The 144,179-nt window shown below is 42.6% G+C and overlaps 2 protein-coding genes across 9 annotated transcripts; one reads left to right on the forward strand and one right to left on the reverse strand.

Annotated features, from left to right (window-relative positions):
* Positions 1-12,238: 12,238 nt before the first annotated feature.
* FERRY3 (FERRY endosomal RAB5 effector complex subunit 3) lies at positions 12,239-71,288 on the reverse strand. 4 transcript variants are annotated; one of them, XM_070409551.1, is made up of 14 exons: positions 71,208-71,288; positions 69,298-69,500; positions 67,476-67,621; positions 58,396-58,577; positions 49,576-49,675; positions 49,354-49,475; positions 36,127-36,233; positions 35,575-35,772; positions 34,418-34,546; positions 30,274-30,348; positions 26,148-26,350; positions 14,088-14,145; positions 13,448-13,515; positions 12,239-12,850 (listed from the first exon to the last, which is right to left on the reverse strand). In XM_070409551.1, the coding sequence occupies exons 2-14, from the start codon at positions 69,473-69,475 to the stop codon at positions 12,758-12,760; spliced, it is 1,659 nt and encodes a 552-aa protein (XP_070265652.1). In that variant the 5' UTR covers positions 69,476-69,500; positions 71,208-71,288; the 3' UTR covers positions 12,239-12,757. The 4 variants fall into 4 exon arrangements, with proteins under 4 accessions (XP_070265652.1, XP_070265653.1, XP_070265651.1 ...); XM_070409552.1 differs by lacking the exon at positions 71,208-71,288 and adding an exon at positions 71,112-71,191; XM_070409550.1 differs by lacking the exon at positions 71,208-71,288 and adding an exon at positions 70,960-71,085.
* A 133-nt stretch (positions 71,289-71,421) lies between these two features.
* Positions 71,422-102,491, forward strand: RAD51AP1 (RAD51 associated protein 1). 5 transcript variants are annotated; one of them, XM_070407577.1, is made up of 9 exons: positions 71,422-71,509; positions 76,735-76,784; positions 78,891-79,038; positions 83,062-83,165; positions 85,039-85,125; positions 85,635-85,784; positions 94,950-95,108; positions 96,776-96,913; positions 101,800-102,491. In XM_070407577.1, exons 1-9 carry the CDS (start codon positions 71,493-71,495, stop codon positions 101,934-101,936), a joined length of 990 nt encoding a protein of 329 aa, XP_070263678.1. In that variant the 5' UTR covers positions 71,422-71,492; the 3' UTR covers positions 101,937-102,491. The 5 variants fall into 5 exon arrangements, with proteins under 5 accessions (XP_070263678.1, XP_070263681.1, XP_070263680.1 ...); XM_070407580.1 differs by having other exon boundaries at positions 96,842-96,913; XM_070407579.1 differs by having other exon boundaries at positions 78,894-79,038.
* The last annotated feature ends 41,688 nt before the right edge of the window (positions 102,492-144,179 follow it).

Below are 144,179 nucleotides of genomic sequence, written 5' to 3' on the forward strand. Positions count from 1 at the left end.
TCTTCTTCTTCCTTCCATTCTTTCTAAGAATCAATGAAAAAAATATCCTCAGATGAGGATTAAAACAGAAAAAAAAGGAAAAGAAAGCTCCTCCCTTAACTTAAGTATGGATGACTTGAATGATATTTTAGTTGGGTATAAATTTAAGTTGGCAGTTATTTTCTCTTAGCACTTTGATAATTTTTTGGCATATGTTGTTTCTGTTGATAATTCTGCTGCCTTTGAAACTGTCATTCAAATCTCTTTTCTGGACTAAAAACTTTTTAAAGACTTATGATTTTTATTTTGTTTGGGGTGTCCTGCAGTTTTACCATAAAGGGTCTTAATGCAGATTTATTTTTGCTTTTCTTCTCAGATATCAGTGTATTAAAATTCAACACCTCTTTGAGAAAAACAAAACACTAAAAAGTGAAAAAAATAAATTTGGAAAAGAGATGTGCAAGAATAACTTATAAAGGTCTAATGTTCAGATTATATAAAGGATGTCTACAAATCGATATAAAAAGACAAATGACCCAACCATAAACATGGACAAAGGATTCAGACAATTCATGAAAAGGGCAATCAAAATGGCCAACAAACATATTCTGTGCTTCTCAACATCTTCAGCAACAACAGAAATGCAAAACAAAACAGCAGTGAGATACTATTTCATACTTATCAGAATGGCAACAATTAAAATTTCTGAAAGTTCTTGCCTAGTTTATATGAGGTTATAGAGAAAAAGCTCTTCACATGCTGCCAATAGAAGGGGAATTTGATACAACTACTTTGCAGTTAAGTTTGGAATTGTCAAATTCCACTCATAGGTATATACCCTAGAGAAACTCTAACACATATACATAGTATATTGTTGCAGCACAGCATAAAATGGCACAAAAAGAAAGTAACTTCATTGTTTATTAGAATAAATAAAGTGGGATATAAGCATATAATTCAGCGTATCCAAAAATAATATACAAAAGTTAAAATTATTAAACTAGTTCTATCTATATCAATATGGTTAAATCTTAAAAAGCATGATATGGAATTTTTAAAGAACAAGTTGTTGAATGACATGCAGAAAATAATGCTTTCAATATGACACTTTTGGCATATTTCAGTATAACACATTTTATGGTTATACTATATAGATATGGATATCTTACCTAATAATAGACAAACATGTAAATTGACCATACCTTCACTATGTTAACCAGCCAATCAGGAGAGTATGCAAATTAACCCAACAAAGATGGCAGTTAATTTGCATATGTAGGCTCCAAGCTGCGGAGTGAAGCCTGATGGCTCCCGGGCAGGAACAGTGAAGCCTAATGGCTCCGGGGCCAGAGCAGTGAAGCCTGACGGCTCTGGGGCCAGAGCAGCAAAGCCTGACGGAAGCCCTGTGTGTTTATGTCTCCCGTCAGGCCCCAGCAGCCCCAAGCCCCACCACCTTGGTGCTAGGGCTGCTGGGGGGATCAGAGACACAAACCCGCAGGCCTGGCACCCAGCAGCCCCGGCACTCAGCAGACCCAAACCCCGCCATCACGGAGCTGGGGATGCTGGGGGCAGAATCAGAGACACAAACATGCAGGGAGGCCCTGTGTCCAATAGCCCCAAGGCCCACTACCTTGGTGCTGGGGCTGCTGGGGGCCTGATTGAAGACAGATCTGCAGCCCCAGCACCCAGCAACCCCAAGCCCCACCATCATGGTGCTGGGGCTGCTGGGGGTATCAGAGACACAAACCCGAAGGCCCGGCACCCAGCAGACCCAAGGCCAGCCACCACAGGGTTGGGGCTGCTGGAGGCCAGATGAGAGACACAAACATACAGGAGGGCACTGCACCCAGCAGAACCAAGCCCCGCCATCATGGTGCTGGGGTTGCTGGGGGGGTCAGAGACACAAACCCGCAGGGGGGCCCTGAACCCAGGAGCACCAAGCCACGCCACCACAGTGCTGGGGCTGCTGAGGACAGGATTGGAGACACAAACCCTGCGAGCCCTGCACAGGACGGATGCTCCGCTCCAGGCAAAGTGCTTTCCCTCCGACCCCGTTCTCACTGGGAGTCCAGCACGGAGGGCGCTCTCCCTGAGAACCCAGAAATCTGCCTCTGGGGTGACTGCGCAGCCGCCACACCTGGCGAGCCACTGAGAGGGTGACCTACCCATGCGGATGTGTACACTGGCGGAGGCCACGCAGCTGCCATAGTTGAAATCGTCCTTGATGTAGGAGCGGGGGGATCAGAGTCGGCCAGGTTGGCAATGGAACCCCAGCTCCCCACCGAATGACTAGAGCACACAGTCCTCAGTCACTTCCTGAGCAGCAGTCAGCCCCGACAGGGGATCAAACCCGAAACCTAAGTAGGTGCTCTGGCAGAATGGAACTCAAACCTTTGCTGTGGCAGAGGAGCTCCGACTCACAGCAGGGGCCAGGGCAGCCAGAGGGGTTTTGTTGAGGGGCCCTGACAGGCAGCACGCAGCGCAGTGGGTTAGAACCTCCTCCTGATACAGCAAGGTTGCGGGTTGGATCCTGGTCAGGGCACAGACAAGAAGCAACCAAAGAGGGCATAATAAGTGGAACAACACACTGGTGTTTCTCTCACTCCCTTCCTCTCTCTAAAATAATCAATCAATAAAAATTAAAATAAAAAATAAACCCTCTGGCTTGCAGAGTTGCTAAAAAAGTTAGAAAGTGAAGTCCCATCCCTTCCCGCTCATTCAACAAATACTTCATATGCTCCTTCAATAATCACACTGGGGATGGGTGTTTGTTGGTTTGTTTTGGTTAATCCTCACCTGAGGACATTTTTGCATTGATTTTTTTTTTTTTTTTTTTTGAGAGTGGAAGGGAGGGAGAAAGAAGGAAACTAATGTGAGAGACATCAATTGGTTGCTTCTTGCTGAATCCTCGACCAGGGCCTGGATTGAGCCTGCAACCCAGGTACGCGCCCTTGATTGGAATCCAACCCGGTACCCTTCAGTCTGCCTGCAGAAGCACTATCCACTCAACCAAATCAGCATTTTTTTTTTTAAGCCCTCCCCTAAGGATATGTTTTTTTCATTGGTTCTAGAGAGAGAGAAAGTTCCCCAAGCTTTCTGACAGGGATGGAACCCACAACCTGTGTATGTGCCCTCACCTGGATTTGAACCCATTACCCGTTGGTGCATGGGAGGACACTCTAACTACTGATCCACACCTACCAGGACCTGGAGGTACACTTAAAAAAATTTTTTCAGATCTGCCCTGGCCAGGTGGTTCAATTGGTCAGAGTCTCAACCTGTACACCAAAGGATTTCCTAGGTTAGGGCACATACTTAGGTTTAGGTTAGATCCAGGTGGGTCAGCAGGTGCAGAGGCAGCCTACTGGTATTTCTCTGTCACATGGATGTTTCTCTCTCTAAAATCAATTTTAAAAACATCCTCAGGTGAGAATTAAATATATATATATATAAAAAATTTCAGGTCTAAAATTTTATTTGGTTCTTTTTTAAATTTTATTTTTCATTTACAGTTCACATTCACTATCCTATCCTATATAATAAAACCCTCATATGCAAATTGACCGAATGGTGGAATGACTGGTGGCTATGAACTGGCCACCAAGGGGTAGACGCTCAATGCAGGAGCTGCCCCCTGGTGGTCAGTGTGTTTCCACAGGGGGAGTGCCACTCAGCTAGAAGCGGGGCTCACAGCTGGCGAGTGCAGTGGCGGTGGCGGGAGCCTTCGCGGCAGCACTAAGGAGCAGCAAGCCAAGCAGTAGGAAGCAGCAAGCAGGTGGGCAGTAAGGAGGGAGGGGTCCCGGACTGTGAGAGGGCACAGGCTGGGCTATGGGACCCCCCACCCATCCCCAGTGCACAAATTTTGTGCACCGGGCCTCTAGTATACTATATAGATATGCATTGAAACTATAAATAAATCCATGAGAATGATGAACAACAAAATTAAGGTAGTGGTTACTGCTGAGGGGATAGATTATGATACAATGATCACAAAAATATTCCCAATATTTTTCCTTATGCTGTGTCCATTTTTTTTGCATTGTAACTTTTGTAGTACTTCTGGGATGGCTTTGTGACTTGCTTTAACCAGTAGAATGTGGTGGAACTGATAAGAGTGTTAGATCAAGAGTTATTGCATGATTCCACTATCTTTACAGCTCTGCTGCTGCCATATGAACAAGTCCTGGCTAGCTTCCTGGAGGATGAGACCCACTGAAGGAAAGTCCAGGTGTTCCAGCTGAGGTCATCCTATTCCAGGCTATAGCCAGCTAACCTCCAACCACGTGAGAAAGACTAACCAAGATTATCAGAGCTGCCTACTTGACCTACCGAAGTCGTTCTGAAGACTCACAAATGAGTCCAGGTATGACTAGAAGCACTGCTGAGGTGACCCATAGAGTCACTGAAGAAAGATAAATTCTTACTCTTTCAGCCACTGTTTTAGAATAGTTTGTTACTCAGAAATAGCTGATATAAGAACAGAATAGAATTGGCAGGGGCAAAAGAGAAAAGGGTTCAACTGTACCTTCCACGTTTTATGTCTTAAAAAAGGAGACCTGAAGCAAATGTAGCAAAATGTTAAAATTTAACAAATATAGGTAGTTGTAGGTAGATGAGTATTTGTTATATAAGCCTGTTTGAAGTATCCTATCTAATAAAAGAGAAACATGGTAATTAGCCATACGGCTGCTACCCTTCCCATTGGCTAATCAGTGATATATGCAAATTAACTGACAGCCAAGATGGCGGCCGGCAGCCAGGCAGCTGACGTGAATAGGGAGGCTTGCTTGCTTCAGTGACGGAGGAAGCCAAGCTTCCCCACCTGCCTTGCCGGCCTCTCAGCTGCACTCTAAGCAACATTGTAACAAATATAGAAGCTAAACAAAACCCCGGGCAGGACCGCAACATTGTTTCAAATACAGAAGGAAACAAAGGCCAGAAACCTGCTTTCAGCAGCGGAGGTCTCATAGCTGGAGGCGAGCCTCAGAGCTAAAGCTGGCCCAGAATAAAAAAAAAGGAAAAAAGGACAGGTTGGGAGCTTCAGTCACCCGCCAGCCTGAAAACGGCCCTCAGCCCCTCACCCAGGCTGGCCAGGCACCCCAGTGGGGACCCCCACCCTGAAGGGGGTGTGACCAGATGCAAACAGCCATCATTCCCTCACCCAGGCTGGCCAGGCACCCAAGCGGGACCCCCACCCTGATCCAGGACACCCTTCAGGGCAAACCAGCCGGCCCCCACCCATGCACCAGGCTTCTATCCTATATAGTAAAAGGGTAATATGCCTCCCAGCATCGGGATCAGCGGAGCAGCGAGGCCTCCCAGCACTGGGATCAGCGTGACAGGGGGCAGCGACCAAACCCCCTGATCGCCCTGTGGCTCTGTGTGTGACAGGGGGCGGGGCCACAACCTCCCTATCCACCCTGCTCTGTTCGTGACAGGGGGGAGCTCCTCAAGCCCCTGATTGGCCCTGCTCTGTGCGTGACAGCGGGGAGCTCCCCAACCCCCTGATCGCCCTGCGGCTCTGTGTGTGACAGGGTGCGGCACCCCAATCCCCCCGCCCCATTGGCCCTGCCCTGAGTGTGACAGTGGCAGCACCCCAAGCCCCTGATCCGCCCTGCTCTGTGTGTGACAGGGGGCGGTGCCCCAACTCCCCTATCAGCCCTGCTCTGTGAGTGACGGGGGGAGTTCCTCAACCCCCTGATCGGCCCTGCTTGTGCGTGACAGGGGGGAGCTCCCCAACCCCCTGATCAGCCCTGCTCTGTGCGTGACAGGGGCTGGCGCCGCAACCTCCTTATCGACCCTGCCTTGAGTGTGACAGGGGGCGGTGCCCCAACCCCCCAATCGGCCCTACCCTGAGCGTGAGTAGGGGTGGCATCACAACCTCCCGATCCACCCTGCTCTGTGCATGACAGGGGGTGGCGCCCCAACTCCCCAATCAGCCCTGCTCTGAGCCTGACCAGGAGCTGCACCTAGGGATTGGGCCTGCCCTGTGCCACCCGGGAGCAGGCCTAAGCCAGCAGGTCATTATCTCCTGAGCAGTCCCAGATGCAAGAGGGCACAGGCCAGGCTGAGAGACCGCCTCTCCCCCCCGAGTGCACAAATTTTTGTGCACCAGGCCTCTAGTTTCACAATAAAAGAAAATTTAGAAGAGTAAATACATCAGTGCAACATACTACACAAGATAGCCAAGATGATGATAAAAAAAAAAGATGTACTTTTCCTGTTGCCTTCTCCGCCCTCACACACACACACACACATACACACACACACACACACACACAAAGTACACAAATTAGAACCCAGTGATTTCTGGGTTCTAATCCTCTTCTCTCATCCTCAGGACATCTTCTCTGTACCTTCCTAGCATTTAATTCTTTTTGCCAACATTTCATTTTCTGGCCTCAGTATGTCATTTGTAATACAGCGAACACCTGATCAGTTCACTGACAAGATAGTTACAAGACATGAGGCATTATAGGGCAAGTTCTACATAGCTGCCACGTGGGGTAGGAGACTGTAAATTTCGTAACTACTTCATACTACTGTTATATCTAAAACCTAGATTCACCTATAAAAATGTGATCGTTATTCCTGTCTCACTCAAATACAGGTTTACTCACCTACCTTGTGACTGACTTCCTCTTGCCATTCTAACCTGACCTGTCCTTTGTATCTGAAGTTGTTGCTGCCACTGGCACAGGTGACACTCTGTCTGTCTGCCAGGAGGATTTGTGCCTGACCTATTGAGAGTGACAAGGGCTCCCAGAGGGTACCCACTCAATGCCAGAGAAAGGCAGGGCTAGGCAGTCTGCTCTCAAGGGGCTCACATCCCTCTGGCCCACTGCCTGCTCATGCTTCCACTTTGACTTCCGCCACACTCCATGTACACCTTATTATGCACTGACTGTACACCTTTACCATATACACTGGCTGGTACTGTGAGTTATACAATGTGTTCTTTTCCCAGCTCAGGCAGGCTGTAAACTCCTTGAGGACATGGTGTTTTAAGCAACGTAGTGTCCTTACTATCCAGTGAAAGGAAGGAAGGAAAGAAAGAGAAAGGTCAGACAGGAAGGAAGAAAGGAAGGGGAGACAGGAAGCAATGAGGGAAAGGAAGGAGAATGGATAGTGGCAAATATTTATAGAATGACTATATGCCAGGTAGTGTGCACTTCCCTATTTAATCCTTCCAACTACTCAGTGAGGTAGATACTATTACTGGTTTTCCTAGCTTACAGATGAGGAAACATGCTTATGAGGGTTAGATAATACGCCCAATGTGACAGGCCACAGTGAGTAAAGCAGAGTGTCCACACTGGAACCAGGTTTGTTTAACTTCAGGGACCGTGCTCCCCTCTGATGCTATACTGTTGCTCCGAGTGGAGTTTTGCGAACAGATTTGCTGATAACAAGAAACCAGAATTCATTATAAAGAAAAAGGAGAGAAGGATAGAAAGTAAGAGAATAAAAGAGGGAGGGAGAGACCCACCAATACATTCTCCCCCTGCAGAAGTCAGACCTAACCTGTGTCAGCATGGTTTCTGCTTAATTCTTAAACATCTCCAGGAAGGACCTGTTTGCTCCTCTGGTCATGTGTTCCAGGTTTCATTCTCCATGTGCCAAATGTGTCCAGATAGCTATGTATGCACTCTCACCTGCGAGAGAAAACACACACACACAGTTGATTCTTGTGCTGTGAACACTGAATTAGCAAATCCTGAACCATTACTCCCAGGAGAAATATAGGGCTAGGTTCCTGCAAGCCTCTCATCACAGTTCACCAGCCAATCTATCTAGAACCTTTTTTATGCGTTGTTTCTGTTTAAAGAAACCTTATTTAACAGATTGTTGAGTAGCACCACAACTCATGCCCGGACAAAGCTGAACTAACACATGTCTTCGCCGTGAGGCCCTCACAGCCTTCTTGCACTTAGGGCACTGGACAGCACTTCAGCACTATGCTTGGGGGCCATTTAAAATAACAAAATCACCAAAAAGCACAAAAATGTGAAATATGTGGCAGTAAATGGACTGTGAGAAGGACATCTACTTATGTTCGGAGAGTTGAAGAAGGTCACCTTGCTTCTCTCAGCTGGGAATGTGTGTGTTGAGCGACTCAGTTTTTTCACTGCTCTGCGCATGTCCTCAGATGATGCCAAAGTGCTGTCAAAGGTCTTCCAATTCATTCTGTGGACCAGTTACAATATCCACACAACTAGGATCTGATGAAACTATTGCTTCTGTAGATGACTATGTGCTTTTATAAATGACTTGAGTAATTTTGTAGTTGCAAATAAATTTTAGCAAGGAGGGGAATTTGCATGTACAGAGTCCATGATTCATGAGGATTGACTATACAGAGAATAAAGTTTGGCAAGCCTTAGATATGGATCTATCAGAAAACCTGATATATCTTGAATTTTAACATATCAGAAACCCTGTTTTCCCACAGAGGGGAAAACCAGCAAGAGAGATGTGGAGTGTATTACAATAATTTTAATTTTTTAATATATATTCTATTGATTTTTTACAGAGAGGAAGGGAGAGGGTTAGTTAGAAACATCGATGAGAGAGAAACATCGATCAGCTGCCTCCTGCACACCCCCTGCTGGACATGTGCCCGCAACCAAGGTACATGCCCTTGACTGGAATCGAACCTGGGACCCTTCAGTCTGCAGGCCAACGCTCTATCCACTGAGCCAAACTGGTTAGGGCAATAATTTTAATATTGTATATCGAACAGGACATCACAAGTACCTCTTAGTCCTATAGGGCACCTTAGAAGGCTATTCATCCATTCCCCTGCTTTTGTTGAGATTTTGTCCTGGCCATTAGAGATCGACAGCATCACAGATCATGGAGAAGCTTGCCAAGTATTCTTTCTTTAATCCAATAGTTCCTAAAGTAGCATTACCTTTGCATAGGTTTCCAGAGGCCGAATCTTGGAAGACACTTGGCAAACGCTGCTGTTTATTGAATGGGATCCCTCAGGTTCAACCTGCTACTTATGTTGTCCTTATCTTGGCCCTTCCTTTGTAACGTACTCTCACATAAATATTTCTAAAGTTGTGGTCCCCAGCTTGGGGTTCCTAATGGTCCTTAAAGGTGTCTGAAGGATGTCATTGAGCTGTTTTAAAAGTCTTTCCAGCCGAAACCGGTTTGGCTCAGTGGATAGAGCGTCGGCCTGCGGACTGAAAGGTCCCAGGTTCGATTCCGGTCAAGGGCATGTACCTTGGTTGCGGGCACATCCCCAGTAGGAGATGTGCAGGAGGCGGCTGATCGATGTTTCTCTCTCATCGATGTTTCTAACTCTCTATCCCTCTCCCTTCCTCTCTGTAAAAAATCAATAAAATATATTAAAAAAAAAAAAAAGTCTTTCCAGAAAGACTTTTCATTTCATTAGGATGAGACCTCGCAGGTTAAATAAAATGGCAAGGTTTTCTTTTTATAAATTTGCCCAGAACCCTACAATGATAATTCAATATGATACTATGTACTGCTGTTAATACCATCGATCACTCAGCTTCATTGACATGTCTTTCACAAAAAACAGACCATTGCTCAAATGATTGTTCAATTGTTTGAGTTCTTTACTAACTTTTCAAACTATTTCAGGAAAATATGAGGAAGATAATGGAAATGTTCTTTGATGGGTAAAGGATAGAAAAGCATCGATCTAAGTGACTCTAAATACATGGTATTTCATTTAAATAGTTGTATTTTTTTTTATTATAATGATTTTTACAGTGCCACAATTTCTTTTGAGCAAAGCAGTCCAATTTCATTTAAATGGGAAAACTAAATAAGAGAAAAGCAATTGTTTTCATCTAGAAACTAAAAATTGCCCTGAGGTTCACTCTTTATCTTTGTCCATTCTTCCAGCACAGCTCTGCTGATTCTCAGAGGGCCTCTAGCACAGGCATATTTCTGTAAATTCATCTTTCCTTTGTGGAACATTTTTTTCTTCCTCTGAGAATTAGCCAGGACCCAACTGAAGTGACACAAAAGATAGCTGAGATCTGCCAATTCCCTGGCAAGTTGTTTCTGCTGAAATTCTTTTTCATGCATTTCTTCCATTCTAATCATAGTGCCATGCTGAGCACACCTGGTACCACACTTCTTGATCAATGGCAAGGTTACAGCTTTGCTTGGTTTTGTGCTTTGAGAACAGAAATGGGGGGAGGGGGAAAGCGCAGCAGAATGAGACCTCAGGCTCAATGCTCCTGCTCGATTCCCCAAACATATTTTGAAGGCCTTGAGGACCAGATTGTCATTGTTTTGGGAATATTTAATTGTTTACACAAATAGAAAAATTCATGCTTGCTGAGAGACTTCGCCATTATTTGTGCTAAGGCCCAGGCCCTCTAATCCCATCCCCATCCCCAAAAGGCTCCTGTGGTCAGTTTCTCTCAACATCTAACCATTTATCACTGCCTCCCTTCATTCTATGTCTGCTCCTCATACCTAGAATGGCCTAGTCTCAGCCTACTAAAGTTCCTTCTTCACATCATTCATGAAGTTCCTGAACCACTCTCTTCTAAGCAGCCCTCTAAAACACTCAGAAGGCCATAATCTCATCCTTCCCAGTCCAAATACAGAACTCCAGACTTCATCTACTGCTTCACTAAAACCCCCACTATTTAAATGTGCACAGTTAGAAACTTACATTATATAATGTTGCTAACTTAGTGTTTGGTGTGTCTTCATATCAGTGATGTAACATAAATATTATTCTAATCTTGCCATGTGAATAATGAGTACTTAAATTCATCTTCATTCATAGGCCAAATAGAAACTTCAAGTTGCCCTGGAGTGAAAGCTACCACTTTATAATTTAATAAAACAGCCCTGATGAGACAAAGAAAGGGTTGGGCAGCTGCATTCACCAAGTTTCTGCGAATGAACCCTCACTCCCACACCCTGACCCTGGATGCACCCTTTAAGATGTTGGCTATACACTTATAGAAATTCTGTGCAGTCTGAATGCCTTTTTGAATGCCTTTTATTGAATGACCCTCCTATACCCGCCTCCAACCTGACCTGTCACATTATGAACTCAGTCTCTGACACTGCTAGAGCACACCCTTAATTTCTACTTCTGTCTACTTTGCTTTGCATTAGAATCTGTCTTAATGGTAACAGTAGTGTCTGGAAGACAGTTTCTTGCTCTAAGGGTAGAATACCTACCTACCCTTTTCTTGGTGGGATCACCAGGTTCCTTGAAAAAGGATTTGGAAAGTGTTAGTTTGTAATGGACACAGTCTGGAGTGGATAAACTCCTTAGTGTGGTTACTTCGACAGTCATTTCCTTGAGTAGAAAATCAAGACACATTCCATGGTGTGGGGAAGCATTTTGTTTGCCAAGAGTTTCTCCAAGTTATTATATGTAGGCATACTAATCGAGTGCTTTTTGTCTCTTGGAATCAAAATATACCATTTTATCATGTAAAAGGTCCTCCATATCATTCCATTGGCCATTTACAACATCCATACAATTTGAATTTGACAGAACGATTGCTTTTGTAAATGCCTTTGGTCAGTGTAGTGAGTGCTCATTGCAAATGTTACAGGTGGGATACATAAGCGATATGCAGCACCTGAAAAAGTATTTCTACAAAGAAAAACAATGGAGAAGGAGAGGAAACACAGCAGAGACAGAAATGGGGACATCATATCAGTAAAAAACTTTCCACTAGAAAAATGGTTAAAGCTGAGACCGGTTTGGCTCAGTGGATAGAGCGTCGGCCTGCGGACTGAGGGGTCCCGGGTTCGATTCCGGTCAAGGGCGTGTGCCTGGGTTGCGGGCACATCCTCAGTGGGAGATGTGCGGGAGGCGGCTGATCGATGTTTCTCTCTCATCGATGTTTCTGACTCTCTATCTCTCTCCCTTCCTCTCTGTAAAAAATCAATAAAATATATTTAAAAAAAAAAAAGAAAAAAAAAAGAAAAATGGTTAAAGACGCTGAGAATGCAGACAACAGGATGGAGAAATAAAAATGATCCTCATTGTCTGTCAGTATTGATGGGCACTACAATACTACCAGGTGCTGGTTTAGAATAGCTTTCCACTCGGCTTGCAAATAAGCACACTATTTTCCCAGCTCACGAAATGTTACTAACAGACAAGGGCAAGTCACATAAGGAAGATGAGATAGAGGAAAAGAATCCAGTATCTTTTTCTGACTCTGAACTTATAAAACCTTAGTAAGAGTACATTAAAAACAAGTTTTTGAAATATAAGAATTTTAAAAAGTGTATGTCTCATATATTTGTGTTTCGACAAAAAAAGGTTTTCACAAGACGTCCAAACGTGTAATGTATATTTCAGTGCTTTTTAATTTTCACTTGGCAAATAAGATAGAGGAAAGATTTTTATTTGTATGCTTAATTAAGTCTTGTACCTGATAAGATTCATACCTTTGGGAAAAGACAAATGTCTTTATGAAAATGCAGTGAACACTCTCCTACATCAAGTGTCCTTGCACGAGATATAGGAAGTTTAAACCTACTAATATTCACAGATAGGATATGACAATAGGAAAAGACATTTTTTTTTTCATAGAGATTTTAACAATAAATGTATACATCAGGGGCTGATCATCAGCCTGTACGGTAGATGAGTCTTTGGAATGTTTAACAGACATCTATCATGATTTGATTTGTGGCTTGGGTCGCCAGTTCTCTTTCTGGGCATCTTTGCTTGACAGAATCCCAGCAGAGCTCAAGTTCCTGGAGAGGTTAACAATCCTCTTCTGCCAGCATGGTGATATATAAGGGTTTAGTGCTTGGATGTCAGAGTAAGTGTTGATGATACTCGGAAGATCTGGGGAAGCATGTTACTAAGTTGGTAAAACATTTCTTCAGAAATACTCTGTAGGAGGTTAAAAAAAAGTTTGTATTTGTTAAGTCATAACTGATTTTTTAAACATTTAAAATATTTTAAATTATGGAACTAGTTCTAGACATAGAGTGCAATATGTAAAAATTATCTTTCATGACTGATTTAACTGCGCAGCTAAGGACTGGAGTGTTTTCCTTGCTCCATCCTCTGAGAACATATATTGTTCCTATCAAATAAGGTCTGATTACCAGAAAGACCCTAGATAACACTAGTATAATCAATTTTAAAAGTGCCACTGATTCGCTAAAGGCCACACAGAATACAGAGCCACTCTCTGCTGATGCCCTTATCTATGAGCTCTTCAAAATCTGTATCACACATATGTGGGGAAAAAGGGCAAATAAGTCAAGTTTGGTTTTGGGGTTAAATAAAAAGATCCCCGGAATGGTAGATGCTAACATCATTGACAATAACCTAAGTGCCTTTTTGGCATCCAAACACTTAAAAAAGAGGAAGCTGTTAGCATTTTGTTGTGTTATATTGAGTTTAGGGCAGTGTGCTCACTATATCTGTCAAAAATACTGTAAAAGAGATTAAATTGGGGTGAGATATATTAAGATAACACACCTGTGGTACCAGAAATTGCACTGTCCTAGAAATTCCTCCATCCCATGAAGCCATTTCCATCATGAAACCTAAAACAGAACAATAGACTTTGCTGAATTATGCGTTCTGCTTCAAGCCTACCTAGCCCTTCATCGAAATAAATGGAATTTTCATTGTGGGGCTTCATGTCTTGACTTTTTATGTAGTCATTTACTGCAAGAGAGGTTCAGCCTACGGGGCAGATAAACATCTGCACCCTGAATTCGCCATGCCAGACATGTTTAACGTCGCTTTGTCAACATACTTACTTATGATTTCTCAAGTCCTTTTCAGTCTCCATACAATAAAAGCAAAATAAGTTATCGAAGGCTAAACATATGGCTCTATTTTTTTTTAAAGAATAAAAGACAATAAAGAACAAGCTATAATCAGAGCAAAATATAAATAATATCAAAATATCTTGTATTTGAAGAGGGCTGAATATTTGTGTCTAGGAAAGGATAAGAAAAAAAACGTCTGCTATGAAATATTTGCTTAATAAACCATTTAATTGAGGCACCCGACGATGAGTAACGTTCACAATCGTTCTCCTGGGTTGCTCTATTTTGAGTATTTGGGAGGAAGATATATAGGTCGTTGTTAAATATAAGGTTATGCTCACCTTTGACACACTTAAACACAAGTTCTGCTCTCTTTAAGCACCATGGTATAGTCATTTCCTAGAAACAGAAACAAAACAAATCTTGTTTCTAAAGAACTCTAAAAAATACATACTCAGATCTTAATTTATCTATAATGTTGATTATCCAGTTTGTGAACAAATTCAGGTAACTATTAGTCAATTTTAGCTGGATTTCTCTGTGTGTGTTTTTTAAGGCACATGACTTCTTCCATTTGCTGTACTATACATAGATACTATACGTACTATACGTATTTATTGCATTAGGAACTAAAACTAATAAAAATCTTGCTGACCGCCCCCCCCCCCCCGCCCCCCACAGAAAGGGCTAGGATTCTGGGGGGAATCTTCAGAACACAATTTAAAAACTGTTGTTTTATTGAACTAATATATCATAATTTATTTAAACAGCCCCTTATAGCTAGATTTCTATTTTTAAATAACATTGCAGTGAATATATTTATGTATATGTGTGAGTATACATATCTATCTGTATTTTTTTATTTACTGATTGATTTGAGAGAGAAAGGGAGAGACAGAGAGACTTGTTGTTCCACTTTTTCATATACTAGAGGCCCAGTGCACGAATTTGTGCATTAGTGGGGTCCCTTGGCCTGGCCTGCGGGATAGGGCTGAAACCGGCTCTCTGACATCCCCTAAGGCAGTGGTTCTCAACCTTCCTAATGCTGCGACCCTTTAATACAGTTCCTCATGTTGTGGTGACCCCCAATTTCATTGTTACAAATTGAACATAATTAAAGCATAGTGATTAATCACAAAAACAATATGTAATTATATATGTGTTTTCCAATGGTCTTAGGCGACCCCTGTGAAAGGGTTGTTCGACCCCCAAAGGGGTCGCGACCCACAGGTTGAGAACTGTTGCCCTAAGGGGTCCTGGACTGCGAGAGGTTGCAGGCCAGGCTGAGGGACCCCACTGGTGCACAATTGGGGCAGGGGAGGGATGCAGGAGGTTGGCCAGCCGGGGAGGGACCATGGGAGGCCTCCAGGACGTGTCTGGCCCATCTCGCTCAATCCCAATAGGCCCAACCCTAGCAGCAAACTAACCTGCTGGTTGGAGAGTCTGCCCCCTGGTGGTCAGTGCACATCATAGCGAGCGGTTGAGTGGCCTTAGCATATCATTAGCATATTATGCTTTGATTGGTTGAATGGCCAACCAGACGATTGGACACTTAGCATATTGGTTGATTCTTGTATGTGCCCTGACCAGGGATCAAACCCAAAACCTTTGTGTATTGGGACTATGTTCTAATCAACTGAGCTGCCTGGCCAGGGCTCTATATCTTGTTTTTGAATAAGTTCTTGGTATACTTATAAAATTTAGGTCCTTCCCCTAAAAGTTTTATCAATTTACATTAGCCATTAGCAATGTATGCACCATCCAATTTCATCATATGTTCACTAGCATCTGGACATTTAAATATTACTTAAAATATTATTCGACATTACTAATTTAATAGATCCAAAATGGCATTACCCTGATAGTTTTTTAAAAAGAGACTTTATTTTTTGAAAGTTTTAGGTTTACAAAAAAATTATGAAAATGATAGAGAATTTCCCTATAGTCTCACACCCAGTTTCCCCTACTATTAACTCCCACACTCATTACTATTAACTAATATATTAATATATTACTAAGAGTGAGGCCGTTTAGCCAACTATCAAGAATAAAGAGAACAGATTACAGCAAACAATAGCAGGGAAAAGTCTTTAGCAATTCTAATTCACTTTGGGTTTTTGGGACAGAATGTCCCAAAAAATGTATACACACTTTAACAGCTGATAGCTCAATTTTGAAAATGAAATGTATTTTAATAAACACTGCCTTTATTCATTTTTGGGACACTATAAATACATATATATGAGTTACTACAACTGAATTCTTTTCTACACTGTGAAATAATAGTTTATGAAATTACGGAAATTCTGGTCATGATATTTAAGTGAAATAATCAACATATATACACACACAAATAGAAGACCTCATTTTAACAACTGACATGAAAAAAATTAAGAACCTATAACTTCATTTAGGAAATGTTTTCCAACAAATAAAGGCTGTCTTCCTATCATTTCAGGAGCCAGATGAATTGGAAGCCATAGAAAGAAGCAGCTGTAGAATTTGATCTTGCAATTACCCATGTATCTTTACTGAATATAGCCATAATATTGTCATATTGTCATGATCTCACTAAAGGGTTTCTAGTCGCTGCCAATAAAAATAAAACCCCAAATACATTTTTATTCTTTGTACTGAGTGCATTGTCTGTTTTCTTTGTAAATGCAGTAGTACAATAAAAAAACCATCCTATAACACTCCCCCTCACAAAAAAACCACACTATCGCTACATTACTATTATACATTACTATTAACTAAAATCCAGTTTATGCAGATTTCCTTCGTTTTTACCTAATGACTTTTTCTGTTCCAGGATCACATCCAGGAAAGCATATTGGGTCATTATGTCACCTTAGGCTTCCCTGCCTGTGAGTCTCTCACTTTCCTTGTTTTTGATGAGCTTTGAGGAAAACTGGTCAGATTTTGTAGGATGCCTTATCTTGGAATTTATCTGGGGGTTTTGTGATTATTAGACTTGCGCTATGGATTTTGGGAGGAAGTCTACAGTGCTTAAGTGTCATTTTCATGGCATCAAACCAAGGGTACATACTGTCAACATGATTTATGACTGTTGCTATTGACCTGGATCACCTGGTACAAGTAAGTACTGGTAGTGTTTTTTATGTTTCTCCATTGTAAATTTATCCCTTCCCCCGAGCTTTCCACACTGGACTCTTTGGAAAGAAGTCATCCACTGTGTGCAGCACACACTTAAAAGGTGAAGGTATTTTTGTGCCCCTCCTTAAGGATGGAGTATGTACATAAATTATTTGGGCTTCTGCATGGGAGATTTATTTACTCTCCTCCCCTCCTCTCCCTTCCCCTCTCCTCCCCTCCCTCCCTTCTTTTTTTTTTTTATCCAATCATGTTTAATCAGTAGGGACTCATGGGTCTTTACTTTAGATGTTGAGTTGTAATTCGATGATTATTACCAAAACTTTTCTCAATCTTATTCTGATTGACCTTTCTGGCATAATTCCCATTAATGACCACTCCCTTTTTTCATGAAACTTGCCAACCCCTCTTGGGGGCTGATGTGTCACTCAATTATCCTAGTTCTTGACCAAACTCTCAAGGTCTTTGGACCTCATGCCTACTTACTGCAATGACTCCCCACCTGGTTTCCTGGACTCCAGCCCCCCTCCAAAACACTGATTTGGCTAATTTAAGTACATTTGTGATCATATTATATTCCTGTTTAATAACTTATAATTGCCTCCTATTGTCTCATGAATAATATCTAAGACTTTATTTTAGTACTCAAGGCTATTTACATTAGGACCAAAACCACCGCAGCTTCTAGACTTTTAAATTTAAAAACGGTTTCACTCATGCACATCTGCCCACCTTTGCCTGAATATGATCTGTAATGCTGTCGCCCACCTCCTCACACTCTGCCGCAAGCCACTTCTTCCACCTAGAATGCCCTTCCTGTTATTTCCATCTGTTGAAATCTGACCTTCATTCTCCAATGTCCAACTTAACTTCCTTTGCCTTCATAAAGTACTTCCCCAGCTATGAATGGTGTCGTTTTTTTCTTTTATCTCAACAATCACATTTTACTCTGTCTTTTTGGGAGGGGTGTGTGTGGAGGAGAAACAGGTAGGGAGATGGGATTTATGTTTTCTTTACTTAAGTTGTGTGAACTATTTTTTAGTCACCTTTATTACCTTTACGATATTTCTATAATACTGAGCATATAGATGCTCAGAAACTTAGGTTGAGTGAGTCATTATTTATGGAAATCTAAAAAGAAAGTGACTTTCTTTACAGAAAGACTTTGATAGGAAACTACTTTTTGTGTCCAAAATACTTTAAAATTGATAAGTAAAAGGGGTCTAGTTACTGAGAGGACTAAAATGTCCAGAATCCTCTTTTCCAAAGTTCTGGAAGCTTATGAAAATGACTAGTGAAATTTTCTGATGTTTACATTATATTTACAATACTTCTCTGCTTCAACGTTCACAAAGAGGAACAGTGCGTATGGGAGTATACACATGCACAATGACGAATTTTTGTATTTTGACTTGTTCCTCCCTAGTTTAAAAAAATAATCTACAGAGAGAGCAAGGTGACTAAGAAATATCTACCTACAGCTAAGAGGAAATACTGATAGTTCTTAAAACTACAATAATAATGTCTTATGTTTTCATGGAATTTTACAATGTATATAATTTATACTTCATAAGAAACCTTTATTAAAAAAAAAAAAAAGACATCAAGAAAGGTACAGTGAATCATCCAAGGCCATGGTACAGTCTGAAATGTGCATTTTCATTTTCTTACCAGTATCTTCTGATAAAAAAGGTTTTATATTTTAATTAAGTATGATTTATTAAGTTTTTCTTTTATGGCTTTTGTGTGTGTGTGTGTGTGTGTGTGTGTGTGTGTTCTAACACATCTTTGCTTAACCTGATGTCATCAAGGTTTCCTTTTATGTTTTCCTCTAGAAGTTTTATAGTATTAGCTTTTTTGGTTTAGGTCTATGATCCATTTGAAGTTAATTTGTATGAATGATGTGAGGTAAAATTCAAGCTTATCTTTTCTATATGAATATCCAATTCTTCCAACACTGGTGGTTGAAAACACTACCCCTGCCCTGCTGGTGTTGCTCAGTGGTTGAGTACCTATTAATGAGGAGGTCACAGTTCAATTCCCAGTTGGGGCACATGCCGGGTTGCAGGCTCAATCCTCAGTAGGGGGTGTGCAGTAGGCAGCAGATCAATGACTCTCTCTCATCATTGATGCTTCTCTCTCTCTCCTTATCCCTTCCTCTCTGAAATCAATAAAAATATAATTTAAAAAAAGAGAGAGAGAAAACACTAGCCTTTCTCCCATTGAACTGCTTTGGCAACCTTGCTGGAAATCAAATGATCATATATGCTTGGATTTATTTCTGGATTCTCTATTCTATTCCTTTGATCCATAGTCTATTCTTCTGCCAATGTAACACTGTATTGGTTACTATACATTTATAGTAAGTTTTGAAATCAATTAGTGTAAGATCCCCAACTTTGTTCTTTTTCAAAATTTTAGGTTCCATGCATTCATGTAAATTTTAGAATTACCTCGTTAATATCTTCCAAATTGCCTTATATGAATTTTTGTCATGATATTAAATATTTTATTTAAAATTAAAAAAATTCCTGATGCTAGACTCTAGAAGAATTACAACAAGATGTATTTGTAATATCAAATCTCAGTTGCAAAGACCAACACTAATGGCACCAACATATAAATATTATTGAGTTTACACATTGTCAAAAATAGTTTACTGGTAGGCTGCTAGATAAAACAGTTGGAAGCTTATTGACTCAAGCAAGCTAACGGTTCTCCATCTGTTGAAAAAAAAAAAGCTATAGTAGTTTTGGGGAGATATTTTTTCAAATTGACAAATATAATCTTGGATCCTATTAATATCATGTATAAGGTGAAATAGGATTCAAAAGCTTAAGTTTCTCATTCAGGGATCTTTAATTTTTAATTGTTTTGGGTTTTTTTTTTTTGTTTTAAAATTCTTTATTGTTGAAAGTACTTACATGGACTTTGATTAACATTTAAGTCTATATAGATCACTTTAAGGAGAAATGATAAAAGTATTGAGCCTTCCAACCCATGAACACAGACTATCTCTCCATTTATTTCGATCTTTTAAAAATTTCTTTAGGCAACTAAAAGCTCAATTCTGTAGTTGCTAGGTCATTTTTCATAGCATCTTTTTACCTGAAGGCATTTTAAGCTTGTTTAAAAATTTTAAAGACAGTTATCAACCATTTTATGGTTTGTGTCCATTCTGGTGCCTCAAATCTTTGTATATCTGTTTCTATGTTTGGTTGTTTCTGCTGGTTTTCAATTAATCATGATGTTTTATTCCTTAAGGGCCTACTTATCTTTCACTTATGTCAAACATTTTATTGAAGGATCATATATAGGAATAAATACGTATTTGCATCACCTTAAAATGTTACTCTAAAATACAGCACTTTTTAAAATACCATGAAAATAACCAGAATCAAGGAATTATTACTATTTATACTATTATAAGTAACTAGAGGCCCGGTGCATGAAATTCGTGCGCGAGTTGGGGGTGGGGTCCCTCAGCCCGGCCTGCACCCTCTCCAATCCGGGACCCCTCAGGGGATGTCCGACTGCTGGACATCCCTCTAGCAATCCGGGACTGCTGGCTCCTAACCACTCGCCTGCCTGCCTGATTGTCCCTAACTGCCTCTGCCTGCCAGCCTGAACTCCCCTAACTGCCTCTGCCTGCTGGCCTGATCGTCCCTAATTGCTCCCCTGCCGGCCTGATTGCTCCCTAACTGCTCCCCTTGCTGGTCTGATTGCCTCCTAACTGCTCCCCCCTGCTGGCCTGATCGCCCCCTAACTGCTCCCCCCTGCTGGCCTGATTGTCCCCAAACTGCTACCCCTGCCGACCTGATTGCCCCTAACTGCTCCCCTGCCAGCCTGATCGCTCCCTAACTGCTCCCCCCTGCCGGCCTGATCGCCCCTAACCGCCTCTGCCTCGGCCCCTGCCACTGTGGCTTTGTCTGGAAGGATGTCTGGAAGACATCCGGTCTAATTAGCATATTACTCTTTTATTAGTATAGATCCGTGGTCGGCAAACCGCAGCTCTTGAGCCACATGTGGCTCTTTGGCCCCTTGAGTGTGGCTCTTCCACAAAATACCACGTGCGGGTGCGCAAGTACAGTGCGATTGAAACTTCATGGCCCATGTGCAGAAGTCGGTATTTTGTGGAAGAGCTGGTATTTTGTGGAAGAGCCACACTCAAGGGGCCAAAGAGCTGCATGTGGCTCGCGAGCCGCGGTTAGCTGAGCCGCAGTTTGCCAACCACTGGTATAGATGTACTCGTTTTTATATATACCAAAGCATTATCTGACAGTTGTCTTATAATCTACTAGAGGCCCGATGCATGAAATTCGTGCAAGGGCCTTGGCCCCGACCCCTGCCCGCCGCTGCAGCAGCCAGGGGGCCTCTGTCACGTCTGCCTCAGCCCCCGCCTGCCATGGCTTTGTCTGGAAGGAAGGACGTCCAGAAGGACATCTGGTCTAATTAGCATATTATGCTTTTATTATTATAAATAACATACTGATACTTATGATTAGCCTCTGAATTATTTCAGGCCCAGGTTAAGACTAACCATCACTCTCACACGAGTATAACTAATGTGAATTGTAAGCACAGAGTTTCAGAGCTACTGTTTGCAAATATCATCGCCCCTTTGGTTGACTGCCTCTTTGTTTTGTTGTCAGTTTCTTTTGCTGTGCAGAAGCTTTTGAGTTTGATATAGTCCCATTCATTTATTTTTGCCATTACTTCCCTATCTTTGGGGTCAAGTTCATAAAATGTTCTCTAAGACCAAAGTCCATAAGTTTGGTTCCTATGTTTTCTTCTATGTAACTTATTGTTTTGGGTCTTATAATTTAGGTCTTTGATCCAGTCTCATATTCCATTTACTTTAACTTAATTCTGCTTAGCAGCATATGAATTGGAAAGGAAATGCTAGACAGTATGCATCTACACATATACAATCCTAGTTGCTTTTAAATCTCCTGTTTGTTTACCCAGAGACTCCATCCCAGACATGTTTGTCATTTTTTCTCTGATTAAAACCAGCACCTAAAAAGTATGGCTTTTTATACTTGAAAAAGGTAAACCGTAGGCTTTAGAAGTTATTAAGGTCATGAAAAAACGTGACTAATTGGATATCCTCATGGGATGTGGCCTTCCAACCCATGAACACAGTTACATAAGGAGCTTTCTTCTGGAAACAAATCTTAGTATACGTATATTATATAGTAGTGGGATATACAACATAGTGGGCTAGTAAGAGTATAGAAAGTTTTTTATCATGAGCTCTAAATAATGGCAAAGTGACAACCTTACTGTCACACCCGTGAGAACGCACTATGAAAGAAATACATTGATGCCCTAGCCCAGTGGTCGGCAAACTGCGGCTCGCGAGCCACATGTGGCTCTTTGGCCCCTAGAGTGTGGCTCTTCCACAAAATACCGACTCTGCGCATGGGCCACGAAGTTTCAATCGCACTGTATGCGCACACATGGTATTTTGTAGAAAAGCCACACTCAAGGGGCCAAAGAGCCGCATGTGGCTTGCGAGCCACAGTTTGCTGACAACTGCAGCCGGTTTGTCTCAGTGGAGAGAGCATTGGCCTGCGGACTGAAGGGTTCCAGGTTCGATTCCAGTCAAGGGCACATGCTCGGGTTGTGGGCTCGATTCCCAGTAGGGAGTGTGCAGGAGGCAGCTGATCAATGATTCTCTCTCATCATTGATGTTTCTCTCTCTCTCCCTCTCCCTTCCTCTCTAAAATAAAAGAAAGAAAGAAAGAAAGAAAGAAAGAAAGAAAGAAAGAAAGAAAGAAAGAAAGAAAGAAAGAAAGAAAGAAAGAAAGTCATTGAAAAAGCTGAATGGATCATGTGAAACACTTCAGACTTCGGAACTGAGGCAGAAAATTGGGTCCTACGGCTATCTATGGCTATACTTTAGATGATAAGTGGGCACTGAACACCCAGAATAAATCCTAAACTTGTGAAATTAAAATGTCAATTCTGATTAAACTGCAGACAGTACTGTCTAAAGTTAATGGCCATACCTTGATGACTCAACTTGAATCTTCTAATTAGGGTAAGGCTAACTGTAGAGGTGACTACGATTTAGATGGTATACAGGTCTTCACTGTAGGTCTTGGAAGTTAGATATCAGAATTATTTTGTTTTTGAACAGGAAGGAAATTGCAAAATTATTCTTTACTCCCAAGTATGTGCCACTGAGGCACCTAAAATACTTGTATTAATCTGTTTCACAGTCATTATCAGAAGGTGAGAACTACTCTGGCTTTCTCATTTTTCATATTCAAAAGCCATGGTGGGTCACAACCACTCTGAGGGTGTATTTGACTGTTTCTGCCAAAGTGGAACATATGCACACCCTGAAACCTAACAATTCCATCCCTAAGTATATGCCCAACAGAAATGCCAACATGTATGTATAGAATGTTCACAGAAACATTTGTCATAATAATCAAAACCTGGAAACTACCCAATGTCCCCAAATAGTAAAACAGTAATAGTAAAATTGTAAGCTCTGTGCTTACAATTCACACAATGGAATGACATATAACAATGAGAATGAAGTCCACAACCACAAGCGGTAACATAAATAAATTTCATGAACATAAGATTGGGTGAAAGAAAGAAGCCAAATACAGGAGTATGTAACTATATGATTCTTTGCTTATATGAACTACAAAAACACACCTAACTAATTTCTGCTTTTCAAACTGAAAATTGTGGTTACCCTTTTGGGGGGGATTGTGGTTTACATGATTGGAAGAGAGCATGAGGGTGGCTTCTGGGTGCTGGTAATGTTCTGTTCAATGATCTGGGTATTTGTTACATTGCTGTTCAGTTTGTGAAAATTTGAGCTATGTACTTATGATATATGTATTTTCTATATGTGCATTATACTGTAACAAAAAGTTAAAAACAACCTCTTCACCAACCACAATAATTACAACTAAAATCCCTAAGTCCCAGATTATTCAACAAATTAATAGTAAACATAAAAGAAAGTCAGGGCCCTAGCCTGTTTGATCAGTGGATAGAGCATCGGCCTGGGGACTGAAGGGTCCCAGGTTTGATTCTGGTCAAGGGCATATGCCCAGGTTGTGGGCTCAATCCCCAGTAGGGGGAGTGCAGGAGGCGGCTGATAATTGATTTTCTCTCATCATTGATGTTTCTACTTGTCCCTTCTGAAATCAATTAAAAAAAAAAGAAAAAAAGAAAGTCAGGAATATAGGATTCTTGACTTGCAGGTTCATAACACATGTATCAGGTTAGACTAACTCCAGTAAGAGAGTATCTTCAGATCACAAAGACCTACATAGATAAAATTAGTAATATCAGTATATTTTTCTTCTTACTGACAGACTATTGTTTCCTTTGTTAAAAAAAAAACAAGCTACAATTAATTTCTACAGCACTTTTTATTTACCGTAGTCTATAGTCTGTTCTAGACAGTATCATCATGCACACACTAAAATGTGGTAACTGAGTGTCTAGCAAATTCTGTTAGAGGAAGAAAACAACACCTGAAAATGCAGGAAACCTAAGACAAATATTACCGCTATATCCTGTGTAGTGTTGTCTGAATTTATAGAATAAACTTCTTGACCTGAATGGATGTTTAAATGCAACAAATGGTAAGATCATGGCCCAATATACTTTTGTGAATTAAAATGGACACTTTGGAAACAAACTTAATGTTCTGCAGCTGGCTGTCCCGATTTAAAACATGTAACTTTTGTAACTTTGTGGGAGAGGGAATGCTGGTAGTATCCGATGTCTGAAGTAAATCCGAACTTAGTGACTTTTGGAAACACTGCTTTGAGGTTATTTCCCACCTACATATGACCATTTTTATAAACTGGTTAACCAGGAGCGCAGCTGCAGGAATGTCTGAATGTTTTCTTGTGGCTGGAATTCATTACGAACTTTCTTTGTTATTCCCCAAAAGCTCTTTTATATATGGACTAATTAGTGATGATAACCTAACAATGGCTAAAAATTCCTGATGGAACTGAGACTTTATAAAGCTACAGTGGGGGAAAAACATGTTGATGTCAATCTCCCCTGATACCATATTAGGTATGACAGGCTACAGAAGTGAATGGAATGAGAGGTTAGGAAATATGAGGCAACTTTCAGGATGGAACCAGAATTCTCTTAATCAAAATAATAACTGTGTCTGGTGAAAATACAAATGGACTATAAGTGGAAAAGCATTGAACTCATATTGCCTTATATGGCAATGATTTGTGTGTGTGTTTACATAGGGTATTGCATTTAAAAATGAGGCCTCTTATAATCAGTCTAAGTGGAGGCTCAGCCACTCTAAAAAGCAAAACATAAAACCTTTTACACACTTTACCATATAACATTAACACACATCTTTTATTTTGATAAATAACTTCTAATAATCAATGATCAAACTTCCTTCCTGACATTCACAATCTGCACTTACCAATCAGCCATTTTACTTTTTTTTTAAAAAAATGCCACCTCAAGACAGGCAGCAGCAAGTTGCTGACATGGGCCCTTTATCACCAAGTTGACCCCTGGCTCTCCCAGAAAGACGTGCCTGCATCCGTTTCTTTTGAGGCTGCTTTGTTCCTCCAGACTATTTGAAATTTAATTTTTAGTCCTGGTATTATTTCCACAACTTAGCCCCTCTAGCCAGTTTTTATGTAGGTGAGGGAAGAGAGCAGGAGAGAAAGTAAACAGTCATGGAAAGAGATTTTTTAAAAATGTAAAATATAAAGTACAGTATTTAATAAAATAAGTGCATGATTATACCATGTTTTAGTTATAAAAGTCAATACTTGTATTATCTAAAGATCATCCTTGACAAAATATTAAAATGAAGCTGGCTTCTTCCTGTCATCTAGGATCTCTGTCCCTTGCCTATTAGTGCAGACTCAGAGAATGCAAACTAAGTTTAATGTTAGCCTAAGCCAAATATAAATGTGGAGGCAAATCTAATGCTAAATAATTTAAGACAAAAATGGAGGAGAAAAAGGAGGAGGATGGAGAAAAGAGGAGGAGTAGGATCATATGCCTTATCCAAAGCTAAAGATAATTTTGATTTTCTAGTTTACCTTCTATAGACTAATGCTATAATTCTCTGAACATAAATGGTTAAGAATTATTCACTATTTTGTATTTTATGCTACTCAATTCTATTAACCAGATAGGAGATAAAAATGTCCATTAGTAAAAAAAAAAAAGAAGTGCTTTTAAAATGTAAAGTGATTATTATATGGAAGGTTATATATTCATACAATTACAGCATTTTCCTATATGCTCACCTCTGACATATCATGCACGAGCAAGAGAGGAATACTTATTGTTGTGATGTCGTGGGTGCAGCAAACCTTGAGGATGTTTCGGAGTCCCATAATGGCAGGATCGCGAGCAGTGATGTTTCCAGATTTCACATTGTCATCCACACAAAGATGAAAAGCAACATGAATTTCTGAGAGATTAGAATGCCGTGTAATGTAAAATTCTCCTGTGAACAACAAATGCAATCATGATTTTCAAATGGCTAAATTACCGCCATCAGTGGAGTGCATAAAGAGCTGGAATGGGCAATCAATGTATCAAACTAGTAGAGGTGAATCAGGAACCTATTTTGGATTCAGGAAGCAATTATGATTACCACTTCTAAATTCTTAGAAAGAAAGTGACGAAAAAAGAAGCAATAGCCAATTTTGCATTAGGTTCATAAATTGGTATGAAGTCACCACCAAGAAGTAAATCAAATGAGTATTCATCATCTCTATGTTGATATCAATGCTCAAAGTGTCCCACTTAACTCAAACTTAACATGTGAAAACAGGTTACTTGCCTACCTGTCATCCCCACAACCTAAACCTGCTCTTTTCCATCTCAATTTATAGCTCTAATTTCTATCCAGTTATTTGCTCAGGACAGAAACACAGAAGTTGCCTTTCATTACTTTTTTTCTCTCAGTGTGTCTGCCCAAACCCCAATCCAATTCACCACGAACTATTTTCAGTAACATCTCCAAAAAAATATCTCAAATATGAGCACTCCATTTTTACTGCTATCACCCTAGTTCATGCTACCATCACCTCTCACCTAGGTTTTTATAATAGCCTCTTAATGAATCTCTCTGTTTCCATTGTTGCCCATAGTGCAGGCAAATGATTTATATGTAAATCATATTATATCAACCCCCCTATGTAAAATCACCCAACAGGCTCACACCACATTCAAAAAAGAGTCCAAATGCTTTACTGTGATCTGCAAGGCCTATATGATTTGGACACTGCCTATTTGTCTGACATCCTCTTGTCTCAACCTCACTCTTCCAGCCCAGCCACACTGGCTTTTGTTCAGCTCTGCAAGCATGCATAGCTTGTTCCCAATTCAGGCTGCTTTGTGAAAGGTGTCCCCAAGGTTTTTGTACAGCTGACTTTTCATTAATCATGTCTCATATCAAAGGCCACCTCCTTGGAGAGGCCTTCCTTGACTGTTCCAGGGGCTGGAGGACTTCCTCACCCCTCACTTCTCTTTCAGGTTGTTATGTTTTATTCTATTCCTGGCAGTGAAAGTCTTCATTGTTTATGAGAGTATTTTAAAGAGACCATTTGTTTACACTCCATAACTAGGAATTTTGTCTACCTTGTTTAATGTTCTATCTCTAGCACACAGAAGAGTACCTGGTACATAGAAGGTAGTTAATAAATATTTGTTGAGTGAATGGATGAACAAATGTTTTAGATTGAATTTTAGAGCAGTACCTATATGGAAACTTAAAATCCATGCTTCCTACAATCATTCCATTTTCTATGTAGCCACATTAATTACAGAATATAAAATCTCATCAGCCTTTGTATTCTGCAGTTTCTGTCATATAAAGAAATAAAATATAAAACATAAAGAATATGTTTTTAAAAAAAACACATTGTTGCCTGGAAATTCTGTTATGTCCTTCTAGGAAAGCTGTGCTCTTCTAAGAAGTATTCTTGTATCACCAACCCCTCCCCCCACACATTCTTCTCACCTTGGCTTCAAAGTCATTATCTCAGGATTTTACTTATACATACTTATAAACAAATAGTATAGTTAAAGGTACTTAATATACTTTAGCACAATGTTTAACCATTTCTAGTTACCAGTGTACACGAATTATACCCATGAACGCCACTGACAGGCCCCAGGCGGTGTTTTTCTTTTTAACTTAAGATAAACGAATTAGATAAGCAGAAAAAGGAATTAAAGAAAAAACAGAGATATAAACATGAAAATAAACTAGTCAAATAAAAAGTTAAAAAAAATTATCTGATGAAAAATAGTTTTGTTACAATTTCCTGGAAGGCAATAAAAGGCACAGGTAGCTTATCAGAAACCTGGAGACAATATCCTTGTGGGTCCAATGAAATGCACTGCCTCCTATTAGGTGATGGAGGTTGTAGCAGGAAATATGGCCATGGTCCAGCAGTGAGGCAGATGACTCAGTGAGCAGTCGCTCCTAACCCCCACATCGCTTTGGGTGACTTTAGAAGACCTGTCACTGGGCCTCATTTTACCCATTAGTAAAATGGGGGCTGTGGAGTTGGCAGCAGTAATCACAGCAAAATAATATTGTAGAAAAAGGACTAGATTGGGCATTAAAAGAAGATCTGCCTCTGGCACTTATTGGCTGAGTGATCTTGGGTAAAGCAATTCAACTTATAGATCCATCGTACTTCATGTATAAAATGGAAAAAATAATGCCGAATGGCTTTTCTTGCAAAGTATTTGTGAGAATTAGATGATATAGACTGTAAATACTTAGATAATGACGAAGCAAAACTACTAGTTAAAAATTATATGAATAAAATTGTTTTTCTTTGCAACTTAAAAAATTTAAAGCTTTTGTGATTTGGATCTTTTTTCACTCCTGTTTACTTCCTAGCTGTGTAGGCATCCTTTAACTAAATGGAAATTCAGATGCTACCTGTATATCTAGTTGAAGAACTTAATACTCCTTTTTTAACGCAGACTTAATGGCATAGTTTCCTGATTTGGTGGTGATAACGAGATACTAACCTATAGGCTTTTTCCAAAAAGGAACAAGGAAGGAAATAAATATAGCAATGAAGAGGTAAGTTTTGCCCTGGCTGGTTTTTTGGAGAGGCCTGGCTCACAGACAGAAGAATTGCAGGTTAGAGCACTGGCTCACAGACAGAAGGGTTGCAGGTTTGATTCCCAGTCAAGGGCACATACTTCAGTTGCGGGTTTCATCCCCAGCTCCGGTTGGGGCGTGTGCAGGAGGCAGCCAATCGGTGTGTCTCACTCACATTGATGTTTTTCTCTCTCTCTCTGTCTCTTTCCCTCCCTCTCTCCCTCTTCCCTCCAACTTTCTCTAAAAATCAATGGAAAAAATATCCTCGGGTGAGGATTAACAAAAAGAAAAAAAAAAGTTAAGTTAAAACAAAAAACAGACAATGTTACTTCTGGAGATATTAAGATTGGTACATTTTAAGAAAACCACAAAACATAGATAATTTAAATTATGGATCTATGAAGAGAAATATAATGATTCCTGTCTCAATGAAGGTATTTTTAGATAGAGAGGAGGACAGTTTCCTGTTCCACAAAGTGGTGATGCAATCCGGCCTCTAACATTATCCACTAAGGTAGGATATCTGAAGGTGGAAGGAAATTCAGAAGCTGATGACCACAAGTTAACTGACTGGGACTGACAAGGTAATACCAGAAATGGTCATGCTATTTTCCTAGATTAAATGGAATGTAGAAAATCTGGGAAGGAAATGTGAAGAAATAACCTTGGTTATTTATGAAACTGCAAAATATACCACTTAGTTTAAAAGACTTTACACTTATAAAGTAAACAGATAGGCCTTCCTTGTTATGCCCTGTCATACAAACACTATTAAGGATCATCAGAGTGAATTCAATCTGGGATAGAACCAAGAGACTGAATTTCCAGTTTATATACTATATACTCAAGAATAATAAGGAAATTAAAGAAATGGAAAGTAAGAAAGTTGATGGAAAAATAGAAAGATTCTAAATTAGATGACCCATGTTCTCTCTACAAGTTCAACTGTTTATATTTCTATGTACCATTGTTTAGGTTTCAGAGTAAAATTATTTCTTGGTTCATTAAAGAAACTAAGAAACCAATGTATGAAAGAAGAAATCTAAAATAGCAAATAACAATAAGGCTTATGCAACTGCTTGAGCAAGTTTTCTTATACGGATCTAGAAAACTCAGTACTAGTATAAGATTTAAATTGTAGAACATCTGTGACAGTACAGTATACTATATAGATACGATGATGTTTTAAAGTGATACACTGACAAACTTTTTATGACGTATGCCATAAGAACTAATGTTTCAAATCTGATTTCAATGTATATGATTATAAGAAAATTGCAATTTGAAATAATACTTACCAGGTAAAATATTTAAATAGTTTCTATCAGCATTTTTAGACTTATCTTCACTTCCTCCGTTTCGGTTTTCAGAATCTATTAATAAGATAATGGACCATGTAAGAATATCACAACATATGAAAACACATTACTACTACTATTCCTCAAGCAATCATGACAGCAAACATTTATTAGGCATCTCTAGGTGCCTGGCATTCTGAAGCATGCTTTACATCAGGAGTGGGGAACGTCCAGCCCACAGGCCGCATAAGCCCACAAAATCATTTGGTCTGGCCCTGCCAAGGCATTAGGGGCGAGTTAATTAAATGTTTAACCAAATATAGCAGGCTAATTTTTAAGTTGACAATTTTGTATGGTCTGTGAATGATGTTATAAATATCCAAATGGCCCTTGGCAGAAAGAAGGTTCCCCACCCCTGCTTTACATGGATGGTCTCATTTAATTCTTATAAAATGCCTATAACCACAACCTTATGACTTAAGTACTTTTAGTACTTTATTTATATATGAGGAAACAGAGGCTTCATAGGTTGATTAACTTAACCAAGAATTCGTGGGTAAGTGGTGGAACCAGGTATTGAACCTACATATACAGATTCCAAATCCTCTGATCTTAACCACATTAGATTTGCCAATACCCTATTTTTCACCTGAGAGGTTCAAGGTACTAAGTTAACAACACATAAAAAAACTTCATTAGATAGTTGTCATGTGACTGTCTTTATTTTTAGAATCTGAGTCACTTTTTTTATATAACTTGTTCAGAATTATAAACAAATGGTTATTAGCACCAGGAATCACTTTGTTACTTATAATTTGACATTATATGTAATTTATTTCAAACAGATATGTAAGATCCTTTTTCAAATGGAGCATTTTTTTCAGGTAGTCAATAGCTATTCTTTGTAGAAGGCATGATATTACTTAGAAGGATACATGTTAGTGAAATGAGATACATCACAATTGAACACACATTATTATGAATTATTTTACATATACACATACTTTTAATAGAAGATACATATGAATTTTATAAGAACTCTATCAGAAGTCAAGAAAATGCAGAACAAATATTAGCATTCAAAGTAGCTCTTTTTAAGAAGCTGTATATTTTTTTTAAAAAGCTGTATATTGATTCCAATTAAATACAAAACTATTTGGAATGGCCTTTGGCATCAGAAAATCACTTGAAAAGAGTCAGAACTTTAAATGAGTAAACTGCAAATACCAAGGGAATATCATGGTTTCAAGAAAGTTCTGAATAAAAATAACTGAATATTTTTACCTAGGGACTACTTTGATGAATTGATTTATAACATCATACCTTGTAAATACATATATTTTATGAATGGACAGAGGGAGAGAGTGGCACAAAGAGAAGGCTCTGTATTGCCAGAATCCATATTTAATGTAATAGTCAGTTTCTCATACAGAGCCATGTAATTGATAGGCTCTTAATACATATCTGATTATAGCACATAAAACAAAAAAACAATAAGGACTCTAACTTTGTTCACGTAAGGTATGAACAAACAGAATTTCTATTCAGTAAACAAGAGAGAACAGTCCATAGTCCATTTTCCTTTCCATGCTTATTTGTTTTTTAAAAGAAGGAGAGAGAGAGCAAGAGAGAGAGAGAGAGAGAGAGAGAGAGAGAGAGAGAGAGATATGATGTGAGAAACATTCACTGGTTGCCTCTCGTACATGCCTCCATCGGGACTGAACTTGCAACCTAGGTATGTGCCCTGACCGGGAATTGGAGCCATGACCTTTTGGTATATAGGTAAATGCTCCAACCAACTAAGCCACACCGGCCAGGGCTCCCTTTCCATGTTTACTAAGAAAATGACTATTTTTTATTTTTTAAAAATGTATATAAAATATATTAAAAAAACCATTGTTTTTGTAGGAATATAAAGATGATAATATAATAAACACAGTAAACAATGAAATGTCTTAGATAAAAAGATACTTGTGTATCAGGATATAAATGTGTAGAACAAATATGTGGGCATGCACAGAAAAGGAAAAGAGAAAGTATTTTTAAAAAACTCTTCTGTAACAACATGCTAGTCCCTTTAAGAAGGTTGTCTTTTACAAACCTACTTGTTTCACTGACTCACTTAAACCACAAAATAGTTGCTTGAACAAAAACAAAATAGTACCATGATGTACACACATTGCCTTAAGCGTATGTGGTTTAAAAACTTCCTGTCATTTACTGCACACTTGCTATCTCTCACAAATATACTTAGAATCCTCCTTCTCCCACACCTGTCATGATCTCAATCTTCATGTTTTAGTCACTACTAAGAATAATATTAAAATGTTAGTGATCACATCATTGCTAGTTTCGAAAGAGATGGAGGAAGATGGTAGATGAGTAAGAGGGCACACTGAAATTTTCCGAATGGTCTCGGTTAGGATATGCTTCCATACCAATTTCCTAGTACTCAGCCTGACTCTGTCACACACATACTGCCATAGCAAAGCCACAGTTACCTATAGTGAGAATAGAAACTGGTAGAACTTCAATGGACAGTGGATTAAAGGACACTTACATTGATTACAAATATAAGTGTCCTTTAATCCAGGAATTTCTCCGTAGGAATCTATTCTATAGATATTGTCATACACACACAATGATGTATGTGCAAGGTTATTTATACATTATTACTTACTAGAGGCCCGATGCACAAAATTCATGCAAGAGTAGGCCTTCCTTCCCCTGGCTGCTGGCACCAGCTTAGCTCCAGCACCGGGGACCCAGGCTTCCCTCTGGCTGCTGGCAGGCACCCAGGACCTGGGCTTCCTTCCGGCTGCCAGCAGGCACCTGGGACCTGGGCTTCCTTCGCAGCCCCAGATTTGTCCGGAAGGTCGTCCGGTCTAATTAGCATATTATGCTTTTATTATTATAGAAGAAGATAATAGCAAAAACTTTGTAACAGATTAAATGTTTATCAATGTGGAAATGATTAATAATGGCACATCCTGCAATAGACTGTGCTAGTAAAAGGTATGAGAATGCTCTTTATGTATTGATATGAAATATTGTCCAAGATAAATTACTCAGTGAAAAAGGCAGGATTACTCTATAATTTGAGTCAGAGTTTTTTCTTTTATCTATGTCTTCCCTTAAGTCTCTCTATCCTATATAATAAAGAGGTAATATGCAAATTAACCCTCACGCCCTCACAAGATGGCTGCCTATGACCAGGCTGACAGGGGGGTTAGTGAGGGACTAAACAACTAAACAAGCAGGCTGTGTGGGGTGACCAGGCCAGCGGGGGGGCCGTGACAGGCGACCAAGCCAGCAGGGGGTGGGGTAGTTAGGGCGACCAGGCAGGCAGGCAGGTGAGTGATTAGGAGCCAGCAGTCCAGGATTGTGAGGGGGATGTCTGACTGCTGGTATAGGCCTGATCCCCGGGATTGGGCCTAAACCAGCAGTCGGACATCCCCCAACGGGTCCCGGATTGGAGAGGGTGCAGGCTGGGCTGAGGGGATTCCCCCCCTCCCCCCAGCCACCGGTTCACAAATTTCGTGCACCAGGCCTCTAGTATATATACAGAAATCTTCTGAAGAAAGATGCCATGAACTTTTTCCATAGCCTTTAAAATATTTCCCAGTAAATTTCCTCGTTAGAAAAGATGTTCATATTGTGGATAGATATAGAAAAAGCAGGACATGGTTCTGGACATTGTAATATTTTAAAAGAACAACCAAAAACAATTCTTATAATTGACTTTATGCTATCTAAGTGGATGAAAGATATAAAAAGTGTATATTTTGTGCTACTATTTATTCTGTGACTCCAATGCCATCTGCAGTAATAATCATATCCATTTTAGATACAGAACTTGGTTGAAAGGTCAGCAACTTTCCACTCTGAGTGCCTATTTCAAATATAATTACAGAAGTGAAATTCATAAAGTTTTTGCTAAGGATCTTGTACAAAATCATGCAAAAAAGGGAATTAAGAACAGAATCTAAGCTCCTAAAGATAATGAATTTTATTCTTAATTTCTTTCTTCCACCTCTCCACCAATGTAATTTTCTGTATTTCAATGATGGCCCATATGCTATTAGAGTGTGTAGGGACAGAACATAATGAGAGTGAAATTTTTAAAAATTTGAGTTTCACTGACCATGTGGTTCTTTCAACTTACTCCTGCGTTGGGTTCTAGCATAAAGTACCACCTGCTGGACAACTTCCAGTTGCTCTTCAATTCGGGGAAAATGAAAATCAGTGCACTCTTGGCAAACTGTGGCAAAATCTAAGGAACCCAAAACATGTACAAACTTTAAAGGTGAACTATCAAATATTTAGTATTTACTTACAGACAAGGAGACCTGGTGAAATAGAACATAAAATTCACAAGTGTGATTTCTTATACTTGTCCTTTCAACAATTATGTCTTATGAAGTTAAGGTACAGCAATTTTGTTTTTATCAGAAACAATCTCTCCATCACTCAAAAGAGTAAACAATAGACAAGGAAATTTTAAGGTAATTCCAAGTCTTCTTTAAATAATAGATAGTTTGGTCATAATCCAGTCACAAATAGACTTTCTTCAAGCTTCTTTTAAAAAGTTATATATTTTAAAACAGTTTATATATTGAAATTTTTTAAATAATCATAAAAAATGAGTTGTATTCTGAGGGAAAGTATACATTTTACCTAGCACATTTAAGAAATAGGTTATTTAAAAAACAAAAAGGTACAAATGGATAAATTAAAATTCACTAAGCCAGGATCTGTTTCTAAATTGAAACTACATTTATCTTTTTTTTTAAGCTATTGCTATTCTTTTCTTAAAAAAAATATTTTTTTATTGATTTCAGAGAGGAAGGGAGGGGAGAGATAGAAACATCAATAATGAGAGAAAATCACTGTTTGGCTGCCTCCTGCACACCCCCCCGCTGGGGATCAAGTTTGCAACCAGGGCATGTACCCTTGACCAGAATTGAACCTGGGACGCTCTAGCCACTGAGCCAAACCAGCTAGGGCAACATTTATATCTTGATTATTCTTTTTGTTGTACCTTGAAACAAGGAACATGTAAGAGCATTGTTTATAATATAATACAATTTTAAGAAAAATTAAATATTCCAAAGCACCATGCCCAAGTTAAAGCATGAAACAAATCTAAAATAGCTGTGGCTGGATAAGTTATTTGGTCTACTTGAACACTGGGATGACTACAAATTTTTTTCAACTTTTCCATAATTTAATTACTTTCTTTGTAAGAATAGTATTTTAAAAAGAAATTTAATGAAATAAATATGTATAATGGTAACTTACCTCTTTTAATACCACTATATGAATTAATTCTATTATCTACTAGTAAAACCAGGCCACAGAGAGATGTGGAATAAAGTGACAGCGCTGTCTGGAGTCGATGGAGTTTCACACCACTTCGATGATTTCTTTTGTGCTTACAGAAATCCAGCATGTCTGCTCTCAGCAATCTCAAATTATGCATGGTCTTCAACTGAGCTCCTAGGGGATATAGGCAACAACCCCAGAAAGATACTTAGCTGCAAAATCTAGTACAACAGGATGCAAATTTCTATGACAAGCATCCCAATAAATCTGTGCTACAAATTACTGAAAATAGGCCTTGCATTTTCCCATTTTAATAACTAGTAATATTGAATCTTTCTATTTGCAAAAAGTAATATATAAGCTAAAACTTATAGCCAAAAATCTGTAGGTTTTTTTGGAGCAGGATATACTTTGTAATTAAAACTAACACAGGTATGTTTTACTCATATGCTAGGAATTTTTCTTATAGCATACAAAAAGCTTCACAACTTACAATAAATTATGACTGTAAAAAATTAATATACTTACCTAAGTGAATGGTAAAACTTTCTTCTAACTTTCTCTGTTCCTCATAAATCCTTCCATTTGGTTCTACTGATTCTCTGAACTGACTTGGTTGAACTTTAATTTCTTCACTGAAATTAATAAAATTATTAATTTGGGGGGATGTTTATCAAGAATTTGTAAACTTTTCTTTTAAAGAAAAGAAAGGTTTCTAACAAAATGACAAACTAACATCTGAGAGTAGCTGTTAATTTATTCCTAAACTTATCCTTAATCCATGATGACAAATAAGATCCTAAGTACCAAGAGGTTCTAAAATTCCCACTTGTTCTTTCATTTCTTCACAGTAAATAATGCACATAATTCATTTTCAGTCACTATCATATCAATTCATATATTATCATTTTATATTTCTTTGTGGCCTAAGAGAATGATTAAAAGAAGTGACCAACTTATCACTTTAAAAATAACATTTAAAAAATACATACTACTTATTAGAGTTGGCGGTAGACAAAATTAGAAAATAGGCAAAGTGAAAGAAATGAAAATTAAAAATAAAACATCACATAATAATAGAAAAAAATAATGTTAATTTTGATGTATTTTTTTCCCATCAACATTCTCCTCCCAATAAAGGACTTCTCTATTTGTCCTACTTTGCTCTTGTATTTCCTGAAAAGGTTTCCATGGAGGCACTTTAACTGTACAGTTGTTCAATTCAAATTTCATTGTATTGTTAGGGACAGAAATAGAATAGTGAGAACTAGTCCTACATAATAAAAGGGAAACATGTAAATTAACCGTCCATCTGCCATGCTCAAGCCACGCCCACAAGCCATGCCAACCAGCCAATCAGGAGCGAGTATGCAAATTAACCCAACTAAGATGGCGGTGGCCACAGAGCTGGAGCAAGCAGGAGGCTTGGGTTGACCCTGGCGATGGAGGAAGCCAAGCTTCCCTCCTGCACTGGCTGGCCCCTGGCTCCGCTCAAGGCTACAAAGTTTCAATGATAGAAGATAAATTAATCCCAGAAAAAAAAGAAAAAAAGGAGAGGCTGGTAGCTTGGGTCGCCGGGGGGCGTGGCCAGCCTGAAAAGGGCCCTCAGCCCCTCACCCAGGCTGGCCACACCCTCATGGCGTGAGGGTCCCTGCTGGGGGTCTTGGCCAGCCTGCAAACAGCCATCAGCCCCTCACCCAGGCTGGCCAGGCACCCCAGGGGGGACCCCAACCCTGAAGGGACTGTGGTCAGCCTGCAAACAGCCATCAGCCCCTCACCCAGGCTGGCCACACCCTCAAGGGGAGAGGGTCCCTGCTGGGGGTCTTGACCAGCCTGCAAACAGCCCTCAGCCCCTCTCCCAGGCTGGCCAGACACCCCAGCAGGAACCCCCTCCATGAAAAGGGTGTGGCCAGCCTGCAAACAGCCATCAGCCACTCACCCAGATTGGCCAGACACCACAGCAAGACCCCCCTCCTAGAAGTGGGTGTGGCCAACCTGAAAATGGCCCTCAGCCCCTCACCCAGGCTAGCCAGGCACTCCAGCAGGGACCCCCGCCCTGATCTGGGACACCCTTCAGGGCAAACCAGCCGGCCCCCACCCATGCACCAGGCCTCTATCTACACTAATAAAAGAGAAACATGGTAATTAGCGTACGACCGCTACCCTTCCCATTGGCTAATCAGTGAATATATACAAAGTAACTGTCAGCCAAGATGGCGGCCGGCAGCCAGGAAGCTGATGCGAATAGGGAGGCTTGCTTCCTTCAGTGACAGAGGACTCCAACATTCCCCGCCGGCCTCTGAGCTTCAGTTGGAAACATAGTAACATTTATAGAAGATAAACAAAACCCCAGAAATCTCCTGTCAGTCAGCCGGGATCTCAGAGCTGGAGTCGAAACATTGTTTCGAATACAGAAAACAAAGGCCAGAAACCTGCTTTCAGCCGAGCCTCAGAGAGAAAGCCGGCTCTTAGCTCCAGTGACAGCCATAGAAGGTAAATAAATGCCAGAATAAAAAAAAAAGAAAAAAAGGAGAGGTTTGGAGCTCCAGTCGCCCGCCAGCCTGAAAACGGCCCTCAGCCCCTCACCCAGACTGGCCAGGCACCCCAGTGGGGACCCCCACCCTGAAGCAACAATATGGCGGCTAATTTGCATACTGTAGGCAGGCGGCAGCAGGCAAGGCTGTCTGTGGTCTGGGACCCGGATCTGTGACCCTGCCAGGCGGGATCAGCGGAGCTGCGAGGCCTCCCGGCACCAGGATCAGCGTGACAGGGGGCAGCGCCCAAACCCCCTGATCGCTCTGCAGCTCTGTGTGTGACAGGGGGCAGCACCCCAACCCCCCCCCCCCCCCACGGGCCCTGCTCTATGTGAGACGGGGTAGAGCCATACCTCCCCATCGGCCCTGCCCTGAGTGTGACAGTGGCGGCGCCCCAACCTCCTGATCGGCCCTGCTCTGTGTGTGACAGGGTGTGGCGCCCCAACTCCTCCCCCCCCATGGACCCTGCTCTGTGTGTGACAGGGGGGAGCTCCTCAACCCCCTGATCGGCCCTGCTCTGTGCGTGACAGGGGGGAGCTCCCCAAACCCCTGATGGGCCCTGCTCTGTGTGTGACAGGGGGGAGCTTCCCAAACCCCTGATTGACCCTGCTCTGTGTGTGACAGGGTACGGAGCCCCAACCCCTCTGATGGTCCCTGCTCTGTGAGTGACAGGGGGCAGCGCCTCAACCCCCTGATCGGCCCTGCTCTTTGCGTGGCAGGGTGTGGCGCCACAACCTCCCCATCAACCCTGCCTTGAGTGTGACGGGGCAGTGCCCCAACCCCCCAGTCGGCCCTACCCTGAACATGACTAGGGGTGGCATCGCAACCTCCCCATCCGCCCTGCTCTGTGCATGACAGGGGGCGGCGCCCCAACTCCCCAATCGGCCCTGCTCTGAGCCCGACCAGGGGCTGCACCTAGGGATTGGGCCTGCCCTCTGCCACCCGGGAGCAGGCCTAAGCCAGCAGGTCGTTATCTCCCGAGGGGTCCCAGACTGCGAGAGGGCACAGGCCAGGCTGAGGGACCCCCCCCCCCCCCCAGTGCACAAATTTTTGTGCACCGGGCCTCTAGTCGTATATAATAAAAGGGTAATATGCAAATTGATTCTAACAGCAAAACGACTGGGAATGATGGGTCACTATGATACACACTGATCACCAGGGGGCAGACGCTCAATGCAGGAGCTGCCCCCTTGTGGTCAGTGCGTTCCCACAGGGTGAGCTCTGCTCAGCCGCAAGCCAGGCTGATGGCTGTCAGCACAGCGGTGATCGCAGGAGCCTCTCCCACCTCCTCAGCACCGCTAAGGATGTCCGACTGCAGCTTAGGCCTGGTCCCCGCTGGCAAGTGGACATCCCCTGAGGGCTCCTGGGCTGCCAGAGGGATGTCTGACTGCCAGTTTAGGCCCGATCCCCTGGGGAATGGGCCTAAGCCAGCAGGTGGACATCCCCCGAGGGGTCCCAGACTGCGAGAGGGCACAGGTTGGGTTGAGGGACACCCCCGAGTGGACAAATTTTTGTGCACTGGGCCTCTAGTAGTTTAATAATAATGCATCCATCTGCCTGTTTGCAAACAGTTTAATAATAATGCATCCATCTGCCTGTTTGTTCCCAATCCATAAATATTTACTGAGTATGTCTTATGTGCCAGTATCAAGAGCCAGACACTTGACAAGGATTTGGGTATACAGTAGAAAAGAGATGTATTTTTTGTCTTCAAGGCAAGACTAATGGGGAAGACTGATATTACACAAATAAAATGCTACTTCTAAATGTTTATAGCATTCTAGAGGCCCGGTGCACAAAAATTTGTGCACTCGGGGGGCGGGGGGGGGGAGTCTTCCAGCCCAGCCTGTGCCCTCTCGCAGTCTGGGATCCCTCGGGAGATAACGACCCGCTGGCTTAGGCCTGCTCCCGGGTGGCAGAGGGCAGGCCCAATCCCTAGGTGCAGCCCCTGGTCAGGCTCAGAGCAGGGCCGATTGGGGAGTTGGGCACCGCCCCATCATGCACAGAGCAGGGTGGATCGGGAGGTTGCGATGCCACCCTCAGTCACGCTCAGGGTAGGGCCGATTGGGGGATTGGGGCACCGCCCCCTGTCACACTCAAGGCAGGGTCGATGGGGAGGTTGCGGCGCCACCCCCTGTCATGCACAGAGCAGGGCTGATCAGGGGGTTGGGGCGCTGCCCCCTGTCACGCACAGAGCAGGGCCCATCAGGGGTGTTGGGGCTCCGTACACTGTCACGCACAGAGCAGGGCCGATCAGGGGGTTGGGGAGCCCCCCCCTGTCACGCACAGAGCAGGGCCGATCAGGGGGTTGAGGCGCTCCCCCGTCATGCACAGAGCAGGGCCGATAGGGGAGTTGGGGCACCGCCCCCTGTCACACACAGAGCAGGGCGGATCAGGGGGTTGGGGCGCTGCACCCTGTCACTCTCAGGGCAGGGCCAATGGGGAGGTTATGGCTCTACCCTGTCACACACAGAGCAAGGACCGTGGAGGGGGGTTGGGGCGCCACCCTCTATCACCCACAGAGCAGGGCCAATCAGGGGGTTGGGGTGCCGCCATTGTCACACTTGGGGCAGGGCCGATGGAGAGGTTATGGCTCTACCCTGTCACACACAGAGCAGGGCCTGTGGCGGGGGGCGAGGGGGGGGGGGCGTTGGGGCGCCGCACCCTGTCACACACAGAGCCACAGGGCAATCAGGGGATTGGGGAGCTCCCCTCTATCAGGCACAGAGCAGGGCAGATAGGGAGGTTGTGGCCCCGCCCCCTGTCACACACAGAGCCGCAGGGCGATCAGGGGGTTTGGGCACTGCCCCTGTCACGCTGATCCTGGTGCCGGGAGGCTTATTACCTTTTTACTATATAGAATAGAGGCCTGGTGCATGAGTAGGGGCTGGCTGGTTTGCCCTGAAGGGTGTCCTGGATCAGGGTGGGGGTCCCCACTGGGGTGCCTGGCCAGTCTGGGTGAGGGGCTGAGGGCTGTTTTCCGGAAGCGAGTGACTGAAGCTTCCAACCGCTCCTTGTTTTCTTTCTTTTTTTTTATTCTGGGCCAGCTTTATCTCTGAGGCCTCGCCGCTGAAAACATCGATACAATGTTGCTAAAGCCCGGCTGAATGAAAGCCGGTTTCTGGGGTTTTGTTTAGCTTCTTATTTGCAACATAGTACATAGTTGCTTAGATTTGCAGCTGAGAGGCCGGCAAGTGAGGCGGGGAACGTTGGAGCCCGCAGTCACTGCAGAAAGCAAGCCTCCCTGCTCGCTTCAGTGCCTGGCTGCTGGCCGCCATCTTGGCTGACAGTTAATTTGCATATACTTACTGATTAGCCAATGAAAAGGGTAGCGGTCGTACGCTAATTACCATGTTTCTCTTTTATTAGTGTAGATACCAGTTGATGCTAGAAATAGGATCATTATACTATGCTAAGTATATTTCTAGTTGAATATACTTTAGGATTTAAAAGAAGAAAGATATTCTCAAATACAAATATACTAGAGGCCCAGTGCACGAAATTCATGCACAGTGGGGGGGGGGGGGTGCTCAGCCCAGCCTGCACCCTCTCCAATCCGGGACCCTTGGGGGGATGTTCTCAGGATCTGGCCTAAACCGGCAGTTGGACATCCCTCTCACAATCTAGGACCACTGGCTCCTAACTGCTCACCTGCCTGCCAACCTGATCACCCCTAACCGCCTCTGCCTGCCAACCTGATTGCCCCTAACTGGCCCCCTGCAAACCTGGTCGCCCCCAACTGCCTCGCCCTTCCTATCTGGTTGCCCCTAACTGCTCCCCCAGCCGGCCTGGCCGCCCCAACTGCCCCCACTGCTGGCCTGGTCACCCCCAACTGCCCCCCTCTGCCAGCCTGGATGCCCCTAACTGCCCACCCTCCTGGCCTGGTCGCCCCTCACTGCTCCCTGCTGGCCTAGTCGCCCCCAACTGCCCCCCCTGCCGGCCTGGTCACCCCCAACTGCCCCCCTGCCACCCTGGTTGACCCTGACTGCCCCCCAGCCAGCCTGGTCGCCCCTCACTGCCCCCTTCTGCTGGCCTGCTCACCCCTAACTGCCCCCCCTGCCAACCTGGTAACTCCCAACTGCCCCCCACCAGCCTGGTCGCCCCTCACTGCCCCTCTCTGCTGCCATGGTCATCCCCAACTGCCCCCCTGCTGGCCTGGTCACCCCCAACTGCCCCCCTGCTGGCCTGGTCACCCCCAACTGCCCCCCTTTGCCGGCCTGGTCACCCCTCACTGCCCCCCCTGCCAGCATGGTCGCCCAACGCATCCTGCTGTTTGGTTATTTGGTAAACCCTCACTGTCCCTGCTGCCAGCCTGGTCGCCCCATGCATCCTGCTGCTCAGTCGTTTGGTCATCCCTCACTAACCCCCCTGCCAGCCTGGTTGCTCCACACAGCTTGGTGTTCAGTCGTTTGGTCGTCCCTCACTAACCCCCCTGCCAGCCTGGTCGCCCCACACAGCCTGCTGCTCAGTCGTTTGGTTGTCCCTCACTAACCCCCCTGCTGGCCTTGTCACTCCACTCAGCCTGTTTGGTCGTCCATTCGGTTGTTTCGATGTGACGGCCCCTGGCTCTTTATATATATAGAATAGTGGCCCGGTGCATGAAATTCATGCATGGGAGGAGGGGTGTCCCTCAGCCCAGCCTGCACCCTCTCCAATCTTGGACCCTTTGGGGGATGTCGACTGCTGGTTTAGGCCTGATCCCAGGATGTCCCTGGATGTCCAGCAGGCCTGATCCCAGGATGTCCGACTGCCGGGATCAGGCCTAAACCTGCAGTTGGACATCCCTCTCACAATCCTGGACCGTTGGCTCCTAACCGCTCACCTGCGTGCCTGCCTGATTGCCCCTAACCGCTTCTGCCTGCCAGCCTGATCGCAACCTAACTGCTCCCCTGCTGGCCAGATCACCCCCAAGGCTTTTATTAGTATAGATATGATCCTTCACAGAAAATTTCACTAACCCTGCTTTACAATAAGGGCTTGACGATTGAATCATTGGGGCCAGACACCAAGATTCCTTTCTTTGAATAGTGGAGGGAATAATTATCTTGTCTTTAAGTTGCCCTAAACATCAAATGAGATAATGACTTAGAAAAGTATAAAAGCACCATATAAAGACAACTGTCTTTTTCAAGTACTGAAAAGACAATAAAGTGGTAAAATGAAAAACACTATTTTTATTCTCCCCCTTCCTTCCTTTACAGCCTTTATTTAAACTTGGAAATTTAGAAAAATTTCACTATTTTCATTTCTTTACATTCAATATTATTTTGTATTAGTTTCAGGTTTTATATTAGTTACAGAATAGTGGTTAGACAATCATATACTTTACAAAGTGTTCCCTGATACTTCCAGTACCCACCTGGCTTCATACCATCATTACAACACTATTGAGTATATTCCCTATTTAAGTGACAATAGGTTTACAGGTTCCTTCCAATCTTTCTTTTGTGTTGCTCGCCCTTTCTGTTCTTTCTCACGTCTTCACTCATTTTCTTTATATAGTATCTCAATTGGCCCTCAAAGCTCAGTGAAGGTACTGCGACACGCTTAATCCATTTTACAGACCAGGAAACTGAGGCCAATTACAGTTGGCTATGGAACTGAATTCAGCATGCAGGGAGCCCTCACAGCCATGCTCTCCACCTTTCCTAAGGGACAGCCACAGGACAAACGGAACAAACCTCCCTGTGAGGCTTCCGAGCCTTGTTCTCAAGCACCTCTTCATCATGGATGCTCCACATTCTTTCCTCTCCCCACTCCCACCCCCATTCTTTACTACTTCCCCTCTGGGGAGCAGGTGGTAGGCTTGGCACTCACTGTGCAGGCAAGCACCCCCATGGGGAGGGATGGGAACTGGGGGCAGGGCGGGGCGAGAACTGGGGGTGGGTGGGGCAGGAACTGGGCGCAGGGTGGGTGCAGGCTTGCTTTGGGGCCAAGGCGGGAGCAAGAGTCCCGGCCTCTCAAGTGCACAGGCCCGGTTAGCGCCTGGAGCTTCACCAAACCACCGCAGTGGGGTACCCAGCAGTGCGGCGCTCCTCCACTGAGGTGGTGCCACCCCTCAACCCCCGCCTCAGGGCTGCGAGTCTGCACCCTTCCGCCTGGGCGTCCTTCCAGGCCGGCAGTCATTGCCTCTTGTTTCCCACGTCTTGGGGCCACTGCAGAACCTCGCTCTCCGCGGGCAAGGCAGATCCCCACCTGCCAGCACCCTACCCAGGCCTGAGCCCCCTTCAGAGCACCCTGTCTTGGCGCCGCTCTGCGCCCCTTGGGCTGCCCGCCTCCTGGCCAGCCGCTTCGCTGAAGCCATAGTGCTTGCCCCTCAGGCGGAGGCCTGTCTGCACACCTGCAGACACCATGGCCCCGGCTCCTGGCTGGCCGCTTTGCCGAAGCTTCCTCTTCCTTCACGCGCTCTCCTCAGACCCCCAGGAGCTTGGCCCCTGCGGCCCTGCCCTTCCATGGCTCCCTGCAGCCCCCGCTCTACTCAGCTCTCCCGGGCCACCTGCCTGTCAGGAAGCTGCCGGGGCACCTTGCTGCGGGCAGTGTGGTTCTGGGGCAGGGGCTGGGGTGTGGGGAGCAGCTCCAGTAAAGTTTAGTAAACCCCAGGCCCCCAGCTCCTCCTTGAGCAGAGCCCAGGGCAGGCTGGGGGCCTGGGTTGCCGGGGCTGGGGGCCTGGGTCCAGACAGTGCAGCAGAGGAGGCAGAGCTGCGAGGCTGCATTGGCCCGCCGGAGTGGGCAGGTTGTGCCTCGCTGCTCGGCCCTGCGGCCCCCGCCGGGTCCACAGGCCCGGACACTGCGGCGATCAGCCTGCAGGAGTGGTAACAGGCCTTGACACTTCAGCAGTGGGGCTGAGGGGACTGGGCGCCGCCATCTTTGTGATGGAGTGACAAGGTGATGGTTAATTTCCATACTACTCTTTTATTAGATAGGGTAGCCGGGAAATAACAAAGCACTGTCAAGCTCTTGGGTTATCTATGATATATAATGTAATTAGGCCATAAGGAACCATGCAAGTTATAAATCACGAAAAGTCCTCTATACTATTTTTGTACTTTGTACATGCTATTACTGCACCTATTGCTCTATGTAGTTTTATTTTATTTACAGGTCTCCAATCTCTCTAGAATATAAGCTCCACATGGGCAGGTAATGTTTTTATATTTTTGCTTTGATAATACTTAGCATTTAAGATGCATTCAACTAATGTTTATTGCACTGAAGGAAACCACTTTAAAGAAACAAGAGATAGTACTTGGGGTATTTAGTTATATAGACCTAAGAAATTTACAAGGCTAAGTTCTAGGGGAGAAACCACTATATTAAACCAACCAATTAACCCTCTTCCAAAATAATCCACATAAAATTTATGAAACAAAAGGCTTTTTAAAAAACCCATCCAATTTGCAAACCCACCAAAGCTGTTTGCAGCAGCTTTTCCATATGAATGTCTTGTCCTGGCTCAGGCTTCGGACTTTCCTAAAATCTTTCAAACAAGCAGCAGCTGGCATCAGTATGCCCCATACCTATCAATAGGTGCCCAAGACTCAGCACTAGCACCAATCTATGTTGATTCACAGCTTGGCCTCTCCTGAACACTTCTAAGCCCAATATAAGTAGCAGCCATCTGCAGATTGCTCTGTAGCTCCTGCCAGGTGGCCCCAGGCATGCAGCTCCTGCCAGGTGGCCCCAGGCAATACCTGACTTTGCACCTCCCAGGAGGCCCCAGAACCAGTGCACCTGGTGGACAGCTTTAGACCATACTAGAGTACAACTCTACACATCCAAAAGCGACACACTCAAGTGGCAGACTCAGTGAGCACCAAAGCCCCACTGAAGCAAGTCCTGCTCCACAGGGGTGTCTCCTGCACAGCAGCTCTTCCATTATAGTCACAGCTGGTCCTCACAGCCAATTGGTCTGGAGGTCAATTCCTCCCAATGATGCCAACGGCAATCAAGGCTCAACTACAACAAGAGTGTGCACATAGCTCACTCAGGGGCACTGCTAGAGTACCCTACCCAGTTCAGGTGACTGTGGAGGCTGAACTACTGGACCCTACAGGACACTTCCTATACAAGGCCACTCTACCAATTCCAGGAGACACAGCAGCTCTGCCTAATACATAGAAATAAACTCAGGGAAGCAGCCAAAATGTGGACACAAAGAAATGTAACAAATGAAAGAACAGAACAAATCCTCAGAAAAAGAACTAAGTAAAATGAAAGCAAGGAAACAACTACATATAGAGTTCAACACAATGGTTATAAGGTTGCTTAAGGATCTTAATGAAAGCTTCAAGAGACTTAGTGAGACTTTCAAGGACCTTAGTGAGAATTTCAAAGACATGAAAAAGGACCAGTTAGAAATTAAGCACATACTAACTGAAATGAATAATTTACTGGGACTAAACAGTACAGTAGAGGATTCCGAGAATCAAATGAATGATTTGGAATATGAGGAAGCAAAAAAAAAATAACACACCCAATCATAAGAGCAAAAAGAAAAAAGAACCCTAAAATATGAAGATAGTGTAAGGAGCCTCTGGGACAACTTCAAGCATACCAACATTAGCATCATGAGGGTACCAGAAGGAGAAGAGAGAGAACAAGATATTGAAAACCTATTTGAAGAAATAATGACAGAAACCTTCCCCTATCTGGTGAAAAAAATAGACTTACAAGTCCAGGAAGCGCAGAGAGTCCCAAACAAGAGGAACCCAAAGAGGCCCACACCAAGTTATATCTACAATAATAAAAGCGTAATATGCTAATTAGGCCAGATGTTTATCCAGACGACCTTCTGGATGAAGCCAGGGCCCCAGGTGCCTGACAGCAGCTGGAGGGAAGCCCAGGTCCTGGGTGCCAGAGGGAATCCAGTGCCGGCAGCCAGGGGAAGAAAGGCCTACTCTTGCACAAATTTTGTGTATTGGGCCTCTAGTCATAAATAAAATGCCAAGGGTTAAAGACAAAGAGAGAATCTTAAAAGCATAAAGACAAAAGCAGTTAGTTACCTACAAGGGAGCACCCATATGACTATCAGCTGATTTCTCAACAGAAACTTTTCAGGCCAGTAGGGAGTGGCAAGAAATATTCAAAGTGATGAAGAGCAAGTACATATAATCAAGATTGCTCTACCTAGCAAAGCTCTCATTTAGAATTGAAGGTCAGATAAAGAGTTCACAGACAAGAAAAAGCTAATGGAGTTCATCACCACCAAACCAGTATTATATGAAATGTGGTATTCTTTAAGAAGAGGAAGAAGGAGAAGGAAAAAAAAGATAAAATATATGAACAATAAAATGGCAATAAATACATATCTATCAACAATTGAATCTAAAAATCAAAATAGATGAACAAGGAATATAATGAACAAAACAAACTGATGAATAAAATAGAACCAGAGGCATGGAAATATGGAACAGACTGATGAATCTCACAGGGAAGGGAAGAGGGGGGAATGAGAAGAAATTAACCAAAAATTTTATATGAATGCTAGAGGCCCAATGCACAAAATCTCTGCAAGAGTAGGCCTTCCTTCCCCCAGCTGCCGGCACCGGCTTCCCTCTGGGACCCGGGACCCGAGCTTCCCTCTCTCTGGCCACTGGCAGGCACCCAGGACGGACCTGGGTTTCCCTGCAGCTGCCAGCAGGTACCTGGGACCCAGGCTTCCCTTGCAGCCCCAGCTTCATCCAGAAGGATGGAAGGACGTCCAGAAGGATGTCAGTCTAATTAGCATATTACGCTTTTATTGTTATAGACTAGAGGCCCGGTGCACAAAAATCTGTGCACTCGGGGGGGGGGGGGAGGGGAGGGTCCCTCACCCCAGCCTGTGCCCTCTCGCAGTCTGGGACCCCTCAGAGGATGACCACCTGCTGGCTTAGGCCTAAGATGGCAATCAGACATCCCTCTGGCAGCCCGGCAGCCCTCGGGGGATGTCCACTTGCCAGCGGGGAGCAGGCCTAAACTGCAGTCAGACATCCTTAGCGCTGCTGAGGAGGCAGGAGAGGCTCCCACCACCACTGCTGTACTGGCAGCCATCAGCCTGGCTTGTGGCTGAGCAGAGCTCCTCCCATGTGAGAGCGACCTGACCACCAGAGGGCAGCTACTGCATTGAGAGTCTGCCACCTGGTGGTCAGTGTGTGTCATAGTGACCAGTCATTCCTAGTCTTTCTGCTGTTAGGGTCAGTTTTCATATTACCCTTTTACTATATAGGATAGAGGCCTTGAGCATGGGTGGGGGCCGGCTGGTTTTCCCTGAAGGGTGTCCTGGATCAGGGTGGGGGTCCCGCTTGGGTGCCTGGCCAGCCTGGATGAGGGGATGATGGCTGTTTGCAGCTAGTCATACCCCCTTCAGGGTGGGGGTCCCCACTGGGGTGCCTGGCCAGCCTGGATGACGGGCTGATGGCTGTTTGCAGCTGGCCACACCCCCTTTAGGGTGGGGGTCCCCACTGGGGTGTCTGGCCAGTCTGGGTGAGGGGCTGAGGAGCATTTTCAGGCTGGAGGGTGACTGAAGCTCCTAGCCTCTTTTTTTTTCTTTTTTCTTTTTTCTGGGATTTATTTACCTTCTATAGCTGTCACTGGAGCTGAGTGCCGGCTCCAGCTCTGAGGCTGTGGCTGGCTGAAAGCAGGTATCTGAGTTTGTTTAGCTTCTATAATTGAAACTCTGTTACCATCACTGGCGCTCTAACCTCTGAGCCCGTTGCTGGCCGAAAGCCGGTATCTGGGGTTTGTTTAGCTTCTATAATTGCAACATTGTTGCATCCGGAGCTCAGAGGTGGGCTGAGGCAGGCGGGGAACCTTGGCTTCCTCCATCACTGGAGCAAGCAAGCCTCCTGCTCGCTTCAGCTGCGTGGCTGCCGGCCGCCATCTTTGTTGGCAGTTAATTTGCATATCCTGCTGATTAGCCAATGGGAAGGGTAGCGAAGTTACAGTTAATTACCATGTTTCTCTATTATTAGATAGGATATGTATTACTTATGAACACAGACAATAGGGTGGTGAAGGCCTGGAGTGGAATAGGAACCTGGTGGAGGAGGGCAATGGGGGAAAAAAAGGGGGACATCTGTAATACTCTCAACAATAAAGATTTTTTTTAAAAAGCATAAAATTACCTTGAATTTTCTTTGGTAACTTCAAAATATCTACAACTAAAAAGGTTCAATTTTACAATAAACACAAATTATTAATAACAGTGAACTTTCACCTAATAAGAATAATACATGATTAATACCTGAGGGAACTGTTGTTGGGGTTTTTTAGGTCCTGATGAAGTTTTATCACCCATTCCTGATACTCTTGTTTTTGGATGGCAGTCGATTGTTTTAATTCATTTGACCATTTATTTTCTAAGTCCTAAACACAGACAATATACCAACTAGTTAATTTTTTTACGAAAATAAGTAAGAAGAAAAAAAAGTAACTGCATATCTAAAATCCATTGTACTTTACTTACTTGTTGGGATTCAAAATGCTGAGCAGCCAGTGAATTTACATCTTGATCTGTCAGTGATTTTCCCAACTCCTGCATCACTTTTTCCATTTCAATACCTTGTCTAAAACATAAATAAGAAGATAACATATATCATTAGAATTTTAAGGTAATATGACCACTCCAGATTCATTGAACAATCTCTAGAAAGTACAAATAAAATTTTTATTTTAAAGGAATATGTCCAAGAATGGCAGCTATAATACCTGGAAAACATTATTAAGCCTTTTAAGTGGAGATGTGGAAATAATAATGATAATTTCATATAATATTAACAACATCATTTGTGAAGCTAAATTTTTATTTATTAATTGATTGGTTTTAGAAAGAGGGAGGGAGAGAGAGAAAGAGAGAAATATAGATTTGTTGTTCCACTTATTTATGCATTTATTAGTTGCTTCTTATATATGTGCCCTGACCGGAGATCGAACCCACAACTTTCGTGTATCGGGATGATGCTATACCCAACTGAGCTACCCAACAACGGCCTTGTGAAGCTAAATTTTAATCTAAATTTAATGCAAAATGAAAGCCATCAAAATCTAGGTCATCTTTCAATTTCCATGGCTAATGTTTAAAAGTCCAAACCCCATTTCATCTGAAGATTTCCTCAAAGATATTCTGCAATCCAACTTAAACGCATTTTTTATTTATTTATACATGAGTTAAAGTAACTCCAATCTTTGAAAGTTAGTTTATAAATAGAAGCTGCCAATTAGACTCTAAGAATCAAACTGCTATTAAGTCACAAGTTCCCTTTACAGAGAAATATAAAATACTACTAAAAATATGCTTTAGTCTTACCTTATGCATCTATCCAAATAAATAATGTGCAGACACTAAAAATGGTTTTCCCTACAGGAAAAACTAATCAATAGTATTATAAGTTCATATAATGGTTATTTATGGGGGATATTGGTAGTGACTAGATGGACACCAGGAAGCCTTTGGCAGTGCTGGAAATACTCAATTTCTTGAGCTGGGTGATGATTACAGGGTGTACTTACTTTGTAAAAGTTTAGTGAGTTTACACCTACAGTTTGTTGTCTTTCTTTAATGTTATATTTTAATAAGTTCATTCAAATTTTCAAATTAAAAATGATCTTTTAATGCAAATGTGTTAAAAAGTTTGTTCTAAAACATATTTTAAACAAACTTAGAAAGAATGAAACAGACATCAACTAAAAGAATTTTACATCATTCTAGTTAATTTAAATAAATGCTCTTAGAAGCAAGTTCATACTTCTTTGTAACAACTGATAAGATACTTATGTATCTGATAAATGAAATTTATCCATACATCAGACATTTACATATTTCTATACATATCTTCTAATATTAAATATTCAACACCACTTAGTCCCCACTTAATTCTAATGTAGGTGACCCCCTTAACTTTTTAATAACTACTAGAGGTCAGGGGAAGATTATGCTAGCAAGTAAGATTTTTATTTAAAACAGAAATAACTGCTAAATATTTATAAATACAAACTTCCATATGAATGTATTAATATTTTACATTACACATGTTCCCTCTAGTGGATAAAATATATCACTGCCATTTTTACATTTAAAAAAATATCTTGAATCTGGTATGCCAAAAGAAGCAAATTTCCAGTGAGGAAAAAGAAAGACTAATAAATAAGAACTCAACAAATAAAATGTCACGAATATTTTATACCTTAAATGTATCAGCAACACAAGTAGCTAATGATATATAAGATGCAGCAAAAGTAGGTTTACAGTTGTTTCTATAAAAAATACCATAATTAACAAATAATACAATAAACTCTGTTTCATGTACTCACAACTATAAACCTACCTTTGCCCCACCCTGTATTAATAACACAGTATATATTTTTTATGATTAAGATCAAAGGGAATATTATATTTCAGACATATGTATGTAAGGCATGACAATTCTGACAACTGTATATAATCTTGAACACACTCTGGAAAAAAAGATCATAATAACTGCACTGATGCTGTGCTTAGAAACTGTCTTTTTAAATATATATACTTTATTGATTTTTTACAGAGAGGAAGGGAGAGGGATAGAGAGTTAAAAACATCGATGAGAGAGAAAGCTGCATGCCCTTGACCGGAATCGAACCTGGGACCCTTCAGTCCACAGGCTGACGTTCTATCCACTGAGCCAAAAACGATTAGGGCAGAAACTTTCAAAGATGTAAAATAGAATTAAAATAAAAGGAGATATAGGAAAATGTGTCACGTCTGCTCACACATTGGATAAATGAATTAAGCAACATTTTGGGTGAAATTCCACAAATACTAGTGAATTCCAACTTACCTTAAGTATACTGTTCACCTTTGCGATAAATATTATGGACCTTAAGAGCAACACAGCTCATATTTCCTTTTTAAGCTAACAGTTTGGATATGTGAAAGATAAACTATAAAACTGTTTTTAAAAAGAAATGTATTGCCCAGCTGACATGGCTCAGTGGTTGAGCGTCGACCTATGAACCAGGAGGTCATAGTTTGATTCCCTATCAAGGCACATGCCCGGGTTGTGAGCTCGATCCCTAGTGGGGGATGTGCAGGATGCAGCTAATCAATGATTCTTCTCATCACTGATGTTTCTATATCTTTCTCCCTTCTCCCTTCCTTTCTGAAATCAATAAAAATATATTTTAAAAAGAAATGTATTCAAATATTGATTATATTTTAGAAAGAAAAAAAGTAAAGTCCTATCAAGAAGTTTGGCCAAAGGACATTTAAAAAATATAACGTAACAGCCTGGCCAGTGTGTCTAGTGGTTAGCACCAACCTATGGAGCAGGAGGTCACGGTTTGGTTCCTGGTCAGGGCACATGCCCCGGTTGTGGGCTGAATCTCCAGTGTGGGGCATGCAGGAGGTGGCCAATCAATGTTTCTCTCTCATCAATGCTTCTATCTCTCTATCCCTCTCTTTTCCTCTCTATAAAATCAATAAAAATATTTTTTAAAATAATAGCATAATAAAACTTTATTAAAAACTATTCCAGGATAGAGGGGAAAAAAGTCTAAAGTTCCAATAAATGCAGAAATTTAGTAAGTTAATTCAGCTTCCCAAAAGGTAAAAGTCTCAGAATACTGATGGCCACTACTGAAGTTTTCTGGGAGATGTAGTGACTAGGCAGCAAAATGGGCCACAATTTAGAGTAGCTCCCCAGATGAATAAAACGACAGTAAAAGCTATTGATATAAACTATAGATGGCCACGTTGGGAATTTTTTCATATACCTTAATAGGCAGAATGATTATAGTCCCAGAAAACCTGAGATCCAAGAACAAATTCAGAATGAGTTATATTAGTTGAAGCCCTGGTAGGAAAATTCATACATGGGTAGGTGCATAAAATTCGTACACGGGTAGGGTCCCTAGGCCTGGCAGGCAATCAGGGCCGATTGGGGCCTTCCTTTGTTCTGCACCGCCCAATGGTGGTCAGCACACATCATAGTGAGCGGTCAAACTCCCGAGGGGACAATATGCATATTAGCCTTTTATTATATAGGATATTTAAAAATCTAATTTTATTTTGTTCTTATCTTAAAAATATATTCACAATTTTATTGGCTACATAATAAAGAACTAGAAAAAAAAATGTTTCTCTCCCCCAGGGAAACAGCTTCAACTCTTTACCCAGTGGCAACTACCCATACTACAGGTATCCCATCTAGAAAAAAATAAACTGCTTCAAAACAGCTAATCAGCAAACCCAAACACATAAAGAGTGACAAATGTCTCAAAACATCATGTTCTTTTTGACCCAGAAACAGTTCTAATATCTTATTGGATATAAGAATAAAAAGTCCAAAGGAGTTGAATTATTATGAAAAGTTACAAATCTATGCAATATAGGAATACTGATCTGATACACAAAAGACAGTAGCCACAGGAAAAATGATTAAATCTATTTGCTATGATTTCTGTGTTTTAAGTTTTTTTTTAAACTATGACAGCCCTCAAAGTAACACATTATTCTCATCTTGCTAGTCCCAAAGTTTCTAAAGAGGCTAATGAAGGCCAGAAGCAAACCAATACATCATTTTAAATTTATTTCTTTGGGACTGATTTCATAATATGTAATTTTTCCTAATAAACTTTCACAATTAAAGAAATTTTACATCAGCAACACTAAAAATTATCTTAATGCCACATATACCTAAAGTCTTATAAATAAATGTTTTTAACTTAATGTAATTAAGAGTCAGCTAGATCAAAATGGGTTATTTGGAAGAAACGTGTCCTGAATTACTAATTATAGAATTACTAGGAAGCAGTCTAGAAAGTTATGCTTTAAAATAATGCTAGCAATTTTTTACTTACTCTGAAGAAAAAAGTGGATCATAAAAACACTGCATACTCTATTAAGTAATTCATACAAAATGAATTCAAATCTAATCAACATTTCTTGGAATATTATTAGTGTTTTTGCTTTTTCCCCCCCGAATGTAAATAAACTTACAAAATGAACTGAGACTATGGACTTAGTCACAGCAAGGTTTTAAATGGGTCCTGAATAGGGAGGCAGTATGGTATAGTGCAGTGATGGCGAACCTTTTGAGTTCGGCATGTCAGCATTTTGAAAAACCCTAACTTAACTCTGGTGCCATGTCACATATAGAAATTTTTTGATATTTGCAACCATAGTAAAACAAAGATTTATATTTTTAGTATTTATTTTATACTAGAGGCCCAGTGCACAAAAATTTGTGCACAAAAATTTGTGCACTCGGGGGGCGGGGGGAGGGGGGTCCCCCAGCCCGGCCTGTGCACTCTCGCAGTCTGGGAACCCTCGGGAGATAACGACCTGTTGGCTTAGGCCTGCTCCCGGGTGGCAGAGGGCAGGCCCAATCCCTAGGTGCAGCCCCTGGTCAGGCTCAGAGCAGAGCCAATTGGGGAGTTGGGGCGCCGCTCCGTCATGCACAGAGCAGGGCGGATCAGGAGGTTGCGATGCCACCCTCAGTCATGCTCAGGGTAGGGCCGATTGGGGGGTTGGGGCACCGCCCCGTCACACTCAAGGCAGGGTCAATGGGGAGGTTGCAGCGCCACCCCCTGTCACGCACAGAGCAGGGCCAATCAGGGGGTTGGGGCGCTGCCCCCTGTCACTCACAGAGCAGGGCCCATCAGGGGGGGTTGGGGCTTCGTACCCTGTCACACACAGAGCAGGGTCAATCAGGGGGTTGGGGATCTCACCCCTGTCACGCACAGAGCAGGGCCGATCAGGGGGTTGAGGAGCTCCCCCCTGTCACTCACAGAGTAGGGCCAATAGGGGAGTTGGGGCACCGCCCCCTGTCACACACAGAGCAGGGAGGATCAGGGGGTTGGGGCGCTGCACCCTGTCACACTCAGGGCAGGGCCAATGGGGAGGTTATGGCTCTACCCTGTCACACACAGAGCAGGGCCCGTGGGGGGTGGGGGGGGTTGGGGCGCCGCACCCTGTCACACACAGAGCAGGGAGGATCAGGGGGTTGGGGCGCTGCACCCTGTCACACTCAGGGCGGGGCCAATGGGGAGGTTATGGCTCTACCCTGTCACATACAGAGCAAGGACCGTGGAGGGGGGTTGGGGCGCCACCCTCTATCACCCACAGAGCAGGGCCGATCAGGGGGTTGGGGCACCACCACTGTCACACTCAGGGCAGGGCCGATGGAGAGGTTATGGCTCTACCTTGTCACACACAGAGCAGGGCCCGTGGGGGGGGGGGGGGGGGGGTTGGGGTGTCACACCCTGTCACACACAGAGCAGGGCCGATCAGGGGGTTGGTGTGCTGCACCCTGTCACACACAGAGCCGCAGGGCAATCAGGGGATTGGGGAGCTCCCCCCTATCAGGCACAGAGCAGGGCCCGTGGGGGTGGGGGGGGTTGGGGCACCGCACCCTGTCACACACAGAGCAGGGAGGATCAGGGGGTTGGGGCGCTGCACCCTGTCACACTCAGGGCAGGGCCAATGGGGAGGTTATGGCTCTACCCTGTCACATACAGAGCAAGGACCGTGGAGGGGGGTTGGGGCGCCACCCTCTATCACCCACAGAGCAGGGCCGATCAGGGGGTTGGGGCACCACCACTGTCACACTCAGGGCAGGGCCGATGGAGAGGTTATGGCTCTACCTTGTCACACACAGAGCAGGGCCCGTGGGGGGGGGGGGGGGTTTGGGGTGTCACACCCTGTCACACACAGAGCAGGGCCGATCAGGGGGTTGGTGTGCTGCACCCTGTCACACAGAGCCGCAGGGCAATCAGGGGATTGGGGAGCTCCCCCCTATCAGGCACAGAGCAGGGCCCGTGGGGGGGGGGGGGGGTTGGGGCGCCGCACCCTGTCACATACAGAGCAGGGCCAATCAGGGGGTTGGGGAGCTCCCCCGTGTCAAACACAGAGCCGCAGGTGCCGAGAGCCGGTCCGTCCTTGCTGCTTGACACAGTCGCTGCAGAGAAGAAACATCTGCACAGCATATGTTTCAAGGGACCTCGAGTATATGGCATACTGTTCTTAATATGTTTGCTCCCCTTCTTGGCGCTATGTGTTTTAACCAAGGTCACCTCTCCGAGAAAGGCTTCCCCAGGTAGGAATTTTTCCCTGAAGTTAGGGAGGAAATAAAACCCCTTAACTAAGTGCCAGGTGGGTAGTTAATCACTTTAACTAAGAACAATCACGCTTAAGCTACATAATCTTTACTCCCTGGAATAAGAAACGCCCTAACCTTTGGAATAGAAATTGACAGGATTAAAATCAACTGGTATAAATACAGATGTAACAAGACAACAAGACAGAGAACCTAGAGACAGGACTGGGCTAGAGATCCTAGACAGAACCTAGGGACAGAACCTAGAAACAGAACCTAGCGAGAGAACCTGGCTGAAGAACCTAGAGACAGAACCTAGAGAAGAACCTAGAGACAGAACCTAGAGAAGAACCTAGAGACAGAACCTAGAGACAAGACCTAGCAAGAAAACATGGCAAGAGAACCTGACTAGAACCTGGCTGGAGAACCTAGCGAGAGAACATGGACACAGAACCTGGCTGGAGAACCTAGACAGAACATGGCAAAAGATCCTGGAGAGAACCTGTACACAGAACTTGGCTGGAGATCCTGGAGGGAGAACCTCACTATGCTGATCAACTGAACTTTGCCTCCGTGTCATTCCTTCTTCGCCGACTCCGTCCACACCTTTGGGGACCCCTGGACCCGCTGGGGTTGGACCCCAGCACGCAGGGCAATCAGGGGATTGGGGAGCTCCCCCCTATCAGGCACAGAGCAGGGCTGATCAGGGGGTTGGGGTGCCTTCCCCTGTCATGAACAGAGCAGGGCGGATAGGGAGGTTGTGGCCCCGCCCCCTGTCACACACAGAGCCACAGGGCGATCAGGAGGTTTGGGCGCTGCCCCCTGTCACGCTGATCCTGGTGCCGGGAGCCTCGCTGCTCCGCTGATCCCGGTGCTGGGAGGCATATTACCCTTTTACTTTATAGAATAGAGGCGTGGTGCATGGGTAGGGGCTGGCTGGTTTGCCCTGAAGGGTGTCCTGGATCAAGGTGAGGGTCCCCACTGGGTTGCCTGGCCAGTCTGGGTGAGGGGCTGAGGGTTGTTTTCCAGCTGGCGAGTGACTAAAGCTTCCAACCGCTCCTTGTTCTCTTTTCTTTTTTTTTTTTTATTCTGGGCCAGCTTTAGCTCTGAGGCCTCGCTGCTGAAAACATCGATACAATGTTTCGGTCTGCCTGGCTTTCAGTCCGGCTGGTTTCTGGGGTTTTGTTTAGCTTCTTATTTGCAACATAGTACATAGTTGCTTAGAGTTGCAGCTGAGAGGCCGGCAAGTAAGGCGGGGAAGGTTGGAGTCCGCAGCAAGCAAGCCTCATGCTCGCTTCAGTGCCTGGCTGCCCGCCGCCATCTTGGCTGACAGTTAATTTGCATATACTCACTGATTAGCCAATGAAAAGGGTAGCAGTTGTACGCTAATTACCACGTTTCTCTTTTATTAGTGTAGATATTTAAATGCCATTTAACAAAGAAAAATAAACCATCAGAGTGCTTAATAGCTTTAGAGTCAGACTTCCTGGTTTCAAATTATAGCTTTTCCTTAGACAAGTTACTGAAGCCTCAGTTTCCTCATCTGCATAATGGGTATAACAGCAGGGTTTTGGTAAGGATGAGATAGGGCACCTGTTATGAACTGAATGTCTGTGTCCCCTCCAAGTTCATATGTTGAAACCCTAATCCCACGCCACCCCCCCAATTATGATGGTATTGAAGGTAGGGCTTTTGGGGAGGTAATTAGGCTTAAAAAAGGCCACGAAGTTGAAGTCCACATAATGGAATTAAAGGAAGAGATGCTAGAGCTCTCACTCTAGAAAAGACACAGTAAGAGCACACAGTGAGGAAAGGCCATGTGAGCACACATCAATAAGGTACTATCTATAAGCCAGGAGTGAGAAACAAATTTCTGTTGTTTACACTATCTAATGTATGGTATTTTGCTATAGCAGCCTGAACTGACTAAGACAGCATCCAAAGTACTTTGTACAGAAATAAGCTATTCTTCTTATGAGAAATAGAATATATAAAGTCACCATTATTTATTTCGATAAATCACTTGAGAAGTTTTATAAACTTATGAGGATTTCCCAGTTGAAATTACATATTTAAACACACAAGAAAATTAATTTCTAATATTAAAGAATTTTTTCTATTTATTCTTAAATTTTATAACAAATAAAAACAAGTTCTGCAGGACACATTTGACGATGTAACATTTAATTATGATAGTGCAAGAAATTTTAAAATACCTCTCTCGTAATTTTTTCAGCTCCACATCTCTTTCACCAATCAGTTCTGAGATACTAACAAAGTAATTATGTTCCAAATTTAGGAGTGTTTCAGAGGCAGGAGAATGAATTAGGTCATGGTACACATCTGCAAAATCTTCATCCCAGCTGGGCTCTTCAGGCCTTGCATGCTCTAATGTGGTCTACAAATGATACACAGACATTCTTAAATCACGATGTAGGGTTTTTATTTAACACACTACCAGAAAAGCATGTATATTATGATTCTATTTTTGTACATCAGACAAGGACAGAAAGACCTTGTCTTTTTATATATGTGTGTATATTGGTTATCTAGGATTATCTGAGTACACATGCAAAAATTAAAAGATGTCAACTAAGTTGTTAACATGAGTTACCTGGAGGCAGGGATGGGGAGGGGCTAATGTGGAGGAAGAGATGAGAAATGTCCGCAATAAAAACAAAACAAAACAAAACACTATGCTATAACCCAATTTCTGTAAAATAACACATACACACACAAGGATGTGATCAACAAAATGCTAATGATGGCTATTTCAGGACAGTGGGATTGGTGATGACCTTTGCTTTTATATAACTAGAGGCCCGGTGCACAAAAATCGTGAATGGGAGGAAGAGGGTGTCCCTCAGCCTGGCCTACACCCTCTCCAATCTGGGACATCCCTCTCACAATCCGGGACCGCTGGCTCCTAACCACTCACCTGCCTGCCTGCCTGATTGTCCCTAACCACTTCTGTCTGCCAGCCTGATCGCAACCTAACTGCTCCCCTGCCAGCCTGATTGATGCCCAACTGCTCCCCTGCTGGCCTGATTGCCCCCAACTGCCCTCCCTTGCCTGCCTGATCGCCCACAACTGCCCTCCCCTGCCAGCCTGATCACCCACAACTGCCCTCCCCTGCCGCGACCTGCCTCCTTCCCTGGGCCCTGCCTCCACTGTGCGCATGGCCATCTTGTGATGGCCATCTTGTGACGACGTTAGGGCGTGATGACCACCTAGGCCTATGGTCGGCAAACTGCAGCTCGCAAGCCACATGCGGCTCTTTGGCCCCTTGAGTGTGGCTCTTCCTAAGCCTTAGGAGTACCCTAATTAAGTTAATAACAATGTACCTACCGATATAGTTTAAGTTTAAAAAATTTAGCTCTCAAAAGAAATTTCAATCGTTGTACTGTTGATATTTGGCTCTGTTGACTAATGAGTTTGCTGACCACTGACCTAGGCTATTATTAGTATAGATGTACTAGAGGCCTGGTGCATGACATTCGTGCACTCAGGGGGGGACGGGTAGAGGGGATCCCTCAGACCGGCCTGCGCCCTTTCACAGTCCGGGAGCCCTCGGGGAATGTCCAACTGATGGCTTAGGCCTGATCCCCTGGGGAGTAGGCCTAAGCTGGCAGTCAGACATCCCTCTGGCAGCCTGGGAGCTCTCAGGGGATGTCTGACTAAGGGAATGGGCATAAGCCATTAGTGCTGCCACGGAGGTGGGAGAGGCTCCTGCCACCACCACTGCACTGGCCAGCCATGAGCTGGCTTCGGGCTCAATGGTGCTCCCCCTATAGAAGCATACTGACCACCAGGAGGCAGCTCCTGCGTTGAGTGTCTGCCCCCTGGTGGTCAGTGTGCATCATAGCGACTGGTCGTTCTGCCGTTAGGGTCAATTTACATATTACCCTTTTATTGTCTATAATAATAAAAGCATAATATGCTAATTAGACTGGACAGCTGAATGACTTTCTGGACATCATTTTGGACATCCTTCCAGACCAAGCTGTGGCAGCAGGGGCCGAGGCAGAGGCGGTTAGGGACGATGAGGCAGGCGAGAGGTTAGGAGCGATGAGGCAGGCAGGCAGAGTGGTTAGGAGCCAGCGGTCCTGGATTTCGAGAGGGTGCAGGTCAGGCTGAGGGACCCCCCTCCCTGTGCATGAATTTGGTGCACCGGGCCCCTAGTATAGGATAATAAAAGGGTAATATGCAAATTGTCCCCTTGACTGGGAGTTTGACAGTTTGACCAGGGGGTGGGGCCGGCCTGCCAACCTTCTGTGTCCCCTTCCCCCAGTCAGCGCTGGGCTGCTGAGGCTGGAGCCAGGAGAGACACAAGCCCGCAGGGGCTCCAGACCCCAGCCCCACCCCCCGTGGCCAGCGCTGGGCTGCTGGGGCCGGAGCCAGTGGGGAGACAAGCCCTCAGGGGGTCTGGACCCCAGCCCCAGCCCTTGTAGCAGTGGCGCTGGGCTGCTGGGGCCAGAGCCAGAGAGACACAAGCCCGCAGTGGGTCCAGGCCCAGCTCCAGCCCCCATGGCCGGGGCACTGGGCTGCTGGGGCCAGAGCCAGCGGAGACACAAACCAGCAGAATATGGCCCTGATTGAGCTGGTCCCTATGACGCCCAGTGTAGCCAGCAAACCAGCCGATCAGGGGTTGGGGCCTTCGGCCAACCTTGCAGCCCCTCCCCGCTGCCGGCCTGCCCCTGATAGGACTCTCCCATCCTGATCAAGAGCAGGGCGCACAGAACCTGGACCCTTCCTGGCAGCCCCGAGTCTGTAGGGTTGAGAATTCTGATGGCCCTGATAGGGCCAGTCACTATGACATCCACTGTAGCCAGCAAACCAGCCCAATCAGGGGGTGGGGCCATCAGCCAACCTCGAAGCCCCTCCCCCCTGCCAGCCTGCCCCTTATATTACTCTCCCATCCTGATCAAGAGCAAGCCACACAGAGTCTGGACCCTTCCTGGCAGCCCCGAGTCTGTGGGGTTGAGAATTCTGATGGCCCTGCCCAGAGAGTAGAGGCGCCTGACGGGCAGGGACAGGGACCACAGGCCTCCAGGGAGCACCACAGAGTTGGCAAGGAGAGGAGAGGGCCTGCGAATGGGGAAGAGGTGAAGCCAGCCAACATCAGCCCGGAATCCAGCCCTTCCCCTCCAGAGGCAGCAAGACCTAAACCCAGAACACTAGCCCAAATCAGAAGAGCCCTAGGGAGGCTTCAGGAAGCTCTATGTAAAGCTGCGCATTGAGAACTAGAGACTTTGTGAGGCCCTGACCCAGACCACGCTGGGGCTGGCGCAGCTCAAGGTGGAGCTGGAGTGCACTATGCAGAGGCAGGAGCGCTTTGCAGAGAGGCCGGCCCTCCTGGAGCTGGAGAGATTTGAGCACTGGGCCCTGGAGTGCAAGGCTGGAAGAGGAGCTGAAGGGCCTGTCCAACCTCTGGGCTGACAACCAGTGCCTCAGAGAACGCGGCCCTGATCCGCGTCATCAGCAAACTGTCCAAGTGACCCCAGAGGACTTGCCCCTGCACCCGCATTTATACAGCTGCTCTTGCCACATGCACCCCTTCCCCTATGTGAACACGAGTGACAGGGCTGCTGGGGAGTCTCTGAGAAGCCATGGGACTTCCAGGCTGGGAGGGGAGGACAGAGCCCCCAGGAGCCAAGGGGGCCATCTGAAGCCAGGATGGAGATGGGAGGCTGAGCCAGGTAGGGGGACCAGGGCTGCAGGCAGGACCAGGAAGGAACCAAGGACCAGGAATTGCCAGGACCAGCAGCCAGGACCAGAATGGCTACCCAGAGGTCCCCTTTCACGTGTGCTGCCACCAGTCACCCCTCCAGCCCCTGAGCAGGGGTCTGAGAATGTGCCAAGCATCCCACTGGCCTGGGCCAGGTGGGCCTGTATATAGGGTCCGTGTGCAATAGGGAGGGACGTCTTCTATTTTTTGCTGCCCCCTCCCCAATGCTGTCCCAGGCAGGGGGAGAAGGTATTTTTGAGACATAGCACAGGCACCACAAATAAAAGTCATGAAGTTGCCAAAAAAAAAAAAAAAAAAAAAAAGGCAGGCTGGCTGGCCAAGCCCCACCATAATAGGCTCGCAGCCCTTCCCTGCAACTGCCTGCCCTTGATCGCACCCCCCCACCCCAATAGGGGGCAGAGCGGGCCAGCCAATCTCCTGTAGCCCCTCCCCCTGCCGGGCCCCACCCCAGATCAGCCCCCTCACCCCGATCAGGGGCAGGGCTGGCCAGCCAACCACCCATGGCTCCCCCTTACAAGCTGCTGGCCCCTGATTGGCACTCCCCCACCCCATTCGGGGGCGTGGCTGGCCAGCCCACCGACCATAGCCCCTCCCCTTGGCCGACCGTGGCCCCAAACAGGCCAGCAGGAGGGGCATTTGGGGGTGATCAGGCTGGTGGGGGAGGGTGAAGTTGGGGGCGATCAGGCCAGCAGTTGGGAGCAATCAGGCTGGCAGGCAGAGTGGTTAGGAGCCAGTGGTCCCGAATTGCAAGAGGGATGTCCGACTGCCGGTGTGGGATTGAGCCTAAACTGGCAGTCTGACATCCCCCAAGGGGTCCCGGATTGGAGAGGGTGCAGGCTGGGCTGAGGGAACTCCCCCCCCCCCACCCCCGCATGAATTTCGAGCACGGGGCCTCTAGTACATTTATAAGGATGACCTGGGGTCAACAAGAAGTTAGAACTGAATTTGATATACCATGCTTAAGAAAGCAGGGAAATGTGTACTACATTTAAAAAAGATTTTCATCAAAAGGTGGTTAAGGTAAGTTTCATGATTTAAGTACACCACATCTGAAATATCTAAAATGGAGCTCATTCCCTCATAACCCTAGGTGACTGGTATTCCTATAAACATTCTGTTAACTTCTTTATTAATGCTCCTATTATTTGTCTCAGTGTTACTGAAAGACTGCTTACTCATATGTTGCAAAGATGCTTTAGCACTCCTCTGTCTCTTCTACTACTCTGTCCTGCCTGCACCATCAGAGTCTGCTGTTAATCATAATTTGATTCTTCTAATCTCCACAATGCTGCATCTTCTAATCTCTGCCAGCCCTTTTGCAATATATTACAGAGTTTCCTTTTCTTTTTTAATTCCTTCCTTTTGGTCAATGATTCCCATCTTTCTTGAGCTTGTATTGAGCTGCTTGGCTTTTATAATTTTCATTGACAGTGAGAGTCCAGATATATCTAGTGGGTATGTCTGTATCAATATTTGGGTCTTCTCAGTTATTTTCCTGATTGTCAATATTTCCTTTTTTACTGTTAGAAATAGCTTCTTTGCTTTTTCTTTCCTTACTTCTTTAAAGATGAATAAGCTACTATAGTTCTAAAATCCTGGCACTGCTAGAAATCTGAACTCCACAAAACAAAAAGTGCTATGTACCTACTAATTTGACATAGGGTAGAACAGAGTACTTGCTTCAATTGATACTGATGATTTTAATTCACTGTTAATCTGTACTCTTGTGATTAAATAAGTTAATAAGTATAAAGTGTTATTATTTTGTACATTGGTGTTACTATTATTGTTACTATTATTAGGATCATTAATCTGAAAGATGGTCAAATTCCTATTTTTAGAATGGCTAAAGCACACAAAAAATAAGTAAAACCATAAATTTTGTAAATATGGTAATTATTTTTTATAATAAGATAAAAGCCCTAGCTGGTGTGGCTCAGTGGATTGAGTGTCAGCCTGCACTGAAGAGACAGAGGAGTGCTAAAGCATCTCTGCAACATATGAGTAAACAGACTTTCACTAACACTGAGACAAATAATAGGAGCATTAAAAAAGAAGTTAACAAAATGTTTATAGGAATACCAGTCACCTAGAGTTATGAGGGTATGAGCTCCGTTTTCTGTAAATGGATTTACTAGATATTTCACGAAACTTACCTTAACCACCTTTTGATGAAAATCTTTTTTAAATGTAGTACACATTTCCCTGCTTTCTTAAGCATGGTATATCAGATTCAGTTCTAACGTCTTGTTGACTGAAGGGTCCCAGGTTCAGTTTCAGTCAAGGGCACATGCCCAGGCTGCAGGCTCAGGAGGCAGCTGGTCAGTGATTCTCTCTCATCACTGATGTTTCTATCTCTCTCTCACTCCCTCTCCCTTCCTCTCTGAATCAATAAAAAGTATATATTTAAAAAAAAAAGATAAGCAAATAAGCATTTATTGACCTAGTATTCAGGAAGTTCTCTCTTTGGTTACATAAAATCAGGGAGAGGAGAGGTTTTGCTTCCAGATTTTATATCAAAATAAGAACACTCCTAGAGGAGAAACCTGGGACCCTTCAGTCAACAAGACGTTAGAACTGAATCTGATATACCATGCTTAAGAAAGCAGGGAAATGTGTACTACATTTAAAAAAGATTTTCATCAAAAGGTGGTTAAGGTAAGTTTCATGAAATACCTAGTAAATCCATTTACAGAAAACGGAACTCATACCCTCATAACTCTAGGTGACTGGTATTCCTATAAACATTCTGTTAACTTCTTTTTTAATGCTCCTATAATTTGTCTCAGTGTTAGTGAAAGTCTGTTTACCACAGTGTTACAACAGTCTGTGGATTTCTTTGTATCTTCCTACTAGATTGTATGCTTCCTGAGGGCAAAGACTTATCCTCAACTCTACACCCAACCCATTTTAGAGGTATAAAAATATTGGTTGAATAAATTAAGTGAAATTATTCTTTTACTACATCTTACAGCTTTATTTCTTTTTATCAGCAGAAAGATTATGATTCTTTAAATTGTAATTGTCACAGATTTTTTTAAATAAAATAATTATGTTTTTAGTATTTAAAATAATATATGAGCATAGTGTCATCTTTTTTAGGAAACCTTACTGGGCACAGAGCAATGTGCTTAGAATAACAAATATGACCCCATAAAATTGATCTCTTTCAAATTCTCATAAACTGAGCTACTTAAAGTGGAATGTAAGTTAATAAGTATAAAGTGTTATTATAGCTTGCAATTCATTCATTATAGCTTGCAATTATTAAATTCGTTTGTTTACATATTCCTGTATCTGGCTCTCTAATTAAAATGTAAATTTCACTTGTGTCTGTCTCACTCACTATTTTACACCCAACACCTAGTAGAGTACCTTGCATATAAGAGATTCTGAATATACTGTATTCCATCAATTCTAAGATACATATTTTTTTATTATACAACTCTCAAAAATCAGTATATATTTTATATTTTATGGCATCTTTGCATTCTATCATAGTTTAAAAGTAGAAGTGTTCTTAGTAGTAAATAAAATAATGGTATGTATTATGATCAATGGCATGTTAGACTTTATGAAATAAGATATATTACTTAAATGGAAAAACGATGACGTTATATAACTATCTAAAAACAGTTAGAAGGTAAGTAAGAGGACAAAAGTAAACCAGATGAAAATAAGCTACTACTGCTAGTTTAAGGTTGCCAGATAAAATACAGGTCATCCAGTTAAATTAGAATTTCAGATAAACATCAAATAATTTTTTACTATAAATATGTTCCACAGAATATGTGGGATATACTAATACTGAAATTATTAACTGTTTATCTGAAATTCTAATTTAAATAGTGTCCTGTATTATTAATTACTAATTTTGGCAACACTATGTTGGTTAGAGATACAAAGTAGTTTTTCATTTTATAAACGCATTACATAAAGTATTGAGTCTTAGGTACTTACCTTCATATAGAAAGGAATCAGTCAAGTATTAATATGCTAGTGGCCTGGGGCACAGATTTGTGCACATGGAAGGAAATTAATTAGAAGAAATATTTTAATATAGCTATTCGCCCTTTCTCTATAATAGAAGTGTCAACCAAATTCACGATCGACAATGACAGATTGAAACACACGCATGCGACTGGTGCCAGCGAGAGCTTTATAAGTATCGCGTGTGCGTGAGTCAACTTAGCCTTTTATACATATAGAATAAACTTGCTTACTTAGACCTGCTTTCTGATTTAGCTAAACTTTTTCCAGCCCAGGGAAGCACCCCAACTTCTCTTTCAGGTAATTGTCAGCAACACAGCAGTAAATATCAACACGAAGCAGATTATTATTGTAGACTAGAGGCCCAGTGCACAAAATTTGTGCACTGGGCGGGGGGGAGAGGGTCCCTCAGCCTGGCCTGTGCCCTCTTGCAGTCCAGGACCCCTCAGTGGACATCACTCTTGCAATTCAGGAGACCCTCACTCCTTACTGCCTGCCTCCTCGCTGCTCTTTAGCACTGCTGTGGAGGTGGGAGAGGCTCCCGCCATTGCTGCTGTGCCCGCTAGCTGTGAGCCTGGCATCGGGCTGAAGGGCGCTCCCTCTGTGGGAGCGCACTGACCACCTGGGGGCAGCTCCTGCATTGAGTGTCTGCCCCCTGGTGGTCAGTGCACATCATAGTGACTGGTTGGACAAATGGACATTTAGCCTTTTACATATATAGATTACGCAGGGAGAACAAAGGGTAAAATATTTAACTGCAGCAGTATTTGACTATATTCTGCGCAGTGAGAAAACCTGAAGTCGTTTTCAAGGTCCACCATTTCTTACTTATTTTCAGTCAGGTCAAGTTCCTAAACTTTTTAATCTCTGTTTTCTGGCTAATGAAAAGAAAATAGGGTTCCACTGAGTCTCCTATTTACCTACCCCAGGACTTCTGCAAGGATCAAATGAGATGAGGCATGGGAAAATGCTTCACAGACATTTGGTGAAAGTGTGAAATGTTTCACCTAACTATAAAGCAAGTGGTGTTCCTGGGCTGAAGAAACTGCAAGGAGGCTAGTTCTCACTAGGGAGAGGAAACCAGGCGTTGCTATGTGACGTCATTACCAGGCGCCCACAGTGACCGTTTCCAGGCTGGGCTGGGCTGTGGGCCGCATTTATCGCCATGGGGTCTCGGCAGCATTGGATGATATTTGGTGAACTGTCACTCCGGGGTGGTGGCAGGGCCCTTGTCCCACTTGGGGGAAGCCAAGTGTTGCTTTGTGGGTGCCAGGTCCACAGAGCTGTTTCTCTGTAACTGGCTAGTGCGCATCATGGCAGCTCCTGCGTTGAGCGTCTTCCCCCTGGAGGTCAGTGCGCGTTATAGTGACTGGTCAAACGGTCAGACACTTAGCATATTAGCCTTTTAAATATATAGATATTATATGTTATGGAATAAATTTTTGTAATTAGAGAAAAAAGGATTCTACACCTGTTTCAGTATTATCTTAGCAATTTAAAAATCCTCATCAAAGTCCAGAATATCCTTGAAATTTACAATCTGATCTATTTTCTTACCTCAGCATAAGCTTTGGCCCATGTACTTGCCAGATGATGTAAATCTACTTCACCTGATTTCACAGCTTCCAGCGATGCTTCAGCCTCTCTATCATAATCTCTGAGGGATTCTCCTTCTATAAACTGGCTCAGAGCTTCTTTTAAGTCTATATCAGGGTCAAGAAATGCTATCATCAGCAAAATCCAGACAAAAACAGGAAACATTTTACCTAAGCATTCCAATGTCAAATTTTATTTTATCAAGTACAATGTCTAAATAAAATAAAATAAACTTAGGGGATCATTTATCTACTTCACAACCATTTTTCTTTTTTAAAAATATCTTTATTATTGAAAGTTCTATAGGCCCAGGGCGCACGCTGCTAGTAGCTCATGCCACCACGCCCTGCCCCGCCCCACCCCACCTGCCAAGAGAACCGATGTTCATGGGCGAGGTGAGGTGGGGAGGGACCGAGAGGTGCTCAATGTACCTCCTGGTGGTCGTTACAGTGTTACGGCCATGGGCCTTTTATAATATAGATTACATGTGTCTCCTTTTTTTCCCCATCGATCCCCACCAACCCCCCCGCCTCAGACCTCCACCACCCCACTGTCTGCGTCCCTGGGTTATGCATATATACATACAAGGTCTTTGCACAACCATTTTTCTTTACTATTACAGGTTACTGCATGGACAATGGTCAAAATTCTTGACTCATGTATAACCTTGATACTAATTTGAAATGTTAATTTCTTAAGCCTGATGTTTCAGTTTGAAACTAAGTTGGTAAAATCACATACAGAAAAACTTCTACAGATTTCAAGGGTTTGAAGGTTGCTGTACTTATATGAAAAAATTTCCTATATATGCACTGTTACATTCTTTGAATTTGAAGAAATTAAATAATTAGTGTATTAAAACTGATGTAGTTCAGATGCTGTATAAATCCAATTTTAGAGACAATACTTAAAAAACAGATATAATGGAAAGAGCACTGGGATAGAAGTTAGTAAGCCTGTGTTCTGTCCACCACGTTACATTAGACCAGTGGCATGCATTATTAGAATGCCCTAGAGGGCTTACTGAAGTAGCTTGCTGCATGCTACCCCCAGAGTTTCTGATTCAGCAAGAATGGGGTGGGGCTCAAGAATATGCAATTCTAACAAGTTTCCAGGTGATGCTACTGCTCCTGATCAGGGAACAACTTTTGAGAACCACTGCCGTAGGCAAATATTTTAACCTTTTTATTTGCAGATTTCCTTACCTGTACAATGAAATAGTGCTAGAAAGTTTTCAGGTTCCCTAACTCTAACTTTCTATGATCCAACACATTCTCAATTAAATTTTTTTCTTCATCTGTGAGGTAGAACACAGGCTTTTAAAATGGTTTAATACAGACGACTTCATGGAATTAATTTAGGTAAGCAAAAATTATTCAACGATTTATATTCCTTCTCTTCCATGACATCTCAGGAACTGAGAACCAGATCATTAAAGGGGCATTGCATTTAGCAATATAATTCTATAATAACTGACAGCTGAAGTGCCTTATGAATTCATCCAACTAAGAGGTTAAAAGTTCTATTCCAGACTTGGTAACTAATTTTTCATTATATAATTTAATTTTTATACTAACCTGCCTTATCACCAACTACAAGTTATAGGAAAAAGCACTAAATAAAACAAAGGTCTGGGGAATCTTTTTATTCTTAAAAGCAGTTAACCACTTTATATTTTATGGTTCTTTCCAATGCTTCTTGGTTTTATGCTTTCTAATATGAAACTTTTAATGTCAGAGACTCTAGATAAACAACAAAATAGTATTAAAAAATCAGTCCTCACCTTTTTCTATAAAGCATGGCAAGCTGTGCAGCAACATCAGGCGCCCATGTAAGTAACTGACATTCTCTTGAACAGGAAATTTGAGGGGCACCCTCAGTTCTAAGCACTGACTTCCTATTTTGAATTTATACACAAATTCCCTCTCTCTGCTGCAGAATCTTTCTCTGTTTGTCTTCATCTTCTTTGGCAGGATATCTGTAGAACTAACAAAAAAGCAGCACGTTATAAGTTCATAAAAACATGCTATACCACATTGTCGCTCTACCACTTCTAAGAAAATGTTCCACTACTCAGAGATTTTATTTGTGTGACTCGAAGCCAATTATTCTAGTTTTTCCTACTTTTATCCTTGTGTTTTCATCTTTGTGGTGAAAATATAGTGCACCTTTTAAAAAGGAGGACAGTTTCTTTTAAGCTTTATTTAAGGAAAAGTATGCCCATAGAGAACTTTGCATTCCTAGGCAGGATTCTCAAGAACAACAACAACAACAAGAACAGGGAGAAAAGAGCAGAGAGGAGTCTGGGATAATAGAATTGATGGAACAGTTGGTGAATACAAAATCAAAGAAACAGCAGAGCTGGCTTGGTTCAGTGGTGGAGTGTCGACCTATGAACCAGGAGGTCAGTTAGATTCCCGGTCAAGGCACATGCCCAGGTTGCCGGCCCCATCCTCCTGTGGGGCTTGCAGGAGGCAACCAACCAATGATTCTCTCTCATCATCGATGTTTCTATATCTCCCTCTCCCTTCCTCTCCGAAATCAATAAAAATATATTTTAAAAAATCAAAGAGATAGATCAGGGACCAAGAAGTGATCTTGGAGATCTTAGATGTTCTATGAGATCAGATTGGGGGTAGAGGGAAGGGAGATGGGTGTTGGAAAGATTTTCATGTGGGAAGAAGATATACAGAAAATAGAAAATAAAAAATATCCCACAAGGCAAACTGGATGCTGTTCAAAAAGAAGAAAATCTAGTGAAACAGAGTAAGAATCAACATCCTGTAAAGGTGTGTCAGCCTCCTTCCTAGACGTACAGTCTCTAGGCTTTTCCTCACCACATCAGTTCTGACACTATTCTGGGACAAAACAGAATACGGCACAAATCACAGTAACCTTTCCAATAAGTAGATACCTTGCTGTCACCTGCTTAGAACACTTTTATAACATTCCATTAGCCTTGGGATAAAACTCAAACTCCTTAACCCAGTTTACAGTGCCTCTGCTAATATCTCCAGGCTTCTTCCTCCCCAGCACCTGCTTCCCAAAGACACAAGTTTGCTGAATGCTCTTCCGAACCTTTCTGAATGCTTTTCCTTACCTAGAACACTCGTCCTGCTCTTCTTTCCTTGGCTAAATATTTTTAGTAAATAATAACCATTAGCTTTAGTTTCAATCGGTTCAACATTTAGACTTGTTTCGGCAGATGATTATCTAGTGCCCTCTCCCCACTTTTTCTTTTTTTTTAAAAAAATAACGCAGGGGTGAAATAAGAAAAGGATTCCCGTGCAAACATGGGATGGGAGGGGGAGGGCAGGACCGAACTCCCGCCATCCACAGCGGAGATTCTGAGGGCAGACTGCGGGGCCGCGCAGCTCCGGCCGACCGAGGGGGCACAGCCGCTCTATTAGGGGGTTTCATTCTGAAGGGGCATCCCTGCTCTCACCTCTGGACTCAGCTCCCCACGTTTCTAAGTCCGAAGGGTCCGCACTCCGGGGCCTGTCAAGAAGCCGCGGCACCTGAACGTCAGCGGACCCACTGACTGGTATTTACAGCCAGCCAATCCGCTTCAGCCGATTCGCGCGCACTTTCCCCTACCTGGCACCCCGTAGAAAATTCCCCGATCTAAGTGCCCCCCTGTTCCACCATGCACCAGTGTAGTCATTCAAAAACTGTGAGAAGGTGTATTTCTACCGCTATTGTGTATGTCAGAGTCCGCGCAAAATCCACGGTCGTGGCGAAAGCGTAGCGGCCCAGCACCAACTCGGCTCCGGCGGACCGGAAGCGGAAGGGCCCGGGCAGGAGAAGGGGTGAGCACTCCGCTCAGGACGCCTGCGCTTGCGCAAGGATGGCCGGCGGTCATTGGAGGATTGGTGGCGGAGGGCGGGGAGCTCGGGTCCGGATTTGGGCGGGAATTGAAACCGCCTCTGCTGCCCGCAAGCGCTTGATAGCTGCAAGTATCCAGCCTGGAAGGGAGCCATGGTGCGGCCTGTGAGGTGAGGGTTCGGGACGTCCGGCAGGGATGGGGAGAAAGAGCAGGAAGACACTGTAGACCCGAGGGCCCAGTAGAACGGAGGTAGCGACGGTGGGTGGGATTGACAGTTACTGGAAAACTCCCCAGCCTCCCTGAGGGCCCCCCTCAGTCCCCCCGCCCCCAATTCCTCAGAAGTACCCTCTGTTTACGTCTCCTTGCCTCCCCGCCTAGCTGCTGCCCTTTTTTTCACCCACCCCATTCAAGTAAGACCTTGTTGTGGTAGCATCGGATCAGCGCTTTGCATCTCACCGAGCTCCTGCTTATTTCATTTGTTCTTCACTGTCGTTGTTTGGTATCCCTGTTTCATCGGTTTAAACTAGGCGCAAAAACCAATGAACCCAAGTCACAAAGCTAGAGAGCGGCAGGATAATCCTCACACCTCACGCACCCGGCTCCAGATCCTCTGTGCTTTCCCTTATATAGTATTTGAAACGATTCCTCTCCTTACCAGGTGAGGGCTAGGGCCAACCATTCATTAAGTAAAGCTACGGAATATATTTACTTCTATGCATAACTGTACTAGGTGCAGGAGGTGACATTCAAGGGGCGAGGTTAGGGGGCCAGAAACCAACAGGGACAGGTGAGCAAGAGTGAGGAGGAAAGCCTTAATTGCAATAGGGTAACTAGGCTGTGCCTCCCCGAGGAGATGTTAGAAGAACTGAGGCCTGGATGCAAGAAGGATGTAGCCAGTGAAAATCCGGGGCAAGCCAGGGAGCAGAGCCCAGGCCCTGAGCTTGGCCCGTGCGAGGGACAGAAGGAAGGAAGGCCACGAAAGCGCTAGCATCCCCAGCAGTGGGGAGAATAGTTGGGGTTCCGTCAGAGAACGAGGCAGGGACCAGAGCAGGCAGGCCCTGTAGGCTTTCGAAAGGAGTGTGGACTGTATTTTCTGTGCAGTGGGAAGTCAACAGTTTTAAGTAGAGGAGAGAAGTCTAATTTTGGCTCTCTGTAGTTGGCTGGTGGAGAATGAATGGGAGACCAGGTAACCAGAAGGGGAGCAGGAGACCAGTTAGGAGGCTAGCGTAGCATTGAATACTGGTTTGGGTTAGGGTGTTATTATCCGTGGACAGGGACTGGGACAGATGCATCTGGGATGTATTCTGGAGGTCCTGTTGCCAAAACTTGCTGAGGAAGTTGATGGGGTGGTAAGGGAAAAAGAATCATGGATGACTTTACAATATTTTTGGTCTGAACTACTGAATATCTTTGTGCTACTGAGGTGGGGACGACTAAGAAAGGGAACAGGGTCAGGAAGTGTGGGGCTCAGGGGTTCTGTTTTGGCCCGGCCAGCATGGCTCGGTGGGTGAGCATTGACCTATGAACCAGGAGGTCACGGTTCGATTCCCAGTTGGCGTTTATGCCCGGATTGTGAGCTGGATCCCCAGTGTGGGGCATGCAGGAGGCATCCGATTGATGATTCTCTCTCATTGATGTTTCTGTCTCTCCCCCTTCCTCTCTGAAATCAATAGAAATATATATTTTTTAGAAAGAGTACTGTTTTCAACATGTTAAGCTTAACATCCAAGTAACAAAGATTTGCGGACTCCTTCAGGTCCCTGGGATGTTCCCAGGAGCTCCATGAGGTTAAAACTATTTTCATAATAACACTAAGCCATTACTTGATGTTTTTAATTGCTCTGTCATTTGCACTGCAATGGTGGCCAAAGGGCTGGTGCCTTAGCACAAATCAAGGCAATGGCACCAAACTGTGGGAGTAGTCATTGTATTCCTTACTGCTACACACTCAGAGTAAAAAATAAATAAAAAATAGAAAATGCCAGTTTCAATGAAGAGTGTGTTTGATGACGCAATAAGAATTACATCATTACTAGAGGCCCGGTGCACAGATTTGTGCACCGGTGGGGGTCCCTCGGCATGGCCTGCGGGGATCGGGCCGTGGCAGGTGGCTGGGGAGGAGCCCGAGCCTGGTGCTGCGCCACTCCCGCTCATCCCGGCCCAGTTGCACCTGCCGCAGGCTCGCGCCCAGCCAGTCCCAATCCAGAGAGACTCACACCACCGCAGTGGTGCTCGCCAGTGTAGCAGCGCTCCCACTGTGGGAGCTCACTGACCACCAGGGGGCAGCTCCTGTGTTGAATGTCTGCCCCCTGGTGGTCAGTGTGCGTCATAGCAACCGGGTGGATGGTCGAACGGTCAACCAGTTGCTTAGGCTTTTATATATATAGGTGGCTCAACCGTTGAGCATACTTTTTAAAAATATTTTTTTATTGATTTCAGAGAGGAAGGGAGAGGGAGAAAGAGATAGAAACATCCATGATGAGAGAGAATCATTGATTGGCTGTCTCCTACACACCCCACACTGGGAATCAAGCCCACAACCTGGGCATATGCCCTGATTGAGAATCTAACTATAACCTCCTGGTTCATAGGTCTAAGCCCAACCACTGAGCCACACCAGTCAGGCTGAGCATACTTTTTTTTAAGTGTTGATTTTATTTTACTACTAGATGCCTGGTGCATGAAATTTGTGCACTGGGGGTCGGGGGGCTCCCTCAGCCTGACCTGTGCCCTCTCACAGTCCGGGATCTCTTGCTCCTTACTGCCCGCCTGCTTGCTGCTCCCTACCACTCAGCTCGCTGCTCCTTAGTGCTGCCACAGAGGCTCTGGCCACTGCCACTGCACTTGCCAGCTGTGAGCCTGGCTTCTGGCTGAGCAGCGCTCCCCCTGTGGGAGCACACTAATGGTCCTACTTTGAGCATCTGCCCCCTGGTGGTCAGTTCATAGCGACCAGTCATTCAACTGTATGGCCAATTTGCATATTAGGGTTTTATTATATAGGATAGGATATTGAATGTGAACTGTAAATGAAAAATAAAATTTAAAAAAGAACCAAATAAAATTTTAGATATGAAAAATTTTATATATATATATATGTATATATATATATTTAATTCTTACCTGAGGATTTTTTAAAAATTGATTTTTAGAGAAACATCCATGTGACAGAGAAATACCAGTAGGCTGCCTCTGCACCTGCTGACCCACCGGGATCTAACCTAAACCTAAGTATGTGCCCTAACCTAGAATCCAACAGGAAATCCTTTGGTGTACAGGTTGAGACTCCAACCAATTGAGCCACCTGGCCAGGGCAGATCTGAAAAAAAAGTTTTAATGTGCCTCCTGTCCCTGGTCGGTGTGGATCAGTAGTTAGAGTGTCCTTCCACGCACCAAAAGGGTCATGGGATTAATTCCAGGTGAGGGCACATACACAGGTTGTGGGTTCCATCCCTGTTGGTTTGCTTGGGCAACTGATTGATGTTTCTTTTTCTCTTTCCCTCTCCCTTCCTCTCTCTCTAGAATCAATGAAAAAAAAACATATCCTTAGAGGAGGACTTAAAAAGAAAAAAAATGCTGCTTTGGTTCAGTGGATAGTGCTTCTGCAGGCGAACTGAAGGGTACCGGGTTGGATTCTGATCAAGGGCACGTACCTGGGTTACAGGCTCAATCCGGGGCCCTGGTGGGGGATTCAGCAAGAGGCAATCAATTGATGTCTCTCACATTAGTTTCTGTCTTTCTCCCTCCCTTCTACTCTGTAAAAAAAAAAAAAAAATCATTGCAAAAATGTCCTCAGGTGAGGATTAACCAAAACAAACAAACAAACACCCATCCCCAGTGTGATTACCCCAGTGTGATTATTGAAGGAGCATATGAAGTTTTTGTTGAATGAATGGGAAGGGATGGGACTTCACTTTCTAACTGTTTTAGCAACTCTACAAGCCAGAGGGTTTATTTTTTTAATTTTTATTGATTATTTTAGAGAGAGGAAGGGAGCGAGAGAAACATCAGTGTGTTGTTCCACTTACTATGCTCTCTTTGGTTTCTTCTTGTCTGTGCCCTGACCAGGGATCCAACCCGCAACCTTGCTGTATCAGGAGGAGGTTCTAACCCACTGTGCTGCGTGCTGCCTGTCAGGGCCCCTCAACAAAACCCCTCTGGCTGCCCTGGCCCCTGCTGTGGGTCAGAGCTCCTCTGCCACAGCAAAGGTTTGGGTTGCATCTGTCAGGGCACCTGCTTAGGTTTCGGGTTTGATCCCTAGTTGGGGCTGACTGCTGCTCGGGAAGTGACCAAGAACTGTTGAGGTCCGTGTGCTCTAGTCATTCAGCAGGGAGCTGGGGTTCCATTGCCGACATGGCCGACTCTGATCCCCACTACCCCCGGTCGTCCATCAGGATGACTTCAACTATGGCAGTTGTGTGGCTTCCGCCAGCGTACACATCCGCATGGGAAGGTCGCTTTCTCCGAGACTCGCCAGGCCTGGCTGCTGCTCAGTCACCCCAGGAGACGGATTTCCGGGTTCCCAGGGAGAACACCCTCTGCACCAGACTCCCAGGGAAAGCGGGGTCCCGGAGGGAAAGCACTTCGCTCTGCCTCCCCTTGGGGCTCCCGGGCCAGAGCGCCTGTCCTGTGCAGGGCTTGGAGGGGAGAGCCGCCCCAGGGAGGCCTCCTAGCTGGGTGCTGAGAAAACGAAACTGGAGCCCTTCCTCCTTGAACCCTGTTGTCTTCAGTGTAGAAAGGGGACAGATGAAAGCCTCAGCAGCCATGCTGGGGCATCTTTCAATGAAGATGTGTGTTTTTTCCGGTGAAAGTAAGTTTACTGTGTAATCAATATTGTGATTTATTGTGTAATCGTTGTGATTGCACAATAACCTTCATTGAGTCATCTGCTGGGATGTTTGTGCTTTAGGGCATGTGAACACATTTTATTTTATTTGACGCAGCCTCATGTCCCCCTGCCTCGAGTGGCACGCAGCCACACCCACCCGTTCCTGCCGGTCATTACCCGTGAGGGTATCCCGGCTAATTTGCTTATTCCTCTATTATTATGCAGGATTATTCAATCTCAGAATTTCTATATTCAGCTCTCAAATTCTTTAATTCTAAAGAGTAGGAGAGTAACAAGAATATTCTTCATTTTAACATTCTGTATGAAGAAATTAGAAGTACGCGAAGAACACTTCTACAGTTGTGTTAAGGAAAACCACTTGTAAGATTGAGTTGTGATCTGAATTAGTCTCTTTTTCATAGAAAACTGTTTTTACTTAAAAGAGCAACTGGCACACTAGGTCATTCACACTTGGGAATTTGGCAGAGGACCATTTCATTTAGTGCCTAGAGGAAGGAAATTATTTTTTTCACATTTGTGTAAATGAAAAATTTCTGTGTTGGTTATAGGAATAAGAAGCCAGTCAATTACTCACAATTTGAGAACTCCGAAAGCGATGGTATGTAGAGATTCTTATTTTGTTTAAAGTTTTGGAAATTTATTTCCTCAGAAATATATTGCATATGAGGTAGGACTGGAAAAGTAATTTTCTAAGCATTTGGGATAATTATGCTGATAATTACATGTAGGTAAGTGATAAATGAGAGGGCCAGGTAAAGTAGTTCTTTAGGTCAAAACTACTGCAAGTGCCTGTTTCTCAAAGTGAGGTTTGACTCTTCACTTTGGAGGAGAGACTGCTTTTTTTTTTTTTTGAGACACTGCATTTTCTTTTTTTTTGTTTTTTGACACAAATGTGTTACAGAATATGAAGGGAAATTCCCATTAATTGTACAATAAAACAAGACCTTGAAGAAAGGTTAGGCTTAAGCTATACCCTGTTTATTTATCTCTCCTATTAAGGGAATTTTAGTCAAAACACAGACACAGACACACAGTGAACAGTGTGGTGATAGCCAGAGGGGAAGAGGGGTGGGGGCTAGGTGCAAGTGGGTAAAGTGGGGGGAAATAGGGACGGGAAGAAACTGCTTGGGGCAATGGGCACATGATGCAGTGTGCAGGTGATGTTTTATTGAGCTATCCATTTAAAACCTGTATGATTTTGTGAACCAGTGTCATCCCAATAAATTTAATTAATAAAAAGTGTTTGATAAATATGGGGTTAGACTACATTATACTTTGAAGCAGGTTTTGTATTTCTCAGACCATAAGAGATTTTTGTGAATCAAATACTTAGTTACTCTGAGGTTTGAAGGAATCTGTGTTTTGGGGTTTGTTTTTTTTGTCTTGGGCATAGCCTTAAGTAGGTCTAAGACTTAGGAGAAAATAATATAGAATAATACTAGAGGCCGGTGCACGAAATTTGTGCACGGGTAGGGCCCCTAGGCCTGGCTGGCGATCAGGGCTGATTGGGGCCTTTCAGCTGCCGGCCAGGGCCTCCCTTCGGCAGCTGCTGGCTGCCAGCCAAGGCCTTCCTTCATTCCGCACCGCCCTCTGGTGGTCACGCACATCATAGGGAGCGATCAGTCTCCCAGTTGAACTCCTGAGAGGATACTTTGCATGTTAGCCTTTTATATCTATAATATAAAAGCCAAATGACCAGAATGGCGGAACAACCAGTTGCTATGATGCACACTGTGGCAGCCAACCGGCCTGATGGGGGTCCCAATCAGTCCCCCTGCAACCTCCAACGGCCCCTCTCCCCGGCCAGCCCTGCCCCGATCGGCCCCTATCGGGCCAGCCAGCTGGACCTCACCCGTGCAGGAATTCGTTCACAAAGCCTCTAGTATATAGATAATTTGTAGCTTTTTATCACTCTCATCTATCTCACACCAAATATTTGTAAATTGCTGGTTGTGTTCCAAACATTATGGGGTAGGTGTGGGGGCAAGTCACTATTCCTGCATGAGGAAGCATAATACATATAGCATCTAATCTAATAATAGACAATCATGGTAATTGACCGTACCTTCGCTATGCCTCCCATTGGCTAATCAGTGCAATATGCAAATTAACCGCCAACAAAGATGGTGGCTAATTTGCATACTGCAGGCAGGGCGGGCCAGTGCGTGCCGCCATCCAGGCCCCCATGTGCCGCCTAAGCCCCGCCCTCAGCCGGGACCCCTGTGTGCGGCCCTGGGCGGAGGGGCTTGGCGGCGTGATCGGCCCAAGGAAACCCTATTCTTGCAGGAATCCTCCGGAAATGGGCTTCTAGTATATTAATAAATACTAAGGTATATTATTAAGACTACATGTACCCTGAAAGTATGCAAGCATGTGTCATGTGTAAGTTTAAAAGCTACAGCAGCAGTTTTATGTTGAGTACAACAGAGATATACCAGCTTTTTAGTGAATTGGTTTTTGATAGATTGACATTTTTGATAGATTGATAAATAAAGTTTACTAAAACAAAATTAAACAGGAGTGAGAATAAAGACAAATAATATGCCAACAATATTTTTTAAATTGTAGAAATTAAATAATTTGCTTAACCTTATAATTTGAACACACACTATAATGAATTTCAACTGCTAAGAAAATAATTTTATTTATTTCTTACTTAGAAAAAGCAATTTTATATATTCTTTTATTTTTAATTCACACATAGTAGATGATGATGATTTTGTTTCTGCAACTGGACCTTTAAATAAGAAATCCAGAACACCAAACGAGTTAAAACTAGAAAAACCAAAACCCAAATTGAAGAATCTCCAGAAAGAAGACATCCCATTACAAGAGAAAACTCCTAAAAAAAGGTGAGAGGTAAGACATGCAGTAAATATACAACTTTAATTTAAAAGAGAAACAAATGAGATAAGCCAGTCAGAGAAAGATAAATATCACGTGATCTCACTCACTTGTGGAATATAATGAACAACATAAACTGATGAACAAACATAGAATCACAGACATAGAAGCATCAAACAGACTGTCCAACCTATGAGGGAAGGCGGGGGTGAGGGGGTAAGAGATCAACCAAAGCATAACCAATGGACACAGACAGTAGGAGGGTGAGGACATGTGCTGGGGGTGGGAGCAGCTGGGAAGAGATCAATGGGGGAGAAAGGAGACTCATGTAATATTTAAACAATAAAGAATTTAAATTTTTTAAAAAAGAGAGAGCCCTGACCAGTTTGGCTCAGTGTACAGAGCGTCGGCCTGCGGACTGGAGGGTCCTAGGTTTGATTCCGGTCAAGGGCGTGTACCCTGGTTGCGGGCACATCCCCAGTGGGGGATGTGCAGGAGGCAGCTGATTGATGTTTCTCTCTCATCGCTGTTTCTAGCTCTCTATCCCTCTCCCTTCCTCTCTGTGAAAAATCAATAAAATATATATTTTTTTTTAAAAAAGAGAGAGAAACAGATTCAAACTCTTGGTTTAAACGAGAGCTTGAGCAGAGTCATAGGTATGATTTTATTTAGTGCCTGTAGGAGAACAGGGTTGTATTATTAATCCCCATCTGGCTTTCTGACTTAAAAAAGAAATTCACAGCCCTGACTCGGTGACTTATTTGGTTGAAATGTCATCCCATACACCAAAAGGTTGCAGGTTCAAGTCCCAGTTCCCCATCAGGGCACATACCTAGTTTGTGGGTTTGATCCCAGGTCAGGGCACATAAGGGAGGCAACCAATTAATGTTTCCCATTCACATCAATGTTTCTCTCTCTCTCTCTCTCTCTCTCAAAATCAATAAAGCATATCCTCAGGTGAGGATTTTAAAAAAAACTTTTTAAAAAGAAATTCACAAGTATGTAAGCAAATATCCATTTAATTATTAAGGTAATCATACAAAGTTTGGTGGTTATAGTTTACTTTTATAGGACCTTGTACCTGTCTCTGAAGTCTTCAAGTTTTACAAGACTACTTTGTTAAAAATTATATTTGTAAGGACAGTTTTATAAAATTTAAAAACAGTTTTCAGCAGATAAAAGATATTTTTTCTTTATATTGTTAAGACTTGTTCAGCAGTGAGAAAATCCTACAGTTTCTGTAGTATTTCTGAATTCCATTAGTTAGTACTGAGAGAGTTAGGGAAGTCCTGAGGGGCTCAAAACATGTTGTATGGAGAGTAAAAGGCCAGAGAGGAATATTAACACATGAAAAATGGGGTATGTGATGGTTTATTGCTGCAAGTATGAGAAAAGTTAATTATCAAAGAGAAATGTAGCCCATGTCATTCTCTTTATCTTTTTCTCTTATTTTTGTTTTGTTCCTATTTTTGAGCTTCTTGGACTACATTTTAAATATAGTGAAAAAAGCAACCCACAAATGGGAGACAAGATCATATAATTGATGAGGGTCTTGTATCCAGAATATTTAAAGAACTCTTACAACTCAACAATAAAAACACTAATAATACAGTTTAAAAAGTGGGCAAAAGATTTGAGTAGACATTTTTCCAAAAAAGACACAAAAATGACTAATAAGCACATGAAAAGATGTTCGCTCACCATCCTTAGTCATCAGGGAAATGCAAATCAAAACGACAGTGAGATTATACTTCACACCCACTAGAATGGCCATAATAAAAAAGACAGATAATAACAAATGTTAAGGAGGATGCAGAGAAATTAGAACTCTCATACATTGCTGCTGGGAATATAAAATGGTACACCTACATAACAGTTTCTCAAAATGTTAAACACAGAGTTATTACATGACCCAGTATAAGCATATACCCAAGAGAAATGAAAACCTATGACTACACAGAAACCTGTACCTGAATGTAGCAGCATTATTCAGAATAGCCAAAAAAAAATTAGAAGCAATCCAAATGTTTATTAGCTGATGAAAAGATAATGTGGTATATTGGTACAGTGGAATACTATATTTAGCAACAACAACAAAAATGAAGTACTGATATACTGTATACTGTAGCATGGATGAACCTTGAAAACATTATGCTGATGAAAAGAAACCAAGTACAAAAGGCCACATATTTTATGATTCCATTAATACACAGTGTGCAGAATAGACAAGTCCAGAAGAACAGAAAGTAGATTAGTGGTTGCCAGATGCTGGGTAGAGATAAATGGGAAATACATGCTAATGTTTACAGGGTTTTTTTGGGGGGTGATAAAAAAGTTGTGATGGTTTCACAACTGTAAATACACTAAAAACTGCTGAATTGTACACTTTAAAAGGATGAATTTTATGCTATGTGAATTACATCTCAATAAAGTTGCTATTTAAAAAAATAATAAATCCTTCAAGATACACTCCAGATTTTCCTCCTTCATGCAATCTTTCCCTATCTGTTTTTGATTTTTCTTCCTTTTACACACCATAGCACTTTTCACCATCTTGAATAGGAGACATAATAATCTGCTTATGTGCGATAATTTATAAGTATGTCTTATTTCCCCACCCTCATTAATTGCAGACTCCTTGATGGTACAGCAAACCCTTGATTTTTCAGACCTCGATTTAACAACAAAATTTCTGATCTGTATATGTCATATGTGCAAATGAACACTTTGTTTTAAAATGCTTTTAACCAAGATTTGCTCATAATTAAAATAACAGGTTAATTTTTGTTATTAATCCACTGTTATTTTTAACAAATTTTAGCGAATAGGCCATATGTTGGACAAAACTGTAGTAATTTCACTGACATAAATAAATACTACATATTTACAACTATAGTCTACACTAGAGGCCCAGTGCATGAATTCATGCACGGGTGGGGTCTTGCCGGTCTACCCCAATTGGGGCCGATGGGGCTGGGCCAGCCAAGGGGAGGGGCCGCGGTCAGTTGGCCAGCCTTGCCCCCTGGTCGAACTCCGGGTTGAGCTCCCGGTCGAGGAGACAATTTGCATATTAGCCTTTTATTATATAGGATATTTAAATCTAAGAGTCACCACTTGTAAACAGTGTTTGGGGCATGATTAGCACGTGATCACATGGTATTTCTCGAGGTAATTGGTTCTATTGTCACAGGGTGTGACTTTCTACAGCAGTTTTAATGTGTGCAGGCTGACGTTCCCATATGTGCTAAGCCGCACCCCAGCCATGTACATTTTTTTACTTGCATGACTGGTGAGTGCACACATTTACTAGACCTATCCAGTACAAACTTAGTGAACGTACAAAATACTTTTCTGTGAAATTAAACTTTTCATACATTCTTAATTTTAATTACACAAGCATGTCTACCTAAGTAAAAACAGGTAAACTAATTTGTCAATTTTTAACATTCCCATGCAGAAAATCTACTTTATTGTATAACGGACTTTCAGCTTTAATGGACACCCCCTCTCCCGAATTAGTCCGTTATATCGAGGTTTTACTGTACTTTTGTATTCTATCTAGTGCAGTACCTCATACACAGTAAGTACTTGGTGAAATATTTGTTAAAGTCTACATTGGGAGGAACAAATTAAATATGTTTACATTAAATATAAGACCTAAAAGAACTGTCTAAGGAGGTGTGGGTGAGGTCATGGAAGATTTTTAAGTGGAAATTATATTTGAGCCAAGTCTTTATTCTGTGTTGAGCACGTGCTTCCCACCTGAGTGGAACTAGTAGAAAGGACAGACAGTAAAAGGAAACAGTAAGTGTAACAGCACATGCTGCTCCTATTTCAAATCTCTTCTGATAGTTATAAAATGACATTGCGACATTTTAGAAGTCATCCTTAGAGATCGATTATGATCGTGATTATTGTTTAAAAACATTTTTGTAAGGTTAGCCACTCTTAAATAGTAATTCAGGAAAATCAAATTTTTCTGTTTGAGATCAATAATTTTAAAAACATTATTATTTGTGTGTCTACTCTAGGATGGCTTTAGATGACAAACTCTACCAGAGAGACTTACAAGTTGCACTGGCATTATCAGCGAAGGAACTTCCAATAGTCACCATTGATGTGGAGGGGTCTCAAGGTGAAAGTAACTTTATTTTCTATATATTTATTTCCATAAGGTTCTTATTGCTTTGTAATCATTTCTTTGAATGAGCCTTCACAGAGAAAAGAATAAATTTCAATACTTTGGACTATAAATAGTGCAATTTGCAGAGGGTATAATTGGGTTCAATTGTTTATTCTGTTGCATAAATCTCATAATACTAGTGCATACCTCTCTGCTTAACACCCAAAGTAAACTCACGACATGGACTATGCACTCAGATGTTCAAATTACATCTTTGTATACAGCGAAAATTTCTTTTTTTGGTCAAATGAATTGATCTATACAATCCTAACAATCTACCTCCTTTCTCTCAAAATTCAAATTAGTTAAACATGACCTAATGATGGTAATTTTTATTATTTACAGAGGTTAACAGTATTAGTTTAGCAAGCTCAGTAGACTTAAAGGATCTATGATTTCTGGATTTCTCTGGAGTTTTTCTTTGATTTTTCTGGCAACTGCAGCAGGTGGCAATATTGATATTCTAAGAGGCAGAAATCATTATTGCTGGATGAGACATTCAAACTTTTAAAATAATTTTGGATTGCCCTACTTGGTTTGGCTCAGTGGAAAGAGCATCAGCCTGTAGACCAAGGGGTCCCAGGTTCGATCCAGTCAAGGGCACATGCCCTGGTTGCAGGCTTGATTCCCAGTAGGGAGCGTGCAGGAGGCAGCCAATCAGTGATTCTCTCTCATCATTGATATTTCTCTCTCTCCCTTCCTCTCTGAAATCAATAAAAATATATTTTTTAAAAATGATTTTGGATTAAATTGTTTTGGCTTAAATTCCTTTATGTTGGAGGATATTTTTAGCCTATTAGCTTATGTAGGGGTATAGGTTTTTAATCACTATTGTTTTCTATTTGAAAATAAATGAGACAGTGTTGATTAGAGGGCCTTTTAGTAATCAGGAATCAAAGAAACTTAAAACATTAATTGTCATATATCTAAAATTGAGAAAGTGAAATTCATCTCTGTATAGCAGGTATTCCTTAGAAGTACCACTTCTCATAGAATAACATACTTTATAGCACTGCAGTTTAACAGCACCAATTATCATGACTTAAAGTTCTCTTAAAATACTTTAGATCATTTTAAGGTTATTATAATGATTGAAGGGTCTTTTGCTAGTGAAAACATGGATATGCCTACACAGAAATAATAGTTAATATAGTTAATATTTATTGACTGTTTCCTATGTACTGGGCATTACAACAAGCAATTTTCATATGTGATTGACATTTAATCCCATACAATAACCTCATTTAATTCCCACACTATTTAAAAAAATTTTTTTAATCCTCACCTGAAGACACTCTCCATTGATTTTTAGAGAGAGTGGAAGAGAGAAGGAAAGACAGAGAAAAACATCTACGTGAGAGAAACACATCGACTGGTTGCCTCCTGCATGGGCCCCGATTAGGGCCTAGGCCGGGGAGGACCCTGCAACCAGGTACATGCCCTTGACCAGAAACGAACCTGGGACCCTTTGGTCCACAGGCTGATGCTCTATCTACTGAGCCAAACCAGCCAGGGCAATTGCCACACTATTTTTATCTCCATATTATAGATGAGGAAATTAAGTCTTAGAGAGGATAAGCAACTTTCCCCTGGTCATATAGCCAGTTTAATTAGTAGAGCCTGACTTTGAACTTAAGTCTGATTAACTCTGATTAAGTCCCCAAACTCTTAACACTATGCCTGCCTCTCCAAGTAAAGTGCTAGTCTGAGTTTGGATCACTTATATGTATCTGGATGCTATTACATTTAGCACTAATCTTCCTACTTCTAGACATTGGTTGATTAAGGTACATCTGTTTTTTTCTTACCTGTTCCTTATATTTAGGCAGTGAAAAACATGACAATAGTGAAAGAGAAACAATGGATAAGTCTCCCCATATCTCCAATTGCAGTGTAGCCAGTGATTATTTAGGTAAGTTTTTTTATAGTAATAATATCTATTACAAAATGCTATTTTTCTACCTTGTGTTTTAATTCCTGAAACTGTAGCTAGATCCAAGGTCTTTAATTTTGTCAAGGTTCTCTTCATCTCTCTCTGTTTCTTTCTGTTTTGGTTTTCTTCTCTTTTATGGTAGATCCAATTTCTTCCCTGGTGAAGGGTCAGGAGTACCTACTCATGGCTTCTAATCAACAGCAGTTGACCACTGAAGAAAGAGGCTGTATCTTCCCAGCTTCAGTTTGAAAATTCTTGGGGAGAGACTCTCATTTTGAGTTCTTGACTTATTCTTAAACCAGACTCTGTTGTCAGGAGACAGATGTGTTATGATTGGCCCAGATTGGGCTCTGTGGTGTATTACTAGAAACAGGGAAAGGATGAAGCTGGGCAAATTAGAACAACAGATGTAATTGGAGTCTATTCTCGCTTCTGTAAATATTGCCTGTCACAAAAAGTTTTCCATTGATTCTTATGCCTGCCTGAAGATTTGGATAAGATTACTGAGGAAGATGATGTTCATGGCGCTCAAGGGAGAAGAAAAGCAGCATCTAAAGCTGTGGTTCAGCAGAGGAAGATCCTTTTGGAAGGCAGTGATGGCGACAGTGCGAATGACTCCGAACCAGACTTTGCAACTGGTAAGTTACATCCTACTTCCAAATTCCATGGCAATTAGGTAAAATGCTCTAGAGACCATTAATGTATGTAAAGTGCTGTGCTAAATACAAACTTGAGGAACACACAGGACAGCTGAATTCAGCTTTGGCATTTGGGGGAAGAGCTTCACCTGGAGATGACCTGTAAGCCATGCCTTAAAAACTGAGTAGCATGTAGGTAGACTAAAGACGGAAAATAGCGTTTCTGACTGATAGGCATAAATAATGGGATAGACAAGTGCATGTACAAGAGTTCAGTGAGGCCTGCAGGGGAGAATGTCGTAGAAGAGGCTTGAGAGGCAGGCAGGCACTAAATTACAGAACATCTCAGACCCATTCCAAGAAGTGTAGACTTCTTTTTGTAAGTAATAGAAATTCATGAAATATTTTGGATAGAAGTGATATGAAATCTATATTTTATTATGACAGTTGTTTTCAGACTCATTCAGAAAGTAGGGTAAATGGGAAGGCATAGTGACCTTGATAGTACATCATGACATATTAACTAAAGATTAAAATGAATAATTCCATCAATTTATTCCAAATCAGATGCTGTGGTTTGATAGATTTTAACATGCTGTTGACAAACAATAACAGATTTGCTAATTAACAGTTATTCCACAAATATTTGAGTGCCTATTATGTGCACTATATTGTAGACATCAGAGATACAGCAGTGAAAAAAAACATCCCTTTAGGAGCTTAAATTCGAGGGGAACGGACAGTAATCAAATATGGTAAGTTCTTACTTAAAGTGAAATGATGTATAATGAAATCAATTTTACCATAGGCTAACTGATATAAACAAGAGTTAAGTTTCTGTAGCATCTCAACCTTGTAACAAAACGACCAAAACAATATTTGAGACTTGCTATACATAATGTGTCCAGTGCCATCATAGAAAAGCCATGAAGAAGAGAAAGACAGGTTAGAGCCCAGAAATCTGCCTTTTTAACCAATTCCTGCCCTTCTACATGACAGGTAATCCCAGAGCAGGTGGTCTATGGATCTTACTTTGAGAACCACTAATATAAGTGGAGTGCCAGAAAGTAGGAGCCAGTGAAAGAAAATACCAGAGCATAGCAGAACATGGACTAAATGCTTCCAAACTTAAGGTTACTTAATATAAAAACCGAAATATAATCAAAATACCTCCTTGGCAATTTCAATGTCTTTTCCAGGGATAATAATTGTAACACCCCCAGAATAGTATTATTATTATTTGATGTATGCCTGTCAGAAAAAGCAGTAAACAATTCTGAAGTTATAACTTGCAAGACTGCTTAGCACACTAACAAAATTAATAAAGGACCAAAACGTTGGCTATGTTTGTGGAAGTGAAATCACTTGCTTTGCTTGTTGAGTTTTTGGAATTTGTGAGTTATGTTTCTAGTAGGTGATAGATATTTAAAAACAATACCATTGTGTTATTTGCATTCCAACTTCAGATTATCTCTCTTGAACCATTTTATAATAGTAAGTTTTTTGGAAATCCTGATTTGAATAGTGACTTTAAAATTGCCCCTGGCCCTGGCCAGTGTTGCTTAGTGGTTAGTAGTGGCCTGAGCACTGAATGGTTTGATTCCTGGTCAAGGGCACATACCAGGGTTGCAAGTTCCAGCCCTGACCCAGTTGGAGTGCGTGCAGGAGGCAACCAATCTATGTATCTCTCTCACATTGATGTTTCTTTTTCTCTTTCTCTCCTCCCCTTTCCACTCTCTCTAAAAATCAATGGAAAAATATTCTTGGGTTAGTATTAACAAAACAAAACAAAAAATTTTAAAAATAAAACTGCTCCTCTACTCTTGAAAGTAAATAGTTAAGGACTTGAATAGACATTTCTCTAAAGCAGTGATTCTCAACCTTGGCTGCACATTAGAATCACCTGGGAATCTTTTTAAAATCCTGATTTCTGGGCCTCATCCTCCGGAAATTCTGTTTCTTTGTTACTAATGTTGTGGCCCCACCCCGTAACAAAGAAACAGAATTTCCGGAGGATGAGGCCCAGAAATCGGGATTTTAAAAAGATTCCCAGGTGATTCTAATGTGCAGCCAAGGTTGAGAACCACTGCAAAGATTATACACAAATGGCCAAAAAACATATGAAAAGAGGCTTAATGTTACTAATCAGTAGCGATATTTCAGTATTATGTGCACTGTATTGTAGATATAAACAAATCAAAACCACAATGAGATTTCACATCACAACTTATTAAGACAGTGATGGCAAACCTTTTGAGCTCGGCGTGTCAGCATTTTGAAAAACCCTAACTTAACTCTGGTGCCGTGTCACATATAGAAATTTTTTGATATTTGCAACCATAGTAAAACAAAGATTTATATTTTTGATATTTATTTTATATATTTAAATGCCATTTAACAAAGAAAAATCAACCAAAAAAACGAGTTCGCGTGTCACCTCTGACACGCGTGTTATAGGTTCACCATCACTGTATTAGGATATTAAAAAACAGAAAAGAGCAAGTGTTGGTGAGGGTGTGGAGAAATTAGAATCCTTGTGCACTGTTGGTGGAAATGTAAAATGAAGCAACCACTATGGAAAACAGTATAGCAGTTACTCAAAAAATAATAAATAGAACTGCCAGCCCTAGCTGGTGTTTCTCAGTGGTTAGAGCAAACGGCCTGTGCCGATGGGTCTTGGATGTGATTCCTGGTCAAGGGCACACACCTGAGTTGCAGGTTCAATCACCAGCCCCAATTGAGGCACATGAAAGAGGCAACCAATCCAAGTGTCTCTCACATTGATGTTTCTCTCTTCCTCTCTCCCACCCCTCTGTCTTTCTCCCCCCTCCCCCCACCCCCCTGTTTCCTCCCTCCCTTCCATTCTCTCTAAAAAAAATCAATGGAAAAAATCGGGTGAGGATTTAAAAAGCAACACTACCATATGATCTCGCATTTCCACATCTGGGTATATATCTACAAGAATTGAAAGCAGGGTCTCAGATATTTGCACAACCATAGCAGCATTATTACCAAAAGCCCAGAAATGGAAGCAATCCAAATATCCTTGATGATGAATGCATAAACAAAATGTGGTATATACATACAATGGAATTTTATTCAACCTTAAAAAGGAAAGAAATCCTGTCACATGCTATATCTTGGATAAACCTTGAGGACATTATGTTAAGTAAAATAAGCCAATCACTGTGATTCCACTTATATGAGATATCTAAAATGTCAAATTCATAGAAACCGAGGTAGAATGGTGATTAGCAGAGACTGGGGAGAGAAGGAATGGAGAGTTGTTTAATGGGTACTGAATCTCTGTTTTGCAAGATTAAAAGTGTTGGAGGATGGTTGCACAAAAATGTGAATATATGTACTTAACACTCCTGATCTGTACACTTAAAAAAGCTTAGGTTAGTAAATTTTACCACAATTAAAAACATTTTAAAGGAAAAAATGAGTTAAAAAAGTAAATAGCTTGGTTCTAGGTTTTTTTCTTACTCAATTTTGCATAAGCAAATATTTTTTAGATGAAATATAAGTCATAGTTTTGAGAGAATATATTTTTATTTTGAGTTCCGTACAGTTGAACAGCAATTTGGGATATAGAAAATATGAAAAACAGGAAAGAAAACATTGGTTGAAATATCCGAAGTTATGCTGGATAAGAGAATGGCAAAAAATATTTCTAACTGAAAATTATTTTTCCTTAGACAGATTCAAGACCTGTAGTTGTTTGGGGAAAACATGCTTGTCAAATTGTGATTTTACTGGAATTCTAATAATGAGGGTTGTTAAAACTGCAATAGGAGAATAATTACAATGGGAAGCCATTGTGATAAAAATTATTTGTCAATTAATGGAATGTTTGAGTTATTGGATGTTACACTGGTTAAGACACTGGGAGAAAATGATGCTAGTAGTATATGTAGTAATAGACACTTAAAAATTCTTGGGTTCTGTTTCCTGGCTGGTGTGGCTCATTCAGTTGGTTGGGCATCATTCCATACACTGAAAGGTTGCCAGTTCGATTCCCAGTCAGGGCACATGCCCAGGTTTTGGGATCAATCCCTAGTAGGGGGTGTGGAGGAGGCAGCTGATTGATGTTGCCTCATATCGATGTTTTTCTCCCTTTTCCTTCCTCTCTCTCTAAACATCAATTTAAAAATCTTTTAAAAAATTCTTAAGTTTTGTTTTGCAAGATGCAAAAGTTCTTGATCTTCTTGTGTTACTTATAGACTAAAATGACTGCTTCTTTAGATCTTTGAAAGCTAATTTGTTTTGTTTTGTTCTTTCTGTTTCATTTTTATGGCTTCCACCAAACTACAAGTGTGGCTATTCTCCCTATAAAATGACATGTGGTCCAGCCCTGAGAAACATTACAGGGAACTAGCTCATTAGCTGAAAAGTGATAATTGCCCTCTAACCTGTGCTGTGGATATACAAACTACGCTTCAAGCAAAATTTTTTCATTGCCTCTCTAATTTTTTAACTCCTCTTCTATCCTCCAACCCAAGAATGCAAAAGACTTACGCTGTCTTGTAAACCTTCTAATCTACTCCAGCCAAGCCTGCTTTTCCTTAAATTGAAATATAAATATATTCCTTCTTGCATATTGTACTTTAAGTTGCAATACAGTCAGTTTATTTTCATTCACCCTAAGCCCAGAATGACTAACAACTCTCCAAACCCCTTAGAATTGATTTTTATTATACTTGAATGTGCAACTGTTATCAGTTCAGATAACCTTTTAGGGGCTTTTTTTTTTAAAGCAGGGTTCTTTTCTTTAGGTGACCTGTCTGCTTCCCCCCTGCATTGGCTCACCCTAGATGAGAAGAGAAAGGGTCATCTGTGAACTTCAGTTGGAAAAGAAAAGTGAAAATTAGAGGGAACATAAGACTTTTCTTAAGAAAATCTAATGATCCCTAGAATCCATAACCTCAGTGTTTGGGCCTTCCAGATTTTCTAATCCGGTATGCTAGTAACTTGGGATTCTGGGAGCTCCAAATTATTTAACTGCTTTCTCAGTTGATGATGAAGAGCAGTTGGACGCCATCTTTTAATAAGCTTGTTCAATAGAGAAACTCAGTTCCTACTGTTTGTTCTCTCCAGCAAAGAAAAGAACACATGCAATACCAGAACTGTTGGATGCATAGGAAGTTTTGTCCTCCTAGATTTTATATTCTAAAATTTTGGAGAAACTTTCTACTACTTGCTGCCCCCCTGAACCTAGGTCTTTTTGGGACTCCAGAAAAAATAACTTGATTTTGCAAGGTACTACTTATGACAGTCTTTATGACATCTGCTGGCCTTATATGGCTAATTCCATATAACAATAATCATCATGTGAATATGTGGGTTTATTGCTCTTTTAAAACATTTTATTTGTGTGGAAAGAATGGTAGAATAAGGAAATTCTAATTTGAAGATCATAATGACCATCGTTAATTTAGGCAAAGATCATCAGGAGGCTGATGAGGATCTTTACAGTGGAGAATTCAGGCTGGCCTCAACTGAACCAACAGAGTGGGACAACCACATTATGTGCTTTCTGATATGATATAACATGAAGTACAGAGCATCACCTATGAAGTATATTCTTACCCAAAAATAATAAGGTGAGCCTGATTCTAATTCAGTCCTGAGGAAACTACAGCTCACAGAAAATGCAAGAACAAATTTTTTTTTTTAAATCTTTATTGTTCAGATTATTACATTTGTTCCTCTTTTTTCCCCCCATAACTCCCCTCCTTCCAGCTCCCACCCCACCCTCCACCCTCACTCCCCACCCGCTGAGTTCATCCATAGGTACATGATTTTTGTCCAGTCACTTCCCGCATCTCCCACACCCCTTTTCCCCTAAGAATAGTCAGTCCATTCCCTTTCTATGTCCCTGATTCATTATAATCACCAGTTCATTCTGTACATCAGGTTATTTATTCACTTGATTCTTAGATTCATTTGTTGATAGATGCATATTTGTTGTTCCTAATTTGTATCTTTACCTTTTTCTTCTTCTTCCTCTTCTTAAAGGATACCTTTCAGCATTTCATATAATACTGGTTTGGCGGTGATGAACTCCTTTAGTTTTTCCTTATCTGTGAAGCTCTTTATCTGACCTTCAATTCTGAATGATAGCTTTGCTGGATAAAGTAATCTTGGTTGTAGGTTCTTGGTATTCAGCACTTTGAAAATTTCTTGCCATTCCCTTCTGGCCTGCAAAGTTTCTGTTGAGAAATCAGCTGACAGTCGTATGGGTATTCCCTTGTAGGTAATTGAGCCTCTTTCTCTTGCTGCTTTTAAGATTTTCTCTTTGTCTTTTGCTCTTGGCATTTTAATGATGATGTGTCTTGGTGTGGTCCTCTTTGGATTCCTTTTGTTTGGGGTTCTCTGCGCTTCTTGGACCTGTAAGTCCATTTCTTTCTCCAGGTGGGGGAAGTTTTCTGCCATTATTTCTTGAAATAGGTTTTCAATATCTTGCTGTCTCTCATCTTCTGGCACTCCAATAATTCTGATATTAGACCGCTTAAAGCTGTCCCAGAGGCTCCTTACACTATCTTCACACTTTCGGATTCTTTTTTCATTTTGCTTTTCCAATTGGGTGTTTCTTGTCGAATCTTTGGTTTGATTCTTGTGCTCCTCTGGTCTGCTATTGGGTATAATATTCTTTATTTCAGTCCGTGTATGCTTACTTTCTAATTTCTTTATCGTAGCATCGAGGGTCTCATTAGTTTTCGTGAGGCTCTGCACAAATTTATGGCAAGCCCTCAAAATTGCGATTCTTAGCTCCATATCTTCCATTTCTGTCATGTTTTTTTGTCTCCGCATCTTATATGCTTTCTTGGTGACCCCCCTTGTGGTCTCTGTGCGCAGTCTTGTTCTAGCCAAGCCTTAATTGTTGTAGTTAACACTAGAGGGATTTGACCACCAGGGTGACTGGCTGTAGGAATTAGCTGTGGAAAACGTCTGTCTTCTGGGGAGGCGTTATTCCAGCCTTTGCCTGAGGCGGTCGGCAAATGGTTGTGCGCAGGGCCTGGGCGGGGCGGGCTCAACAGGGCAGGGGGAGGGAGCAGCTATGGCCGCTCTCAGACCGTCCCCAGGGGCTCTGCCTCTCTGTCCCAACAACCGCTGCAAACCTCGGAGGGGCTGTAGCCAGACAGTCCCGCTTCTCCCGTTTGAGTCTGGGTCCCTAGAGACTCGCCCGGATCTGTAGCCCAGAGTCTGAGACTCGCTCCTGATTGAAAACGACAACCGCGCCCTCAGCCGCCAGCCCGTTTTGCGCGCGCACCCTCACCACCGCACCGCCGTACCTTTAAATTTTCCACACTGCGCCTCCGCTGAGCGTCGGAATGCTGTTGTTTTTGCTTCTAGTTGAAGAGACTCTCCTCAGCCAGCCTTCCCGTGGTTCTGGTTGATGTCCGCTCCGACTTTTAGTTGTATTTTTGAAGTGGTTGTCCACGGCGGCAGTCTCCGGTGTTTACCTATGCCGCCATCTTCCCAAAAAATCTGCAAGAACAAATTAAATGACACCATGAGGAAGGAAAAACAGACAAATCCATAATGTGGGCATTTTATAGGACAACTGACGTGGTTACTTCAACAAGTCAAAGACATGGGGGTCCTAAAAGAGAGGGGGTATTGCTCTATATAAAAAGTGATTAATATGAACTGGATAGAAGGTAATACCAAGAAGCTATTATTAAATTGATATGATAATGACATTGTCTTTTTTAAAACCCATGTGTTTTAGAGATGCATTCTGAAGTGTATAGGAGTGTAATGACACAATACTTCAGATTTAATGAACTCCAAGAAGGAAAGGGATGAGAAAAGAAGAAGAAAAGGTAGATAGATGAAACAAATGCATCAAAATATTAAGGATTGTTGAACAGTTTATTATCTACTGTTGTATATGTTTGAAATTTCTCATGTATTTTTATATAAAATATATTTCATATAGATAGGTAGAGATTATATATGGTGGGCATAACAGTGGTTATCTCTGAGTGGTGAGATTAGGGAGTGGACCTTCTTTTTCTTTAATACTTTTTGTGTATGGTCTATATCTTCTGCAGTAAGCATGTAGTGCTTAACTATTAAGTATTCTCCATATTTTTTCCCAGAGCAGCTGTGCTTACTTAACATTATATCACTGGTTTATATTATCCCAGATAAGACTTTGTGGGAAATTAAAGGTATGTCCCAAATGAAATCATATAGCATTACTAGAGGCCCAGTACATGAAGTTCATGCACGGGTAGGGTCCCTAGGCCTGCCCAGCGATCAGGGCCAATCTGTGGGGTGACCAGTGGGGTGATCAGGGGCCCCCCACTGGCACCTGCCTTAGTGGGCCTGGCAATACCCACTTGCTGACCCCGCCCCCCACCACAGCCACTGGTTGCCTCTCTCTGAGGAGCAACTGGTGGGGAGGTCAGGGGACCCCCACTGGCACCTGCCTTAGCTGGCCTGGGGCCTGTGGGCTGGGGGCAGCTCCAGCATTGAGCGTCTGCCCCCTGGTGGTCATTGCGCATCATAGTGACCGGTCATTCTGCCGTTCGATTTGCATATTAGGCTTTTATTATATAGGATCTATTAAGCTTGTTGTGGTATGGTTAGTCTCCTCAATTCCCAATGTGTTTCTGTTCTAGAATGCTAAGTTTATGTGATTAAGGGAAGGTGTACTGTTATTAATACCACCAAGGTTATCATTTTGAAAGAGTAGCCAATGTTATATCCTACCATTGTTTTAAAAAGTTACTGAGCTAAACTGGTAAAATCGGAAGTAAAGATTACTAATGGGAATTATAATGATAATAGTAATAGCAAACAATTCTACTTTGCTTGCTGTAAGCCAGGTGTTATTGCACATGCTTTACCTATATTAACTCATTCAGTCCACACAACAACCCTGTGACGTAGGTTTTGTGGTTATCCCCACCTTATACATGGGAAACTGGGGCACAGTGCAGTTAGCAAGCAACCTGAGGTCACACAACATGTAGGTGGAGGGGCCAGGATTCAAACCCAGGGAACCATGCTCTCCATAACTGCAGTGTTTCACACAGGAAATGACTTAGCACAAATTTACACAAGAATCTGATGCAAAAGCTGTAAAGTCAAGGCCATAGAAGCCTTACTTTTTATAACAAAACTGAAGCATGTAATCTTTTGTTTTAGGTGAAGATTCTGAAGGTGATTCTGATTTTAGTGAGAGTGAAGATAATGATAAAGACTTCACTATGAGAAAAAGTAAAGAAATTAAAAAGAAAGAAGTGAAGGTTAAATCTCCAGTTGTAAAGAAAGAGAAGAAAGCTAAATCCAAATGTAATTCATTAGGTAAGCTTAGTTTAAAACACATTTATAAAGAAAATGTATTTAATTTATTTAATGCGTTTCTTTTATCTTTGCCTTTGGTCTCCTTAAGGTTTGCCAGTGTTCATTTCTGGTTAAAATACATAGAGGAAAGTAGGGTGGGGCCGGGAAGGGAGAACAGCAGACAAGAGTAATGAGCTCCACTACCTATCTGACACTTCCTGTGTATTACCTCCCTTTAGCTCTGACAGCCACCCTCTGATATAGCAGTTATCACCTGCATTTTGCAGTGAGAAAACTGAGGCTCAAAGAGGTTAAATAATTTGTTGAAATTCTTACAACTAATAAGTGAGGGGCTGGGATTTGCACCCAGATTTGTCCATTCCTGGTGTAAACTCTATCCACTGGACCACGTTTTCTCCAGGCAACTTTGCATGATTCTAACTTCTTGCTTTCATGCTTGTTTAATCTTTTATTTGAGAACCCTTTTGCCACATGTTTAGGGCCTTTTTGTTTTTTTCAAAACGAATTCCATTAGAAATCATTTCTACAATGAAACTTTTGCAATTTGTGATAATTTCAACATGGAATACTTGTTTCTTTTGTAAAAGAAGTTAGGATAGCCCTAACCGGTTTGGTTCAGTGGTTAGAGCATCGGCCTGCGGACTCAAGGGTCCCAGGTTCAATTCCAGTCAAGGGCATGTACCTTGGTTGCGGGCACATCCCCAGTAGGGGGTGTGCAGGAGGCGGCTGGTCAGTGTTTCTCTCTCATTGATGTTTCTAACGCTCTTTCCCTCTCCCTTCCTCTCTGTAAAAAAAATCAGTAAAATATATTTTTTTTTAAAGTTAGGATATTTTTAATTCATGATCTATGGTAGACTATTATAACTTTCATTAAACTGATTTGTTTCACTTGTTGATATATATTTTTATGTGTTATTAATAGAAATGCTTTTTTGAAACTAAAATTTTCATTATTCAGTCTCCATTTATTAATGGTAGGAGTTGCTCTTGCCTTAAATAGCATGGTGTTGAGTACTTGCTAATACAGTGGTTCTCAACCTTCTGGCCCTTTAAATACAGTTCCTCATGTTGTGACCCAACCATAAAATTATTTTCGTTGCTACTTCATAACTGTAATGTTGCTACTGTTATGAATCGTAATGTAAATATCTGATATGCAGGATGGTCTTAGGCGACCCCTGTGAAAGGGTCGTTCGACCACCAATGGGTTGCGACCCACAGGTTGAGAACCGCTGCCCTAGATGCTAATATATTGACTCACTGACACATACTAATGAGACACTTTATGCAATGTTTAGAAGTATGAACTTTGGAGTCGGACCTGGTTCCTAATCCTATTATATTGTTTACTAGTGATCAAGCCACAGACAGTTTGCTCAACCTCTGTTCCCCTAACTGCTGACATTGGGGATAGTAATACCTGTATTAGAGTTTCTGTAAGGGTTAAATATAATGTTTATGATATTCTTGCTACACTGCCTATCATATAAATGCTCATAAAAGGTGGTTATTCTTAGGCTTTCAGTAAATGTTTATTGATTAATAAGTTTTTCAAAATGATACTGCCTTTTAAATTTTTATAAGATTATATAACTATAATTTTTACACATACATGCTGGATTTAAACTCTATTTTATGTGTGTTTTTCTAATAAATGACTTCAATAGACTCTGCTCCAGCTGCTGTCAAATCAGAATCTCAGCCCTCATCAAAAAAGGTTTCTCTTTCTTCAGAGGCAACTAGGAAACCATTACAAATATGCAGTCCTTCAAGTGAAAGCAAGAGACCTAAGTGGGTCCCACCAGGTATGGTATATTTATCAATCAAGAGCAGGGGCTTGGAAAGTTACCACTGGTAGATTGTTTTCCTCATTGTAAACAGTATACATATTATTACATTTTCTTCAAAACCAAGGTTTTGCATTTATTCATCATTTTATCATTCCCTTATATTGAGCATTGAGATTATTTATTAGTTTTTAATGTTACAAATAAGGTTGCAATAAGCACAAACATCCTTATTTTAGAAGTCTGTGGGCACATCCTGATTATTTTCTTAGGATAAATTCCTAGTAAAAGAATTACAGTGTCAAAGAGTATTAACAGTTAAGATTCTTATACATGTTTTGGCAATAAATCTGTTTGCTTAAGACTTGCTGACCTCCACAGTCTGACTGAAGAAGCATCATGGCTCATACATGGGAATTCCAACATTTAGCAAATGCCCTAGCAAACTCAACCTTCGTCTCGCACAAACTTGACCTTTTTATTTTGTTTTCTTTGTTCCACAGCCAAGTCTCACTGATGCTTCAAGATTTCTTTGACCTTCACCCTTCTTGACATTACTAAAACCCTAACGCAGCCCTGTTCATTTTATATCCAAACTATTAGTGCCTTCCTAATAGTTCCTTCTCCACTTGCTTTTGTCTAATCAGTTGAATCCTCTATTCCAGTGAAATGGATACATTTTTTGCCCCTTAAACACAGTGTTTGTATTCTTCTGTCACAGCCTATCTTTATGCAGTTTTCTCTTTCTAGTAAGTCTTTCTTCATTTGTCCCCTATCCTCTGAGACATTCCAAGTCTACTCAGGTTTATTTTACTTCTTTTCAGTGACATTCTTGGTTGTCCCACAGTGGTCATTCCTCTAGTCATAACTAGGTATTAATAGACAGATGTAGGCCTGAGACATGATTATTTAATTTATGAGTCTGCATTCCATCATCTGAAATATTAGGCACTATATAATCTTTAATGTTTTTTTTCCAGTTTAAACATCTAAGATTTTAATGAGGACTTAAAAATTTTTTGGAGAAGGAAAGGAGGAACATTAGTTACTGAATTAATGATGCAGTGTCATTAGAAGGATAATCCTCAGTGTATTTCTCCTGAGAATAATTAGTGATTCCCCAACAAAAGGAATTTTTTTTTAAAATATATTTTATTGATTTTTTACAGAGAGGAAGGGAGAGAGATAGAGAGTTAGAAACATCGATGAGAGAGAAACATCGATCAGCTGCCTCCTGCACATCTCCTACTGGGGATGTGCCCACAACCCAGGTACATGCCCTTGACCGGAATCGAACCCGGGACCTCTCAGTCCGCAGGCCGATGCTCTATCCACTGAGCCAAACCGGTTTCGGCACAAAAGGAATTTTTTTAAAAATGATATAATGACAAGAAATTTAAAGGTAGCATAATAAAAAAAGATAGAAAAAAAATAATGGAATGATATGGCATGGATGGATAAAGAGTTAGTATCAGTGGGAATAGAAAGTTCATACCTCAACATAATAAAAGCCATATATGACAAACCCACAACCAACATCATACTCAATGGGCAAAAACTAAAACCATTTTCCTAAGAACAGGAACAAGACAGGGATGCCCACTCTCACCACTCCTGTTCGACATCGTACTGGAAGTGCTAGCCATTGCGATCAGACAAGAAGAAATAAAAGGCATCCAAATTGGAAAAGTAGAAGTAAAACTGTCCTTATTTAAGATGACATGATACTGTACATAGAAAACCCTAAAGACTCCATCAAAAATTATTAGACTTATTAAATGAATTCAGTAATGTAGCAGGATACAAAATTAACGCCAAGAAACCTATGGCATTTCTATACACCAATAGTGAACTTACAGAATGAGAGACTAAAAAAACAATCCCATTTATCATTGCAACAAAAAAATTAAGATACCTAGGAATAAACTTAACTAAGGAAGTAAAAGACCTCTACTCAGAAAACTACATGATGTTGAAAAAAGAGAGGAAGACATAAACAGATGGAAGAACATACCGTGTTCATGGATTGGTAGAATCAACATCATTTAAATGTACATACTACCCAAAGCAATCTATAGATTCAATGTACTCCCCATTAAGAGTTAATATCATAAAGCACAAAGTGCTCATAGATTCATTGTGTGAAAGGGTAAGGCAAGTAATGTGAGAGAATTGGGCCTGAGTCATAAACTTGGATGAGAAAGGATTGTTGGACTTGAGAGCTCACACCCCTTTGATAGGAAGCATCTGTTGCTCAACTCCATCTAATTGTTTACATGCAGGATTATGTCCAGGTCTGATTTTTTTTTCAAGAGAAACCAACGATGTAGATTTTAATGTGAAATCTCCTAGTTTTAAAAATGATTTTTTTTTTTACACCATGTGGATAAACAATATATCTGAGAGCTAGATTTGACCTCAGATTGCCAGTTAGTTACTGTTTTATTCAAATATGAGAAGATCACCAAGATCCCAATGGGAAAATGAACCAAAGACATGAACATATTAATAGTCTCAAGAAATACAGCTAGAAATACATATGAAAAGAATTTCAGTCTCACTGGTAATTAAGGAAATATAAATTAAAATAATAAAATACTATTTTATACCTCAAACTAGAAAGTAATAAAGCAGTATAATCTAGGGCACTCTGGGTTATGGGGTAGCAGGTATAATTATCCTATACTTGAGGCCAGGTGCACAAAAATTTGTGCACTTGGAGGGGCGGGGTCCCTGTTTCTTTGTTACTAATGTTGTGGCCTCACCCCATAACAAAGAAACAGAATTTCCAGAGCATGAGGCCCAGAAATCAGGATTTTAAAAAGATTCCCAGGTGATTCTAATGTGCAGCCAAGGTTGAGAACCACTGGTTTAGAGGCTTGAAGTCAAGAAGTGCCTCTTTGTTCTCTGCTTTCTGGAGGCGGTCAGCGTGGAACATTCCTGCCCTGGATTGGGGAGGGGTCTCTGGGTGTTAAGAATACCAGGAGGGGGAGCACAGACTCCTCCTAGAGCTCCAAGATGGGAAAGGCAGCACCCCCTCACCTCTAACCCCAGGACGTTTGTTTAGAAGCAGAATCCTTGTCCCGTGCAGGGGCCTGTGCTGGCTGCCTCAGTTTCTCAGAGACAAAGAATTTGATGAATGTCTTTTCCCCACTGCAGTAGCTGCTTCATTTGTTCGTTCTCACATTTTTCATTTTTCATTAGCTGCTAACTCGCCCCTGTGGCTGCAAACCTGTTGTGCCTGACTCAGCCAGTGGGGGGCTATGGGAGCTGTGCAGGGACAGGGGAAGGGGGAGGGGGGCCCAGACTGCAGGGAGGGTCAGTGGTGCCTGCCTGGCTGTCTCAGAGGATGTGGCTTAGGTTAGGTCCTGTCCTTTGGCGACTTTAGGAGGGGAGGCCGTGTCCTCTGCTCCCCATTTTGACTCAGGGGCGGAAGTTCTTGCTCTCTGGCCTCATAACTCAGTGGAGCATGGTGGGATGCAGCAGGCAGGCAGCTTCTGCGGCTGCACACGTGCGCCAGCCTGCGGCCCGGGACCCGGATCCGGGTCCCGGATGGCAGGCAGGCAGGCGGCTTCTGGGGTCGAACACGGGGGCCTGGATGGCAGCTCTCACCAGCTGGTCTGTCCCGCCCTGCCTGCAGTATGCAAATTAGCCACCCTCTTTATTGGTGGTTAATTTGCATATCACACTGATTAGCCAATGGGAGGTGTAGCAAAAGTACAGTCAATTACCATGTTTGTCTATTATTAGATAGGATCATAAAACCCTAACATGCAAATAGTGATGACACACATTGACCACCAGAGGCAGACGCTCAACGCAGGAGCTGCCCCCTGGTGGTCAGTGCGCTCTCACAAGGGGAGCGCCACTCAGCCAGAAGCTGAGTTCACGGGTAGCAAGTGCAGCAACAGTGGTGGGATCCTCTCCCGCCTCTGAGGCAGCGTTAAGGGGCAGGCCTAAGCCGGCAGGCATACATCCCCCAAGGTGTCCCAGACTGCACTGCTGAGGGCCTTCCCTACCCCAGTGCACGAATGTCGTGCACCAGGCCTCTAGTTTACTATAAATCCTTTATAGGTAGAACAGTTTGACAGAACCCATAAAAATAAACCTGTCCTTTGGCCTAGGAACTAGTCTTAGGAATTAATTTCTTAAAAAGAATTCAAAAGTAGAAAAAGTAATAAGTGGTCAGATTTTTATAACTTTATATGAAAATGGTAAACGCTTCAAAAGTTTGTTAAAAGAATTTGATATATGACACATACATGCAATTAAGAATGATAAATCAGATGGTTAGAAAGGTTAGAAACATGGAAATATTTATAAATCTTTACTTGAAGAAAAGTACACACATTTGTACTTCTTATGACTACAATCATGATCAATTATGAACATTTAAGTGGTTAAAATTTGAAATTTAATACTTGCAATAATTGCTACATTAGAATGGTAGCATAAATGAAGCCCATATAAATAAATTAAAATAGCATTTGTCATGTTTAAAGTGATTTAGTAATTGAAAAAAATAGATTCTTTCAAAAGAATATTTGTAAAAATTGCAGGATTTTTAAAAATGCATTAAATTTTTCTTCTACTTTAGAAATGATTACATTCATCTTCTTATGCATCAACAACCAATGTTATTTGCTTTTAACTTATCTATTTCAGCTTTCACCCTTAAAGTTTTGGAATCATGACCTTGCCTTCTAGGGATGTTTGAAAATGGACAATAGTATATTTTTTTTCCTGCTCTTTAGTACTTTCTATTATTTTGATCTTGTTTATAACTTGATAGAACCTGTATAGCAGAATAATGCTTAACTATATTTTTTGCTTTTGTTTTTTAAGTTAATTTTTGTTAAGAGATTTCTAACATCATCAGCATCAGGTGATGTGTTTTCTTTCAGCGGTATCCGGAAGGAGCAGCACCAGCAGCAGCCCGCTGGCAGGGGAGTTTGTTAAGTCTCCAAATCAGAGTCTCCGCCTTGGCTTGTCTAGATTAGCACGTGTTAAACCTTTGCATCCAAACACTGCTAGTAGCTGAGTGTGGTAGTAAAGAAATGTTTAAGAGAATCACAGTTTGACAAGTGTGTTTATATTGTAATATAAAGGAATCCTTTAACGTCATATAAATTATCTCTACCCATTTTGTGATTATGTTCTCTGAAAAGCTATTCAAGACTTCAATAAGATTTGTTTATAAGAATTATCTTGTAATATCATTTTCTTCTGAAGAGAATATTCTACAACCTTATATATAAAATAAGTCACTGTCATTAGTGTTTGTCTATTTGACATGGAGGAAGTCCACATTATATGCTATTTTTTTTTCTAGTAACATGAGGGTTCTTTCTAGCTTTGACTAGTTTATGGCACTTTTGTTCAGAGTTTATCTGGCAAAATAAAACATTCCAATTTTTCCCAGGAGATATTTCTGGAATATGTTACTTAAGCTACATTGTCAGTTTTATTGCCAAGATGCTTATTATTTTAGTCAAATATTTTTATAGGAAGAATTCAGAATGAATTTCCACATTAAAACAGTTGCTATAATATGACATGTTTTCTACTTAGGAATAGATGGTTATTATATAGCAGATAGAATTTCATGACATTTTGTGAAGTCCTCATTGTCAAAACCTTTAATAAATATGAAAAAGTTTTGATATGATCTTTTTCTTGATTCCATTGCATCCATCTGTCTCTTCTCTGACTGTCTGCATTTCATGATAAAATGAGTGCTTAGCCAAAAACATTAGCCTTTTGTTTTAAATATAAAAGGGGGCTGTTAAAGTAATCACTTTATGTTAAGTCAGTACTTTTGAGGGTGGCTGTTACGTACCTAATTATTCCTATTAGTTCATTTAGCTTTTCAGGAAACTTAGATCTGAATTTGTAAATAAAATAGTAGTAAATATTTTATATTGTGAAAATTCTAACCAGCTCCTGATCACTTTTAATAAAAATTCTTCAAATCACAATAACCATTTTAAAAATGTGTAATATGGCCCTAGCCAATTTGACTCAGTGGATAGATTGTCAGCCTGCTGACCCAAGGGTTCCAGGTTTGATTCCTGTCAAGGGCACATACCTTGGTTGCAGGCTTCTCCCTGGCCCAGGCCCTGGTCAGAGTGTGTGCAGGAGGCAACCAATCAATGTGTTTCTTTCAGATCAATGTTTCTCTCTTGTTAGGTCTGATCAAATAATTGAATTGATACCTCCTCCCCTGGGGACTGACCTTTAGGCCACTTCACAATGAACATTCCCTCTTGCTTAGACCACATTCCTCTTGCTAAGATCATTATCTCTCCCCTACAGACCTTCCTAGGATCTGGACCCACCCAGAGAATTCTCTGCCCAGAAAAAGCCCGCCTAGAGTCCTTTAAAATGTCTGACTCCCTGTTCCTGGGGGCTAGTGCCATTTAGGGGCTCAGCCTATCTGGTATCCATATGACCTAATCCTATATGATAAAAGCATAGTATGTAAATTGTCCCCTTGACCGGGAGGTCGACAGGGACTTTCAACCAGGGGATGGGACTGGCCAGGGGAAGGAAGGGAGCACCCAGCCGGCAGCCAGCAGCCACTTCGAGACCCTACCAGTGCACAAATTTCGTGCACTGGGCCTCTAGTAAATTCATAATCCTGCACCACTTTGGACTTGTGCGTTTCTCCTTTTGTGACCCTAACATCTCTGTCTTTCCCTCCCACTCTCTAAAATAAATTTTAAAATATCCTCGGGTAAGGATTAAAAAGTAAATTAAAAAATAAGTAAATAAAAATGTGTAATATGTAGCTCAGTTCTTTTTGATTTATGAAATCATGTGAAAATATGTAATTTAGAATTATGATTTAAGTAAGCATTTGCATTTTGCTATTGTCCATTTTTATTATCCAGTGGATATTTTTACACTGTCCTATACCACTTCACCTACCCTACGCCATTTTTAAACTATATTTTCCAGTTATACAGTATTGAGATACCCTATATGTTACAGTTCAACAGTAAACGTTTATTAAGAGCCCACCCTGTATTAGACACTGATGTCATTATTTAATCATCTGGCACAAGTTCAATGAAACTGATTTCTCTGTGTAATTCATAGTTTCTGTTGAAACCCTAAAATTTCTTAAACTGGCCTTGCAGAAAGCATTAATGAGCTCATTAATGTTGCCAAATCCAGTATACATTTTTCTCACCTAATCTTGTAGAACCCTATTCATCATACTCTGGGTATGGGTAACACTATTCTTTCATAATTTCACCCCATCTCCCTGCCTACTCTTCATTATTTTGCAGCTTTCTAATCTTCTGTCACACCCATTTCTCCCTTTGGTGTCATATTCTGTGATTGTATTCTTTTCTGTCCTTTAAAGAGAAAATCCAAAAGCTTAGGTGATTTCAAGCTCCAGTGGTCACCTATGTGACAGTGACTGCTATGTCAGGAACTTTAGTTCAGAGCTCACTCTGCACAAGACTTGTTGCCTTGTCCATTGATAATTTGATGTATTAAATCATCAATAACATCTCCCCTCCCCCCAAAGTCTTCCCTCCTATATTTTATTAGTAAATGGCATCATCACAAACTCAGGTGCCTAAGGCATTGTCACCCTTCACATCCTATCATCAAGCTTTATTTTCCTCAATTGCTCAAAACTGTTCTCTCCTTCCACTGGTCCCTTACTCTAAAATATCATCACTTAACTACTTTTACCTTGATTCTTAACCTACGCTGGCTTACCCTCCATACCATTATTGCCAGAGGGAGGTTTCTAAAATAAAGTTTGATCATGAACATTCGCCTGCTTAAAATCCACGCACATACACCTTAGCCTGTTTAGCTCACAAGCTATTTTGAATTAGTCTGGCCCCTGCCTGACACCCATGATATTATGCCCTCAGAACCCTGGGCCTTCAGGTTGGCTCTTATTTGCCTTCTTTACATTGTGAGTTCTTACTTGTCTTGAAAACTCGAATTCAACTCAGCTTTTCAGAAAGCTTTATTTGGATGTCTGTTGCCTCTGTAGACCATACTGTGTATTCCCTGAGGCCACCCTGCCATCATCATATATAATAAAAGCCTAATATGCAAATCGACCAAACAGCAGAACAGGGTTGCCCCTGGGGGCCCCCCTATCACCCTGCTGGCCGCCCCACAGATTGGCCCTGATTGCTGGCCAGGCCTAGGGACCCTACCCGTGTACAAATTTTGTGCACTTTTCCTCTAGTTTAACTATAACTTTCCTTAGTTTTCCAAGTGCTCTAAAAGTGTTCATCTGATAAACACATGTATTCAAAACTTGTTCTATGAATTCTGGTAACCACAAACTTTGAAAAAGGAAGAGGGTAGGGATAATTTTACGAGTCTGCTCTGTTTTGGTCAACTATAATCTGTCCTTGGGAAGTCCTCCAATTCTTGCCCCAAACTTTAAAGAACTGGGGCAAGAGAATCGGAGCAGGATGAAAAGAGATGTGTTTTTCAGGTTGATGTAAAAGGTGATTCAGGACTAGACCAGAGCCTTAAGTCCTTTCAGCTCGGAGTCACAAAAAGGGCGGACACAGTTTCTATAGCAACGGGAGGAGGGTGTGGTCTTCCAGCTGTACTCCCAGGCGCCAGCAAGGTGCCGCTCCTCCCAACTTCTACCCCCACCTGAACAAAGGGTAAGAGAGGCCACAGGGGCTCGCAATCCGCAATCCGCAATCCGCTAGGTCCCAGTGGCCCTTCCCGGGGAAGAAGCAACCAAGGCAATGGGGGAAGGAGGTTGGGTAAGCGGGGAGAATGAAAGGCCTACAGAATGCAAAAAAGTAGAAGGGGGCATGTGGGTCGGAGGAGAGAGGGGAGGCTCTGAGTGCAGAGGGAAGGCAAATAGAATTTTAGATCTTGCTCTGAGCAGCTGCATCCTCACAACCCAACATTGACAACGTTTCTGCTAATGGAATGTTGCATCGCTGACTTCAGCTGACTGCGGGTGGGGAGAGATGGATTTTAGGGAACTCAAGACCTACCCTTAAACTGCTTCCAACCCTGACCCCAACAACCCGGGACACAAATTTCCTACCCCCTTTCTTTATGTTCACTGTACGTCCAAAGTGAGTCCCTGACCATTCGTGGATGAGGATCTGGCTGCTGCTAGCCTATTCCTACCCAGCCCACAGTCCCACACTTCCCAGGCCAAACAGAGCCGAATCCTCGACACAAGAGCACTTTAAGGTTTATTCCTTCAGAGCAACACTTTCAGGTGCTTCTTGCCACTCCTCGGGGGTAATTCCCAGTATTAGGTGGGGTTTTTTTGTTTGTATGTTTGTTTTCCTTAAAAAGGGGATGCAAAATTTGGGATTTTTCTTTTTTAAGTGTAGTTAATGTGTGGTATTTTCTACGTTTGAAGTGTCCATCAGCCAATTCAGGACTTAAGTAACTTGTGACCCTTTGGACAATTTTTAAATGACTGACAGTCCACAATCTTAGTTCATGCTTCACTGTTCAGGTTTAAAGGGAAACTTGGCAAAAGTGTGAGGCCATTTAAATGAAAAGTTCAAACTAAGAAACAACAAATATAAGTGTCCCTTGTAACTAGTCAGTCTTTTTTTTAATTATCTTTATGGTTGAAAGTATTACAGATGTCCCCTTTGGTGTTCCCCCTCCCCCCCATTAATACCTCCACCTGCATCCACTCCTCCCAAGCCTTCACCATATTATTGTCTGTGTCCATGGGCTATGCATATATGCATATAAGTTCCTGGTTAATTTCTCCCCCCACTCACCGACCCCTGCCTTCCCTCTGAAATTCATTAGTCTGTTCCAGGTTTTATGTCTCTGGATCTATTTTGTTCATCATATTCCACATGCAGTCTTTCTCTGACTGGCTTATTTCGCTTAGCATAATACTCTCCAGGTCCATCCATATTGTTGCAAATAGTAAGAATTCCTTCTTTTTTACTGCCAAATAATTTCCATTGTGTAAATGGACCATAGCTTTTTTATCCACTCATCTGCTGATGGGCACTTAGGCTGTTTCCAACTCTTAGCTATTATAAATTGCACTGCTATGACCATAGGAGTGCACATATTCTTTCTGATTTCTTAGGATATATTCCTAGAAGTGGGATCACTGGAACAAATGGGAGTTCCATTTTAATTTTTTGATGAAACTCCATATTGTTTTCAACAGTGGCTGCACCAGTCTGCATTCCAACCAGCAGTGTAAGAGGGTTTCCTTTTCTCCACATCTTCACCAGGACTTGTCATTTGTTGATTTGTTGATGATAGCCATTCTGACAAGTGTGAGGTGATACCTCATTGTCATTTTAACTTGCATCTCTCAGACGATTAATGACTTTGAACATTTTTTCCTGTTTCTTGCCCTTCTGTATGTCCACTTTGGAGAAGTGTCTATTTAGGTCCTTTGCCCATTTTTATTTATTTATTTATTTATTTATTTATTTTTAAATATATTTTATTGATTTTTTACAGAGAGGAAGGGAGAGAGAGAGTCAGAAACATCGATGAGAGAGAAACATCGATCAGCTGCCTCCTGCACATCTACTGGGGATGTGCCCGCAACTAAGGTACATGCCCTTTACCGGAATCGAACCTGGGACCTTTCAGTCCACAGGCCGACGCTCTATCCACTGAGCCAAACCGGTTTCGGCATCTTTGCCCATTTTTAAATTGGATTGTTTATCTTCTTTTTGTTAAGTTGTATGAGTTCCTTATATATTTTGGAAATTGATCACTTATCAGATATATCATTGGCAAATATGTTCTCCCATGCAGTGGGCTCTTTTCACTTTGTTGATGATTTCTTCCGCTGTGCAGAAGCTTTTTATTTTTATGTAGTCCCCTTTATTTTCTTCTTAGTTTCCTTTTCCTTAGGAGACGTATCCATATTGCTATGAGAGATGTCTGAGATTTTGCTGCCTATGGATTCTTCTAAGATTTTTATGGTTTCATGACTTACATTTAGGCCTTTTATCCATTTTGAGTTTATTATTGTATATGGTGTAAGTTGGTGGTCTAGTTTCTTTTTTTCTTTCTTTCTTTTTTTTTTTTTTTTTTTGCATGTATCTGTCCAATTTACCCAACACCATTTATTGAAGAGACTGTCTTGACTCCATTGTATGCTTTTGCCTCCTTTGTCAAATATTAATTGAGCATAATGACTTGGGTCAATTTCTGGGTTCTCTGTTCTGTTCCATTGATCTATATCCTTGTTCTTGTGCCAGTGGCAGGTTGTTCTGAGTACAATGGCTTTGTAGTATAATTTGATATCTGGTATTGTGATTCATCCAAATTTGTTCTTCTTTCTCAAGATTGCTGTGGCTATTTGGGGTCTTTTTTGGTTCCATATAAATTTTGGAGTGTTTGTTCTAGATCTGTGAAGTATACCATTGGTTTTTTAATATGGATTGCATTGAATCCATAGATTGTTTTGGGTAGTATGGACATTTTAATGATGTTGATTCTACCAATCCATGAATACCATATGTTCTTCCACTTGTTTATATCTTCCTCTATCTCTTTTTTACCTCCTTGGTTAAGTTTTTTCCTAAGCATCTTAATTTTTTTGTTGCAATGTTAATGGAATTGCTTTTTTTAGTTTCTCTTTCTGAGAGTTCATTATTGGTGTATAAAAATGCCATAGATTTATGGGGTGTTGATTTTGTATCTTGCTACATTGCCAAATTCACTTATTAAATCTAGTAGTTTTTTGGTGGAGTCTTTAGGGTTTTCTATGTACAATATTATATCATATGCAAATAATGACAGTTTTACTTCCTCCTTTCCATTTTGGATGCCTTTTTATTTTTTCTTCTTGTCTGATCACTGTGGCCAGGACTTCTAGCACTATGTTGAATAAGAGTGGTGAAAGCAGACATTCCTGTCTTGTTCCGGATCTTTGAGGAAATGGTTTTAGTTTTTGCCCATTGAGTATGATGTTGGCTCTAGGTTTGTCATATATGGCCTTTATTATGTTGAGGTATGAACCCTCTATTCCCACTTTGCTGAGAATTTTTATTTAAAAAAATGATGCAGAATGCTTGTTCTGCATCAATTGATATGATCTTGTGATTTTTGTCTTCCAATTTGTTTATGTGATGCATCACATTTATTTATTTGTGAATACTGTACCAGCCTTGCATTCCCAGAATAAATTCCACTTGGTTATGGTGTATGATTTTTTAAAAAATATATTTTTTTATTTCAGAGAGGAAGGGTGAGGGCGATAGAAACATCAATGATGAGAGAGAATCATTGATTGGCTGTCTCCTGAATTCCCCCCGTTAGGGATCAAGCCCACAGCCTGGGCATATGCCCTTGACTGTAATCGAACCTGGGACCCTTGAGTCTGTAGGCTGATGCTCTATCCACTGAGCCAAACCAACCAGGGCTATGATCTTTTTCTGTATTGCTGGATTGGATTTGCTAATATTTTGTTGAAGATTTTAGCATCTATGTTCACTAGGGATATTGGCCTGTAATTATCTTTCTTTGTAGGGTCTTTATCTGATTTTGGAATTAGGCTAATGCTAGCCTTGTAAAAAGAGCTTGGGAGTGCTACTTCCTCTTGGATTTTTTGGAATAGTTTGAGGAGTATAGGTGTTAGTTCTTCTTTGAATGTTTGGTATACCTCCCCTGTGAAGCCTTCCAGGCCAGGGCTTTTGTTTGCTGGGAGTTTTTTGATTACTGTTTCAATTTCATCAGTTGGTATAGGCCTATTCAGGTTTTCTGAATCTTCCTGATTGAGTTTTGAATTTTTCTAGGAATATGTCCATTTCATCCAGGTTGCCCAGCTTGTTGGAAAATAGTTGTTCATAGTATTTTTTTTTTATGATCCTTTGCATTTCTGTGGAGTCAGTATTACTTCGCCTTTTGTTTCTGATTTTGTTTATCTGGGTCCTCTCTCTTTGTTTCTTGATGAGTCTGGCTAGAGGTTCATCAATCTTGTTTATCTTTTCACAGAACCAGCTCTTGGTTTTATTGATCTTTTTGTATTTTTTTTTTTTTTTAGTCTCTATGTAATTTATTTCTGCTCTGATCTTTATTATTTCCTTCCTTCTACTTACTCGGGCTTTTTTTTTCTTTTCTTTTTTTTAATTCTTTAAGTTGTAGGGTTAGATAGTTTATTAGAAGTTTTTCTTTCTTTCTTTCTTTTCTTTTTTTTTTTTTTGAGGTAGACCTGTAGTGCTATGAACTTCCCTCTCAAGACTGCTTTCACTGTGTCCCAGAAATTTTGGGTTGTTTTATGTTCATTTTCATTTGTATCCAGGAAGTTTTTTATTTCTTTCTTGATCTCTTTGGTAACCCATTCATTGTTTAATAACATACTATTTAGCCTCCATGTGTTTGAATGTTTGAATGTTTTAATTGTAGTTGATTTCTAATTTCATGCCACTGTGATCTGAGAAGATGCTTGATATGATTTCAATCTTCTTGAACTTGTAGAGACTTGTTTTGTGTCCTAACATGTGATCAGTCTTTAAAAATGTCCCATGTGCACTTGAGAAGAATGTATATTATGTAGCTTTGGGGTGAAATGTTCTGTAAATGTCAATTAATTCCATTTGATCTCGTGTGTTGTTTAGGATCACTGCTTCTAGTGATGTCAGTGGGGTGTTAAAGTTCCCCACTATGGTTATATTCCTGTCCTTCTCTCCCTTAAAGTCCTCCAGAAGTTATTTTTATATATTTGGATGCTCCTGTATTGGGTGCATATATGCTAACCAGAGTTATATTCTCTTATTGTATTGATCCCTTTAGTATTATGAAGTGGTCTTCATTGTTTCTTGTTATGGTCTCCAATTTGAAGTCTATTTTGTCAGATATGAGTATTGCTATCCTAGCTTTTTTTTTTCCCATTTGCCTGGAAAAATTTTTTCATCCCTTCACTTTCATTCTGTGTGAGTCTTTTGTTCTGAAGTGAGTTTCTTATAGACAGCATATATAGGGGTCATAATTTCTTATCCATTCAGCTACACTATGCATGTTGATTGGAGCATTTAAGACATTTACAATTAAGGTTATTATTGATATGTACTTATTTGTTGCCATTCTTACTCTTGACTAGTCAGTCTTGCTTGTGGGATTTAATCACCTATACCTGGTAGATACATAAAATCTAGAAATTCTAAGGAATTCTTCACAATGACTTGAGTCTGTAATTTCTCTTCCTTGTTTTAGTTCTTTTCAAAAGGGTAATGACAACCTGAATGGAGTCTCTAGCAATGTGTCAGCCACTCTTCCTTAACATTCCCTTCTCATCTCCATATTGTCAACAACTTGGCTAGAATGCTTGCTTCTCAAACTGGGGGCCCAGTGCTGGGAGTCAGTAGTATTGACTGAGCACCAACCCAACATGAATGTGCTGTGACAGCTCAAAAGAGCAAATACTGGTCTAGGTGCATTAATAGAAACACAGTGACCAGCTGAGAGATGTAGAAGTCTCACTGCCTGACTTAGCAGTGATTAGAGCATAATCTAGACTAGAAAACTTTAGATACGTTAAGAGAGGTCATAAAAAATTAGAAAACAGAGAGGGACAGTCACAATACAAGTTCTCTCTATTATGCTTGAATATTCAATCATATAAGGAGAGGTTTGAAATGAAACCACAGAATGCCTGGAGATGAGTAGGTGCAAAGGGGAGACTAAAAGCCAGTTCTGAATATTCAATTTCCCTTGAGTAGAAGAGAGGGTAGTGTTTTCTTTGTTGCTCTGCAGAGGATAACAAGTGTCAGTGGAGGATATGTTGTTCAATATCATTTCTTCCGACCAACATTTACTGAGCACCAGCCATATGTCAGTTAACAGCTGGTTGCAAATGGGGTGCCTGAAAAACAGTGAGATCTGTCACAGTAATATTTAAGTGGAGACCCATTGATTGCCATGGATACTCTAATCTAAAGAAGATTCCTGCCCAGGGTGAGAAAATGGGCGAGATGGCCTCTAAAAACTCTTCCAACTTTTAAAGTCTGTAAGTCCGTGGACCATGAAGAGTTTCCAGGAGAAATGCAGAGGGGCCAAGGAGTTCTCTTAGGCACAAATGAGAGTATCATAAATACATTCAGTACATTATCTCCTGTTCATAAAAATGCAAAGGGAATCCCTGCATGTTCTAAGTGGCCACAATTTCTGCCCCAAAGGCAGTCCTCCCTCCACCCCCAGCATAAAGATCAAGATACTGACAACTACACTAGAAATACTGAAATCATAGCAGGTAAATCTCAAAAAAGATATTTCCTTCAGGAGCATTGGCACTTGGTATACAAAGATAATTCATTACATATAAAATACTGTGTACATAGTAACACTGGCAACCACTGTTTATGGGTCTGTTTTTCCCACTAGACTTTGAACTGAAAGCAATAATTCTATTTTATTTATCGTTGAATCCCCCATGCTTAGCACAGTATCTGGCATGTATTTGATGGTCTGAAATTTTTTTGATGAATTGATGTAAACTATTTTAGATTTCTCTCTCTTCAGCAAATTTGTACCAAGAGCTTTCAATAAATTAGCCATTGTCCTCAACCCTATGAAAAATATAAAAATAAAATACAAGGTCACCATTCGTATTCCCAAGAAACTCACGATGAAAATATATACACTTGAGATAATTAACACTAAAGCTGCTGACCAAGTGACAAAAATGGTCCCACAGACGAAAGTGTTGAAATCTAGAGAGGAGATTGGTATAGGCTGTACAGATTGGTAGGGAAACTCAGATATTTGTGCAAAACAATAGGAGGACTTTTTAAATTTTAGTTTCCATTCCCAAAGTCATATTCACTCTAGCTCTGAGCTGAATTTATTTGTTATCTTTAATCCTTCACATAACACATAAACAAGTTATAAAACATATTTTAATTCCTTTCCTGCATAACTCAGCATGTATTTTGAAGATAAAATTGACATTTGTGAAGCTTTGAGTGTGGGTTAAGTGTAATGGGTTAAGTGGAAGCTAGGTTGAATGTATTAAGAAAGGCACAGAATTCTTGGATAACCAAAGAATAATCCAAAGGAGGGAAGTCATGGAATAAATCACAACAGAACTCACCCCTCGGGTCCCACCCCCAATCCGGCAGTATTTAATAGAGTTAGAATCAAAGAAGTTTAGAACTGGAAGGGAAATTAGAGGTCATCTAGTCTAGCTTCGTCATTTTATAGATGGGGACAATGAATATAGAGAAGACAAGTGACTTGCTCAAAATCTATCTGGGACAGCACTGAGACTAGACTCCAATTCCTCGCATTTTCTTTGGGTTTCAGGTTCTCTTCACCTTCAGAGCTCCCAAAACTGAACAGAAGAAAGAGCTCCACTTGCTTGGAAAGAGACACATCGGCATTTATTTTCTACTACTTCCCTGGGAAGTAGATGGAGGGAGCATCTGATACAGAGCCTTGGCAGGAGAAATTGTATTCATTCTTTCCCAGTGTTGGGATTTTACAAACGCCATCCTGAATTGATAGCCAAACTTCTACCAGTTCTGTCTCCAAAATTATTCCCAGGTTCATTCCTCCACTGTCCTCACTGCCATTGCCCCGTGGAGGCCCTCATCATCTCTTGCTCAGGGTGTCTTTCTACCTGAGCTCTCCCAACCATGCTCCATGGGATTGTCAGGGAGATGGTCCTTAAAATACAAAGCTAGTATTGTCACCCCTAGAATAGCCACATAGGCCCCAATGCCCTACATGGACTATATTACATTTTACAATCTAACTCCTTCTCTGGCCCTCCACCAGCAATGTCCAGCGACTCAAAGTTTCTGGAAAAGGCAATGTTCTTTTATACTTTTGTGCTTTGCACAGTTTCATCCAACTGCCCTTGACTTTGTGCCTGTCCTGTTTATTCTTCAGGGACAGTTCTATTCTATGCAGTCAGGTGTGAAGACTTTCTCAGCATTCCCAACAGAGTTAGTCACCCTGAAGTGCGCTATTAACTCTGCCCAGACCTCTGTTAGTGTGTTGGTCTCCAACACCCTAACAGCCTGTCTCCAGGGGTCTCCCTCCTGGAGAATGAGCTCTCCTTAAGGGCAGAGGCCATGTCAGGTGTACCAGGAGAATTGTTTCAGCAAATGTTTGTAGAAAGGAACGAAGGGGAGGGAGAGGTAAAACCATGGTCATTTGCAGAGAATCAACTATTACTTTTGCTTGCCTCTGCATAGGATTTTTTCATGTTTGTGTGTGTGTGTGTGTGTGTGTGTGTGTGTGTATTAAAATTAATGTTCCCACTCACCTCCCCCAACCCCACTCCTCACTAAATGTTTTACAGTTTATTTTTTTAGATCCTTCAATATACCTGATAAAGACATACAAATATCTTTTTTCTTAAGTAAATATGGAATCATATTATCCATATTTTTCTGTCTTTACTCAATATATTATGGACATACATAAAGATTTACCTCATTTTTAAAACGACTATATCATATACCATAATACATATGTGCCATATTTTTAAACTTCTCATATATAGACAGTAATTTTTGATTTTTCAACATTATGCTCAATGTTGCTCTGACATCTTCAATTCTATGAATAACTTCAAAATTGTGATTCTGTCACTATGTATTATAGTATCTGCAAGAACTAATAGAAGTATTTGCAGAAGCTGTGATAGCATTTGCATTGATTCCTGTTCTGTCTCTATTTTATGTATTCCTAATTCCCTTGATTCTTTCTAGTATTAGGGGCTGAAAAGGAACTTCCAGGAGACCGGAGTTTCACAGTGGCCTGCTAACGGAGCAGGAGTATGTCAGTGGCATGAGAGCCCTTTAAGATGCTATCTTCCTTTTACATATATCACCACTAGACTCCATATGCTTATGTGAGTTATTTTTTCATCTTGCAGTGAGGTCTTTATTTGTAGAACTGTGCTCTGAACGAAGAAGGTGCAAAAGTGGCCAAAAGAGATCCAGGGACAGCATTTCTACCAATTATTTATCTTTTCTTTTTCTATAGGCATTAAACTACCAAGTAACTATTAATATATCTATATTTTAGAACAAGAGGTATTTGTGGCAAAAGAATGGCTTACTTTGCAGTTAACTAGGGGAAATGGGTCTTTTCTTTTGGTGTCCTAGCTGCTCACACCTCAGTAGGTCATCTTCCTCCCCTGGCTCCTATCACCCTCTCCCTGAGCACAGGACTAATGCTAAGATGTCCCCGCTCCACAGTCGCCAGAAGGGAAACAAAAGGAGCAGCAGAGACTCAGCCACTGCTTTTAGGCCTGCCACCTTTTTTCCTCCAAGCCTGCCTCATGTTCTTTGCATCTCTGCATGTGGGGCCATTACTTACATTTTGCTCCTACTGCCAATTGATTTTTTTACTCTCCCTCCACGGGATTAAAATGGATGCAAAAAAGCCAAGCAAAGGTAGTTTGAAATCCTTCCCAATATTAAAAACAAAAAAGAAACCAAATGTCACCTTTGTAAAGGTAAGGATCCTGGAATTTCATTTGGGGAAGAGAAAGGTACCATCATGAAGACTTGGAGGCCCAGAACCCAGTGGTGATTGTTGCGCCCCAAGAATTTTGCAGAGGGGGGAAACTGAGATTCAAGTGAAATTAACTAGTCATGACCATAAACCAGTGAATGGCGGGCAAAATTTAAACACATACAGTCTTTCTTTTCTTTTCCTTTTTTAAAATTTTTTTTTATTGATTAAGGTATTACAATTGTGTCTTTATCCCTCCCATTGTCCCCTCATCCCTTGAGTCCTGCCCTCACCCTCACCCTCTGTTGTCTGCGTCCATCGCTTATGCTTATATGCATGCATGCAAGTCCTTTGGTTGATCTCTCCCCCTTACCCCCACCCTCCCCTACTTTCCCTCTGAAGTTTGAGCAGCTGATCGATGCTTCTCTGTCTCTAGATCTGTTTTTGTTCATCGGTTTATGTTGTTCATTATAATCCACAAATGAGTGAGATCATGTAATATTTATCTTTCTCTGACTGGCTTATTTCACTTAGCATAATGCTCTCCAGTTCCATCCATGCTGTTGCAAATGTTAGGAGTTTCTTCCTTTTTACTGCGGCATAGTATTCCATTGTGTAGATGTGCCAAAGTTTTTAATCCACTCATCTGCTTTTTTTCTTTAATTAGTATCTTTTTTATGTATTGGAGTGACACTGGTTAATAACATTCTATAATTTTCAGGTGTACAAGATTATAATTTGATATCTGTGTACCCTAATGCATGCTCACTACTCAAAGTCTTTTTCTTCCATTACTATATGTTTGACCCCCTTTACCCACTTTACCCTCCCTCTACTCCACTTCCCCTCTGGTAACCACCATTCTGCTGTCTGTATCAATGAGTTTGATTTTGTTTGTTTTGCTAGTTTGCTTTATATTGCACATATGAGTGAAGTTGTATGGTTCATGTCCTTCACTGTCTAACTTATTTTACTTAGCACAATAATCTCAAGATTTATTCACGTTATTGCAAATGGCAATATCTCATATTGTATGGCTGTGTAAGATTCCATTGTGGAAATGTACCACATCTTCTTTATCCAATCATTAGTCCATGGACACTTAGGTTATTTCCCTTGTATTGGCAATTGTAAATAATGCTGCAATGAACATAGTGGTGTACATATTTGAATGAATAAATGTTTACTTTTCAGGTAAATATTCAAGGTGGCATTGCTAGATCATATGGTAACTCTACTCCTAATTTTTTGAGGAGACTACATACTGTTCTCTATAGTAACTGCACTAATTTACATTTCCACTAATTCTTTGCATCTGTGCATTTGGGGGCCATTACTTACATTTTGCTCCTACTGCCAATTGATTTTTTTACTCTCTCTCTACAGGACTAAAATGGATGCAAAAAAGCCAAGCAAAGGCAGTTTGAAATCCTTCCCCATATTGAAAACAAAAAAGAAACCAAATGTCACCTTTATAAAGGTAAGGATCCTGGAATTTCATTTGGGGAAGAGAATGGTATCATCACAAAGACTTGGGGGCCCAGAACCCATATTCTTAACCACTCTATTCCATGCCTTTTTGCTGAGTAATGTCAACTCTGGTAAATGTTGTTGTATACAATTCCATAATCCTATCTAATAAAAAAGAAAGATGCAAATTGACCATGGCCCCGAACGCTTCCCATTGGCTAATCAGGGATATATGCAAATTAACTGCCAACCAAGATGGCGGCAGGCAGCCAGGCACTGAAGTGAACAGGAGGCTTGCTTGCTCCAGTGACGGAGGAAGCCAAGGTTCCCCACCTGCTGCTGCCGGCCTCTGAGCTGCAACTCTAAGAAACATTGTTGCAAATATAGAAGCTAAACATTCCCCAGAAACCTGCTTTCAGCCAGCCGGGCTTCAGCCAGCAGGATCGCAACAGTGTTACAATTATAGAACCCAAACAAACCCAGATTCCTGCTTTCAGCAGCGGAGGCCTCAGAGCTGGAGCCAAGCCTCAGAGCTAAAGCTGGCCCAGAATAAATAAATTTAAAAAAAAAAAAAAAAAAGGAGAGGTTGGGAGCTTCAGTCACCCACCAGCCTGAAAACGGCCCTCAGCCAGTCTGGCCAGGCACCCCAGTGGGGACCCCCACCCTGAATAGGGTGTGACCAGATGCAAACAGCCATCATCCCCTCATCCAGGCTGGCCAGGCACCCAAGAGGGACCCCCACCCTGATCCAGGACACCCTTCAGGGCAAACCAGCCGGCCCCCACCCGTGCACCAGGCCTCTATCCTATATAGTAAAAGGGTAATATACCTCCCAGCACCAAAATCAGCAGAGCTGCGAGGCCTCCCGGCACCGGGATCAGCGTGACAGGGGGCAGCACCCAAACCCCCTGATCGCCCTGCGACTCTGTGTGTGACAGGGGGTGGGGCCACAACCTCCCTATCTGTCCTGCTCTGTTCGTGACAGGGGAAGGTGCCCCAACACCCTGATCAGCCCTGCTCTGCGCCTGATAGAGGGGAGCTCCCCACCCCCCTAGTCGCCCTGTGGCTCTGTGTGTGACGGTGCGGCACCCCAACCCCCTGATCGGCCCTGCTCTGTGTGTGACAGGGTGCGGCGCCCCAACCCCACCCCACCCCCATTGGCCCTGCTCTGTGTGTGATGGGGTAGAGCCATAACCTCCCCCTTGGCCCTGCCCTGAGTTTGACAGTGGCGGCGCCCCAACCCCCTGATCAGCCCTGCTCTGTGGGTGATAGAGAGCAGTGCCCCAACCCCCTGATCCACTCTGCTCTGTGTGTGACAGGGGTGGTGCCCCAACTCCCCTATCGGCCCTACTCTGTGAGTGACAGGGGGGAGCTCCTCAACCCCCTGATGGGCCCTGCTCTGTGCGTGATAGGGGGGAGCTCCCCAACCCCCTGATAGACCCTGTTCTGTGCATTACAGGGTGTGGAGCCCCAACCCCCCTGATGGGCCCTGCTCTGTGAGTGACAGGGGGCAGTGCCCCAAGCCCCTGATTGGCCCTGCTCTGTGCATGACAGGGGGTGGCGCCGCAACCTCCCCATCGACCCTGCCTTGAGTGTGACAAGGTGCGGTGCCCCAACCCCCCAATCGGCCCTACTCTGAGCGTGATTAGGGGGTGGCATCGCAACCTCCCGATCCACCCTGCTCTGTGCATGACAGGGGGCGGCCCCCAACTCTCCAATTGGCCCTGCTCTGAGCCTGACCAGGGGCCATACCTGGGGATTGGGCCTGCCCTCTGCCACCTGGGAGCAGGCCTAAGCCAGCAGGTCGTTATCTCCCGAGGGGTCCCAGACTGCGAGAGGGCACAGGCCAGGCTGAGGGACCCCTCCTCCCAACTGAGTGCACAAATTTTTGTGCACCGGGCCTCTAGTATATTTATATTAATCTTAAGGAAAGTAAATTCTGTTGCAGTTACAGTGACAGAAATTGTAAAATTGAAATTAAAAATCACACTGAAGATAAATTCATTTATGTTGTATTTTATGATAGCTACTGGCAAATTGATAATATCACTTAAGATACCATTTCAACTTACAATTATTATCTTTACATTGGTAATTATTCTGATGGACCCTAAACAAATGTCTTTCCACCATCTGTTTATTCTCTCCCAATGGACTTATCATCCAATGAATTCAATAGGCTAAGTAAGGAAATGCAAACAAGTCAATAACTTTCCTCAGAACATAAAAGCTAGAGTTTCAGTGGACAGTTATATTAACGAGAATTAAAAGAATGAATTACAACCCCTTCACCTAAAACAATAGTGAAGATGAGTGAGCTATGGATCTCAACATATCAATTGCCCCAAGCAGGTGTTGAAATTTTCTTTGATATTTAAATAAATTAATAATTTATATTTATTTCATGATATTTAATATGTTATAAATATGTTTATAATAATTAAATAGTTCTATATGAGTCTTGGTAGTATTTCAGCTAAGGGAATTTATTAAATGTGATTGTTTAATAATTGATTTCACCTGGCTTTAAGACAACAAGTCTTAATATAGTATTCAATAATATACGATTACTAATATTTGTAATAGTAACATATGATTGTATTAATATAACTAGAGGCCCGGTGTACAAAAATTTGTGCACTCAGCAGCGGGGGGGGGGGGGGGGGGGGGGGGGTGGTCCCTCAGCCCAGCCTGTGCCCTCTCGCAGTCTGAGACCTCTCGGGGGATGACCACCTGCTGTTTTAGGCCCGCTCCCCAGGGGATTGGGCCTAAACTGTCAGTCAGACATCCCTCTGCCAGCCTGGGAGCCCTCGAGGATGTCCACTTGCCGGCGGGGAACAGTCCTAAGCTGCAGTCGGACATCCTTAGTGCTGCTGAGGAGGCGGGAGAGCCTCCCACCACCACCGCTGTACTGGCAGCCATCAGCCTGGCTTGTGGCTGAGCAGAGCTCCCCCTGTGGGAGCACACTGACCACCAGGGGGCAGCTCCTTCATTGAGCGTCTGCCCCCGGGTGGTCAGTGTGTGTCATAGTGACCAGTCATTCCCAGTCGTTCTGCTGTTAGGGTCAGTTTTCATATTACCCTTTTACTATATAGGATAGAGGCCTGGTGCATGGGTGGGGGCCAGCTGGTTTGCCCTGAAGGGTGTCCCAGATCAGGGTGGGGGTCCCCGCTGGGGTGCGGGGGCTGATGGCTGTTTGCAGGCTGGCCACTACCCCAGCCACCCAAGCTCCCAGTGGAGGCTGGCTGGAAGCAGGTATCTGGGATTTATTTATCTTCTATAATTGAAACTTTGTTGCCTTGAGTGGAGGCCACAGCCGGCCAGGGCAGGCGGGAAGCTTGGGTTCCTCCATCGCCAGGGCAACCAAGCCTCCTGCTTGCTCCAGCTCCATGGCTGCTGGCTGCCATCTTGGTTGGGTTAATTTGCATATAGTCACTCTGATTGGCTGGTGAGCATGGCTTGGGGCATAGCAGAGGTGTGGTCAATTTGCATGTTTCTCTTTTATTAGATTAGATAATATACAGTAAATAGTAGTATACAATTTTTTTTAAATGAACCTTTCCACTTATCTAAAACATGGTAAAATATTAAAGATCCTTCTACCACAGAGAGTCCTTTGTGTTTGATGGCTATGGAGAGTCTCCATTCTTGCTTAGCTGTCAAGGGTCATAGAACTCTCATAGTGGCTCTTGGTTACACAGGCTCTCTCTGCCCTTCAGGAAAACACTTTCATGCTAGAGTGTAGGGAACACGCTCTCCTCAGGAGCTCAGTTGTCTCAGCTGGTCAGTTGGAGGAGTTTTTACTATTCTGTACCTCTATTCAAAGTGCACAGTGTTGCCTTGCAGTCAGCTTCTGGGACTGGAGGAGCAAGCAGAACTGCAGGGTCTCAGGTTTGGCCATCCCAGGAGAAGAACCTGGGAGAGGCCTGGAGGAGGGAGCTCTGTTAAGTTAGGATGTTACTTTACAATTCCCCTGACAATTGCTGAGTAAGTGATATACAGTATATCTGAAGGCATGCTTAAGACACATTTCCTATTTTCAGCACTGGAAGATTAGGTACTTGTGTTATTTCTCTTCTATCCTATCCTTTAAATCATTCCATTGCTGAATACCATTTTTTTTTTTCTACCACATGGGGACAGATGTCTACGTAAACACCAGCTATGAAACCCTGGCTAGGTTATTAAGTCTCTGTTTGCTGGTTGTGAAACTGGAATAGTTTTTCCTACTTCTCCTGATTGCAGTGGGATTAAATGAAATAAGAGAACCTGGGCTTGCTGCCTGGCAGATACTGAAAGTCCAATAAATATTGACTGCACCTACCTTCCCCACTTCTCTCCCTGTAACCGAAAGTAGTTTCCTGTAGGCAACCTACTTATTAGTGAGTCTCCCACAGTAGAAGAGGGTATCTGAGGGTCATTCATTCAGGCTCATTTGTCTATCTCATTATTACTCCACTAGTGGCCTGGTGCACGAAATTCATGCACAGTGGGGGGGTGTGTCCCTCAGCCTGGCCTGTACCCTCTCCAATTTCAGACCCCTCAGGGGATGTCCAACTGCTGGTCTCACAAGGATCAGGCCTAAACTGGCAGTCGGACATCCCTCTCGCAATCCGGTACTGCTGGCTCCTAACTGCTCAACTACCTGCCTGCCTGATCACCCCTAACCACTCTGTCTGCTGGCCTGCTCACCTCCAACTGTCCCCTCCTGCCAGCCTTCTTGCCCCCAACTGCCCCCCCTGCCAGCCTGCCTGCACCCAACTGCCCCCCCCCCCCGCCCCCGCTGGCCTACTCGCCCGCAACTGCCTCCCTGCCAGCCTGATTGTCCCCAACTGCCCCCCGACTGCCGGCCTGCTCATCCCCAACTGCCCTCCCCTCCTGGCCTGATCGTCCCTAACTGCCTCTGCCTCGGCCCCACCACCATGGCTTTGTCTGGAAGGACGTCTGGAAGGTCTTCCGGTCTAATTAGCATATTAGCCTTTTATTAGTATAGATAGGAAAAACAAATAAACAAACAGTTTGGCCATTTGGTGTTGCACAGGAACCGAATTCACAGTCAATTATAACTGAAGAGAGAGCAAAAAGCAAGGATTCCATCCAGTTGCCAGTTTTGTCTAGGTTTTCAGTGTGCTACGCTATTAATTATGGTAAAGAATTTACCTTTTAAATGCAAGTGGACCATTACCTTTTAATGGTCACAGAACTGAGAATTAAAACACTTAAACTATAACCACAAGCAGCCACTCAACAATTGGTGACTCAATAAAAAATGATCATACAAGGTGGGGCAAAAGTAGATTACAGCTATTCATGTGGAAAGTAAGACAATAATTAATAAGTAATTATACAAGAATAAATTTTCTGTTTCATGTATTCACAACTGTAAACTTACTTTTGTCCCACCCTATGTGATACAATGTAACAGCTATGTTTGGGGTGCACTTGGGGTTCTGAGAGAGACCACTTACCTACTTTTCCCCATTCTCTCCTAGGGCCCCACTCTTCCTTCCAGTATCTACAGAGTAAGTACTGGTTCCTTTGTTCCGCATTCCCATTGGAGCTCTCAGTTAGGGGCGAGAGAAGAAAGACTTGAGTTTACCTTCAATCGCTATGACTAGGATGCGAAGCAAGTGGGCATGGGGACCACCTCTTAATCCCAGCATTAATAAGAGAGAATAGAGAACTTCTCTCCAAAACTTCCTCAGACCATGACAAATAGAGTCTATCTTTTTGACATTGGAAGTGAGGAAGAGGATATGTTAGAAAGACAATCCCCACCAATATATGTGTTCAGCTTTTTACATTTGCTCCTTTCGTCACCCCCATTTTACAGAGGAGGAAACTGAGACCCTAAGACAGTGGTTCTCAACCTTCCTAGTGCTGTGACCCTTTAATACAGTTCCTCATGTTGTGGTGACCCCCAATTTCATTGTTACAAATTGAACATAATTAAAGCATAGTGATTAATCACAAAAATAATATGTAATTATATATGTGTTTTCCGATGGTCTTAGGCGACCCCTGTGAAAGGGTCGTTTGACCCCCAAAGGGGTCGTGACCCACAGGTTGAGAACTGCTGCCCTAAGAGATTAAGCAAGTTAGCTAATTCTGCTAATAAAAGCTAAAATGAAGATTCTGATTTTATTTTGTAAGTCATTCATGCTTTTTTAAAAAATGATTTTTAATATTCTTTTTTAAAATATGTTTTTATAGATTTCAAAGAGGAAGGAAGAAGGGAGAGAGAGACAGAAACATCAGTGATGAGAGAGAATCATTGATTGGTTGCCTCTTGCATGCTCCCTACTGGGGATCAAGCCCACAACTCCGGCATGTGCCCTTGACCAGAATCAAACCCGGGACCCTTCAGTCCACAGGCCATTGCTCTATCCACTGAGCAAAACCAGCTAGGGCAGTCATTCATGCTTTTTTAAAGATTGATTTTTATTTTTTTTTAATTTATTTTTTTTAATTTTTTTAATTTTTCGCTAAAAGTATTACAAAGGGTATTACATAAGTGTCCTTCCCCTCCCCCCCGCCCTTGACAAACCCCTGCCCTCCCTTACCCCCCAGTGTCTTATGTCCATTAGTTATGCTTATAAGGATGCATACAAGTCCTTCGGTTGATCTCTTACTCCCCTCCCTCCTGTCCCCCAACCCTCCCTGGCCTTCCCACTGCAGTTTGACAATCAGTTTGAGGCAGCTCTGCCTCTGTAAGATTGATTTTTATTATTAAATATTGAGTATATATTAAAGAATAGTAAGTATATGTGTAAGGTATTTACTTATATAAAAACTATGGGTGGTGTTCATCACATACAGATGAACAGCCGCAACTGAGCGGAAGGAAGTCAGTCCTACAGGGGTTGTCTTGGCAACGGCTGCGCCCTTCCCCAAGCTGTTTCCCAGAGCTGTTTTCCTGTAAGGGCGGAGTTTGAGGCAGGAACGCGCCCTGGGAGCGTGGAGGCAGATCTTTCTAAAGTGTGAACCTGAGTGGGGCGGCTGAAAGGCTTAGAAAAGACAGACAAGAGAATGAAAGCCGGGTCTCGGTGGGATGCTGCTTCTCTGAGAGACAGCGCCCACGCCCACAGCCATGCCTTTATTTTATAGCAGATGCTATGAGGCAAAGTAAGGGTGTGACCAAGATGTTTACAAACATTCTCCTGGGTTTCAATCCTACTCAACTTCATGCACCTGAATTCTATCAAGCCCACATCACTCAGGCGCGTGGTGCCACATGTTCGGACCATAGGTTCAAGCTTACAACTATAGCTGTTGGCTATAACTGTGCTGGGAGGGCCCTGCCCTCCAAGCTGGGACTTGCACGTGGCAATGAGAGGACTGTGCCCTCTCATCAGTCCAAGGCTAGAACCTGTCCAAAACACTGTAGCGGCTCCCCACAATAAAGTTTTAATTCTATTTCTTTGTTACTAATGTTGTGGCCCCACCCCATAACAAAGAAACAAAGGAAAATTTCCCCATCGAATTTCTGAATAGTATTACTCCTTCGGGAATGCCGTGTCATAAATTAAAATTGAAAGTGGGTGCAATCATCATGCTATTGAGAAATCTCAATAGTAAATGGGGTCTTTGTAATGGTACCAGATTTATTATCAAAAGATTACAACCTAACATTATCGAAGCGGAAGTATTAACAGGATCTTAACAGAAGGAGAGGCTGTTCTGATTCCAAGAATTAATTTGTCCCCATATGACACTGGCCTCCCATTTAAATTGATTCGATGACGGTTTCCCGTGATGCCAGCATTTGTGATGACTATTAATAAATCACAAGGACAAACTCTAGACAGAGTAGGCATGTTCCTACCTGAGCCTGTTTTTGCAGATGGTCAGTTATATGTTGCTTTCTCTCGAGTTTGAAGAGCAGGTGATGTTACAGTTAAAGTTCTAAGCACTTCATCACAAGGGAAATTAGTCAAGCACTCTAAAAGTGTTTTCACTCTTAATGTGGTGTATAGGGAGATATTAGAATAAGTTTAATCACTTTATCAGTCATTGTTTGCATCACTGTTGTTTTCATATCATGTTTTGTCATTTTTATATCATGCCTCTGTTGTTGTTATATCCTTTTGTTACTGTTTATTTATTAATAAATTTATATATTATTTTCATATACATTTTACTAATTTCCTTTCATCTCTCACAATTCTATTATAGAGAAAGGGCAAATAGCAATGTTAAAATATCTCTGCTAATTAATTCCCTTTTTAAAAAAAAAATATATTTTATTGATTTTTTACGGAGAGGAAGAGAGAGGGATAGAGAGTTAGAAACATCAATGAGAGAGAAGCATTGATCAGCTGCCTCCTGCACACTCCCGACTGGGGATGTGCCCACAACCAAGGTACATGCCCTTGACCGGAATCGAACCTGGGACCCTTGAGTCTGCAGGCCGATGCTCTATCCACTGAGCCAAACCAGTTAGGGCAATTAATTCCCTTTTAATGTGCATGAATTTCATGCACCGGGCTACTAGTAAAGAATAATAACACAGTGAACACCCTTGTGTATATCCTACATGTAGTTTAAGAAAGAAGTACTCTGGTATTTTCCCCATCTTATCTCACCCTGTTCACTGATCCCTTTGAGATAATGGCTGTTTTGAGTTCTATATCTATTACTAGAGGCCCGGTGCACAAAAATTTGTGCACTCGGGGGGGAAGGGGGGGTCCCTCAGCCCGGCCTGTGCCCTCTCACAGTCTGGGACCCCTCGGGAGATAACGACCTGCTGGCTTAGGCCTGCCCCCGGGTGGCAGAAGGCAGGCCCAATCCCTAGGTGCAGCCCCTGGTCACGCTCAGGGTAGGGCTGATTGGGAGTTGGGGCACCGCCCCCTGTCACACTCAAGGCAGGGTCGATGGGGAGGTTTCGGCGCCACCCACTGTCATGCACAGAGCAGGGCCAATTAGGGGGTTGGGGCGCTGCCCCCTGTCACGCACAGAGCAGGGCCCATCAGGGGGGTTGGGGCTCCGTACCCTGTCACGCACAGAGCAGGGCCCATCAGGGGGGTTGGGGCTCCGTACCCTGTCACGCACAGAGCAGGGCCCATCAGGGGGTTGGGGAGCTCCCCCCTGTCATGCACAGAGCAGGGCCCATCAGGAGGTTGGGGAGCTAACCCCTGTCGCGCACAGAGCAGGGCCGATCAGGGGGTTGAGGAGCTCCCCCCTGTTACTCACAGAGTAGGGCCGATAGGGGAGTTAGGGCACCGCCCCCTGTCACACACAGAGCAGGGCGGATCAGGGGGTTGGGGCGCCATCCTCTATCACCCACAGAGCAGGGCCGATCAGGGGGTTGGGGCACCGCCACTGTCACACTCAGGGCAGGGCGGATGGGGAGGTTATGGCTCTACCCTGTCACACACAGAGTCGCAGGGCGATCAGGGGGTTTGGGCGCTGCCCCCTGTCACGCTGATCCGGTGCCAGGAGGCCTCCCGGCTCCGCTGATCCCGGTGCTGGGAGGCATATTACCCTTTTACTATATAGGATAGAGGCCTGGGGGCCGGCTGGTTTGCCCTGAAGGGTGTCCTGGATCAGGGTGGGGGTCCCCACTGGGGTGTGTGGCCAGTCTGGGTGAGGAGCTGAGGGCTGCTTTCAGGCTGGCGATTGACCGAATCTCCCAACCGCTCCTGTTTTTCTTTTTTTTTCTTTTTTATTCTGGGCCAGCTTTAGCTCTGGCTCTAGCTCTGAGGCCTCCACTGCTGGTTTGTTTGCATTCTATAATCGAAACAATGTATAACTTCAGCTCTGAGATCCAGGCTGGCTATATTTGTTACAAAGTTTCAAACTGCCAGCTGAGAGGCCGGCAGCGCAGGCGCAGGCGGGGAACGTTGGAGCCCGCAGTCCCTGCAGCAAGAAAGCCTCATGTTCGCTTCCAGCTGCCTGGCTGCCGGCCGCCATCTTGGCTGACAGTTAATTTGCATAAGGATACGCTGATTAGCCAATCGGAAGGGTAGCGGTCGTACGCCAATTACCATGTTTCTCTTTTATTAGTGTAGATTCTATTACTTTTCTTTTTTGTTAATCCTCACCGAGATATTTTTCCATTGATTTTTAAAGACAGTGGAAGGGAAGGGGAGAGACAGAGAGAGTTAGAGATCGATGTGAGAGAGACACATCTATTGGTTGCCGACCAGGGGGTAGATCGAGCATGAAACTGAGGTATGTGCCCTTGACAGGAATTGAACCCTTGACCCTTCAGTCTGCAGGCTGATGCTCTAACCACTTAGCAAAACAGGCTAGGACTCCATTACTTGTCTTTCTATTTTTCTAAGTCTCCTAAACTACTTACTGTTTAATTTTTCATGTTTGTGGGATATATAAATACATGAGATCCTACTATTTCATTTTCTTCTGCAACTTGCTTTTCATGCTTAGTACTAAGCTAGCATACATGGCACAGCATTCTGCTGGCTTTCTCTTGGGTTGGTCAGGCCTCCATTCTGACTGACCAGTGTCTGTACCCTGTAGATACTATGAATATCAACTCTGTTCTTGGGAACCTGTTTATAAATCAATTTCAATGTTATATTCAATTGTATGACAGATCACACTTATTTGACTGTTGGTGGGCATGTGGCTTTTTTCTTGTGTTTTTGCTATTTAAAGTGGTGCTGCTGTGAACGTTGTTGTGCAGTTCTCCTACTGCTGTGGTCGGCAAACTGCGGCTCGTGAGCCACATGTGGCTCTTTGGCCTCTTGAGTGTGGCTCTTTCACAAAATACCAACTTCTGTGCATGGGCCATGAAGTTTCAATCACACTGTATGTGCACGCCTGCACATGGTATTTCTGAAATATTGGTACTTTGCCATTAGTAGTATGTGTGAGTTCCAGTTGTTCCACATCCTTTTTATCACATGATATAGTGTGGCTTTTAATTTTACCTATTTAGTTGATGGGCAAAATATTGTAATGTATTTTAATTTGCATTTTGATAAATGACTGTTAATGAAATTGAGCTACTTTTCATGTGCTTATTGGCCATTTGTTTCCTCTTCTGTGAGTTATCTGATCATGACTTCTCTGGCTTAAATATTTTTTGTTGTGTTGTCTTTTTTTTATTGATTATAGAATATATAAAATATATTTTACAAAGAACAATTCTACTAAATAATTCTACAAAGACTATATAAAAATATATAAATAATATGTAAATAAATACATACATATATTTATTTATAAATAAATACAAGCTTTTCAAAGAATTTACTAATCTTTTGAAGTTGTATGTTGGCTTGACCATTTTTAAAAATTATTATTTTTTAAGTATGTGTTTCATTAATTTTAGAGAGAGGAAGGGAGAGGGAGAGAGAGATGGAAGCATCAATGATGAGAGAGAAACATCAATCAGTTGTCTCATCAAGTGACATAGTTACAGGGCTTATAATTCACATTTTCTTAAAATGAATGATGCCCTCTGGAGTTAAGCAAACTACTGCAAGGTGAGCTGGAGGAAGGGCATTTCAGGCAGACAGAATAACATATGCAAATGCATAGCATAAATCTAAAACAATGGGAATAGAGCCTTAGAAATCATCTACTATAATCCTCTTACATGATGCACAAATCCACTTTATATTATAGGGAATTTAGTGTCTAATTTATATAGTTAATTTAGAAGGGACACTTGCTTTCTTTTTAAAAAATTCTTTATTGTTTAAAGTATTACACATAGTATTACATATGTCTCCTTTTTACCCTGTTGACCTCTCCCCGGTCATCCTCACCCCCCAGCACATCTCCTCACCCCCCTAGTGTCTGTGTCCATTGGTTATACTTATATGCATGCATACAAGTCCTTTGGTTGATCTCTTAACTCTCCCACAACTTCCTCTTCCTTCCCTCTGAAGTTTGATGGTCTGTTCAATGCTTCTCTGTCTCTGGATCTATTTTTGTTCATCAGTTTATGTTGTTTATTATATTCCACAAATGAGTGAAATCATGTGATATTTATCTTTCTCTGATTGGCTTATTTTGCTTAGCATAATGCTCTCCATGTCCATCCATGCTGTTTCAGATGGTAAGAGTTCCTTCTTTTTTACAGCAGTGTAGTATTCCATTGTGTGTAGACGTACCACCATTTTTTAATCCACTTCTCTGCTGATAGGCGCTTAGGCTGTTTCCAAATCTTAGCTATTGTAAATTGTGCTGCTATGAACATAGGACTGCATATGACCTTTCTGATTGGTGTTTCTTATTTCTTGGAATATATTCCTAGAAGTGAGATTACTGGGTCAAATGGGAGTTCCATTTTTAATTTTTTGAGGAAGCTCCATACTGTTCTCCACAGTGGCTGCACCAGTCTGCATTCCCACCAGCAGTGCATGAGGGTTCATTTTTCTCCACATCCTCACCAGCACTTGTCATTTGTTTATTTATTGATAATAGCCATTCTGACAGGTGTGAGATGGTATCTCATTGTCATTTTAATTTGCATCTCTTAGATGATTAGTGACTTGGAGCATGTTTTCATATGTCTCTTGGCCTTCTGTATGTCCACATTCAAAAATTGTCTATTGAAGTCCTTTGCCCATTTTTTTATTGGATTGTTTATCTTCCTTTTGTTAAGATGCATGAGTTTCCAATAAATTTTGGTGATTAGGCCCTTATTGGAAATAACATTGGCAAATATGTTCTCCCATGCAGTGGTCTTTCTTGTTGTTTTGTTGATGGTTTCTTTTGCTGTGCAGAAACTTTTTATTTGATGTAGTCTCATTTGTTTATTTTCTCCTTAATTTCCACCACCCTAGGAGTTGTATCAGTAAAGATATTGCTACAACTATGTCTGATATTTTGTTGCCAATGGATTGTTCTAAGATTTTTATGGTTTCCTATCTTACATTAAGTCCTTTACCCATTTTGAGTTTATTTTTGTGTATGGTGTAAGTTGGTGTTCTTGTTTCTTTTCTTTTTTTTTTTTGCATCATGTATCTGTCCAATTTTCCCAACACCATTTATTGAAGAGACTGTCTTGACTCCATTGTATGCTCTTGCTTCCTTTGTCAAATATTAATTGAGCATAATGGCTTGGGTCAATTTCTGGGTTCTCTGTTCTGTTCTATTGGTCTATATGTCTGTTTTTGTGTGAGTACCAGGTAGTTTTGAGAACAGTGGCTTTGTAATATAGCTTAATATCTGGTATTGTGATCCCTGCAACTTAGTTCTTCTTTCTCAAGATTGCTGCGGCTATTCAGGTTCTTTTTTTATTCCAGATTAATTTTTGGAGAGTTTGTTCTAGGTCTTTGAAATATGCCATTGGTATTTTAATGGGGATTGCATTAAATCTATAGATTGCTTTGGGTAGCATGGACCTTTTAATGAAGTTGATTCTTCCAATCCATAAACACAGCATGTTCTTCCATTTGTTTATGTCTTCCTCAACCTCTTTTTTCAACATCTTGTAGTTTTCCGAGTACAAGTCCTTTACCTCCTTAGTTAAGTTTATTCCTAGGTATCTTATTTTTTTTTTTTTTTTTTTTTGGTGCCATGGTAAATGGGATTGTTATTTTGTTTCTCTTTCTGAGAGTTCATTATTGGTGTATAAAAAAGCCATAGATTTCTGGGTGTTAATTTTGTATCCTGCTACATTGCCAAATTCATTTATTAAGTCTAGTAGTTTTTTGATGGAGTCTTCAGGGTTTTCTATCTACAATATTATGCCATCTGCAAATAATCACAGTTTTAATTCTTCTTTTTCAATTTGGATGCCTTTTATTTCTTTTTCTTGTCTGATTGCTATGGCTAGCATGTCCAGCACTATATTGAACAGGAGTGGTAAACGTGGTCATCCCTGTCTTGTTCCTGTTCTTAGGGAAATGGTTTTACTTTTTGCCCATTGAGTATGATGTTGGCTGTAGGTTTGTCATATAAGGCTTTTATTATGTTGAAGTATGATCTCTCTATTCCCACTTTGCTGAGAATTTTTGTCAAGAAAGGGTATTGGAATTTGTCAAATGCTTTTTCCGCATCAATTGATATGATTATGTGATTTTTATCTCTCAATTTGTTTATGTGATGTATCACATTTATTGATTTGTGGATATTGTACTATCCTTGCATCTTCAGAATAAATTCCACTTGGTCATGGTGTATGATCTTTCTAATATAATGCTGGATCTGATTTGCTAGAATTTTGTTGAGGATTTTAGGATATTGGTCTGTAATTCTCTTTGTGGTGTCTTTATCTGGTTTTGGGATTAGGGTAATGTTGGCTTTATAGAAAGAGCTTGGAAGTGTTTCTTCCTCTTAAATTTTTTGTAATAGTCTGAGGATAGATTTTAGTTCTTCTTTGAATGTTTTGTAAAACTCCCCTTTAAAGTGGTCTGGCCCAGGGCTTTTGTTTGCTGGAAATTTGTTGATTACTATTTCAATTTCCTCCTTAGTTATCAGCCTGTTGAGATTTTTTTATTCTTCCTCATTGAGTTTTGGAAGGTCGTATTTTTCTAGGAATATGTCCATTTCTTTTAGGTTGACCAGTTTGTTGGAATAGAGTTGTTCATAGTATTTTTTTTACAACCCTTTCTATTTCTGTGGGGTCTGTTGTTATTTTGCCTCTTTCATATATGATTTTGTTTATTTGAGTCCTCTCTCTTTGCTTCTTGGTGAGCCTGGCTAGAGTTTCATCAATCTTGTTTATCTTTTCAAAGAACCAGCTCTTGGTTTCATTTATTTTATTTTATTTTTTTATCTCTATGTCATTTATTTATGCTCTGATCTTTATTATTTCCTTCCTTCTGCTCACTCTGGGCTTTTCTTGTTGCTCTCTTTCTAATTCTTTGAAATGTAGAGTTAGATGATTTACTACCATTTTTTCTTGTTTTTTGAGATAGGCCTGTAGAGCTATAAACTTCCCTCTCAGGACTGCTTTCATTGTGTCCCATAGGTTTTGGATTGTTGTGTTTTCATTGTCATTTGTTTCCAGGAAGTTTTTTATTTCTTCTTTGATCTCTTTAGTAACCCAATCATTGTTTAATAACATGCTATTTAGTCTCCAAGTGTTTGATTTTTTGAGATTGTTTTTATTGTAGTTTATTTCTAATATTATGCCATTGTGATCTGAGAAGATGCTTGATATGATTTCAATCTTCTTAAACTTGAAGAGATTTTGCCTGTGTCCCAATATGTGGTCTATCTTTGAAAACGTCCCAGGTGCACTTGAAAAGAATGTAAATTCTGTAGCTTTGGTGTGAAATGTTCTGAAGATGTTGATTAAGTCCATCTGACCTTTGAGTCATTTAAGATTGCTTTTTCTTTGCTTTTTTTTGTCTAGAGGATTTATCCAGTGATGTCAATGGGGTATTAAAGTCCCCTACTATAATTGTATTGCTGTCAATCTCTTCCTTGATATCTTCCAGAAGTTTTTTGTTTTTGGGTGTTCCTGCCTTGGGTGCATATATGTTTACCAGAGTTATATCCTCTTGTTGTATCAATCCCTTTAGTATTATGAAGTGGCCTTCCTTATCTCTTGTTATGGCCTTCACTTTGAGGTCTACTTTGTCAGATGTAAGTATTGCTACTCCAGTTTTTTTTTTTTTATTTCCATTTGCCTGAAAAATATTTTTCCATCCCTTCACTTTCAGTCTTTGTTAGTCCCTTGTTCTGAGGTTGGTTTCTTGTAGACAGCATGTATATGGGTCATGTTTTCTTATCTATTCAGCCACTCTACGTCTTTTGATTGGAGCATTTAGTCCATTTACACTTTTTTTAAATCAAATCTTTATTGTTCAGATTATTACATTTGTTCCTCTTTTTTCCCCCCCATAACTCCCCTCCTTCCAGCTCCCACCCCACCCTCCGCCCTCACTCCCAACCCACTGTCCTCATCCATAGGTGCACAATTTTTGTACAGTCTCTTCCCGCATCTCCCACAGCCCTTCTCCCCACCCCCAAGAATAGTCAGTCCACTCCCTTTCTATGTCCCTGATTCTATTATAATCAACACTTCATTCTGTTCCTCAGATTATTTATTCACTTGATTTTTAGATTCATTTGTTGATAGATGCATATTTGTTGTTCATAATTTGTATCTTTACCTTTTTCTTCTTCTTCTTCTTCTTAAAGGATACCTTTCAGCATTTCATATAATACTGGTTTGGTGGTGATGAACTCCTTTAGCTTTTCCTTATCTGTGAAGCTCTTTATCTGACCTTCAATTCTGAATGATAGCTTTGCTGGGTAAAGTAATCTTGGTTGTAGGTTCTTGCTATTCATCACTTTGAATATTTCTTGCCACTCCCTTCTGGCCTGCAAAGTTTCTGTTGAGAAATCAGCTGACAGTCGTATGGGTACTCCCTTATAGGTAACTGAGTTTCTTTCTCTTGCTGCTTTTAAGATTCTCTCTTTGTCTTTTGGTCTTGGCATTTTAATTATGATGTGTCTTGGTGTGGTCCTCTTTGGATTCCTTTTGTTTGGGGTTCTCTGTGCTTCCTGGACTTGTAAGTCTATTTCTTTCACCAGGTGGGGGAAGTTTTCTGTCATTATTTCTTGAAATAGGTTTTCAATATCTTGCTCTCTCTCATCTTCTGGCACCCCTATAATTCTGATGTTGGTACGTTTGAAGCTGTCCCAGAGGCTCCTTACACTATCTTCATATTTTCAGGTTCTTTTTTCATTTTGCTTTTCCGGTTGGGTGTTTTTTGCTTCTTTGTATTTCAAATCTTTGACTTGATTCTTGCGCTCCTCTAGTCTGCTGTTGGGAGTCTGTATAATATTCTTAAATTCAGTCAGTGTATGCTTAATTTCTAGTTGGTTCTTTATCACAGCATCGAGGGTCTCATTAGATTTCTTGTAGATCTCAATAAGTTTATCGGCGGCTTTTAGACAGTTCTTGAGAGACCTTAAAAGTGTGGTTCTGAACTCAATATCCTCCCTTGATAGTTTTGTCCTGTTTCTTTGTCTCCGCATTTTTTACGCTTTCTTGGTGCACCCCCTAGTGGTCTTTGTGTGCAGTCTTGTTGTAGTTAAGCCTTGATTGTTGTAGTTAATACTAGAGGGATTTGACCTCCAGGCCGACTGGCTGTGAGAATCAGCTGTGTATGCAGTGGGAAAACTTCTGTCCTCTGGAGAGGTGCTAATCTAGCCTTTGCCTGAGGCTCTCCGGCAAATGGCTCTGCGCAGGGCTTGGGCGGGACGGGCGGAGGGAGCAGTTATGGCTGCTCTCAGTCCTGTTCCCAGAGGCTCTGCTTCTCAGAATCCCAGCAACCGCTGCAAACTTCGGAGAGAAATCTGCCCTGGCGTTCCAACCGATGCCAGACAATCCCGCTTCTCCTGTTTGAGTCTGAGTCCCTAGAGACTTGCCCGGATCTGGAGTTCAGAGCCTGGGACTCCCTCCCGATTGAAAATGACAACAGCGCCCTCAACCACCAGCCCGCTCCACGAGCACCTCCATACCTTTGTATTTTCCACATTGCACCTCCTCTGAGCCTCGGTATGCTGTTCTCTTTCCTTCAAATTGAAGAATCTCTCCTCAGCCAGTCTTCCTGTGGTTCTGGGTGATGTCCATTCCATCTTTTAGTTGTATTTTTGAAGTGGTTGTTCGAGGCAGCAAACTCTGGTGTTTACCTATGCCACCATCTTGGTTTCCTCCTAGTCCATTTACGCTTAAGGTTATTATTGATAGACTAGAGGCCCGGTGCACAAAAATTTGTGCATTCGGGGGGAGAGGGGGTCCCTCAGCCCATCCTGTGCCCTCTCACAGTTTGGGACCCCTCGGGAGATAACGACGTGCTGGCTTAGGCCTGCTCCCGGGTGGCAGAGGGCAGGCCCAATCCCTAGGTGCAGCCCCTGGTCGGGCTCAGAGCAGGGCCGATTGGGGAGTTGGGACACTGCCCCCTGTCATGACAGAGCAGGGCGGATCAGGAGGTTGCGATGCCACCCCTAGTCACGCTCAGGGTACAGCCGATTGGGGGGTTGGGGCACCACCCCCGTCACACTCAAGGAAGGGTCGATAGGGAAGTTGCGGCGCCACCCCCTGTCACGCACAGAGCAGGGCCCATCAGGGGGGTTGGGGCTCCGTACCCTTTCACACACAGAGCAGGGCTGATCAGGGGTTTGAGGAGCTCCCCCCATCACTAACAGAGTAAGGCCAATAGGGGAGTTGGGGCACCGCCCCCTGTCACACACAGAGCAGGGCGGATTAGGGGGTTGGGGCGCCGCCACTGTCACACTCAGGGCAGGGTCGATGGGGAAGTTATGGCTCTACCCCGTCACACACAGAGCAGGGCCCTTGGGGGGGGGCGGTTTGGGGCGCCGCCCTCTATCACCCACAGAGCAGGGCCGATCAGGGGGTTGGTGCGCCACACCCTGTCACACACAGAGCCGCAGGGCGATCAGGAGGTTGGGGAGCTCCCCCCTATCAGGCACAGAGCAGGGCCGATCAGGGGGTTGAGGAGCTCACCCCTGTCACGAACAGAGCAGGGCAGATAGGGAGGTTGTGGCCCTGCCCCCTGTCACACACAGAGCCTCAGGGCTATCAGGGGGTTTGGGCGCTGCCCCCTGTCACGCTGATCTGGTGCCAAGAGGCTTCGCGGCTCTGCTGATCCCAGTGCTGGGAGGCATATTACCCTTTTACTATATAGAATAGAGGCCTGGTTCACTGTTGGGGGCTGGTTGCTTTGCCCTGAAGGGTGTCCTGGATCAGGGTGGGGGTCCCCACTGGGGTGCCTGGCCAGCCTGGCTTAGGGGCTGAGGGCCGTTTTCAGGCTGGCGGGTGACTGAAGTTCCCAACTGCTACTTTTTTTCTTTTTTTTTTATTCTGGGCGAGCTTTAGCTCTGAGGCCTTGGCTCTGGCCTTTGTTTACCTTCTGTATTTGATACAATGTTGCGGTCCGGCTGGCTGAAACCTGGCTGACTAATGCAGGTTTCTGAGGTTTTGGTTAGCTTCTATATTTGCAACATAGTTGCTTAGAGTTGCAGCTGAGAGGCTGGCAAGTCAGGCAGGGAATGTTGGAGTCCGCTGTCACTGGAGCAAGCAAGCCTCCCTGTTCGCTTCAGTGCATGGCTGCCGGCCGCCATCTTGGCTGGCAGTTAATTTGCATATTGCCCTGATTATCCAATGGGAAGGGTAGCGGATGTACGGCTAATTACCATGTTTCTCTTTTATTAGATAGGATACTTGTTTGTAGATATTTTTATTCTTTATACCTGTGTTCCTTCTTCCCTTTCCTTCTTTTTACAACAGTCCCTTTAGCATTTTTTGCATTGCTGGTTGGGTAGTGGTAAATTCCCTTAGCGTTTTTTTTTTTTTGAATCTCCTGATTTCCCCTTCAATGTTGAATGATATCCTTCCTGGATTAGAGTATTCTTGGATTCAGACCCTTGATTTGCATCACTTTGTATACTTCATTCAATTCTCTTTTAGCCTGATATGTTTTTCTTGAGAAATTATTTGATTATCTAATGAGAGATCCTTTGTAGGTAACTCTCTGTCTCTCTCTTGTAGCCTTTAAGATTCTCTCTTTGTCATTAACATTTGCCATTGTAATTACGATGTGTCTTGGTGTGGGTCTTTTTGGGTTCATCTTGTCTGGGACTCTGTGCTTGTGTGACATTTTTCTTCCCCAAATCAGGGAAGTTTTCTGTCATTATTTCTTCAAATAGGTTTTCTAATCCTTGCTCCTTTCTTGTTCTTCTGGCACCCCTGGTATACATATGTTACTTGGTTTCATGTCCCAAAGCTCCCTTAGGCTCACCTCCTGCTTTTTAATTTTTTTCTCTAGGTGCTGTTCAGATTGGGTGTGTTTTCTGCCCTATATTCTAAATTACTAATTCGATCCTCCACTTCTTCTAGTCTACTTCCATCATGTTTTTTTATTGTAGCTATCTCATTCTTGATTTCGTCTTGATTCTTACATAAGTTGTTGATTTTCTCATCCATCTGATTTATGAACTGCATGACCCTTACTCTGAATTCTTTTTCTGACATGTTGCATGCCTCTGTTTTATTTAGCGCCTTTTCTGGCAATCTTTTTCTTTTCCTTGGGGGGTTGTTTCTTTGTCTCCCCATTTTTGCTGTCTCTTTCTGGCCCTGGGCACCCTGCTTGGGGTTTGAGAGGTTGAAGATCCTATCAGAGCAATGGTCTGGAATTCTTAGGCCAGAGGTTGGGTCTGCCTTGAGTCTCATGTCTTTATTGTCTCTGCTCTTAGTTGTATCCCCTTTCCCACAGAACTGGTCCCTCAGTTGTCTGCTTCAGATGCTTGGGGTGGTGGGAACATGTGCACAATTCCTCTGATGTGCGCGTCCCTGTGAGGACCCAGAGCCCTCTGGCATACAATTCGCTGTGTGGCCCCAGCACCTGTGGCAGGGTGATACCCTAGGTCCCTCTGGTAGCGCACTTGCGGCATGGTCCTGTGGCTCCTGGCTTGGCACACCGGCTTGCTCCAGTTCACCCCAGCAGCACTTTCTTATAGCCTGAGTGAGGCATATGCTTGGTTGCTCTGGGTAGCCCCTGCAGGACTGTTTCAGGGGCTGGGGAGAAGCAGGTGCAGGTTTCTCTGGCTCGAACTATCAGAGGTCCTCTGTGGCCTGAGTGGGACACATGCTGGGTTGCTCCAGGTTGCCCGGAAGCAAGACCCTGGGCTCGGGATGGAGTGGGTGCAGGTTGCTCTGGGTCACAGTCCCTGCTTTCTTGTAGCCCAGAGTGAGGCACACGTGGGGTTGCTCCAGTTTGCCCTTCCTCAGTGTGGAGTGGGGTGTGTTTCCCTGGATCACTCAGTCTGCCCTTCCTTGTCACCTGGGGTGAGGTGTGCACTGGGTTGCTCTGGATGGCACTGGCAGAACTCTCCTGGGGGCCAGGATGGAGTGGGCACAGGTTTCTCTGGGTTGCATAATCAGAGCTCCTCTGTGGTCCAGACAGGAGTGAGCTCTGGGCTGCTCTATGTTGCTCTGACAGCAGGTCCTGGGGCTCAGGGTGGAGCAGGCTCCAGTTGGCTCCGGGTTAGGCTATCAGCATGGTTCTGGGGTCTGTGGTGGGGGTGAGGCACAGGGTTCCCCCTGGCTTGCACTCACTGCAGGGTTTTGAAGCCGGACCCTAGGACGCTGGGTCCCAGTGGGCTGGTGAGAGGCCTGGTGAGGGAACTCACTCTGGTGGCATACGCTCCCTGCAGACATCTGGGAGCCTCCCGGGAGGTACTGTGCCACTCACTGTGGGGCATGGTGATGGTTCCACACAAGTTATGTCTGGCAAGCAGCATTCTCTAGGCATCCTCTGCCCTTCCTTATGAAAAATTGTCTCCTCAGCTATATCTAATTTGTTAATTCAGGGTGGATGGTCTCCGATTCAGTTGCTTTTCTGGCCTGGCTCTAGGAGGAGGTGCACAACACTGCTGCCTATTCAGTTGCCATTTTCTCTGACCTGTTTAACACTTGCTTTCTGAGTATCTATTGTCTACATCACAATATAGCATGATCTTATTATTGATTAGAGACCTTTACAGAGAATGTACTTTATAATCCTTTCACATCCAGGTTCATGGCAGGACATTAAATAGGTCAGAGGAAGTCATCTGATGGCAGCATGATGCCATGGAAGGGCACTAGGGGGCATAGATTCTAGACTCAGGTTCCTGACTGTTTTGTTATCTTGGACAAGTCATTTGGATACTTTCTTAGTTTATTTTTCTCATCTGTAAAGTGAGGGCATTTAACTACAGGTGCTCTAAGGTGACTTCTAAGACCATGATTTTCTAAGCTCCGTGTCCAGAGGCCCTGAACAAGAAGCTCCCCCAAGGCTTTCCAGTGAATGCATTAAAAAACAGCTCCAAGCTTCTGCGCTTACAGACTTATGCTCTTGCCCTTCCCTTGAGCCCTAAGGGTGGCCAAGGTCTTCTTCTACCATTACCAGGGCATAGCCTGGTGGGAAGGCCCCAGGAAGGACATGCATCAGCTGGATGAAGGCTTGATTCTCTCTAGAGGCTGGTCACATTCACTTTACTAATGGGTCTCCAGGGGTCAGCCTGGACTGTGGGTATATTGGAAGGCCACTTCCCTCTGGCTAGGCATCCTGAGCTTTCTCATATACAGTAAAGGGGCTTTAAGACCAGAATCTGCTTGAAGAGGCAGTGGGAGAGAAGCTATGGTTTGCCTAAAGTCTGCCAGTGATAGTAGCTTTAAAATGTGAGGAGCCTGGCACCTCCTTCTATCTCCCAGCTCTCTGTGGTGCTCTGCTGTGCGAATCATGAACTGGTGTTTTTTAGAGAATCCCCAATTAGAGACCAATTAGTTTCTCTTCTCTCTCCTCATCATACCCTTTCCCTGCATTAATGCATTTGTTTTGATCTTTTGGTCGTTATGGCTTCTGCGAAAGAATTGTGGAGCCTGCAAGGAGGAAGCTATGATTTGAAATCAGATAATTTGACATTTATCTGCCCATCCAACCTTGACAAGGCACTTGGGGATTTTTTTTTTTTTTTTTTAATGGGGAGGAGGCAGAGACAAGAAGGATCCAGCTGAGAAAAATTTTAAAAATTGTGTGATCGAGGAAGTGTAGTTTGATGGAGGTGTGCCTTTCTAAGAAGGCTGGGTGACTCCTGGGCAGGGGATCAGGTGGTTCTAATGCCTGCCGAGAGCCAGTTGCTTTCTCTCCTGAACTTTACAGATGAGGGCATCCAGGGTCCCATCCAAGGTAATAAGATGAGGTCATGTGTCTCTGGGTTCTGCTCTAAGTAGCCCTACATAGGGACCAGCCCTATTATCCTTTAGCTCTCAGCAGGAAATGTACTCCCCTGTGACCAGTGGGTAAACTGTGCATGTTGGGGGTGGGGGTTTGGCATGATGAAAAGGCAAAACAGAGAAGCGGAAGTGGAGTGGCACCGGGGAGAGGACACTGATGCCGGACATAGGACTGGAGACTTCACCTTTCTGTGCACCTCCTTTCTCCATTGTGATGTAGAAGTGACAAGTCAGTGACTCATAGGAATGGACTTCTGCCTGAGAGGGTTTGTAGAACCTTTCTTTGCTAAAATGAGCCATCCCTTTCATCCAGCTCCCAGTGCTAGGAAGTCTTCTTTGAGTAGTGGTTTATTTATTTGGAACAAATAAATTTCTGAGAATTCTCTTTGAAAATGCAATTGCCTTTGAGATCCGCATATGGAAGGGGATTCTCTTGTGTGAATTAGCTGATTAGAAGGATTTTCTTCCAAAAGGAAGTCCAGGGCGCAGGAGAGCACTGGTCCCTGGTGGGAGTGGAAGCCATGTGGAGTGGCCACACTGGGAAATGCATGGACTACCAACCAAGGGGATACTGGAGTCAATGCTCATCTCAAATCTTTGAGGTACTAGTGCTTCCTGCTCTCTCAGTCTCTCCCCCTTCTTTCCTTCCTTCCGTTGGCAAATATATAATGCCTATTATGTGTGAGATACCATGTTAGGTTTTGGGATTCTGAGATGAGACTCAGATCTTTTATTAAAGAGTCTTATAGTACAGCAGAGGAGGACAGATGTAAAACAACCTCGTGCAACCAACCTTTGCAGGTCCTGTGAATGGAGCAAGTACAGAGCATGAGGTAGCAGAGGGTTATAGATGCAAGAGGGATGGTGACAGAGGCTTCACAGAGAAAGTGGTACTCAAATTGGGGCGGATTCACCAGGTGAATGACAGGAGCTTGGAGTGGAGGAAGTGGTGATGGGGTGGATGTTGGGAAAACATTCCAAGAAATAGAGCAGGATTAAAAGTGTTGAGATGTGAAATAGCATGGGCATTTGAAAACTGCAAGTCATTCATAACGGCTGGAGCTAAAAGGCCAGGGCCACCGCCATGGCAAGGGATGAGGCTGGGAGGGTTTTGTAGGCCAGGACTTCTATGCCCCAGGGATTTAAGCATCAAAATCAGATGTTCGTGTTAATTTCTAAGGTCACTTGTGCACTGGGGGATGGACTGCAAGAGGGACAGGGAAACTGCTGAGGAGACCATTACAATAGTTACCTGATCTAGGGATACTGCGGGCAAAGTGTCTTGAAGGAATAGCTTCTTTCTCACACAATTATGCTCCTCATGGTAAGAAATGGTAAGGGACAATTTGCAAGTTTGTAAAAATATTCTCACAATCACTACTGCAGGTGAAAGGGTCCTATTCACTGCAGTCAGTGTGTGTTGATTGATCTAGATTTTCAATAAAGACACTTTCTCATGGTGTCGTATAGAGAGGCAGCCTTCATTAGAAGCAACCTGCAGCTTATCCTGCTACCCCAGCAAAAAAAGATGATACTTAATGAAGACCCCATCCCCATCCAGAGACACTCAACACATCCAAGATTGGCTCTAGAGGTGACCCAGCTCAGTCTTGTGATAAAGGCATGGACGTCAACACACAGGCTAGGCCTAGGGGGTGGGGATGGGGGATGGGGGGGGTGGGTCAGACCCCTAGATAAACCAGCCAGAGGGACTGCTCTGGAGGGCTGGCATGTGGTGGAAGGGCTAATGTTTGCCATCATAGGAGCTTGTTGTGGGGAGATAAGCGCTCATAAAAAATTAGGATGGGCACATCAACATTAATGACATAAAGGAAAACCAAGTTCAGAGGTGGGAGAGATTAGTTCCAAAGAGGGGGTTCCAAATTTGGCTGCCAGAACTCACTTGGGGAGTTTTTTAAAGATTAAAGGTTTCTGGGCTTTACCACAAGGGAGATTTTGTATTATAAACTCTCTTCAGACAAATTTGAATACCCCTGGACCATGTGATTGTGCTTAGCACCTGCACATAGATGTGCTCAGTAAATGTGGTAAGAATGATGTGTCTCCAGGGTCCATCCCCACTCTGTGATTCCAGCATCTCCCAGCTGGGGAGACAGGAAGGAGCTGTTCTAAAAGAATCCTTGAGTCACAGGAACCAGTAACTGTTGTGCCCAGATTATAAGATTCCCAAGAAACCACATCAGGGAGCCAATTCGATGTAAAAGCATAAGAATCTGTATTCAAGTTAACTTGAGCTCTCCATCCACCAGACTCACCGACACATCGGCTAGCCAAGTGGCCAAGAGAGAGAGCGAACCCCTCCCCGAGATCGGTTATATAGGGGGGGGTTGGAGTAAGGGAGGAGAAAGGACTGTGCTTTGCCGATTGGCCAGGCACAAGTCGATGTCCCGTTCCTGGGTGTGGCTAGCAGAGTCTTAGACTTCCGTGAAGAAGCTCCTTGCCCAACACATGGCCAAGGTAAGATAGAGGACGTAGCCCTTACCCTGGGGGAAGGTGGAGGGCGTAGCCTTCGCCCTTTCATTCCCCCCTTTGTCTTGGAACTTCCGGCTCAATCATGAGACGGACTGCACTTTTATTCCACCGTTGCTAGAGGCCCGTACTGGGCATATTTTAACAAATGGTCTGGTGGAAGGGGAAGAAATCATTTTAGCTTTAACAACTTTTATTGAAATAGGATTTTTCTTCTTAAAATTCCTCCATGGCTATCAAAAAGCCAAATCAAGATTAATTTATCTACTGTCCTGATGTTTGCATAAACACAACAAGAATGGTGACTGACTACCTTTGCTGGAATCTCATGGTTGAATCTTAATGTGCCCCGTAGGGCCAGGAAGCCACGCCATCCAACTGCCATCAGGCCCGCCTGCAGTATCTGCTGAGTTAGGTGAATCCCTCACCTGCAGCAACTCCACCTGAGCCCACGCTCCAGGCTTTAAGCCCATCTCAGTAGCCCTCCTACTTGTTGCGGCCCAGAGTGTGTGGGGGTTCCGCAGGAATGCAGAGGCATCCCTACTGCTCCCCTTTTACTCTTACCAACCGCCAGTGATGGTAGGGCATCGGCCTGACACTCCAGCGCCAGCCATCTTCAGGGCTTCCAAGCAGAATACCAGGCTTTCTTCGTGGCATTTTTACTGGCTTCAAGTCTTTAGAGCTCAGACAGGGCTTTTTAAAACATGATACTCCAGTCAAAGTTTTTCGTTAATAAAACCACTATTAGGAACCGGTCTTATTGAATCTATGCAAAGAAATGTATTGCCATGTTAGCATTGCCAAATTTCGGAGGAATTACATAAGAAGAAAGACATACTGATTTACTCTAAGATTTTCTGACTTTCCTTGCCAATTCCTTTTAATTGTTGGCATTAAACTTTCTTTCTATGCATAACCATGCCTCAGACCTTCTACTCTAAACAGGCTTTTTTCAGACTACCCCTGATATGGGCATGGTCACAAAGGCCTGCAAGCAGTACACAGGCTGCCAACTGTTAGCTGTCTCTCAACAGAGACCAAAACCTGATGGGCACTGTTCCCTGCCCAGGTGGGCACCTGCCCTCTTGGCAGCTAGGCACCCTTTACTTTTTGGGGTTCACCCCACATAGTACCCTTCCAGGACAGCCAACATACATTCAAACCTGCAAGAGAATTAAAGGTCAATATAACACATCAATACAATGAAACATAATATAGGCATCATGGCCGCTTTAGGCAGCCACATCTTCTGCTACTAAACATGTGATACTAAAGTCTATTGTTGACCTTCCTATGAATTGTCCTTGTCTTTTTGGAGCCATGTCCATGAAGACGCAGGCATTATCTAAGTCTATTCAATGTTACCAGCATCAGGCAGGTCGAGCACGCCGTAGCTTGAGCAGGTTGCATTGTTCTCGATCGATGTCGAAGTTTTTCCGGATCTCGGATGGGTCTGCTGACCAGACGTGGATGTGATGGACCCAGGTCGCGACGCCGTCTATCTTGAGAGCGGTGGGGGTCGTCAGCATCACGGAGTTGGGTGTAGGGATCTTTCCATCAAGGCTCCAGGTGGTGCCTTTTGATGTAGACCCAATCTCCTGGTCTGTGCTGATGAGGAGTTGGGGTGGGCCAGTCTCCTGGGTGGCGCCGAGGCGCAGCCAAATGTCCTCGTGCGCCCTCTGGAGCCCTCTCAAGAAAAGAGACAATTCTTGCAGCAAGAAAGTCAGGAATGATAGGGGGTGGGGCCTGCCAAACATGATAGGAGAGCCACCCATTCCCCGCCTGTCTTTACAGATTCCAAGGCCCATTGTTTTTACCTTGAGGAACTGTGAGTTCCACTCTTAAATGTAAATACCTTTTAAGTTTACCCCAGAATTCCAAAATTCCAACCCAGCACAGAATATCACATAGAAAATCAAAGTTCCCAGTAAATAACAGAGATGCTTATAAACATCAAATAAACATTTACACTTACATCTTTTCAGTGAACAAGTATTTTTACAGCCTTGGGCTCTTGAGCAGATAACAGGAACATCATCCAAGTCCCCTGATGGGGGCCTGACAGGAACAGATGTGGGGGTCTTTCCCACATCCCAGGACAGGATTCTTGACCTATGTCTTGTTCAGATAGAAATGGTTTTTATCACAAACAAACAAACAAATCCAAAACCAAGAAAATCAAGGCCAGAAGTACCCTCTGATGTTTTAGGGGTACCA

Source organism: Myotis yumanensis, unplaced genomic scaffold, assembly GCF_028538775.1.
Source record: "Myotis yumanensis isolate MYYU_CA2020_CCGP unplaced genomic scaffold, mMyoYum1.0.hap1 SCAF_3, whole genome shotgun sequence".
Lineage (NCBI taxonomy): Eukaryota > Metazoa > Chordata > Mammalia > Chiroptera > Vespertilionidae > Myotis > Myotis yumanensis.

Excerpts from the sequence above, each read along its gene's own strand:
- FERRY3 (XM_070409551.1), bottom strand. The coding sequence starts at position 69,475 with ATGAAGACAAACAGAGAAAGATTCTGCAGCAGAGAGAGGGAATTTGTG. Across the intron at positions 58,578-67,475 it reads GGGCCAAAGCTTATGCTGAG|ACCACATTAGAGCATGCAAG; the intron begins GTAAGAAAATAG and ends TATCATTTGTAG. Across the intron at positions 26,351-30,273 it reads CTATTTAAATATTTTACCTG|GAGAATTTTACATTACACGG; the intron begins GTAAGTATTATT and ends TGTTGTTCACAG.
- RAD51AP1 (XM_070407577.1), top strand. Across the intron at positions 83,166-85,038 it reads TGATGTGGAGGGGTCTCAAG|GCAGTGAAAAACATGACAAT; the intron begins GTGAAAGTAACT and ends CCTTATATTTAG. Across the intron at positions 95,109-96,775 it reads ATCCAAATGTAATTCATTAG|ACTCTGCTCCAGCTGCTGTC; the intron begins GTAAGCTTAGTT and ends TGACTTCAATAG.